The 137,540-nt window shown below is 55.0% G+C and overlaps 15 protein-coding genes across 15 annotated transcripts in view; 9 read left to right on the top strand and 6 right to left on the bottom strand.

Moving 5' to 3' along the window:
• Positions 1–7,634, bottom strand: part of VOLCADRAFT_102998 (uncharacterized protein) — an 8,838-nt gene extending 1,204 nt beyond the window's left edge. The window contains exons 1-12 of the mRNA XM_002946359.1: positions 7,341–7,634; positions 7,150–7,263; positions 6,639–6,839; positions 5,869–6,009; positions 5,265–5,364; positions 4,736–4,893; positions 3,698–4,117; positions 3,209–3,303; positions 2,323–2,838; positions 1,740–1,976; positions 419–1,539; positions 1–20 (exon numbers count right to left, since the gene is read on the bottom strand). The exon at positions 1–20 is cut by the window's left edge and continues 81 nt beyond it. Of these exons, the coding sequence (XP_002946405.1) occupies positions 1–20; positions 419–1,539; positions 1,740–1,976; positions 2,323–2,838; positions 3,209–3,303; positions 3,698–4,117; positions 4,736–4,893; positions 5,265–5,364; positions 5,869–6,009; positions 6,639–6,839; positions 7,150–7,263; positions 7,341–7,412 (3,195 nt within the window). The 5' untranslated portion in view covers positions 7,413–7,634. The remainder of the gene's footprint in view (positions 21–418; positions 1,540–1,739; positions 1,977–2,322; positions 2,839–3,208; positions 3,304–3,697; positions 4,118–4,735; positions 4,894–5,264; positions 5,365–5,868; positions 6,010–6,638; positions 6,840–7,149; positions 7,264–7,340) is intronic.
• Positions 7,635–8,094: 460 nt separating this feature from the next.
• Positions 8,095–12,577, top strand: VOLCADRAFT_102997 (uncharacterized protein; the record flags this gene model as incomplete). Its single annotated transcript, XM_002946525.1, has 10 exons — positions 8,095–8,127; positions 8,200–8,251; positions 8,581–8,789; positions 9,429–9,705; positions 9,978–10,111; positions 10,421–10,624; positions 11,003–11,152; positions 11,519–11,698; positions 11,879–12,019; positions 12,368–12,577. The coding sequence occupies 10 exons, from the start codon at positions 8,095–8,097 to the stop codon at positions 12,575–12,577; spliced, it is 1,590 nt and encodes a 529-aa protein (XP_002946571.1).
• A 2,264-nt stretch (positions 12,578–14,841) lies between these two features.
• On the top strand, positions 14,842–27,634 carry VOLCADRAFT_102996 (pathogenesis-related genes transcriptional activator). The gene is made up of 18 exons (XM_002946524.1): positions 14,842–15,135; positions 15,205–15,267; positions 15,593–16,067; positions 16,228–16,456; positions 16,967–17,329; positions 17,945–18,179; positions 18,386–18,589; positions 18,917–19,087; positions 19,386–19,745; positions 21,156–21,179; positions 21,459–21,491; positions 21,714–21,857; positions 22,120–24,149; positions 24,368–24,618; positions 24,821–24,979; positions 25,323–25,542; positions 25,919–27,089; positions 27,124–27,634. Exons 1-18 carry the CDS (start codon positions 15,028–15,030, stop codon positions 27,532–27,534), a joined length of 6,651 nt encoding a protein of 2,216 aa, XP_002946570.1. The 5' UTR covers positions 14,842–15,027; the 3' UTR covers positions 27,535–27,634.
• Positions 27,635–28,406: 772 nt separating this feature from the next.
• Positions 28,407–30,735, bottom strand: VOLCADRAFT_102995 (uncharacterized protein; the record flags this gene model as incomplete). Its single annotated transcript, XM_002946358.1, has 8 exons — positions 30,480–30,735; positions 30,187–30,387; positions 30,028–30,117; positions 29,826–29,948; positions 29,245–29,331; positions 29,030–29,134; positions 28,711–28,781; positions 28,407–28,569 (listed from the first exon to the last, which is right to left on the bottom strand). Exons 1-8 carry the CDS (start codon positions 30,486–30,488, stop codon positions 28,407–28,409), a joined length of 849 nt encoding a protein of 282 aa, XP_002946404.1. The 5' UTR covers positions 30,489–30,735.
• Positions 30,736–32,654: 1,919 nt separating this feature from the next.
• Positions 32,655–33,132, top strand: VOLCADRAFT_79113 (uncharacterized protein; the record flags this gene model as incomplete). Its single annotated transcript, XM_002946523.1, has 1 exon — positions 32,655–33,132. A coding segment is annotated over exon 1 (402 nt), but the record flags the coding sequence as incomplete, so codon positions are not given.
• Positions 33,133–34,602: 1,470 nt separating this feature from the next.
• VOLCADRAFT_30435 (uncharacterized protein) lies at positions 34,603–35,307 on the top strand (the record flags this gene model as incomplete). Its single annotated transcript, XM_002946522.1, has 2 exons — positions 34,603–34,735; positions 35,018–35,307. Coding segments are annotated over 2 exons (423 nt in total), but the record flags the coding sequence as incomplete, so codon positions are not given.
• A 3,825-nt stretch (positions 35,308–39,132) lies between these two features.
• On the bottom strand, positions 39,133–43,045 carry VOLCADRAFT_86651 (uncharacterized protein; the record flags this gene model as incomplete). Its single annotated transcript, XM_002946357.1, has 7 exons — positions 39,133–39,258; positions 39,479–39,580; positions 39,780–41,218; positions 41,882–42,152; positions 42,343–42,430; positions 42,513–42,626; positions 42,990–43,045. 7 exons carry the CDS (start codon positions 43,043–43,045, stop codon positions 39,133–39,135), a joined length of 2,196 nt encoding a protein of 731 aa, XP_002946403.1.
• Positions 43,046–43,530: 485 nt separating this feature from the next.
• On the top strand, positions 43,531–47,952 carry VOLCADRAFT_102993 (uncharacterized protein; the record flags this gene model as incomplete). The annotated part of the gene is made up of 11 exons (XM_002946521.1): positions 43,531–43,596; positions 43,684–43,737; positions 43,890–44,018; positions 44,164–44,214; positions 44,506–44,723; positions 44,909–45,045; positions 45,357–45,653; positions 45,783–46,255; positions 46,558–46,570; positions 46,726–47,084; positions 47,477–47,952. 11 exons carry the CDS (start codon positions 43,531–43,533, stop codon positions 47,777–47,779), a joined length of 2,100 nt encoding a protein of 699 aa, XP_002946567.1. The 3' UTR covers positions 47,780–47,952.
• A 932-nt stretch (positions 47,953–48,884) lies between these two features.
• Positions 48,885–50,874, top strand: VOLCADRAFT_102992 (uncharacterized protein). Its single transcript, XM_002946520.1, has 8 exons — positions 48,885–49,044; positions 49,198–49,287; positions 49,380–49,409; positions 49,491–49,585; positions 49,653–49,698; positions 49,878–49,994; positions 50,081–50,112; positions 50,548–50,874. Exons 1-8 carry the CDS (start codon positions 48,925–48,927, stop codon positions 50,738–50,740), a joined length of 723 nt encoding a protein of 240 aa, XP_002946566.1. The 5' UTR covers positions 48,885–48,924; the 3' UTR covers positions 50,741–50,874.
• A 2,681-nt stretch (positions 50,875–53,555) lies between these two features.
• Positions 53,556–56,876, bottom strand: VOLCADRAFT_102990 (uncharacterized protein). Its single transcript, XM_002946356.1, has 9 exons — positions 56,730–56,876; positions 56,611–56,652; positions 56,443–56,533; positions 56,262–56,373; positions 56,085–56,141; positions 55,168–55,954; positions 54,843–55,028; positions 54,520–54,684; positions 53,556–54,396 (listed from the first exon to the last, which is right to left on the bottom strand). The coding sequence occupies exons 1-9, from the start codon at positions 56,805–56,807 to the stop codon at positions 54,334–54,336; spliced, it is 1,581 nt and encodes a 526-aa protein (XP_002946402.1). The 5' UTR covers positions 56,808–56,876; the 3' UTR covers positions 53,556–54,333.
• A 178-nt stretch (positions 56,877–57,054) lies between these two features.
• VOLCADRAFT_102989 (uncharacterized protein) lies at positions 57,055–63,768 on the bottom strand (the record flags this gene model as incomplete). The annotated part of the gene is made up of 15 exons (XM_002946355.1): positions 57,055–58,305; positions 58,540–58,699; positions 58,934–59,074; positions 59,356–59,520; positions 59,704–59,839; positions 60,043–60,231; positions 60,573–60,721; positions 61,061–61,138; positions 61,366–61,548; positions 61,713–61,745; positions 61,892–62,032; positions 62,444–62,653; positions 63,094–63,222; positions 63,477–63,551; positions 63,655–63,768. The coding sequence occupies 15 exons, from the start codon at positions 63,766–63,768 to the stop codon at positions 57,677–57,679; spliced, it is 2,532 nt and encodes an 843-aa protein (XP_002946401.1). The 3' UTR covers positions 57,055–57,676.
• Positions 63,769–64,160: 392 nt separating this feature from the next.
• Positions 64,161–68,289, top strand: VOLCADRAFT_86645 (uncharacterized protein; the record flags this gene model as incomplete). Its single annotated transcript, XM_002946519.1, has 9 exons — positions 64,161–64,333; positions 64,395–64,459; positions 64,930–65,095; positions 65,470–65,543; positions 66,253–66,347; positions 66,585–66,671; positions 66,931–67,044; positions 67,322–67,497; positions 68,253–68,289. 9 exons carry the CDS (start codon positions 64,161–64,163, stop codon positions 68,287–68,289), a joined length of 987 nt encoding a protein of 328 aa, XP_002946565.1.
• Positions 68,290–68,776: 487 nt separating this feature from the next.
• On the bottom strand, positions 68,777–78,762 carry VOLCADRAFT_102988 (uncharacterized protein; the record flags this gene model as incomplete). The annotated part of the gene is made up of 14 exons (XM_002946354.1): positions 68,777–68,866; positions 69,022–70,509; positions 70,995–71,213; positions 71,550–71,760; positions 72,114–72,176; positions 72,365–72,438; positions 72,656–72,753; positions 74,321–74,688; positions 74,873–74,977; positions 75,207–75,352; positions 75,896–77,017; positions 77,261–77,508; positions 77,956–78,496; positions 78,745–78,762. 14 exons carry the CDS (start codon positions 78,760–78,762, stop codon positions 68,777–68,779), a joined length of 4,791 nt encoding a protein of 1,596 aa, XP_002946400.1.
• A 2,785-nt stretch (positions 78,763–81,547) lies between these two features.
• Positions 81,548–97,958, top strand: VOLCADRAFT_86643 (uncharacterized protein; the record flags this gene model as incomplete). The annotated part of the gene is made up of 20 exons (XM_002946518.1): positions 81,548–81,734; positions 81,820–82,001; positions 82,157–82,552; positions 82,811–83,272; positions 83,552–83,796; positions 83,954–84,833; positions 84,907–85,383; positions 85,553–85,651; positions 85,808–86,010; positions 86,280–86,466; positions 90,015–90,367; positions 90,508–92,047; positions 92,702–93,376; positions 93,556–93,880; positions 94,381–94,502; positions 94,973–95,261; positions 95,410–95,982; positions 97,223–97,383; positions 97,536–97,697; positions 97,881–97,958. The coding sequence occupies 20 exons, from the start codon at positions 81,548–81,550 to the stop codon at positions 97,956–97,958; spliced, it is 7,596 nt and encodes a 2,531-aa protein (XP_002946564.1).
• Positions 97,959–98,219: 261 nt separating this feature from the next.
• Positions 98,220–127,776, top strand: VOLCADRAFT_102987 (uncharacterized protein; the record flags this gene model as incomplete). The annotated part of the gene is made up of 45 exons (XM_002946517.1): positions 98,220–98,342; positions 98,689–99,598; positions 99,755–99,926; positions 100,113–100,359; positions 100,733–101,075; positions 101,657–101,813; positions 102,230–102,337; positions 102,689–102,922; positions 103,054–103,289; positions 103,599–103,877; positions 104,076–104,302; positions 105,246–105,710; positions 105,838–105,981; positions 106,113–106,270; positions 106,449–106,614; positions 107,277–107,990; positions 110,160–111,752; positions 112,055–112,210; positions 112,521–112,794; positions 113,425–113,732; positions 114,290–114,400; positions 114,503–115,115; positions 115,225–115,583; positions 115,837–116,071; positions 116,150–116,288; positions 116,362–116,593; positions 116,882–117,013; positions 117,313–117,435; positions 117,602–118,309; positions 118,411–119,535; positions 119,632–119,853; positions 119,982–120,080; positions 120,234–120,370; positions 120,532–120,652; positions 120,858–120,980; positions 121,096–121,191; positions 121,312–121,467; positions 122,176–122,205; positions 123,389–123,490; positions 123,805–124,167; positions 124,345–124,558; positions 124,737–124,914; positions 125,027–125,126; positions 125,297–127,116; positions 127,253–127,776. 44 exons carry the CDS (start codon positions 98,220–98,222, stop codon positions 125,861–125,863), a joined length of 13,299 nt encoding a protein of 4,432 aa, XP_002946563.1. The 3' UTR covers positions 125,864–127,116; positions 127,253–127,776.
• Between the last annotated feature and the right edge of the window lie 9,764 nt (positions 127,777–137,540).

Here is a 137,540-nt window from a genome sequence, read left to right as displayed (position 1 = left end):
CATGGGGTTGAAGGTGCCGGCTGCGGTGCAGGGTTAAGGGGGAGGACGGCGCATTGCAGTTGGCATTGTGCATGACGCCGAGAAAGGAACCTCGGTAGGAGGGGAATAAGGGACTCAGTGATGTACACGATAGGAGTGCGTGGAGGTCCTTTTCCTCTGAAACGCCTTACACTCCGTTATGTGATGCTCGAACGGGGAAACGGTATGCGGTAAGCCGCGCTCTGGCTGGTAGGTCACCCCGCCTGTCAGAACTCGTACCAATACAACCAACCCAACACCACCCAAGGGACCAAGCAGAAGTAAACATGCGTTTCGGACACATATGCGGCACGCAAATTCGGAACTTTCTTGTCGCTTGATCTTCTTCGCCGTTCAGTTAAGCAGCGCAGCGCAACGAGATGCGCCAAGCCGCACGCACCTGCCAGGAAATCAAACAGTTGGAAAGCTGTAAGCGACGGCGTGATGCCGGGCCGCAAGTCCACCAACCATAGCCGCAGCCCGCCGGGGTTGTTAGCGCTGCCCGGTGGTGGCACATCAGCTCCTCCCCCTGGCGGCTCCAGCAGCGTCACAAAATCCACCATCACGTGACCCAACAATCCCGCCGTATACGCGGAGCGCCCAACCGCCAGGGCCGCGTCATACAGTGCTCGGTGCGGTACGGAGGACTGCGGAAACGTCGTGCCGACGGCACGGTATGGGTAGCAGAAAATCTTCTCGTGTGTGGATAGCACCGTGACTGCGCCGTTGGGGTCGATGAACAGGTTGGCACACGGCGAGCCAACGGCCATGTGCGGGCAGCCCTCCAACACGCCGCCACGGCGTGCCAGTGTTGTCACGTAATCGCGATACGTCGGGTACGACTCACGGCAGGTGAGATGCAGGCGGCGAGGCAGCTGTCGGAATAACAGTTCATACAGCCGGAACATCGCCACACGCTGTACCTCCGTCAGCGGCGGCACGCTGCCTCCAGTGGCTGCCCCACCACCGTCGCCGCTGCCACTAAGACCCAGCTCCAAACGCAACGCGTCGCCGGGGGAGCGGGGCCCGCTGCCCGTAACCTCCCCGATAACGCGCTCCAGCACCCCATCACAGCCCTTAATGGAGGCCGTATCGAAGAAGGCGTGACCCATGCCCATGATCTCATCGTCGATCTTGAACAGCCATTTCGGCACCAGCGGGTGCCGTACCATGGCCTCAGCTAGCGTCATCAAAATGCGCTGCTCGTCATGCTCGAAGGAGGAAGAGCCCCGCGGCGGTGGGCTACCGCTTCCGGCAGCGGCCGCGGCGGCACTGCCGTGTACCGCGTCCCCGGACATGGGCTCCCGCATGATAAGCTCACCGTCGGGAGCGAAGGCGAAAGCGGTGCCAGCGCGGAGGGGCGTGGTCAGGATGTCACCTGTGGCGCCATCGCCGCTGTCTCTGCCGGAACGTGTGAGCGCCTGTAGCTGCGGATTGAGCTGATGTGAAGCGGTGGAGGCGTGCTGAGGCCGGATGGCGCAGCCAGGGGCGATATTGGCATCGATGGTTTTGAATAATTCCCTGCAGGATTGCGGATCGCGAGATGAAGGAAGTGCAACGCCGTGGGTTTACACAGGCATGATCTCCGGAGGAAAAAAGATAGCTGCAATGGAAGCTCCCCCTCCCGGGGCCTCTTTATTCCTATCATCATCTCCTTAGCCATAGCGACGCAACATGTGCAGCTGCCCCTCCCTTTCCCGTACACCCTTCCTAATCCCCACCTCGCGGCCGACTTCCTACTGAGCGCCCTGCATACGGATGGCGAAGGTCCCAGCAGTGGCACCCCCAGGTGCACCGACAGCTCCACCTCCTCGTCGTGCACGTTGCCCGGCACGATATACGCAAGACGGCCGTGCACGGCGGCGGCGATGCGCTTCAGCGCTCGTGGCGAGGATAGCAGCTTGGCAGTGACGGACATGTGGCCAGGCAGCCGCACGTAGTTCTCGGGCACCACAATCCTTGGGATGGGCGAGGGGGGGCCGAGGACGTGGAGCAGAGGATATTGTGCGGGCTCGCAGGGCGACAGCCCAGGAGACAAGGCAAGGGCCAAGAGGTCAATGGAAGCCCACATAGCGGAAAGCATTACCACCCCCAGCGTCCAGGCTCCTGCACCGCCTGCTCCTTTCCACCCCACAAAGCCAAAGAACTGCCACTCACGCCATCCCCTGGCTGTGCTAATATTTGCACATCGAACCTCAACATTTCGTCAATGTTATCCGCATCTCCCCACTGCGCACGACCAGTACACCACCACCACCACCACCGCCACCACGAAATTACCAGCTCCTGCTGGTCGCCGTGTACCTGTATCTGCTGGCAGGGTCCCTGACGCCTCCGACCTCCAGCAGCTTGTTCCAGTAGTGCATCACCTCCGGGTCGGGGGGCGAGGGCAGCACCAGGATCAAGTCCACCAGCGGCTCTGCCAAATCGCACAGCCGCGCCAGCTGGGCCGCCTCCCTCAGCAACATGGCCTGGATGAGATGGGGCTCCGGCCTTCGCTGTGGTGCTGAATCGCCGGGGGCCACCACCGGCGTCGGCAGTAGATTGGGCACGTGCACTACGACGTGCGCATTGCTCTGCATGAGCGGCCACTGCTGTTCCAGCTGGTCCCGCAGCTCCGTGAAGCGCATGTCGCGCTCCAGGCGAGCCATCCGCATGCGCTCGCGCAGCTGCTTGCGCAGCCGGCTGGTGCGCCAGGCGTGCTGGATCTTAAGGGAAGCTTGACCACGGACGCTGTCCTTGCGGCGCGCGAGGTGGCCGCGGTATTGCGCCTGAATGAGCTGCGCGGCGGCGTCACGGCCCCCGGGACCTAGGAACCGCCTGGGAAGGGGAGGTGGTGGTGGTGGTGGGGTTCATGTGCAAAATGCAAAGGATTGACTGCCAATATCCGGATTGGAGAATGGGGAGGTGGAGCGCGGCAGAAGGATTGGACATCCCAAGCGGCGAGTGGGGCGGATCCCGGAAGGATCGCTGGTTTGGTGCCCGGTGAGGCCCCCATGAGGGCGAGGCTAGGTAAGGAAATAGAGAAAGGGTAGCACGATTTTGAAAGGTTTACGGTTTAGGAACGACATGTCACTGATAAATCCTTTCCACGTTTACACTTTCACCATGCAAGGACTTGCCCCCGGCGCTGCGGCCTGCTGCCATGGCAATACCTCCTCCTGCTCGCCTTCCTTTCCCGTCCTCGCACCTTCCCGGCTGCTTGAGCAGTGCCGCCACCTCTTGTATGTTTGTCAAGCAAACTAGCAGGTCCTCCATGGCGGGCTGGTAGCCGGCGGCGCCCACCTGAGGACCACCAGGAGCGAGGATGGGAGTGCCGGAACACGATTACACACCAGAAAGGGACAAGCATTGCGTCCGAGCGCTGTGCGGCTGCAGTGGCGCTGCCTGGGCAGTGGCTGCTTACTAAGGTCTGTTTAGGACGCCTCACCGAGCCCGTACCCATCGTGGCAGCAAGCGGCAGCCCCAGCAACCCAGCACCTGAGGATTACCCCCCCTGTACGCCCTCCGTCTCCTTCCCGTGGCGGCGCGGCAGTAAATTCAAGAGTTCGGTAAGTACTGCTCCTAGGAAGGACGGTTTTCACGTTGTGTCCCTCGGGCCACGTCTGGGTTCGTCTGTTCCCCTTTCCTTTTAAACGTCAAATTAGGGCTCCGATGCGTTCACTCCCCAACGCCTGACCTGCTCTGCCAAGTCCGCGAGGCTCTTCCCGTTGACCACCGCCAGCGGCACCGCGTACTGAGCGCACAGCGCTGCCAGGTGCTGCAGCAACCCTTCCACCACCGGCCACACGGACGTAAAGGTGCGCTGATAGGACTCGAACTCGGGCGTGTCGCGGACGACGGCACCCTTGCGAATCATCACCTCATGCAGACTGAATGCATCCATCAGCGACTCAAATGCCCTCGATGGAGCCGTACCCGCCGCCTGTTGCTGTTGTTGCGCGTCCAAGCCGGAAACGGACTGTCGATACTGAGATCCGGACTGGGGTTCCGAGGAGCTGTCAACACCGGGGAAGTATACGGGCGCGTGGGGCGGCCGGGGCTGCGCCATAATGCCGCCGCCCGCCACACTGGCAATGGATAACGTATGATGCGAGATCTGGGTAGTGGGGTTTTGAGGGAGAGGGACAGACGAGTCCACAGACATTCGGAAGGCAGAAGACGTTGCAGCGAAGAATGGAGGATGAGGTGCACGGTTAGGGGCATGCGTGGGGCTTTGCCTGGTCCGGTGCTGCAAGAGACTTCATGCTCTTTGGGTGCGTGGGCTAGAACAGGGTGCATAATGATGGAGCTGCCTTCGTACTGCCAGCTGTTTGAGCTTCACCCCATCCTACGAGCTGCCTCGCCTCGCTGCCCAGACCGAGGCCCATAGCTCTCCCTCCCTCCTGCCATGCAGCATGGTTGTGCAACCGTCGTATTAGCCACTTGCGCTCCACATTAACCCCCCGACTTTGCCAACCCTTTCCCTTTTGCTTCGCGATGCATGCCACCTGGATATGTGCCAACCGCTCCCTCGGTCGCTCTCCCCGGATCTTTGGCAAGGAGAAGAAATACGTCATTACTAATGTCCCACACTAGCTCACTTCTGACTCTTCGCCCATCCCTGTCTGTATAAACTGCCATCCAACCCGACCCTCGCCCCGCCAACCGCCCTCCGTCGGGAAAGATGGAGTTCGCTTGTCTTTTCCGTACTTTTACCCCCCTTCGAGACACCCACCTGCTTGGACTCCTGCTGCGGCCGGATGACGGGCGTCAGCAAGTCCAACTTAAAATCCTGCTTGACCGTCAGTGCGTCCTCCAGTGCGGAGGTTACGGGACCCCGTTCAAACTGCTTCTGGTAGGGGTGCACAGGCACGGGCGCTGTGCGAATAGGTCCTGGGCACAGACGGCGAGGGTGCGGGCGGCAGACGGGATTGAATGCGTGTGCATATATGAATGTGTATATGTGGTATCAAGGAACCTGCCAGGATTCCATGATGGCATTAACATGTACAGGCCTTTCCTCTGCCCTTAGCAGCTCTGACCGGGTCACGCTCACTGCAAGCCGTGTAGCACCTCTGCCACAAAGCCCTCCGAACCCTAATCCGCTCCGGGATAAACTCTAGACATCAAGCAGCTGTGCACCCCCGAAGCCCCGCATACATCCAGTCCGGCCGTTTCCAACATCATGGGCACCCTGCATCTGCCGTCGCCTTCACCGGCCCACGTGACATACACCCAGTGCCCTGTACGGATTCCGGACGCACCTGTCGCTCCGCACAGTGCCGGTGTGAGGTCGGACCTGGCCGGTAGCAGCCCCCGGTTGAGCACATGCAGTAGCCCTTTGTCCAGCTCCAAGTCGGTCACCTGCCGCCCGGAAGGGCGTTCCAAGGAGCAGTTCAAAGGGGAACACACCACTCACACCACATCGGCAGCCGTCGGAGGAACCCCGGCGTGACGAGGCAATGCATGAAGCCGCCGTGGCATCACCTAGAATCCTGAAGACCGTTGCCTAGGTAATGTGTCATTCGAGCCTTAGCCCTTAGTAGGCGAATGGAAGCAAAAGGCTGTGCAGGGCAGTCAGCGTCCGCTTCCCGTGTGCCGCAGTGAGTCCCCAGGGAGGCCGACAGTCAGCACACGGAGCCAGGGCCACAGACGAATACGCGATCATTTGGAGGTAGGGCTATTCACCATGCCAGGCATGCACGCCGGACCCTTAGCGATGTCCCTCCCATCGCAGAAAAGGTCGGTTGCCCCGTGTTTCGAGACAACTCTTTCCAGGCTGGGACGTTACCACGCCTTTGGGGCCGAAGGACGTATGTTGTGAAAAGGGGGAAGGAGGGGCGCTCCTTTCACCGTCAGCCCGCGTACCTCAGGCGGTGGCAGGCCATGCGGGTCCTCGCGGATGTGTTTTGGGAGGATGACTCCAGGGGCCGCGGCGGGGGTGCGGCCCTTGGCCAGGTTGCCGGGAGGTGGCGGCTGCTTGGGCTGATACGGGACAGCAAATCGCTCCTGATTGCAAACGAACAAAGAGCCGGGTCAGTATCCCAAGTCGATGGGCAGCGCGGCGGTGCTCATGTGGTTGGCGGGTGCGGATCTCACGAGCCGCACCACGGATACGGCAGCGCTCGGATTGCAAGTGTTCCACAGGTGGGGCCTTGGGGGAGGCGGCAGCGGCCATCACTACCATGGCCATGGCTATATAGGTCGCAGAGGATGACCCAACGAACAGTACCAAGACCACTGGCAAAACCCACTCTCAGGTCCTGTCCAAATTTCCATTCCAAATCCCGGGCCAGGTGCAGGTGCAGGAGCATATGCGGCCCCTGAATGCGATGCCAAGGGTCATCGTTGCACCCCAAGAAACATGGGTACGATATTCGCCTCTAAGGACGTTATTAGCGATGCGCGGCGGGCTTTAAAACCACCATTTGACGACGCCCAACTTGTCAGACCCAATCAATCATCCCTGTATGCCAGGAACTTCACACACGCTCCAACGCGACGCAGTACCAACGACCCCTTGGAATGTGCGCTGTGTCATGCCCCTACAGCCACGACCATAGCTAGGCATGAGTGAGCACGGGTACATGCAGGTCCCCAGCGCAGGTGTGCGTGCAGAGGTGCGTACACGGGCGCACCTGGAGGTACTGTCGCGCTGTTTCTGTAATGGGATTGTCCAACAGCGGCCCGCTGCGGGTGGCGAGGAACTGGTCCGCCCGTATTGTACTGGGCGGCGGAAGGTGCGCTGGCGCTTTGGGGTGGAGGGACAGCCCCACGGGCGGTGGACTGGGGGCAGGCAGCGCCAGTGATGCCTCCACGCCGGTGGCATGTGCGATGGCCTGTGGCGGCAGGATGATACCCGGGTCCAGCGGCCCGGTGGCGGTGCAGGCACTTGGGTTAATGGACAGAGCATCCCAGCAAAGAGCTTGTCCAGACAAAGAGTGACCACGGGTGCCAGACACGGGCTTTGGTGTACGGACTGTCAAGGAAATTGGAAAGATACAGGACCCGGGTTCAGCACAGCGATGGGTGCCTTTGTCAAAGCCACACCGCAGAACACCCTGCTAGGTTTGAGCTCTGAGACTTTCTGCTGGATACATGAGGAGCACGGAAATGACTGTGGATCTAGACGCAGAGCGCCACACCCACCAGGGCTTGCCGGCGTATGTCGTCCTCCAGCCGCGCGATGTTCGCGGCGACGGTCGAGCGAGTCGCATACGGCTTTGCGAGTTGGTTTTTCAGCCGCTTAAGCTCCCATAACGCCTAGATTCAAACACGGGGCTTCATCTGTGTCATCTTGCTTACAACCTCTGGAAACGTACGCGGCATGCCCCGCTGACCTGCTGCAGCACGTCCGTCACATCATGGGGGTCGATGGCCGCTTTTCCCCCTTGCGCGTGGCCATGATCCATTCTTAAGATGCACGGTTTCCCTTGTGCCGGCCCTCTTCACGTCCTTCCGTGTAACATTCCACGCGGCTGAGCGCGGCTCAGCATTCCAGCAGCATGACAACGGTCAGTTACGTTTCATAGAGCGTACCAAATATGACGATAATAATGTCGACAAGTTTTGTTTTACGGACAAAGCGATGAATAAATCGTCATAACAGGTAACGTGCCATAGAGGAAAGTTGACGGGAGCATGATAAAGTACGGTAGAATGAACAATATAGGCTACAAATCCTTTCACTAACCAATGTGGGATGCGACCAGTCACCTTCGAGGTACGGCTGCCGTAAGTCCCAGGTGCAAGTCTGTAACTTTCATCTATTTTGTTCGAGCGAGACCCTTTTAAGGTAGAGGATGAAAGCACGTGAACATATAGGTCACTCTTGGCTAGGATAGTCCCCTTGGCGTTCACTATTTTAGTTCTGTCCTATTAGAAAATATATGCCTGCCTTCTCAAGCAACGGTGTTTTAGTAAAGCTGCTGTGGTTATGATTGGATAAATGTCCAGAGTTTAACCGGCCCCAGCGCACTCATAGGAGTCGCTATTAAACGCGGGCAAGCCAAGTTTTCTTCAGCTTGAAAGCAGACTCAACCCTACAGGGCTTCTCCAGGCCAAGACAGCGCCACCTGGGGCGCAGCCGTCGCCATGGCAGATTTGGAGGATGAGTACTTGGGCCAGGTTGGTCCTTTGAAGCATCAGGAGCATCAAGTACTTGGGGCTCTGACGCGCTGGTGGGATTCCGCCTGACAGGAGGATGGTGCACCCTACATTGACACGAAAGACCTGAACCGGGAGCTTTTCGGTAAGGTATTGCGCATGTTGTGCCATGCAGATCTGCTATTTCTATGATGGGCAACCTTAATACAGGGACAACGCACTCCTTGTCTGGGTTTCGCTCCGACCCTTGTTACACATCCACTTACTGTCCTGGCTGGGTCGTTGGGTTGGCATATTGCTCTGGGCTGGCACACGCACGGTGTGCTTCTGGGGATCCGTGTTTCTGGGTTTGAGCCGTGCCGTGCCTGCATGGAAGCACCCCGCTAGGGGGGCCCGCCCAAATCTATCAAAATTGTCCCGGCTGGATTCCGGCCCCAAACGCTTCTTGTTTCATGGGGGGTAATGGTCTTGTAGGCGAAGAAAGCGACGATGAGCAAGTACCTCAGGGCGATGGCCGTGATGCTCCTTACGAGCAACCGGTACTCGAAGACGACATTGGTGACGCAGAGGCGGAACTTGAAGACGAGATTAGCAGTGAGGATCCTGAAGCCCGGCGCGGAGCGAGCAAGAAGAGCAGCAAGGCGGCATCGGGAGGCAGTGCAGCACGGAAAAAGCGGGAGGTGGTAGGTTAGCCTTGGCCATGGGGGACCACTGAAGGGGCCTCGTTGTTGTTACAGGGTGGTACAGCTTCACCAGTGGCCTCCTTCCCGAGGCAATTCCGTGCTCTCCCCTGTTAGAGGGGCACCCTAATCCATTCACCCCATCCAACTTCAGGGTGATCTCTTTGGGTTCGGCAACTCACCACCAGCATCCAACCAAATCTAGCGGATCAACGGCGCCTCAACTTAGTTCCTGGTCAGCTCGCAAGTTGATTTTATCTCGTCTTACACCGTCCACAAGATGGGGGGCCACCTCCCATTTCATCACCCCTCACACACCCGAGGGGTCGGCAGGCGGATTTGAACCCGGACACTCCGGGAGCAAAAGTCTGGCGTTAACCTTGTGTATGTGTGCATGGTATGCTGGGCGCCCCGTGCCCGTTTCTAAAGGGAGGCGCGGCACGGCCCCACTGTTCGGAGCTGGTGATCTTGTCTAGGGTCTTCCTGACCTCTCCTGTTATGCATATGATAGCATTACGGTAGCGTTCGAAGTGTGCATGGTATAGTACTCAGCTAGACCGCCTGCGATTGGGCCTGATTGCCGGTATCTTTCCTCCCGTGTGCGCTCCATATTGCCCTTTTGCATAACTATATGCATTAAAGGGAAGCAAGGATGACAAGCCTAAGAAGAAGCGGCAGCGCACTGACGGGGACAAGCCCGACAGAGCCAAGCTCGGCGCCCGGGGTGACAAGGGCGACAAGGCTCGGCAGCGCTCGCGACGATCGGCGGGTGATGCTGGAACCCGGGATGGAGGTATAGCGGGGGCAGACGGCCACAGCGGACCCGTGGCAGCAGGCGATAAGTCCGGCATCCTAGACGAGGAGTTGTCCGAGGAGATGAAGGAGCACGACGCGGATAGGGCGTTTATCGATGATGAGGGTGAGCGCAGTGCAGCCTGGGGAAATGGTGCACGTGCGCCGTCGTCAGGCTCACGGGCCCGGCAATGTCACTTTGAGCGCATCACTTCGCGATTCCGTTGGAAGGCGATCTGCCCCGCCTTCGCAATTATAAGGCTCAGCTTGTTCCTGAAAGCCCGGCAACGCTAACGAACAATGAGGATTGTTTGGGGCTTTTCGCTGCACGGCTAGGGCCTCTTGGTCCGTGACAACCAACGTCAACCTTTGCCCGCCACACCTCCGGGGTTGCCGCAGGCGTGGAGCATGTCCCAAGTGACGACGAAGAGGGCCTCCAGGTGCCTGCGGAAGAGGCGGAGGAGGCGCTGGATGCGGAGGAGGACCATCCGTTCAAGCGCAAGCGAAAGAAGGAGCAGACGGGGAACGTGGAGGTGAGGTGCGGCCGTGGCTCTGGGCGAAGCAGAGCCAAGGGGCAGTTGAGGCCGAATCCTGAGCAAACCTGACCAATTATTTGCGAAGTGCAGCTGTTTCTCCACACCAACACAGGTTGCATTCCTGGGAAGTACTCCGGTACGCTGAGTTGCCCGTATGACTACCCCATCGTCGTGGGATCCACAGCTCGCACCCGGCCCCTGCAATTGTCGGGAAGCCGGTGCAAAACATACTTGTCATCTTCATCCCCATTCTCGGGTCCTCTTTTCCGCCCTAGACATACTTCACTTCCCTGACTAACCTCGCAGTTGGAGATCAAGGACATGCTCGGCAAGATGGAGGCTGCCATGGAGCACGACTTTGAGACGGTGGCTCGCAACGCAGGAGTGGAGCTCAAGAAGGATGCTTCCGACAACCTGGTGACTGACGCAGAGGGGCATTACGTAGTGGCACGCAAGGGCCCGCCGCCAACTTCGAAGAGCCCTGCCATCAGCAAGCTCAAGTTGCTGCCGGTGAGATCCTGGGCGGCGGCCGACTGCTGGGCCTGGAACTATGGTAGTATGCGGATTAGCTGTGCAAGCTAGGTTCGGGTTTCGCAGAAAGCCTGTCGAAGAATGCACAGGAAAAGAACCCGTCGTGGAAGAGATGCGCTACCTCTAAGCTAGATCCACGCTGAGGATTGATGTGAGGCGGCAGCCGAAAAAACAGCTGCACCGTGGGATGAACGAATTGCAGGCGGATATCTTTCGCAGTTCCGGTGGCGGTGTGTTGGTCCGGCATGAACCCGAGTTCCTCATTAGCTTGGTCTTCCCTGCAGAAGAAGAGATCTTAGAAGAGATCATCCGCGTGTTAAGATCCACCGCCCCCCACCCCGTTTGCCATGCCTTCAGGAGCTAGAGATGTTTTTGGCGCAACGTAAGTACCATGAGAGCTTCCTGCAACAAGGTGGACTGGGCGTGCTCAAGGGCTGGCTAGAGCCCTACCATGATGGTACATTGCCGAACGTACGCGTACGTACGGCGGTGCTCAAAGGGCTGCAGGTGCGGCAGCGATGACATGGTGTCGACGGAGCAAGGCATCCTTAAGAGGGGTTGTAGCTTGTTTTGGAAGCTGTGGTGTTAGACGGCAACACGGACAAAATTGGCGGCCGCTTATTACTCGGCACAGATTTGCTTTACTTGTTAGCAAGCCTGCATGCCAATATACCGCGAAGGCACGTGCTCATCGGCCACGCCATGGTTGGGGGCCAGCGCGAATAAGCTCCTTATAGGGCACGCCTGCGAATCTCACGTACATGTGCATCCCCTCATCTGTTGTCTCATCGGCGACAACCTTCGCCTGCAGCCTCAGAGTCAGTTATACCCGGTCCAATCTTTACCCCTCCTGTCACTCCTCCCGTGCTCAAGACCCTGCCTATTGATACGAGCCACGAAGACCACAAGGAGATGCTCCGAAAGTCACAGTTGGGCAAGAATGTCATGTTCCTCTTCAAATGTAATGAGGAGACGGGTGAGAACCGCCGCATAGCCAAGGAGCTCGTCCACCGCTGGAGTCGGCCCATCTTTTACGACCAGGAGGCGGAGGAGGTGCGTGAGCAGCTGGGTTTGGTATGTGCGGTTAGGAACATTGTACCCTTGATATATGGTGCTGGGTCTGAGTACCCTATCACCGTTGATAACGCCTTGTATCCAACCATCATTATTACTTTAGTTTGCACAAAAGCCCCGTGGGCTGTCCTGAGATGTTTTGCCTCATCCTCGCGACAGGCCAAGAAGCGCCTGCACCAGCAGCAGCTGCTCGAGGCCCGGAGGATGGAGCTAGAGAAACGAAGAGACGGTATGCAAGAGACGGGCGCGGCTGCCGCCGTACGCAACAAGGCAATGCGCATCCATGCACTCATCCCCAAGGTGAGGAGTAGAAGAATCTTCACCCGGCTGAGCTGGAGACGCGCACGTATGAAGCGTGTCAGGCGCTGGCTTATTGCGGTCCCTAACCAAATATTGGCCACTTTATGTGAGCGCGTGACTCAGGTCCCCGCTGGGGTTGCGCCACGGGATGCAGGAGCCCGCGCTGAATGAGGGGCGTGCAATACGGAATTTTGTCATCACGGTGCTCTCGGATATCGTGTCGAATTACTCCGCATCCCAATCCTTCCTGTTCTTAATATCCGTGTGTTCAACAATCTCCCGGATTCCCGCAGTCGCTGGATTAGGTTTCGATTCCCCTTGACCCTCGGCTCTTGCTGCACTTGGCAGGCCTCCAAGCTGGACTACGTCAACAACCCGGGGGCCGCTAAGGACTTCAACGAATCGGAGGTAGTCGCGGCCGCGGCGGCGGGCCCCAAGGCCAAACAGGCGGACGCACTAACGAAGCGGCTGCGGGAGCAGCAAAAGAAGCTGAGAGATGGAAGCGCACGGGCCATGAAGCCGAGTGTGGAGGGTCGCAATATTGTCCTTATGAAATAATAGCTTGCAGGAGCGTGCCGAAGGCAAGGTCGCTGGTAAAAGTTCAAAGGATTTGCAGGCACACAATAGCCGCGGGCGGTTAGAACCAGGACAGCGATTGATGCTTTCCGAGGGTTTGCAGGTCGTTGTTAGGTTGCTGGATGCCGCTCTCACTACTCATGTAGCGGGCTTCAGCTCATCTGCTCGAAACGATACCCCTCATCGCTTGGCTTTCACCCGATTGTGGTATGGACCGATGGCTGCTATCCCGGACGGCAAGTGCAGAGCGCTGTTGCATTGAGCTGCCAGATGGAGGGGTCGTTGTATCGTTGGCGGTGCTGCAGCTAAGATAGTTTTCGGGGAGAGAACACATGGTGTCGCTGTCTTGGGTCCTTGCTGTGGCGCTGCACGGGCGCTGCAGCCTTCGTTGCAGATTTGGGGTGTGTCGTCGCGCCAGGTGGCCAAGGCAAGGAATCATCCCTGGCATTGTTAGGAGCACATTTGTTAATGTCCCCCGTGTAGCCTTTCAGATTTTTGTGTTCACGTCGAGGAGGGATTGGCGAGAGGGCCATGAGCTGTGGAGGATCGGCTATCGTAAGCACGTGTTGGATGTATTCGCACTAGTAGATGCATCCCAGTGTGTTATCAACATGTATGGTATGAGTTTGTTGCACCTTCCTAGGTCGCACAACTTCATCGGGTGTAACGCGTCTCCACATTCCAGTAGTGTTGGCATGGTCGATTACCTCCGCGCCCTGCGGGACGCTGCCCTTCGTACTCATTAGAGCCAAGTCAGCGTATCCATATGTCAATCCTGCCATGTCCATGTCCATGTCCTCGCGCATGTTCGTTAATCCACGCTCCTCATCGGCCGTTCGTGTTTAATGTTAAATAATCCTGTGTCCCCTATTGCCTCTGCTGATACAGTGAGTCCAGTTACGATGTAGGGTAAGCGACGCAACCGCACACGACACCTTAGGAACCGAAGGTAACTTGGGTACGAAGGCTGATGTGATCACTGTGTCAACTTCTGCTTGGTGCACTTAGCATCTTTGCCAAGGAGGCAACGGCTTTCTGAGCGTTTACATGCAGCACGTCTTGTACAGCGTGTTTTAGACATCTCCGTAAATAGTAATTGCATCGGTCGTTCAGTGCAGGCTTTCTGAGCGATTACATGCAGCACGTCTTGTACAGCGTGTTTTAGACATCTCCGTAAATAGTAATTGCATCGGTCGTTCAGTGCAGATCCATGAACGCGAAGAGAAGAGCCGACTGAGTATGCCAGCCCACGACAAATGGATTAATGGCCATGTTCCCCGCGCTCCCCTGCTGTCGAGTATGCCAGCTGCACACACAAGGACACGGAACTGTTCCCCTTGAGAGACCGGAAGATTGGACCAGAAAGCCTTTGGTATCGCGATCGTATACATTAATAGATGCTGATCAATAAAAATGCATCCTGCTGCAGAAGACCCCGATAACCGAAAGTATTAGTGATTGCATGGCATCAGCACCTGCATTGTGTGACCTCATACACCATGGTTAACTACACGGGTGATTACGCCCAGGTGGGCACACCCATCACTGATTCTGGCACAGCTACAATCACACAGATATGGCCAACCCGGCCCGTGCCGCAAACAATGCATAGCTAGGGCCCACGTGCACGGGCCATCCCCAGGAAAGAAAGAAGTTCACGCAGATCGCTTTTGGTTTCGGCGTGTCTCCGATATACGACTCCTGGATTGAGCGTAGATAATGCTCCCAATTAAACCAAGGAGCAGGAGCACTGAAGGCCGCCGTGATAAGAGTAAAGCCTGATCGATTAGTAGTTCTACGAGGTACAGAATGCCGTGGGTGGGCAGTTCAAATTCACAGTAGGAGCGTGCAATGCGCGTGGGCTTATGGACTGAGGACAGCAGCCGACAGAGCCTGCCCCCGATGCGTCTGTCGGTTTCTCGGATATTAATTTGCCAGTATGTATGACCGGCGCCTCAGCAGCTCTAACCACAGACGTGTGTCCCTTGATAGGCCCTAGCACACATGGCTGGACTCTACAGTTTTCGGTTACCTCACCGGTCACCAGGTCTGTGAATCAGAACACATTTTGGCAGAAGGCGAATCCCAATAGAAACCATTATCAATTCCTTATTCACTGCACAACTATGTTAGTCCAGGCGTTATTACGGAACTGACGTCCCTTCCAATTCCGCTTTAACTTCCAAGCAGTACACCGCATATGTCACATACCTGGGAGGCGGTCATTGCACGTACAACTTATATGAAGCGCAGTAAAAGCTTAATATGCGTAAGCGCTAAAGAGCTCGAGGATAACTTGTACGGGCTCTGCAACCTCAGGTCGACTTGAGACGAAACTTGTTCTGTTCAAAAGCTGGAATAATGTAAATTGATTGCTACTAGCGGTTTGTGCAACAAGTTATGCTGGCAGAAGAGTTTTGACTAGGTCTGATATGTTGCCTGACCTGAGCAGCCTGAGCCGGGAGGAGGCTGCGCTGATAACAGACGTTTTATCACAGCTTAGCATTGGAAACGCAGCGGCAACGTCAATTGCCCCGCAGGTAGAGTTGATGGCAACCATAGAAGTTCTTTCCATGGCGACCGTCTGAAGCCACCCCAAAACTGCGCAGAGTACACCGTCCCATGGATCCATACCGGATGCTGCGTTGGCGGAGCTGGACTTGGCGGCATGGGTGGGTGTTAGCCCAAACGGTATCAGCCTGGCGCTTCATAGGACATAGAAACCTACCGTGCCCTTCTTTGCAGACCATTGAGCAGGAGCTCCGGGGCCTCCACGGGCAGCAACCACAAGCTCCCCAACCTGAGCTCTTTCCACACGAGCCGTACAGGCACACAAATCCGCACTTCCAAGGTATTGGCGTGGGTATGGCAGCCTGTTGCCATCTTTCCCTCCGTTAAGAAGATGCGTGTATGTATTCTTTTCTGGTTGCAGGCTCCTCTGGGGTCCACGATGCGTGTCCACCTGATGTTTTCAATGGCGCTCCACAAACGCCCCAGAACCCGTACGGAGCTGAAGCAAGTTACGGCCGGTGGCCTCACCCAGCAGGAAACCAGGCTGAGCCATCCGCTGCTGACCTGCCCCTGACGTCAAGCGTCGATTCCAACAAGCCGCTACCCGCTCTTGAGGCATCCCAACAGCCCCATCGTTTTGACACGTCTGCACGTGCTTTGACACTGACCTCCATAGGTGCCGGTCCTGGTGCCGATGGCATACTATTGCGACAGCGGCAGCAGGATTCAGCCGCGGTGAAGCTTCTGGAAGGGCAAGTCTCAACAAATTCCTCCTCCTCGCCGCTGACGGCACAGCAGCCGGTGTCCCTATTAAAGGAAATGCGGGAGCGGCTGCGGCAGCAACAGTCCCAGCAACAGGCTTTTGATGGTGCACCGGATGTTGACACCAGTCGCGCATCCAGCGTGAATGGTAGTGTAGCCTATGGTATGGGCCCGAAGGCGTCTGCTGCAGGACAGATTGGTAAGGCGGTCGTTGAGGTTTCATACAGACGTACAGCCGCTGATCAGGCTTTCTCATTGGTGGTGCCTGCATGACAGTGTCGTCTGCATGTCCATGCGGGCTTCATGTCCAGGTTCTATAGCTCCAGTCTCGCGTTTGACCCTCAAATGTTCGATCGCAGAGCACGCCTCGCGCGGAGGAGCAGTGTCTGCTGGCGGGGGCTCCCCATCTAGCGTAGCGGCAGGTCGTAAAGCACGGCCGCTTCCATCGACGCCAAGTGCAATAGCGAAGGCGTTCACCATGCTGAACGCGCGGACGAGCATAGAACGCTACGGCCCAGAGCCCGGGCTGGTTGAAGCTCATGCTTCGACGCCCACCAAGCCGGTTGTTAAGGTGCCTGAGCCTGAAAGGTCCGTGCGCCTGCAGCAGCTGTACGAGCGGACGGCAGAATGGCGCCGGCGTTGCGAGGAGCGGTACGCGAAAGTGCGGCATGATAGGGAGGCATCGGAGCTGGAGGGCTGCACATTTACACCAATGGTTTCCACTGCCTCGCATTTGATAGTGCAGGTATGTTAAATGGAAATGAAGCATCGCTTTTGCGGCTCGTTATGGATGGGTTGTGGCTTCACTTCGTCCCTCATGCTGTCTGGACACTTATGTAAGCACTTGCAGCACGTCCATCGGCCATGCTACACCATTGGCTGCCGCTTGCAAGCGAGTGTGTTACGGAGAGCTGTAGAAAGCGGGTCACACACACCGTTCTGTGGGTTGCCGCAGGGAAAGTCTACGTCGGAGGCTTACTTGGAAGTTTTTAAGGGCGGCACTCCAACAAAACACATCCCAGCGCCAGACACCCGGCCAAGCGCCAGCACCACGACGTCTTCGCGCACCACTCCCTTACGGTCCGCTGGGGGCATTAGGTCGCCAATCAGGACAAACACGCCAACTGGCAGCAGAACATGGATAAGCGGCAACGCGGCAAGTGTGGCTGGCTCTGCCCAAGCGGACGGGAGCGCCGGCAGCGTGAGCGGTGAAAGGGGCTCCGTGAGCCCGCCCAGGCCAGTTGTGAACGGCGCTGAGGTCGGGGAGCGGCTATACCAGCATGCTTTGGAGCAACGCGCTCGCCAGGAGGCGCGGATCTTCCAGCAGCTTCTGGAAGAGGAACGACAACGCCGGTTCATGGCGTCAGTGCAAAGCGTTTCTCCAAGAGTGTACAATCCACCTGAGCCATCTTCCTCGCGCCATTTGCCAACTGGAATGGAGGAGTGCACATTCCATCCCAGGTGAGCTGGGTTCTCAGGTGTATGTTGTATCCAGCTGACCCGCGAGAGTAAAGATTCAGGTATGTGGTATACGCCAGGGCGACCATATTATAAAGTGCCGTCAGGTACTAAACGCTATCAGGATTAGTGACATAACTGTGTAGCTTGACATCTTTCGTGAAAGGAGTACTCTGCGTGTGCGGAGGAGGTCCGTGTCGGTATTTGCTTCCTGATGGACATGCGCCACCACCTGCTACACGAAGCAAATTTAATGTCTATAGGTTTTCAAAGTCTTGGACCGGAAGCTTGCTTAGCTGTTCTACCTGCTAGTGGGACCGGCATTACATAGCCCGGATCCCGCGTGGTCTTGGGTAATGAGTACGAGGGATAAATGCATCCCGCCTTTGCGTTATGCAAGAACAATAACGTCGTTCCACTCCAATCGTATCGCATGGCACTGGCGCCCCCTAAAACGGCCTCCAGGACGCGTTTTCGTTTGCTGTCCAGTCGGCCTGTCGACGACAACAATGGCCTCCGTCATCGTTTCGATGACGACCGTGACGGCAAAGACAAAACCCAAACCTCGTCCTGGCGCAATACATATGCCCCGGACGCTAAACCTGATTCCCTCCGCAGCGCGGCTCCTGGCTCCAACCGCCGCCCCAAGTCGGCACCACATATGCGCGGTGTGGCAGGCCGCTCCAACAGCTTGTTCAACATCTACGCCCCATCCGGATTTCCTGCCACCTTGGGCCGCGGCCCCGCGTCCATGAACTTCAATCTCAGCCCGGATTTGGACTGGGAGGAGTTCCTAGCTCGCCAGGATCGCTTCTTGGTGACGCGCGAGCAAAAGATTGCACTGTTGGAACAGGTATACGATGCTATGTGCATCCACATGCACACTTCCTATGCGGATGCCAACTAGACCAGTCTCATCGATCGGATGAGAACGTCATTGCACAGTGGAGACGTGTTATTTTCCCTGGACATCTTGCACTGATTTAGATGCCTACACAGTGATTCCTCTGGCTTTACAGCTGCTGTCGGTCCCTGTCGCGCCTATTTCCATTCCCGCAGTCTGGTTCTGCTAGGCCTCGTATGAGCGTTGGCAGCAAGAAACTGCTAAAGGAGCGCGCATTGCGGCGAAGCACAGTGGGCTCAGAGGGCTCCGCGGACGTTCAGGGTGAGGCGAGCACCCGCAACAGTAACTCGTCCCCGACTGAGGGCAAACGGGTGAAGACCATCATGGAGATGTATAAGGAATGTACGTTCCAACCACAGGTGAGATAAGACGAAGAGCGGATCTTACATCAGGCGCGTCATAAGATTTCATGCACGGGTGTGTGGGGGTTTCGCCAGTTCTACCGTAGGAGAGAAAGCGGAATGCGCAGCGCGGATCTTGGGGCCAGCTTGTTCCATTTTGTGCAGCAAGTGTGTGCACTTGGGTTGGTGCTCAGCGGTCTCCGTAAGGGCAAGGGCTGACGCAAGGGTCCGGTATCATTCAAAATGCTTGGGCCCTTCACAAATGCCGTACTTGTCGTAGGGTTTGCGGAACCGGGTCGTTGAGTTCATGCTGTATGCCTCCTAACGCTGTGCTTCCAAATATAGATCACGCGAAGGGCATCACTGCTTCCCGGCCGGCAACTTGAAGATTTCGTGGATGGGGGCCGAGCACGCCATGAAGAATGGAGACAACAGCAGCAGGCAGTTAAGGAGATGCGCGAAGCTGAGGAACTCACCTTCAGGCCATCATTATCCACCAAGGACGCATACCCCCACGTAAGTGAGCTGACAAATCTCCGCGCTTTTTGTGAAGGCGTCGCCATGGTATCAACCCTGCTAGCATAAGGAACTTTTCTGCATGTGCCTATCCACAAGATTACAGAATGGTCCCATGGGGCCCAGTAGAAGTGAGGTTCTTGATGATGACACTTATTGGGCAGCCAGGCGTGTTTGGCGACAGCCACGGACCTGTAGGCATGCCTGTAGAAGCTTCTGTCAATCTCAGCTACAGGTCGAAACGAAATGTTGTCGTTGGCTTATCCTGAACTAACGCCCCTGCCATTGTGCTTTGCAGGTTCGGCCGCGCATCAGCTTGAAAAACCCTGAGGCCTACCTAGCCCTGGTGGCGGATAAGCGCAAGCAGCGGGAAGCACAGCGCGCCGACCTGGAGAGCGAGCGACAGGCGCGGGAGATGCAGCAATGCACCTTTAAGCCACGCACAACGCCTCTACCGTCCTATCTAATCCGCCGTCTCCAGGAGCAGCACCTGGAACAGCTTCGGGCAGATCAGTCCGTGATTGGCGGTGAGAGCAGCGGCGACCTTGGAGATGCTGATAGCGGTGTCAGGGACGGCAACTACTTGGATACGGAGCACGAAGCACCGATTGAATTTCGGCACTCGATGGGCGTAAGTGGCGCCGCTGCATCGGACCAGGTGTGTGCGGGACAAGGGTTTGCATCCTGATTGGCAGGACAGTAACGTAAGCAGGTGCATGCAAGCACGCTCTTCGCCATTTGCAAGGGCCATTTGTCCGCAGGTCGTTCGGTTAAAAGTTGCTATGTCGTGTCACGAATCTAGCCTCGCCGGTCTCGTCAAATGCTAACGTTACGGTCCCCTGCCTGTCTCGCCCCTGCCTAAAGTAACAGCACACCTTCAAGTTATGCATCCGACGACGCGACCTAAGTTACGCGATTGCTGTGTGACCCCTGGGCCCAACCGGTTTTGCAGGCCACGGACGTGCAAGATTCGAAGGCGAAGGCCTTCCGAGATGCATATCAGCGAGCCCTTAATTATGCGACCAGTCATGGCAAATCAGCTGCTTGAGGCTTGAGAGAACCCCCTGAGCTTTGGAAAAGAGCTTCGAAATGTCAATGCATGCATGAGGCGTCCTGAAACTTTTTTCGCGTCCAGTTGCACGCAGGTTGCATTGCCCATCTTGTGGGCCAGTCTCACGGCATTGTAAAAACATATTCTTACAGTTTAATGCAATTTTCATGAGGAGTAATTGTTCATGTTTCACAAGTTGTTTGGCTTTGTGGAGCGACACAGGTGTTGTCCCTGGTCACGACGGTCGAGCTTCTTTTTGTTGGCTGCTCACTACTTCACATGTAAACGTAAATACCAATTTAGATAAGAGCTTTGAAGTGCGTAACACATTACCGGTTTGTAAGCCTTCATCTTGAGCGGCGCCTTCAACGGCTCTCTCCAGACATGGGAATTGCTGCTGGGAGAGCTTAGTTACCTCATGCACACTACCCGAGCCTACGAGGTAGGCTTGGCTTCAGTGGTGTGCCTCGAAAGGCCCGGAGTAGTCAAAACGGGCGTGGCAAAGTATGATAGCAGAATTAAGCTGTAACCTTATTTTACAGCTTGGCCTTCACATCTTCATTACCACCGTCGCTTTGCGCTCGACAACTAAGGGGAGGCTTCTCTACGCAGGATGGAGCGGGACTCTTCACACGGGAGTCTTCAAAAAGAAGCTGGGACAACCATCACAGGCGTGTAATACTGCGTAGACGACTCGTATGTGTACTCCTCTCCTGACCAGCGACTTTTGGGTCCTCACAGGTCGTAATAGGCTCTTGGTGTCAATACCTGGCGACGCGGGCCCGTCCGGGAATGTCTGTGAGACGCCTTTGGATTTCCAGACACCATCCTTTGAGCAGATGGGGTTTGGTTCACTGAGCACCCAGGCGAACGCCCAAGCCAACCAGTCTGCAAATGATGTTCTGTCACCATTTGGTACGCTCGCATTATGGTTTACATGCTTTGCTTGTATATTCAAAGCAGTTGCGACTATCTGGGTTGGTTGTCTTTCCAGCCACATGGCCATGCCACATGCAGCCCTTTGGTGTGGCGCTGGTGCAGGTAACGGATTATCTGACTTGGACCTGTTAATCTCACCGCTCCTTGCAAACGGCAATGTTGCGGGCTTCAGTGGTGATGGAGCAGTTCAAGGCGGGCCAAACTGCCAGGCGGGAGGCACGGCAGTGGCAGCGGCTAATGCTGGAGCAGCTTCGGGAGCAACACTGTTTCAGCAGCAGCAACAGCAGCAGCAATCCCAACTGCCCCATTTGCCCGGTGGCGCAGGGCAAGGTGCAGGCAGCAGCACCAACCATGCTGGTGGTCTAAGCACGGGTGCTCCAGGTGCCGGAGTACAGCAGGCAGCTGTTGGGGCAGGTGGGCATATGCGATAACGCGTGAGGTTATTTTGGCTGAGGGTGCCGGATGTTTTTTCGTGCTATGCTATTTAACAGTCCTCAGCTCTGCCACGCATGCTGTCCAACCCAATGGAGCAGATATGACCTTACGCTCTGGTTTTACATTCTAGGAAACGGAGAGGGAGGTGACGCCGCTGCGGCACGTAAGGCTATGGGGCCACCTTCAACAATTTCCGCTCAGATGCAGCAGAAGCTTGGGATTTCGCATGGGGGTGGTGCTGGAGCCTCTGGAGGAACAACCCCAAGTGGTGATGGCGATAAACGCAGCGGCCGTGCTGGTGCACTTCCGAGGCCTCCACCACTTACAATACCTGCGGATGTCCCGGTAAGGCGGCTAAGCTGATAAACGTGAAATGATGCATTGAAACGAGCGAACCAACGTCCTCACCCCTTTATAATTTATTAACGTCCTCACATCTTTATAATTTGAAACGTCCTCAACCCTTTATAATTTACTTATCTGGGCCAAAGTTAAAACCGGACGGCTCTTGCCGCACAGTGGACGCCTGCCGGTTGCGTAACCATGTACAGCCAGACACTTTCCTGACTGCATTCATCCTGGGCTTTCCTTTTGTCCTTGACTGCAGTCGAGCCTTATCACAGGCATCAACACCGGCACGGGTTTCTCTCCGCTTCCGAGCATACTCAATTCGCCGTTTATTGAGGGGCTCATGTCAGCTTCGCCCAATGCGCAGCTCGCTGCAATGTTTGCGCAGCTGGCTCAAAGCACCCGGGGCGGCCAGACGCCGGCATTGTTAGACGCACTGACGCCAGGGACCGCGAGCGGATGGCCTGACTCCACCAGGTCCGGAGGCGGCACATTGCGCCAGCTGCTGGACCTCCACGATATGGGCGGCTTAGGGCTGGGGGAAGGGGACCTTGATGAAGGGGCGCTGGCAGATGCGCTGCTCGGCAAAGGTTTTCTGGAAGCCTTGCCCAGCGCGCGAGGGGTGCCCCACGCGGGCGGTAGCGGTGGTGCGGGTGCACAGCCGGGTGTTGGTCGTGAAATGCCAAATGCATTGGCTGACGATTGCGACATCGCTGGTGGGAGCGGAAACGGAACAGGAGGGGGCGAGCTGTCTGCAGAACAGCTGGCAAGCCTAGGCCTTCAGTCGCCCTCAGCTCTAGGCGTGAACGGGAACGGCAGCGTTCTGTACAAGGGCGTGCACTATGACAAGGAGCAGAATACTTGGCAAGTCGTGGTGTTCGACGGCTCTCGCTACACGGTTGTGGGCGAGTATACCAATGAGCTGGAGGCATTGGTGGCGAACGAGCTTCTGTCACCTGCGCAGCCTATGCCTGGTAACATAAACACTTTGCTTGCTGGCGGCAGCTCTGACACGGATGGGCAAGGGAGCGGCGGGTTAGTGGAGAATGCTCTGGATACGGCCCCACCGTTGGAAAGCAGTGGGCCGAATGGTGTCGCTAACCTCGACGCCGGAGGGCAGGCTGCTGCTGCACCATCGGTCTCAGGCAGCCGCACACCGAACCTAAGCGACTATCTGAATCGTCTAACAAACAACAGCTCAATGATGGGCGGGCCTGCGCTTAGTCCCACAGCAGGCCTCTCACCCCTCTTCTCTGCCCTGTCACCCGCGGGTGGCGGTGGCTTTACAGCCCTCCTACTCCCCACGCCGCGTGACCATGCCAGCGCTGGCGTCGGTGCGCACCTCTTGCCATCGCCAACGGCGCTCGGGCGCAGCGGCAACCTAAACAGCATGTCAGCAGCGGCCACCGGTACCGGGAGCGGAGTAGGACCTGGCCAGGCAGTGCCAACCAGCGTCTTCAGAGGCGTCGTGTACCGGAAAGAGCAGCGAAGATGGGCTGCAGTCTTGGAAGACGGCAGCAGTGACGACCAATGGCTCGGGTTATTCGACAGCGAACTCGAGGCAGCGCGCGTGTATGATGCTGAAGCTTTCCGGCGATATGGCTCAAAGGCTGAGCTCAACTTCCCTAGCGGCTCAGGCAACAGCCCATCCCCGACAGCCCCCCTTGGTCCGGGCGGCGTCATGGACGTTGCTACAGCTGAGGCTGGCTTTGCAGCTCTCCATCAACATGGCGCGCTTGGGCTAGGGTTGGGCACGAGCCTCGGGACGGATGCGTCGTATGATGATGAAGAGGAGGATGACGACGACAGCGAGTCCGGGGGTATGCGGCCAATGTCTGGCGCAGGCGGATTCGGACGGGGCCGTGGCCGTGGGCGCGGAAGGGGCAGAGGGCGGGGTCGGGGGAGAGGCAGGGGAAGAAGTCGTTCTGGGGGTGGGGCAGATGACGACGATGAGGATTTCGTCCTTGGCAACGCCAGCAGTCGGGCGGAAGGGCCAGGAACAGGACGAGGCCGCGGCCGTGGCCGCGGTCGTGGCGCGGCGCTCCCACCAGCAGCCCTGCCCATCGTTCCTGCCCCGGAAATCATCGGCCCCGACGGAAAGCGCGAAAGCGTGTACCGTGGCGTTGTGTGGGATGATAAGCAGAACCAGTGGCGAGCTCAGATTGCGGAGAATGGAGTGACGACTGTCCTCGGGCATTTCGCTACACAGGAGGATGCAGCACGGGCGTTCGATACGGCGGTCCTTCGAAGTGGCAATAAGGAGCTGCTCAATTTCCCACTTCTTGCCAAGTAGGTCGTAGGAATATTGGTGTCTGCACTTGCAGGCGACGTGCTCAGGTGTCCGGGTATTGATGGCCGCGTGTCGTCCCTGGGCAGTGCAATGCTCTCGGCTGGGCAGTCCTTAACACTGGCATCAGTTGGTTACTAGCCAAACGTCGCTTTGCATGATATGATAAGGAGCCGTGCTGTGGCATGAGCTGTTACTTGCCCTCGACGCTTCCCGACAGGCCCGCCACAAATCCTCACCCCGGCCCGAAAGCACGTGGCCCTCGCGCACCTGGCACACGGGTGACCTCCCAGTACAAGGGCGTGTCATGGAACAGTGCATGCTCAAAGTGGGTTGCGGTGCTTTGGGATCGAGAGCTCAAACGGGCCCGGCATATTGGCAGCTACGAAAGCGAAGAGGATGCGGCGCGTGCATACGACAAGGAGGCCCTTCGGATGCTTGGGCCCGAAGCGGGCTTGAACTTCCGGGAGAGTAAGTTTCGCCAGGTCTCGGGGTTGCGTACAGAGCGCGAAGTTTTGGGGATGTGAGCCGCAGCACAGGGTTGGGGTATCGGTGAACCTGGTGGCGTGGAATTGATTGGCAAAGACTTGAAGGGGCTTGGGAAGACACATTCTCGCATCCTAGGTGCGTCCCTACGCCGGAGCTTCCAAACGGCGCGTCCTCCTTCCCGTAGGTGCTGCGGATTACCTGGCCGAGATTGGTGCCGACGGTGTGCCGGAAGGCACCCACAACTGCAATAAAGGCTCCAGCCAGTACCGCGGGGTCAGTTGGCACGAGCGGAGCCAGCGGTGGGAGGTCCGCGTTTGGGGCGGCGGCAAGCAGCATTTCATCGGTAAGCAATGCTTTTACCGTAGTGAGGGTGCTACACCTTGAGTTAGGTCCTCATGCGCGTACGAGCTGGCGGCCCAAGGGCCAAGACAAAGTTAGGCCAGCGGAACAGTTGACAGAAATACATACCAAAAAACCAACCCTTGAGTAGGATTACGCCGTGGTAGCAATACTGTCCTGCCAGTCTCCTTGGTATTGCGCCGATCTCCAGGAGACTACTGGTGTGGGGCAGAGTCAGGATAGAATGTGCCTTGGTGAAGCGCGGAACATATGATGCTGTAATGGCTAGCATCCATTAAATGGGACCTCCATGTACCTTTTCTATGTGTGAATGGTATGTTCTGCAGGCTCCTTCACAGAGGAAGTGGAGGCAGCTCGTGCTTATGACCGGGCGGTTTTGCGCCTGCGGGGCCAGGACGCACGGAGTCGCAGCCGCATGAATTTCCCATTGTCCGATTACAACCTGGACGAGCTGGGCGTCGCAGGGGATCCCTCGGTCTTCCTGGGCCTCGCTGTTGGCATGCGATCCACGCCTGAGCCGCGGGGCAGGAAACCCGGCCGCCGGAAGTGAGTGGGAGATATGCAACTTGCACTTGTGTGCGTGGTGGCTGAGGGTGCATTTGCTGCTTTCCTAAGTTGCTCATCACAGACATCTTGAGGACCAACAGGGGAGATAGTATACTCATCATTGTGCCTTTAGCCAAGAGCTTGCGCCCGATTTCTTTATGTCTGTTCAAGTAGCCTCGCCGTACTGTTGCCTTGTCGCGCATCCAATGGGGGAAATAAAGGGTTTCTTGTTGCCAAGTCACTGGCAACGACTTGGCAGAAGTACACAGTTAGTAAAGAGTGAACCAAAAAATGAGCCCGGCCCCTGCCATGGCCGGTATTGCACATCAAACGCCTGCTTTTTTGATTCCAGAATGCTTATGTACCGACCAAACAGACGGCCGCGGGGCGATGGCGATGACAGTGACAGCGAAGAGGAGCCTATGGTAATTCGTGGCCACCAAAATTATGGCGCCTTGGCTCAGGCGGCGCCTGCACCACCGCAGCAACACCAAGCAGCAACCAACAACGCTGCGCCCGGTGCTGCCGCCACAGCAAGCCGGGCCGCCCAGCAGCAGTTGACTGCTGTCCTGCAAGCTGCTCTGAAGCAGGGTAACCTGCAGCTACAGCTAGGCACCGGGCAAAATGCTTCCGTTGGGGCAGCATCTGCGGCCGCACCTGGTGGGCCCCAGGGCAGTGCAGAAGGTGATCCGCAGGCACGAGCGCTTGCCGCGCTAACTGCGGCAGCAGCAGCTGGCGGCCTGGTGGTGCCGCTGCCTGGCGTGCCTGGGGGTGCCGTTGTCCTGGGGATGCTTCCTCAGTTGGCAGCGGGCGCCACTGCTGGAAAGCAGACGCCACAGCTCAGTCTAGAGCTGCTAGCACGGCATGCCAGCGCTTTGATGACCAATAAGCAGCATGGCATGCAGGGCGCACCTGGATCAGCAGGCCCTCAGCCCAGTGTGTCTCACAATGTGCTAGATGCGCAGCAGGGAGTCGCGGAAGGGCAGCATCTGCCGGGTCTAGGCTGTAACGCGGGTGTGGGACTGGTGGGGGCATCGTCTTGTAGCGGTAGCCCGCTGGCGGCTCCGGTCCCTCACCAACAACAACAGCAAGAGGCGGCGCTGCGTGGAGGGGATCAGCTTCACCTGCAGGCACTGAACTCAGGCGCTCGCGTTGGCGTTGAGGAAGGGAAAGGCAGTGGCCTGGACGTGTACGGGCCTGCAGGAGCCTATTTGGGCGCACCTGCAACCCATGGAGCAGCAGCTGGCAACACCAGTGGAGCTTGGCAATCTGGAGGCCACATGGTCGGAGGGGCAAGCGGTTCCTTTTCAAATGTCGGCGCATCCGACGGTGCTGACCAAAGCTTACCATCGGATACTACCGGGGCTGGTGACAGCGACGCGCAAGGCCTGGTGTCACGAGCTGGTGCCTCACATAGTGCAAATACAGGCAGAGGCGGCCAACAGCAGCCCGGCCACTTCAACATGCACGAGCATGGGGACATTCGTCCGACTTCTTATGGGCATCACTCCCTAACGTCGGCTTCTGGCATTAATCCGGGTTCACCGGTCGGGACCCTCGCTTCACATCTGCCATCGTCAGGGCCGCAAGCTATTGAGCAGCAAGTGGATCACACGTTCAGCGCACCGAGCGGGGACCAAGCCTTCGCGGGGTCAGAGCATCGTACGATGCTGTATGGAGGCGCTCCCAGAAGGCGTGGGGACATATGGGCCGGCAGAGGAGCCTTCAGCGGACCTCCAGGGGACGACAATAGTGAGGATGATGCGGATGACGAGTCAGAAGATGACGACTCACCGGTCGCCAAGCGATATCGGTGGGATGGCGGCCCTGGTGTTCGAGGACACAATAGATATGGCCTCTGCACCGCTGACCGGGCGGCTCCTGGACCCCCTGGCATGGAGTCCACTTGTGATCTGGCCGTGCAAGGAGCGGATTGTTGTGGGCATTCGGGAGTCCCAGCAGCTGCCGGTGCAGGGTTGGGCGAGCAAGTAGGTCAAAACATTTGCCAGCGATGCAGTCCCATTCGCAACGCAATGCGGTCGTTACCAGCGCGACAGTGGCCAACGTGAATTCGACTTGCAGGGCCCCTATTGACTGGGGCCATTGACTGATGACTGAACACAACCTGTTGACGTGCGCTGTTGTAACATACAGCGCTGCCCTGTGGGAGGTTGTTTGTGCGGCCAGTCGTTGGGGAATTTGGGGTAGTACAGGCACGGCTGCTGGGAAAGGAACCCTGGAATTCCGTATATCATGGTGACGGGGTAGGATGCAGCCATATTGCCACGATGGATACGGGAAACCCATTGGTGGATACACCTAGTTGCGTAGGGGTCTACCTATGGCTCTTTGCATGTTTGGCTAGGTTCTTGGGCGTATACGGTTGCACAGCAGGCACCGTAATGGGTATGTCTGTGCTGCACCATGCTTGCGCGCCCGAGGCAAATGACTCAGCCTCGTGGCTAATACCTTACAATGGGGCACTGAAATATTGCGCGGCTAGAGGAACTGCAGGGGGTGCCCGGTCCCTAATTTGCTGCCTTCTGCTGGGTTCCAGAATTCCTTGCGACGCCGATAACAAGTTCATGCATCATCCCAACGTGCTCGTGACAGCTATACGGGGAGCGTTCATTGATGAGACATTAAACTCCGAGCCTTGACGGTACATGGGCGATGGCGGCGGTGACATAGGACGCGTTGCACTGTCACTACCAGGTGAAGACACATTTTCGAAAGTGCGTTACATTTGTTATTGTTTGACGGGTTGCAGGGCTGCTACCCATGCCACCATCATCATGACCCTGGCGAGGGGTATACGCGCTGCTGCTGCTGGTATACGCCATGCCATGCTGCGGGTGTAACAATCAGAACCTCTGCTTTCGCGGTTGGAAGTCCGATACAATACGGGTCTCCACCAGATGGAAACTGAACACAAACCATTCAACCCACTGCAGAAGATACCACAAAACAATGAAGGTAGCCAGCCACTGGATCCATGCAAACTTCAGCATTTCTATGGTTTGCGGCCTGTGTAATCAAAACATGATGGGTTGAGTCAGTGCTCCGTGAAAAAGCAATGAACATTTAGTGGAACAAAACAGGATGCAGACACAGGCCATAACCGGAGGCAAGATGCACACTGCTTCAGCCCCATTCCGGGTCACCCACCTGTAATAAATAATCTGATTGGCTGGTATTCGGATCCGCATCCGTAGCTCAAATCCTTTTCGTGTACCACCCTGTACGCAAAGGCCCGTGCACACAAGTCAACATCCAGGGTCTGCGGCCAGACTCCACGACGCGCAGGCAACGACGTCCTTACTGTCCAGACAGGGTAGTTGTTCGTGTACAAGGTGGTGTAGTTCCGACTCAAATAATTAGCCAGAATGCTCTGCAGCTCCAATTCCAGCGTGGGCTGTAGGAAGGCGGACTTAGTTAGCCAAAAATACGTCCCGCTGGTTATGCTTCAATAACCACATATACCTACCTGCACTGCCGTTTGGACGTTCGGCGCCGTCGAGTTTAAAATTGGCACGTTGTAAACCGAGTTAAACCGCCGGTCTCTAATCTGATTTTTTGCTTGTAGCACCAGCTGTGGAGTGGCGTATGGAAGGGGTCACATTATGTGCACACGTTTTCATTGTCGTATAGACCTTAGCATCGCAGCAAGCGCAATTACACACGGATGTCTCGTGAGCTCACCTCGCCGTCGGTGAACAGAGTGGAACCCTGAATGGACGAGCTGTGGGTCAAGTATGCCAGGCATGACATGTCCAACTGCAGACTCCCCTGTATTCCACGGTGCACGGCATATGATGGCCCTACTTGCTTTAGAACAATGTACGGGCATGCCATACACCTTTACGGTGGACCAAGAAGTTCAACTGCGAATTTTGTATTTGACCTAACAGCAAACCCGCCATAGCCATGAGCCATCCAAAACTGAATGCGCTCCTCTACAGCTTGCAATATGTTGTGATGCATACGCACCTTTTAGAAAAAAACCGTGGGGTTCCTGTTTGGTTGTCATGGCCAACACTGCGGCTAAATGTGACTATACAGAGCCAAAGGATCCGCAAGGGGAAGACTGACATGATTTGATATGCCAGATGACCATGGATATGGAAGTAGTGCACATGGCTGCACTGTTGCCCCAAGAAAACGTTGACCTGGGCGAACGCCACCCCGTAACAAATGCCACGTGACAGGCAAGACTTGAGAGTCGTCGTACAGTGCTAGGTACCTTGCCCTTCATGCTGCCTAATTCCCTGTACAAAGCTTACTGTTAACGAGTAATTGAATTGCAATAGCGCCTTGACGCTATGTATTGGAAAGTTGCTTGCAACTGATGCCCAAAAGTCAATGGTGTCTGGTTTGCCGTCATTGTTCAAATCTTCCTCTACAACCTGCAGTCCAATAGCCAGATTCCGTCAGCATCCGAGTCTGGCCACTGCACTTAATGCCCAGGTGCATGGTGTTGCTCACCTGGACGCTGGCGGGGGTGAAATTATTGGAAAAGACTGAGTTTGTTGTCTCTGATGTGCTCCACACCAGGACCTGCCCACTTTGTTGACCCTGCGGTGTACGAGAGTCGCCTTGAGCAAACCCCAGGTGCTCGGGCGGAACTTTTGCTTTAAGTCTCACCTCAAACACCAGCAGGGCATCCTGTGTATAGTGGACTGTTGCTTGCACGTTTGTGGGCTTAAGGCGGACCCAAGCGCCTCCCGTCGCGTACGCTATGACTGCCGCCAACACGATAGCCGCCAAATAGGCCACAACACGAAACCACATCGCTTCACCAATGAAGTTGCCATAATATCTCCTGCATAAGGGTTCTCTGTACACCTGCACCCAACACAGGGCTGACGTTTCCGTGCTTGGCCACCCCTGCCGCTGAACGTATCCCCTGGTCTTGACGTTTGCATTGCGGAGCCCACCTGCACCATGATGGACAGTAGTACCCTCCACCGGAAGGGCCGTTGGTGTTATCTAGCAACACGATTTGAGCCCGCTGCCTCTCAACAGCTTAGCCAGCAGGCATCGCTAAAGGTAAGAACTTATAGAGAATGATTTAAGCCTAGCTCTCTGTATGATATGGAGGTATCCTGGCGTTTAACTTGCGTGTATGTATCAAAATAGTTACTTTACACTTGAAAATGGACTTGGGCATGTCCAGCTCACAAGATGCTTGCGAATAACTGAAGCAGCCACAGAGAATTACAATGGTCAGCAGTAATACCTCTTGGTGCGTCATGGCATAGAGCTGTCGTGGGGCATTAAAATGTACGAGCGTACTGCGACATCTCCCAAGGACTTTTGCAGCCTAGTCTGCTGATAATTTTGTCAGTAAGGAAGGCCCGGAAAGTCGCGAAGGACTGGCAGGTCTAGCACTTTTTTAGGTGACTCTTTTGCAAAGTGATTTGTAGTGCGAAATATAGACATTTTGGAAGGCGACATGTGTTTCTAGTGAGCAGTTCTAGCCCAGCTCCCAGCTCCATCGAGCCAGGACTGCCTGCGGTTGCGGGTATGTCGGCCGAGGGCAAGGAGGCGGTGGCCGCAGCAGCGGCGACCCCATCACCTCAACCTGGCAAGGTAGTAAATTGAGTTTCCCTGCAGCTGTATCTTCAATCCTGGGTTTGACATCCGTTGCGGACAGCGGATGGAGAGCAAAATGAATCGTGATGCGGCTCATGTCTGCTGTGCAGGATGAGGGTTTGGTCGCAAAAAAGAGCGGTTGGGCGCAAGTACTCAAGCAGGAGCCAAAGTCCAGGGCTGGTGTGATGGACGCGAAGGAGGAAGTGGCCCCTATGGAAGGCACTATTGCGCAGGCGCCGCCGCACGGAGGCAGCAGCGATGGCAAGAAGGCTGAGTATATGTCTTCGCAAAGTGAGGTTGCTGCGCCGGCAGCTTCTAAGGAGTCGCAGCCTGCAGAGCCGGCTGCGAAAGTCGATTCCCAATCGGAGCTAACGAGCAAGGTGGCGGCTGCCGTTCCCACAAGTAGCGCTCAGGAGAGTGGAGAGAGGAGTTCTAACTCGTCATCTGACGATAAGGTGAAGGTAAGTTGCTGACTCTTGCCCTGAACCAGGCGAATATGCATGGCATTATAAAGTGCATGTTGTGTGGCCGGGTTCTTACGTCTCCATGTCTGTAAACCTGCTCACCACGCTGTATGATGCTTGGCTCGCATCGTCCCTTAACAGGACACTACGAGCAAGCCGGCCAGCAAGCCAGCTTGGAAAAAGGTGCGCGAAAATCCTCCACGCGATCCGCCTCTAATGCAAAGTATCTATGGTGTACCGTGCCTTAAATATATAGAGGGTTTAATGATCTCTCGACGCACTCAGATGGATTGTTCTTGCCCTTTCCTGACCTTGTGCAGCCTGTTCCGGAGCAGCAGGTTGCTCCCCTGAGCGATGTTGGTCAATCCGACTGGCCCACGCTAGGTGACGCGAAGCAACCTGTCAAGAAGAGGGATCGTCAAGAGGGTCAGGGTGCGACTGGCAGTGGGAGCGCTGCAGCCGCCACAGTGGGTAACCTCGTTGGAGTGCTGCATACATTTGCTTTAGGGTATGCACGGCATACCAATTACCCATTTTGGTGCCCCCTGGTTCTGGCTCGTAGGATGGTGTGAAGGAGAAGGAGTCCGGTGGAAATCCTGCGGGCAGAGGGAAGGGCAAGTCGGTTCGTCTTCCGGTGTCGGCGCTCCAGGATAGCCTGAACAGCAACAGTAGATCGGGTGAGAGTGCGGAGGAAGGCAGCCACAAGTCGGAAAAGGGTCAAGGTGTCAGCACAAGTGGTGTAGGCCATTCTTCGGGAGGCGGCGGAGGACGCGGGGTGAGCGGTGGACGCGGAGGCGGCCGTAGTGGTAACAACACAGCAGGGCGGGATGGGCGGCGGAGTAACTTCGCTTCAGAGGGCCAAGCGGACGCATCATCATCATGGACCCGCAAGTCGGATCTACCGACAACATCCGGTGCTGCAGACGGCAGCGGGGCGAGAGCAGAGGTCAGGCCCGGCGGGCGTGGGGTTGGTGAGGGCGGCCGCAGTGGAGAGGGGGGCCGCGTCGAGGGTGGCCGAGCCCGGGGGCGCGGTCGGGGCGGCAGCGGCGGACGTGGTGGTGCGGGCTCAAACGCAGTCTACCACAGCAGCAGCGCCAGCACGTCGCAAGCGCAGACTAACCCCAACACGATGGGGCCATACATCTCTGCACCCGTGCCGCCCACTGCGCAGCAGGCCCAATATAACTTTACTGGGTATTACGCGGGTGGAATGTTTTATCCCACTGCTCCATACGGCGCTGCTGGGCCTGCTGACAAGGCTCAAACGAAGCAGATGCTCACAGAGGCCGTGCGGAAGCAGATTGACTACTACTTCAGTGTTGATAACCTATGCAAGGATATCTTCCTCCGATCAAAGATGGATGACAATGGGTGGATCCCACTCGCGGTGGTCGCAAATTTCAACCGCGTGCGGATCCTTACGCTTGACTGGACCCTTATTGTTGACGCAATTGCCGACTCGCCTGTTGTGGAGGTTTCCAGCGACAGCACCATGCTTCGTGCAAGGGGAAATTGGGATCGATGGGTTTTGCCGCCTCAGCAGCGGGATCTATCGCACAATCCGGCTGCCATCAAGGCCGCCTCAGCCTCGGCCGCAGCGGGTACAGCTGGCGACGGAAACAGCCCATCGCCCAGCAAAGGGGACACCGGGGCTGATGGCAGCCCAGCAGTATCGGACAACAGCGAAGCAAAGCTCAGGGAGCAGCAGGTAGCAACAGGGGTGTTGGTGTCCGCAGCGGTGGACGGTTCCGTCTCGCCATCGTCCTTAGCTGCTGCAGCGGGGGGCAGCTCGCACGGGGGCGCAAATACAGTGACGACGCCGCAGCCCAAGCAATCCGCATCAGCGACGGCGGTGTTCACGACACCACGCACTCCTGCTGCGGCAACTGGCAAGGCCGCCGGCTCGAAGCAGGCCAAGGCTGACGCCGACGATGAAGACGAGGATTTGTTTGCAATGGACGAGGTGCGTGTCCTGATTGCTTCACTCCTTAGCATCTCGGAGCTGCTTGAAAGGAGGGGCAGTGGTCTATGGAGTGCAGGGAGCACAGGAATCCTTGGCGTGGATATCTAAAGCGCATGTGTATGGCACTGACGTCCAATAAGTTTCAACGGTCATGGAGCCCGTACGTTCAGATGGCAAGACATTGTCGATGTCACTCCCGCCCATTTGAGTAATGCATCTTAGCAGAGGCTTACCATCTGTTTTTGCAACTGGCTCTGATACAGGATGAGGACACAGCTGCGCAGCGCGAGGAGGAGGAGGATGTAGTCAATGCCATGAGCGATCGCGATGTTCTGGAGAAGCTGATCGTGGTCACTCCTTCGCACAAGATTGGCGGTGGCGGCGGCAACGCGGGAAAGCTCGACAACTCGTCGAGCTGCCTTATTGCGGACGGATTGGCCATGTATGAACGGGAACTGGCCGAGGTACGATCGACCTTCATTTTTGGAAGGCAGTCTTGACAATGACACCAAAGTCCCTGAGGGATTTCCCAAGTGTGGCCGGTCTCCAGCCTAGCGTTGTATGTGTTTTAGAGGCATTTTGCAAGTGAGGTTATGAGCCCGATGGGGCTCTGAATGACATGGCCTGCAAGTTGATTTGCGTTGTTCGGAACTCATTGCGTTCGCATTACGCGAATTGTTGCAGATTCACAAGTCTACGCGGCATCACACATCGAAGCCGCCCAAGGGGCCACACGGCGGTGCTCAAGGGGCCCGCCAAGCGCCTCCAATCCAGGGCATGCACTTTTACGGCTCCTCATTGCCGAAGAGCTCCGGCAGCTATGGACTTGGTGGCCACAGCTTCAGCCGCGGAGTGCACAAGCGTATGGGGGATTCCTTGTCCGGCACTTCACCGCCCAACGGCGGTGCTGTTGGCTGGCTCATGGGCGCAACACCTCCCGAGGGTAACGGCCTGTACGGTACTAGCCCGAGCGGTTCGATGGCTTCCAGCTTCGGAGGCTCGTACAAGCGTCATGGCGCCACGCTTGGCTCGTCGCCTACCGGTCGGGGCAGCAGTGTGCCGATTCCCAAGTTCCAGCATCCCTCGTACGCTCTTTTGGAGGAGAACGGATTCAAGCAGATCTTGTATAGGAAGTGGTTTAAGCGCTGCATTGAAGAACGTTCCGTGAAAGGTGGGAAGACTGCTCTGCTGTAAAGCTGCCCTCTATGCGGCGCCTTTTCCCTCGTCTTTCACCCGACCGATTTGCGCCTGTCAGTGGTGCAAGATAAGCCATGCGGAGGACCGGGCATAGCTCCCACCTTCCTGGGCCTGTACCACATTGGAAGCCCGGTGTGACTTAGATGCTATGAACTACCTGCTGAATCTTTGTGATGCCTGCTTTTATGCAACCTTCAGTGGCCGGGCTGCATGCATCGTGTTTGGTCAAGGTGTGGTTGGTCCCGTTGCGTTACAGGCGTTGGCCAGAGCGAGGAGATGAATACGCTGTTCCGCTTTTGGTGCTACTTCCTGCGCGATAACTTCAACGAGAAGATGTACATCGACTTCCGCAAGTATGCGGAGGAAGATGCTGCTGCAAATTACCATTATGGAATGGAGTGTCTCTTCCGCTTTTATAGCTATGGCTTGGAGAAGACTTTCCGCGCGGACCTTTACAAGGATTTTGAGGAAATGACGATCAAGGACTTCGACGCGTACGATAGCTTGTACGGTCTGGAGAAGTTCTGGGCGTTCCACTACTACGCGGGTGTCCCCAAGGACAGTAACCTGGAAATCCATCAGAGGGTAAGTTGGAAAGTGATGTACTGTTACTGCTGCCATCTTGTGTACCTTGCCATAAGGAGCTTTAGGGTAATTTTATGTTTGTTACATGTACCCAAGCAACATGCGTGTGTACGGGGAACGTGGGGATTCATTCCATTAGACGGTAGACGCTTCTGTGGCTGGCCGTCGGCTGTGGCCTTGCAGCTGAAGACCCTGCTGGAGACCGAGTACAAATCGTCTGAGGACTTTAAGCGGGAGAACGCGCGCCGCCAAGCGGTAAGAAAGCGGCCTGACGTGGAAACAGGTTTTCCTGGTTTTTTTTTGACCTTCTACTAAGCGATAAGTTATGTGCTGCTTAGGTTTTTTTTTTCTGCTTATTGTGCCTATCGTTCATTCCGTCCTATGCCCAGTGCTGTCAGCGCAAGTGGTGTTTTTCCAGCTTTGGGGAATTGTATCACTATACGTCAATTAACTTCAGCGTCTCAGTGTTACGCTTTTTCCGCATATAAGCTGTCTTACCTTCGTGTACACGGCTGCAGGAGAAGGCAGAAAAGAAAGCTGCCAAGGGGGAGGACAAGGCGTTGATTGAGAAGAACGTTGTGGAAGGGGCCAAGGCTGCACCGGCATAGGGAGCCGCTGAGACTGCGGCGGCAGAGGCAGCGGGATCCCCTGCCCAGCTGATTGCTGCGTAATAGGCGGGCAGGGCCTCTTCCATGAATCGTTGTCCTTGGCGCACCTTGCGCCCATCGTTGGAGCAATCGCTTCTAGGCAGCTACCAGTCAAATATGCAGATGGATATGGGTTTCTACTACCCCCGAGGTTCGGGGCCTGACAGGCATGTCATGACAAGTTATTGTGTCATAAGTCTCCTGTCTATGGCAACCTGTCTAGCATCGTTGAGTGAGAAGGTGTAGCATTGATGGCACGACTGCGGAGTTATTCTTCATCCAGTACCGGCGGTCGCACCTTGTCTGCTGAGTGAGAACTATGCTTGATACAGCCAAAATTGATGTGTGAACATTTCGCGCGTGGCAGGTCTGTCTCTTTTAAGTCCACCTGCATTCGCAGCAGTTGTGTTCAGGTGTCGTCTTTCCTAGTATGTCAACATCGGATATTAGGTATTTAAAGCGTGCAGGAGCCCATGGTCAGACCGCGCAGGTATGGACGGCCAACTGCGGTTTTCGATAAATTTGGGGAATGCAGGTTGCAGGCGCGCGGGAAGACGCCTGTTCGTTTGCTTGGGGTTTTGCAGTGTCCACGTGTGCGGTGGATGTATTACAGAAGGTGGAATCTCACTGATATGAACAGGGATTAAACTCCATGGTGCATTTTTCTGTTTGCTCGTCCAGGCTGCGTTGTTTGGGTTGGTTGTATACCGCTGTCGGTGGTTAGCGGCGTCTCGGATGGGCTTGTACACTTAATGTGAATCTGCCTGCTAGCCTCGATTGCTCTTTGCTTGTGTGCATCATGGTACAAAACTTGACGATGGTGTATTAAAACCTAACAGATCAGATGTACGCGCTATTTCTCCTGAGGCATTTTAAATTCATGCATGTCCGAGAGCATCCGTCTTATGGAAATTTCAGCATTAAACTTGTGACGCCAGCTGATGTTTCGGCTTGTGCCACGGTGTGTGACGTTTGTGTTTGTGTGTACAGGGTACAAGCTGGGACAAACAAAATACATAGCGGTTTCAAGCTGCATCTCAGCATGCCGCAGCGTCATGCATGAACCTCCCGCGGCCAGTTACCGTGTCGCGATCTCTTCTACCAGCTCCCATCGCCGACGTTCATCATTACCACATGCAAGTGCCGTATCCAGTAACAAATCACACGCGTGTTGGCATAATGGTCCGTGATTGTGGCATAAATAAATAATTGGAAGACGCACGTGGCGCATCGTGAACACCATCGGAGGTTTCCTTATATACAAGATCAAACACCTATTCAATGCGGGAATTGACGGTAGCAGCAGCACACGACAACGGTGAGCAGCACACGGGTTCGGGAAAGAAGGCAGTTAGTGCGGATGTCACAACGGTCGGGAGAGTAACGACAGATGTCTGGCAATTTTAGGGAAAGCCGAGGTCGCACAAATGGAGCCTTTAGTCATCTTGAGAGGTGTAACGAATCCTTACGAGCGGGGCACCTAGACAAGGATGGAAAACTTCTCAGGACAAGGACCGGACATCGATGGAACACTTCAGGAAATGAGGGGGCAAGAGAGAAACTTAGCTAATTAGCACGTCGCTTTTCGTACTACTTTGTCCTACTTCACCCTAGGTGACCAGCGATGGATCCGCCATGGATCCTGCAGAGTCCACTTGATGCCGGTGATTGGAAGGAGGTGCTGCCACGAAATACAAGGAAAGGGTAGGGACTGCCTGGTTAGTGGCCACGGGTAAGCTAAACCCCCTTATCCCACATATTCACATAGCTAACTGGGGCAGCAACCATGAAAATCTCATTACAGGCCACGCTACTCTGCTCAGTTATTTTTTACCGTCAATTTTGCAGCTGGTCGCTGTGTACACGTTTTCCCACAGAGCAGTATGCCAACCAAACACAAGCCCTTGACAAATTACAGGGGGAAACCATGCCCGCCGGAAACGTGCAGCCATTAAACTCGTCCACCGACACATCACATAGAACGGTGAGACCCGTTCAAGCTCATGTCAACTGCTGATGCCGAACGTGTCCAGGTCGGCAAACGATTGGCATATGTACCCTGCACGTCCAATGTATGCCCTCAATTGCCATTTGTCATTTTGTTTCTTAGGTATACACTTGTACAGCGTGGAAACGGCCCTCGGAGTGTTGCATTACAAACTTTACCGGACAGCGGTGTTCGTGCCGTTCCCACATCCCGATTTGACCTAGAAAGCTCATTCCCGGCACCAAGCCTCCCATCGGATAGAACTCCGTGTCCCGGATGCCAGAGCCGTGGCGGTTTTCCGGCGTCTGAACTCTGTGCAGCTTCAGCACCAACTGGCGTAACGAGAAAACATGCAACTGCAAGCCTGATTCAGGAGGCCCACACGGCGAAGTTTTCTTCTTCTACATCTCTGGATGCCGGTTGCCTCAGAATCAGTAGCCTAAAACCACAGGTCATACATATCCTATGCAGCTCCATAAATCTTCCGCATCAAGTTACAGACTATCGGTGCCAACTGCCCCGTTTCTTCCCTATGTGCCTTCCTTACGTCCAGATGCTAACCCCCATCCCTTAGCGTACAAACATTGGCACTGTAATCAGCTTAACGTGAATCAGCGACATGCATCGCACACTAACACACATGGAAAACCAAAGGTGTCTCATTCATAACACCCAATCTATCCGACAACCAACAGAGGACGCCAAACAATCCTCTGGTGTCATGGAAAACAACTGCAGTTGCAGGATCACCAAACAATTCACTACACACTTAGCTATACCTCCCAGACGTCACTTGTTAATGGCAGTAAGCGTTACCCGCGCTAGCTGCATGCGCCAGCGTTCTCAGGAGACGAAGCGACGACTCTCCAATGAGAAGCGCTATCACCAAAGCAGCCAATAGCCCAAGAAGGGAAATTGGATCCGATGCATTAGTGACTGCCAGAGCCGCTACAAGAGCAGCTAACGGCTCAGCTCAGTCACAACTAGCTACTCTAGCATACCAGACCGAAGAGAACAGCAGGCCCATCACTTCTTTTACCAACTCAGAAGACAATCAGAACAGTACGGAAGATGGCTCCGAATCATTACTAGAACCAACTACCACATATGCATCAGGCAGCAGACTGACCGGACAACATTAACATGGACCAGTCAACGCCTGACGCCAAGCAACTCGAGGCGTCGCGACGATGCGTTCATGTGCAACATGTATGGCCCAGGCGGTAACCTTCGCAATTCGTCCAGGAGCTTATGCACCAGGTGCCAGCAGCTTTGAACCTACGGGCAGTTCACGGAAGAAGTTAGAAGTATAGTTATCCAGCTTTCCAGAGGTCATAAATGCAAGTCCATAGAAATATTTATGGTCTACACAGAGTCCCTAAATGCAGGAGTATAACAGCGGACCCTATGGCGTCTTCTACGCAGTCCTGACATGCAGACCCACAACACTTGCTCAACTGCGTACTCGGTAAAACCATAGCATGACAGAAACACTGACCTGCTCTTCAGCTCTCTGCTCGGCCGCAAGTTGCCGGATTGCCCCGCTGTCCAGGTACTGCTGAGCCAGAAGCGTGCCGTCTACCGCATCCACTACAACAGCCTGCGGTGAGCATGAACGGTGCGAGCGCCTTGTTCAGCTTGACCCCATCCTGCCCTTGCAACACAGTCCTGCATGATCGACTGTCTGCTGCCCAACGACCTTCTATCTGAGCTTATGAAATGATGCCAAAAGCGCTCAGCAACAGCATGGTCTGTGCGACAAAGACCAAGGCATGTGTCTTACAAAGCTTTCGACTTACCAGGGTTGAAGCAGGGCCACGGAGCAGTTCTGCGCGGCAAGCCAGCTCAATGTATCGTTCCGCTAGTATGTCAATGACTGCCTGTGATGCCTGCTGCCGAGCGGCTCTACCCGAGTGGCCCCCAGTGCTTGCGAGGGCAACCAGTTGCGCGGGAATAAGCGATCCGCTGCCGCTCACAAGGCCCAGACAGCTATGGCTGAGCACTAGCAGCGATAGCTCGCCGAGCTGCCACTCATCCTGCTGGCAGCAAGGGCAATCTTCCGACTCCGACGCCTTGTCCTGAGCACCTTCACTCCCACCCAAGGAAACGTTATCGGTTGCGGCATGACCAGGGCCATCACGCTGACGCGCCGCAAGCGCGCATGCGCACATGCGTGACCAGCTGTCAAGCATCAACCTAGGAGCATCATGAAGGGGCTCTGTGAAGTAGAGGGCTGGTAGCTGATCAGTATCTCCCGGCAGGCCATCTGGCGAGTTGCAGACCTGACCGTCATCCCTATAGTGAAGTTGCCGTGGCCTAACCAGGAGGGGAAGCCGCCAACCGCCCCCGTTGTTACGTCCACAGGCAAGGGACGCCAGGCAGACCAAGCCTTCGGTCGATATGAAAACATCTGGATCATCCTGGCTGGCTTCCGACTCCACCTTTTCGTGACCCCCCTGTCCTTTGGCACAGCCACAGCAGCCATCAGTGCCGTCCAGACGCCCACAAGTTCCTTTGCTCTTAGCTACCGTTGCAGCGTCCAAGGGGCTAACTAACCCTCCCTCATCGAGTCCCGCCCTGCCTGCTGGGCACATGGTAAATGGAACGTTGAGGTGAACTAAGTCCCAGAGCTCGGTCCTTGCCTGGCATGTATCGGGTCGCAGAGGGGCTGAAAGCACCTCCAACGGCAAAACCGCGCCTGCTCCGTGTGTCCCTTTTCGCTCTTGCCGCGTCATCTGCGAGAGCCGCACGTCAGCGCTCCGCCGTGGCAGCGGCGTCAGGACATGCTTCATCTGCGGCGGACGCCCATCGGCACGTCCCAGTATAGATGAATTGCTCCCACCGCCACCGCAGCTGCTACGGCGGTGTACATCGCGCTCTGCTGCATTACCCGCCAACTGCTGCGCTAGAGATGCCACCGGCCAGCGCTTCAGCACGGTGTTCACTGCCGGAAGCGCTGCAAACTGTTTCTGCCATTGAGCGGCCGTCGCGGCTGCAGTCGCCTCAACTACCTCCTGCATCCGGGGGTTAACAGAGAATATAAGGTTTAAAATTCTCTCATCCCCATACGCCTGGGCTGCCAATTGCTGGGCCTCCTGTTGACATGAAAGTGGCGACAGCGGCTTCAGCAATGGTAGACAAGGGGGTTGCACCGAAGCGTCAGCTAAGCGCACAGCTCCTGGCGCCTCCCCGGCTGCTCCTTCACGCAGAGTGACTAGCCGTTGGAGAGAAGACGGGCCTGGAAGGACGCACAAGCACGGCGATGAGCGGTGTGGCCACGCATCACCCCTGGATGCGTCAGCACTCAGCGGCTGAGCGCTAGTGACAATGCTAACATCCGGCTTTGCTCCGGTTGCCTTCCTAAGCAAATCCGCCTGACTCTGATGTTCCTGACCCTGCAAACTTGAGATCAGACCGGGAGCGCGCTGATGCCGTGGAGCCGCCGCCAAAGTGCCACCGCGGGTAAGCATGTCATTGCCACGAGGTGCCACTGACGAGGTCTCATGAGCCCCTAAAGGGCCTGGGCCCGGAGCTTGCCCACAGCGAATCAGATTAGCATCTGTTCCCCAACACAACTCAGCGCTCTTCTGGACCGCTCGCTCCTCGGCCGTACTTGTGAAGACGACCATGGCGGCCCGCTGTTGCCGCTGCCCACTGCAACCAGCCTGAAAGCGTAATCTTCTCCCCTGTCCCCGCTCTGTATCAGCAATTGAAGGATTTCTGAAAGGAAGATCGAGTGCTGCACGGGATGCAATGGCAGAATCGGTTTGGTTGGCCAGCTGCGAGGATGTGGCAGTACACCACTGTGGCATCACCGGTCCTTCCCCAGCTCCATCGCACCCGTGCTGCTGGACCGTCGGGTCAGCAGGACCTGATGGTACATCACAATAATCCGACGCACGGGGCGACTGGAGACTGCTCGACCTCGTACAGGTATGACGAAGGGATTCTAGCTCTTCAAAAGACGCGTAGCTGGCGGTCCGTTTGCGAGCGGCAGCTGCAAGAGACACACTAGGTCTAGCACCGGTCGCATACTGTTGAGCCTGGCAGCGGTGATCACCCTCGCCTGGCGAGCGCAGCGCACTGGAGAGCTGTCCGTGAAAGCCATTGTCCAAATCTGTGCCATCCCAATCCTGCATAAACCTACTCAGGCTGGACACAGCAGACGACACCTGAAGGGCGTGGATGACGCAAGGGAACATCGCTGTGTAACTAGCAAAAGTAAAGCCGGCTGGTGGAGAGGCGGCCAGGACGAAGAAACCACCACTTGCTATCAGTACAGAAACACCAAGGGCACAAGCATCGGCCGTACATTCGCCCACATGTACACGCAGACTCGAAGGCCACAACTCTAGGTCTTACCTTCCTCCGAAGATAAGCGGTGTAGTGCATGGCTCTCACGTTGCCGGAAGGGCTGTGGTGTGCTAGCTGCTGGAAACTTTCTACAGCCCTGCATATGCGGGCGACGTGGTGGGGGGTTGGCACCAATTTGTACGAATCCCTGCGGCCAGACCTTTCATCGCTTTACTTACGTCATGTCATACGGGCCATGCATCGGTGCCATGGATAAGCAGCGAAGCGACGCCAGTGTGACGCTCGTTGACGTCCTCGCCGCCTGTGGCAGTTCTGCCGCTGCAATGCCTGGCCTGTTGGGACAGGGGTGGCACAAGGAAGTGTTCGGCGCGCTTCGGGCGGTGCTGGTGTAGCCAAAATATACTAATACCGCCTATCCAGCGGGTTTCAAAACAACGGTGCGCAGCGGCGTCGCAACAAACTGGACATGAGAAATGAAAAAGAGCACACGCGCATACGTACGCAAACGGTCGTTGCATGCCGCACGAAGATCTCCTTGTCCAGTACCCTGGTGCAATACAGGTCGGCGGGCAGGGACATGCCAAGCCAACGCTGTACAGGGAGTCCTGGAGAGGTAGTCGTAGGTGTGAAGACGGGCAAACAAACGTCAGGTTTGGCTCTGAAAGGGAGGCGGCTCACATGGCCCCCTGACTTACGCAAATCGTGCAGTCCCAGCCAGACGGTTATCCGCCTTTCTTTCCTCGTCCACCATTGTGGCGAGAAAGAGAGTATCGGCACCAGCTGAGCCTGCTGTCTTACTTTACGCACTTTAACCAGACCTTATGCGAGTCTTAAATATCAATCCGTCTACTTGATATCATGGCTAGCTGCTGAGATGTAAAGTTGTGTTCACAGTTGATGGACCGATATTCGCACGCTAGATTGGTGAACCCTTTGTCTCTACGGATGTCCGGATGGAGAGATGAGGAGAGTTTCTAGAAGATAAAATCAACTGCCTTGGACTTGCAGTTCGTATGGAGCATGCAGTGTGGTAATGGTGGATGGTGCTGTATGGTGTTGACAATCCAAACGTGTGCAAATGGCCCAGAAGCCTCCCACTCTGTAACACCCCATCAACAACAACTTCTTTGTAATGACTAGACTTGATTTATCCCTTTCTGCTACCGGTAGTACGATTTCACCATGTGTCACAGTGTCAAACATCCAAGCTTTGAATTGTAAAATAATTTCAGCCCCATGAACAGCTACACTGAATGGCGGATAGGTCTTCTGTTGACCTTTGCTTTGGGTTGCGCGTCCCGGGTGTGTCGGAGTTACAAAGTTCCATGGGTTTGAGCATTTCTTTTACTCCATCAGCACTGCATCCTTTGCCGGGTATTGGCCTCACAGGATGTGTTCTCAGAGGAGCTTCTCGCAGCATGGGTCAGTCCCAAACACCTCCTTGTAAGCGCTTGGCGACGATGACGTGCAAGGCGGTTTTGAGAGCTCCTATACCGTCATGACTTTGTTCGCACTTCTACTGAGCTATGCTAAAGCCTCATAAGCTGCCTATTGTCGGTTAGGCCGTACTGTCCACCTCATGCCCGACCTTGAAGGTACATCTCCACTTTGACCAAGTGACCTCCGCGTCGCGTCTCCATACAAGCTTCCCCCATGCCATCCGGCATCTGGTGGCCACGATACCTCTGCATGACGTGGAGCTCTCCCTGACGGCAGGCAGATGGGTACGCGCGACGGTAGTTTGAATTGATAGCTAAGCAACATACCAGCGAATCGGCATCGCCAGCCGTGGTTGGTGACCCCGTTTGGCGGCGTTCTCCCCGCACATCCTTTCTCCTCACATCTTTTTATCTTGTCGTTCCCATGCAGCGCTACAAAGAATGGGGCTGGCCGCTTGTGCCAGTGAAGGCCGTCGGAGCGGTGAGTCATGCCATGCCTTTTCGGACAACAAAGGTGTTTTGCTTGCGGGAACCTGTCCCACATCATCTTTCAGGCCTCTGCGACCTAAGCACAATTTGAAGGGGCAGATCCTCCTGACCAGCAACTCTGGCCTGCTGCATACCAGGTCATGCAACCCAGCATGGGCGTCACATTGGGGGCTTTCCTCTGGACCGTCCCCGTGCCATGTACACCCTGACTGCTTTGCCAGGAAACCCTGAACTGCTATTCCGCCCTGCCCTGCCCTGTTCCCCTCTGTTGTCCATTTTATAGGTTTTGGATGCAACCTTCCACTCCGGGCTGGAGGCACCAATCCTGGACGCCCATTGGGCTGCTCTCGTGAACGCGCTGTCGGGGCTTTCCTGCGCCTCCCTCAGCCTGCTGCAAGCCCCTGGTAGCGTCAGTGGCGGTGGCGTCCGGGTGCAAGAGCTCCTGAGGTTGATAACCTCCGGGGGTAATAACTGGGCTGAGGGTCCCATCGGGATAACCGGGTGAGGGAAGGAGGTGTGGCGGGCTGAGGGATGGCTGATGTCGCACTTTCGCGCGGTGGCCCCAAAGCCCCCAATTCCCAAGTCGCCACACCTTTTGGGGAAGTCATCCTTCTCCTATGGCTGCTGCTGTTGTTCTCGTCTCCTTTTGATAAGTCGCACTGCATTTCGGTCGGCCGCGGTTGCAGGCAGCGCCTGCATGCCATGCTGCCCCACGAGCCGTTTTGTACTGAGAACCTGACACCATGGCTAAGGCTGCTGCCGTGCCGTGATCAGGGTGGCTTGGCCTCCCTGCTGCGCCATCGCCATACAGTCTTCGGAGCAGGTCAGTGTCTTAAGTGGTACGTCGCTCAATTGTGCGAGTTTCTGTGTGACATTGCATTGTGAGTGTTGACTCCTTCGTTGCTTTGGACCAAAAGTGTCGTCACCTGGGCTCGAAGGCCTACAGCCGCGATATCTCTATCTGCCGGTTCCACCCATGTTTAACGTTGGATGGTAAGACCTGGCGCAGGGTTGCCTCTCAGGCGCACATATTGACAGATTCAGTAACCGATTGGCGGAACCCGCGTTCTGAATGCACATGGAGCTGCGACCTTGCATGCCCGAACCGGCCCACGCCCCGCGCACCGCCTGCAGAGTACGTGTCCCTTAGTCTCAAGCTGGAACGTATAGCCGGGGCCGATCAGGGCCAACAGGTGGTCCGCCTGGTGCAGACCTTCACGCTGGTGCTGCGTACGGCAGCATCCCCGCAGCCGCACCTGGACGCGCCGCCACCGGATATGAATCTGGATCTGGAGTCAATCCTCGGGGCCCGCGTCGACCATTTCTGTCCCGCGGCAATCCGCAGCGAGGTTTTCCTTGCTGAGCCCCAAGGGCCTGCCTCCGCCACAACATGGGCCGCTCCTGGTGGAACCGCATCTTGCCAACCAGAAGGTGATCAAGGCCGTAGCTCTTCTTGCTCTGGGGCGGCCGGTGCCGCAGCCACCGGCGTTCCTGACGATCGCAGTGCTGCCAGCGCAATTTATTGCAACGCTCTCCTCCTCCTGCCCGTCAACATGCCAGCTGATGAAGCTCGGTCGGGGGCTGCAGCGCGTGTGGCCTCCGTGTTGCCGCCCTTGCGCCGCTATGATACGCTGGAGCTGTTGGAAATCCGAGGGTGGGCTCTGGGCCTACGCTTGCCGAGCCCACACCCGCAGCTCAGCGCCCAGCGCCGCGAGGCTGCTGGGAAGGAGACGCAGGTGGATGGCGACGGCTGGGCGGGTCGGGACCTGCAGGTGGTCACAGGGCCTGGCGCGGACCTGCTGGTGGAGCGTTACGTGACGGGTGCGGGCCTGCTAAAGGGTGGCATGGTCCTGCGGATGGAGCGCTCCGCGGAGCTGCGAGCGCGACTGGCAGACACCCGTAGCTCCGGGTGTGATAGCAGTGGCGGGGGAGATGGTGGCACGTGCGCGTCGTCTGTTGTGTGTGTGAACCAGGTGTTTCCCTGGTATGTGCGACCATGGATGCACACGCTTTTGGTGCTGTATGATGGCCAGGTGAGCTGGTGGGCAAGGCGATGGGAGATGAGGCCCGGGTTTGTGGGAATGCGTTGGAGGTACGTCTGGGACGCGGCTAGATCTACCCGCATGTCCACTGCAACGGGTCGAGAGGGATTTTGATTCGATAGGAATGAGAGCATGAGGGACGCAGGGCACGCAGGATGTTCACCTGGGAACAGCGGCCGGCGGCACATGCTGCGAGCAAAGTGCCCTCGAGACAGGCGTCACCTTGTCCACCTTAACCACTACCCCTGTCTCCCCCTGATTACCCATGCTGTATACACCCCCTGTATGTATAGAACCCCCTGCCCAGTAAGCCTCCCGGCCCCATGCTGGTGCAGCCTACTCGGTCAAAGCCCAGGGGTCGTTTTAAAATTCTTGCGGCTTTTGGCTTCCTGTCTTTCCTGCACGCACCGCTTACGACAGCACTCCCGCTGCCTCCCTGGGCCGTTGGCCCCAAACCTAAGTGCAGAAGGTATCGCTGCGGTCACACCTCGTGGCGCAGCAGGTACGGCCGGCGGTACAGCGGTCCTCACCCGGGGTGCTGGACCTGTGCCTGCGTGTGCCGCCAACGGTCGCGGAGGTTCAGCTGCGGATCGCTTTTAGCAAGGCCTTTCTCACCGTTTTTGAATACCCGCCCGATGCGCACCGCGGCTTTGACGTCCCAGCGGCTCTCGTGAGCTACATGGACCCGTTCTATGCGCTCGATGTTCAGTGGCGCGCGCACACGGAGGGCTCGCTTGGAAATGGAGGCGTGGAGGCAGACGCGGATGGGGGGGTGGCTTCACCGCTGCTCCGTGCGCTGTCTAGGGACGCCGTACAGCAGGTTTGAATACGCAGATGAATTGGGATGTGTGTGTGTTGCGTTAGGGTTGCGTTACTCTCCAAAGGTGTCATTGTCATACGAGACGGGGGCCAACCGAAGACAGAAAGCCTACATCTGCTATATGCTGTGCAGTCCAAAAGTACATGCTGCATATATGTGTCGTATTTGCGGAGGGGCGTTGCATGGCCTTTACCTTGGGCTGCTGAAGGGGAGCTGCTTTTGCTATAAATACGCTAAGACTCGCGCGAATTTTGAGTTACTTGTTATAAAAACGTTAATTGCAGCCAGGCAACATGCACAAAACTTCCTCCTTAGGGTCATTACGGAATGGGCAACTCCTGTTGGTCCTAATCGTGATTTCCCGTCTCCCCCTTCCTGTACATGCTGTGTAGGTATTTAGTGGCGGTCTCCTGGTGCCGCTGGCGGCGCCTGACTTTAGCATGCCCTACAATGTCATCTGCCTATCGTCCACCGTGCTGGCCGTCTACTTCGGTGCAATAGTCAATCTGCTCACCAGGCGGGGCTCTACAGACGCGAGCTCCACGCCGGAACGTGCCAGGGCCTCAACACGCGGCAAGGTGCTGCAGGCGGTGCTGATGCTGGTGCTCTTCGTTGCACTGGCATTGTACCTGGATGCGGAACTTCGGGAGCGAGTGAAGGGCTTGCTGACTGGACTGGGATTTCCGACGCATTGAAACACATGACGTTAATCTGTTGCGCGTGCACGGGGTTTCTGGCTCTGTCCGAGCGCACATGCCCACACGGCTGCCAGGTGACTGGCATGGAGCAGGATGGAGATGTGCACAATTTGGCTGAGGTATTGGCCTAATAACTACCTGTAGACTTACGCTTCAACGAAGAAGGCAATCCTAAGCCCTTGCGCGTAATGATCTTCCGGCCGTCTATGTACGTCACATCACGTTTCAGGTTTTATGGTTGCCACGAAGAATAATCGAAGGTAATTACCGAGTAAAAAACGATGCTGAGACTTCTGCCGCCATTCTTCCGAAAGCGAAGCTACAGACTCCCTGAGGATCCCCCTTATGCGAAAGTACCTAGATAACTGCGGGTTTCGGAAGCTGGGATTTTACCAAACGCCGAACGTAAGGCACTGAGGCCAGACAATGCGTCTGTCAGACCTGGGTTCTGCCAGTCATACATTCTCCTTCGAAAGCGATATGGACGGGGCTACGGAAGCTTAACCAACACGAGGCCGTCTTAACCGACACAGGTCGCTGGAATCATAGGTGTGACCCGCAAGCCGGCATCAGCACACAATACGTCTCTCCGATGTGTATTTTAGCCTAGAAAGAAATTGCCTCTGCATCTCATACCAGCCAGGGTTCACGTGCGTTTGGAACACTCTTACTGGCATACATCGACGACGCCCAACCACACAAGGTTATGGGGATCCTGCACCTTAGCCGAGATTTCCAACAAGCCACCTCACGGACGGCTTGCGATGGTCTAGACATCCTTTGAGGGTTATGACGGTCACATCATCCCCGCTGGATAGTGTAAATCCTATTATCATATCAGCCTTCGATTGAGCAGGCTGTTGCATCTCAAATAAGAGGCGACCGCGTGCTCCAACAGCAGTTGAGTTATCTGTACTTGACCAAAAGCGCTGAATAGATCAGCACAAGGACTCAAAATAGATAATTAAATGTTGTTAGCCATCGCTCAGTGCCCTGGGCATGGGGAAATCCTTCACTCGGCCAGCTCCGAAACAAAAGCCGTGGATTTCCTGTTTTTGTTGTATCTCATCATTGAAGTGCTACGCTGTGCAAGTTGCTGTATGTTATCAACTGGGTGTCCTCGGACATTTCACATCGCAGTAATGGCTTCGCGGTCTCCTCGAGACATCTACGAGGACTATCTCGGTCGTCGCAAGGCAATACTGCGAGCGCTTACGCAGGACGCTGAGAAATTTTGGCACCAGTGTGACCCGCAGAAGGAGGCAGGTTCAACTCTCTAGAACCTTGGCGGCATCTGTCAATTTGCATATCGCCAAGTGCTCGCTTCCACTACACCCATCTTAGGATTATAATATTGTAAACGCATGTAATCAAAAACAGGGTCCTTCGCTCTTCGTTGACTTGGCCGGTTGCAGAATTTATGCTTGTATGGTTACAACGACGGGACATGGGCTGTAGACCTCCCTGCAGAGGAGGTACCGCCGGAGGCTCCTGAGCCTGCCTTGGTGAGTAAGACTCGCGTCTCGAATCGCATGCTATTGGCGACGGGTATGCCGCCCGGTGAAGTAATCTCCTTTGCTGTGTGATTGCCTTGCAGGGTATAAACTTTGCTCGCGATGGGATGGAGGTGCGTTGAATGTGGTTTGAATTGCCAGTCGTTCGCTCCACCCGACGTTCGGGATGGCGACATTGCTTGGTGGGCTCGCAGAGAAGCGCTTGGATTAGCCTTGTGGCAGTACATTCAGATAGCTGGCTCTTGGCGCTCGCGTTTTATAAAGGAGCACGGCTGAACCGCGAAGAAAGGTGCGACCCCTCGTGCCCCTGGCTATGCTTGGCAAGCCGTTGACACTAGGTTATGGCCGATTCGTAGGGAAGAGCTCTTTTCGCTCATCAACAAGCTGCCGACCTGCTATGAGGTAAGCTTGTGGGAGCTGGCCCCTATGCCCGGCGTCGCCGTAGTTCGCACGGCGAAGCATCTTTCAAAAATCGTGCAGGGTGCCATGGGCCGACGTGTGTTAGTTTTCCCTGCGGCGCCAGTACCGTACGTTTTCGGTTCGCCAGTCCAACTTCGTTCCTGGTGTGCACAAATGTGCAGGTCGTTTCGGGGCGCGTCAAGCAATCCGTGGGAGGGCCAACAACTAATGTTGGTGGCCTGAAACGGCCTGGGGGCCCCGGTGGGCCATCCCGAACAGCGCCTGCGCGTGCTGCACGAGTAAGTTCGAAATTAAAGCTGCCCCGTTTGCATAACAGACACAGGCTTGACTGACGCTTGCTTTTCGCACGTAATTCTTTCTTCAGCAGGGCGACGATGATGGCGAGGATATCGCTGGGTAAGTCGTCGACGGGCTTGTCTCTTGTGCGCTAAGTTTGATGGCTTCGTGCTCTTGCACATCAATACCGGATTTCAGTTAAATGCGATTGGGCTAGAAATGGTAGACATTGGCCTGTTGAGCACGCTTATGGTCACGAAAGCGTGTAACATTTACGACTTAGGCCCCCTGTCCCGGGTGGCGTGGTTTCGCGGCGTTATGCGGGAGTGGGGATGTTAAGATGCTGGGATTCAAGTCATTACTGTAGTGTAATTTATTGTGGTCGACTCAGGCAGCTAACATGCTGGGCCCTGCTCTTTTTTTAAGCTAATGTTGCATGACGGGCGTCTCTGTCCTATGGCAACAAGTATGCTTTGGGCGGCGTATGATTGCATACAAAGTGAATTTGGGAAAAAAATCATTAACGGTCTTGTTTTACCGTGCTGGCGCACGCAGGGGCAGCGCCGACTGGGAGGATGGCGAGGGCGACCCTTGTCCATCTTGTGGGCGATTGTACCGCACTGAGGAGTTTTGGATAGCATGCGATTTCTGTGATACCTGGTACTGCGGCCGGTGCGCCAAGATGACGGAGAAGAAGGCCTCCCAAATGAAGCAGTGGCGGTGCAACCAGTGCTCGGGGATACAATAGACATTATCTTCTAGGGATGAATCTCTGTGGGGCGTAGGGGGGATCGCTCCTCGTCTGCTCAGTCACGCAACTGTAGTGTGCAGATGCCACCTTTTGGAGTGAAGGGAAGCCTGTTCAGTGATTGTAGCGGCCGGTGCTACGAAGCCCTGATCCTTAGAAAGCGTCTTCTGGTCCAGCTTTTACTGGTTTCCAGGGCTTGCGTTCGTCGTGTGGAGTATAGGCGTTGGGAGCATGTGCATTGCGCATCCCCCTTGGGTATGGGCTTATACAGCTGGCCGGTGTCGTATCGAGGCGACTGCACGGCCGCAGGCGTTGATGCGCGCAGGACGAGCACGGCGTCATGTACATGGTGTATAATACCGACGTTCACTACAAGTGTGTCCCGTACGTGTCACATTTTTGTCTCGTGTGCCGGACAAGAATGACAATCTACGCCGGTTTGCTGGAGGTTTGAAACGTTGGACAGTAACATTGGGACATTTTTTGTTTTCATCCAACTTAGCATTTACATTGGTATGGCGGAACAGTGGCATAGGGTGACAGACAATCGCGGGGATGGCCTTGCGTCAATGATAACGCAGTCACAATCTCGCGAGGTATAGGTGCTCCCGGGTGTGTGAATCGAGGGGTGCACATGGTGGCCCAACATGACTGGGCGGGCAGTGTGAGACCCGGCAGTGTGAGCATTCCTCGCTGTGCTGGGATGCGTGAAGCTCCCGAGGAGTAGTGGGTGCGGTGACGCTACATGCGGTGATGACTGCACTTGGAGGTATTGCGGCAGAGGGACCAGGAAGTCGAGGAAACCGTAGTTGCATGGAGCGATAAGCACTAAGACCTTTGGTGCCTGTATGCGTTACGCCTACGCTTGTCGGGTCCCATTTGGCGTCGGGTGTTTGAGGCCAACCTACTATGTACTTCGGTGAAGCAGCAATATTACTTGCTGTAGGCCTCCCGCTTGGGCCCTCGCAGTTGTCTAATTGCTGCCAACACAGCTCTATTCAAGGAACCTTTCCAATTGGGTACTTAACTGAAAATTCGTGCCGGGAGGGGAGTTTGTCAGGGAGCAGTCTTCAAATGAGAAACACTACAGCGGTTCCGACCGAATCACCTGTAGTTTACTAAGCATGCCCTGCATGGACGACAGAAAGCCTGAAGGCGCACCAGAATCGTGCTCCTGCGGTGCACTTTTGTATGGCACGGCCTTCATAGTGGCCCGGAAGGTCACAAAGGGTGCCTAACCAAGTGCAAGCATGTCTATCAGCCATCCATCGCCAAGGACCCCACCCCGCATTTGGCACAGGTTTCTCAAAGACTCGCCTGTAGGTACGGGGAGTTCATGACTACTTCGACCATACAAAGCCGCTCACATATCCACAGAACCTGAAACAACTCATGAGCCAGGATAAAGTGTTCCGGGGACCCAGCATAGCTCACCACCGGGTTACAACCTACTTGCTTGGATTGCATAAAACCGGCCATATAAATCGGCCGAGCACAACCCGAAGCACCGGATGGCGTTGCCCAAAGAGTCCCCATGTGGCCGAAGGCATGCAGCTGTGTAACCGCCTCTTGTTCCATTAACCTTCGGGTACTGCAACCAGACGGAGGTGCTGCACACTCTGCAATCTGGGATGCCGATTCTCTTGTCCCGAGCTGCCTGCAGCAGCCCTTCCTGAGGAGAACTGGGGGCTTTGTTACAACAGCAGTGCATTCCAGCACCAGGGGCCCCAGCTCCAAGGGGTCCTCTCCTACATTTCGTTTACTGGTGGAAGAAACGCCAAGGCCGCAACAATCCGCCCTGGCTAACGGCAGGGGATCACTACCCCTCCCGAAATCCTCATCTCCACCGCAGTGCCAACCGTGTGCTCGTTTCCATACAGCCGGCGGAGGCCACATACCGCCACTGCACCAATTGTCACGTAGCTGAACAAACAGTAGCCATCCTTGCACGCCTACCCATCCGATATCTCCCCCCCACACACAAATTATAGCCAATATCATAGCCACAGCCGCGGCCTCCACCGCTGAAACCAAAGCTACAAATGTTGCGCATGCCGCATGCAATCCAGCAGCGAGCCTCATGAAACGAAGCAAACCGGCAGCCGGATCTATCTTCCCTATCCACACGAACAAAATCTAGGCTCCTCCCCAATAAGCGCTTTTGTTGTACACTTGAAGGTGACTGTTCATCCCGCCGGTTGGGTTTGCGCACGCATTGCCGTACTCGGGACCTGCAGCCTGCTTTCTTTGGCCTAGGAAATGTCGCAGCTCGCTCTCACAAACAGCCACATACACAACTAGCGTATGTGCCAGTTCATTCAAACACGCATACATACACATATATACGCACATACTGTAGTTTGTTCGACGCGGGTCCTTTGGGCATGATGTCTATGAACCTCTATGATGTCTATGAATCTAAACTGCATCCACGGTACTGGGATACATAACAGTTAACATAAAACAAACGATAACCGAAGCATCATTGTATCATCAGCATGTCAAGTGGCGGCCGGGTGATTGGTCGCCCGGTTCAAGTTGAACAGTGGTGTTCGTGAGTTTGGGAATGTATGGCCGAGTACTCATTTCACTTCGTTGTTAACCTTTAAACTGCCCGCCGGGTTTTCCCAAAGGACAATTATGACCCTATGGGCCGCGGATGCGTAAAACTCGGTCTACAACCACAGGAGTGCACAACTGCTGCTTGTGGTAGTCCCTTGCGCTTCACGGAGACATGCTCGACTACTAGGCAAGGGCCCTTTCACAGTAAGGCACTCATTCTACAGAACTTCGGGGTAGAATCATAATCTGTACGAACACCTGCTGTAGTTACAGTGAAGCAACCTGCATCATCTTCCATCCGCAGAGCGCATCCAGGACTGGCGCAAAGGGCATTGCGATTGTCCTGGTAAACGTGTGCGGATCCAGAGCCTGGAGCGCTGCAGACGCCCTATCCTAGATGGGCTCATGCACCGACACGGTGTTTCCGCAGCCACTCCATTACCCAACTTCACCAAACAGGCAGGCCACAACCGTACCGCTTCCAAAGACTGTGGTAACACTTGAAAATTCCCGTTCGGTCGCCCCTCACCGCCCGCAAGGTCATGCGAGTGGCCAGTCATGCCCTCGCTACCCCCCAACCCGAGGACTGCAACGAAGCACAGTACGAAACCTTTGCATGAATCTACGGTTGTCTGTGACGCCGCATGCCTGGCCCACGTTGACCTGAGCTGCATTTCCTTGTTCGGTTTAGCTTGCATCACCCACCAGCTTTGTCCAACAAGTTTGTACCCTGGTAGCCAGCAAAGCCCTGCCAGCTGATCAAACATGATACCGCCCGTTATCCAGGGCCCAAGCAGTGTCCGTTCATGGCACACGCCTAATACGGTTCCATTGAACTCAGCTGTTACCCGACGCCGCGTAGAAGTTCCCAACCACCAATTCGCTAAGACCTGTAGCGGCGGTTTCACAAGCGCCTGTTGCGTTGCTCCGCCAGCAACAATGCTATGCTAATATGCAATGTGCATGTTCCCCTCGATCGTACATCCCAGTAGCCCTATGCCAATCCAGCATCCAAGGAGAGCAGGGGCAGCTCACTCCTCGGTTTTCTTCTTCTTCTTTCCCTCCTTCTCCTTCTTCGCCTTCTTCTCCTCCTCCTGCATATACCATGACAAAGAGAGGTTCGAATCGTTAGCAGGACAGGAGCGAACGAAATGCACCATGACCACAGGGCCTCAAAATGTCCGAAGTTACGCTCGTAAAATCTAAATCACCCCCACCTGGCCGTTCGCTTCCCCATCCGCAACCTTGGCCTTCTTTTTCTTTGGTTGTTCCTCAGCAACAGCCGGGGACTCCAGTGCAGCTGCCTTCTTCTTCTTTTTCGGCTGCTCATCCTCGGGTGCCGGAGCCTCCTCCTCCGCCTTCTTCTTCTTCTCCTTTTTCTCCTGCGCGTAATGGAACAACAAGGGTCCTAGCTCACAAAAGGACAATTCAGTGCCTGGCGGCCGCCATGCAGTGGAATGACGGTAACTTCCCCCGCAGCACAGGGCCAACCAGGTAAGGCCCTTCGGTGCAATCGTCCATAACAAAAACATAGGCCTACCTTCTTTTCTGCTGGGGTCCCGTTGATGACATCGGAATCCGGGTTGTAAGCCTTCGGCTGCGTTGCCATCGTTGGTGTGGCCCCTTGTCGGGATTTATCATACTTCGCGGGCTGCTCCTTGCCCTTCGACGTACCCGCCTCACTGCCAAGAAGCTTGCCCTCAAGCTGACGCAGTCGCGCCTCGACCTACGGACAGATCGTGCACGTTTCATCAGCATATGTAGTAAGTAAATTGGCCCTGTCCTCCTAGGCAAATTAACTCCCAGTACCTCCTATGGGGTACATTCGACCTCCTGCCAAACGGCCAACACCAAGCCCACCGTACCTTTTGCCGCGCCTCCACGCCCACGGTTGCATCGTTGGTGTCGCCCAGCGCATCTACCCTGATCGCTAAGGCACACTTCGCTGCCAGCACACGGCTTATCTTTCCCTTATACTTCGGCGCAGACTGTCCAATCAACGACGCGTGATAAATTAGCCCATACTTAGGAGTCTCGTGCTTGGTCTTCAGGGCGCGGAAGAGCGCCTTTTCCGCACCAAGAATCTGCACCGTGCTGGCGGGCTGCTTGGCGAGGTTGATAAGACTGCCCGCGTGCGCAATCAGGCGAGCGCCCACGAGCTCGCCGACGAGCACCGTCAGGTTGGGTGCAATTGCGCTCATCCGGTTGCGGAGGTACTCGAAGAGCTGGCCACGGTACTCGGACAGCGCAATCACCTGGTTGGCCAGGTCCTTGATGTTGTCCAGGTCCGACTCGCTGATGTCCGTCCCCATCGACACCTGCGCCGCGGCCTTGAGCTGCCCCTCCACGTCCTCCTCCAGGATACCCGAAAAGTCCAACCCCTGCACTTGGTCTCGCGTGCCCATGAACACCACCGCTTTTGCATACTGGATGTTATCGGTGACAATTTTGGTCATCTCGGGGAAGTGCCAGCCATACCACTCGCGTACGCGCATGGCGTAGGTGTTCAACTCCTTGTCCAGGTCATCAAGTAGGCCGATGGCTTGCACGATCATGGTATCAACCTTCTCTGGGCTAAACTTCAGCTTATAGCGGGACAAGCTGTGGCTGAGGCCCAGTGACATGGGCCGCAAGTCCGCTCCCGCAAGGCCACTGCAAAAACCGGTGTCAAAAGGGAAAGAGGCAATGGAACGGGTCGGCCAGAAAGCAGTCAACCGAAACCCAGGAGCGCGCCCTATGGTTGCAGCCCCAATCCAGAATATACACCCCGTCTTTGCCTGACCTGATGAGGCCGGTCAGCTGGTTCCGGATCCCGCGGCTTAGCTCCAAAACTTGGTTGCTGCGGAGGGAAGTGCGCGAAAAGCACACCATAACATAAATATCCATGTAAGTGGGATAAAGATATCCCAGTCAGTTGGATGTGAATGTCGATCCCAAGCCTGGCAGCGCAAGCTCTCACCTCCACAGCACGTTGAGGCCAAGTTTTTCCTGGACGATGCCACCAAGCTTTTTATCCAGCACCGCCAGCGTCTCATCCTCATTTACATTCTTCTTGAGAAACTTTTTCAGTCCTGTGCCGAGAGGAAATTACATCCGACTTCATACGTGATAAACCCCAGCAGAAAGCAAAGATGACGCACCCTTGCCAAGTTTACTATCAACAAGAGCAGTAGCAGCAGCAAGCGCCTCGGTAGTGTTCTCGAATTTGCTGAATGCCTTCAGCTTCACAATCTGCAGGCCCGGTGTTTCCGTCAGCTGGTACCCCGCCATCGTAATCTTCATGGAATATGCGTCCCCACTTTACGAACCTTTTGGGCTTGATCCAACGTCTGAAAGTCCGCCGCAAGGTCCTGCGATTGCCAAGTGGGCCGCCGCCGTTACCAGCCGTCACGGCGCCGACTACTGGATGGAACAGCAGTGTACTTACTTCCGCTTCTTCTAACCTCTTTTCCTTAAGGACTTTGAAAAGCGCATAGCCAGCGGCTGTCTCGAATAGCAACAGCATTGTGCCGGGGTTTCCCAACAGCTATGAAATGACGTGCGATTGACAAGGTTGGCAAGTACGTAAGCGTCTATCACCTTGTCTCAGTAAACATTGAACATTGTGCGAAGGAGGTCCAAGCATTGTGCAGCAAACTTGGCCGTACACATACGACAGTCATCACGACGAATAACAAAACATGTTGCGTCGGGCAGAAATCATTGTGCCCTCAAATGATGGCAATAACTGCGTCAACAACACGAATATTAAGGATGCATCATCCATTACATGGCTCCCAGTTGGTCCAAAACCGCATGGAATATCTAAGCGGCCCCAGCCATCGCAAACCACGTGATAATCTGTCAGTACACTGATATGCCTTTCGGGGTTAGTGGACATTCGGATGGGGGTTGCATGGTGGCCACGTACAGCCCTGTTCACCCGCGATCCGTTGGACAGCGTTGGAGGCAGCCAGGCTTGCGTCGTTGCAAGGACGACTGTGAAACACCTCGCCCCGCTTCGCCTGCTGTACATTTGAAGGATGATAATGGACTTCCATGACCCGCATACTGTTCGGCAAAGATCTGCAGTGCACATAGTTTTTCGTTGCAGTTCGGTAGGGTTCCCTTATTGTGCAGCACGTACCCCCAAATTTACAGCAGACGGACGGTGATGCTCTGCCCATTGGGTTAGAACCATTGTGGTGTTTCGTGATAAATGACCCAACGGAGCAGGGATTAGAACGCTGATTCTACAACATTTCAAAGCCAGGTTAAACCGATCAGGTCCCCGCTACCCCGCTGCTCCACACCGACGTGCTTGCACCTAACGGATCCAGACATGCGACAGGCGCTCAGTGATAGCTATGTGCCGGAATGGCACCCACCAGCGAGTTACTGCTCCCCTGCACCCGCATCCGCAGCACGCTTGCCCGCGCGCTTTTGCGAGCGCTTGAGGTTCTTTCGCTGGGCCCGCGACAAACCATCCGATGGCGTGTCAGTTCTGCCGCTTTGCGTATTCTCGCTGTTTTCCCGCTTCCGCTTGCCAAGCTCGACAGCCCTTTGCTCTTTTTTCAGCGTTGGCACTGCATACGACGCGAGGCGCGCCTTCTTGGAATCCAGCTGCTGGGTGTCCTCTTTGTGTTTTACCCGCTTGGCAGAGCGATCCAAGCCGGTATGACCTCTTCCCAATGGGTCGCCCGTCTGCATGCACTTCTTGCGGAGTCCATCTGCTCCACCCGCCGCCTCCGAGTTAGGCCCCGGGCCTGCCTCCTCGCCGTTGCCAGCAAGCCGCTCCTGTTGGTTACTGCCGTCTACGGCCAGCTTGCCGTGTGGCTTCGTGCCTACACGAGGCATCCCGTCTGCAGCGCCCTTCGAGTTAGAGCTCCCAGGACCTGCACCGGCAGCGTCGCCGCCGCCACTGTCGCCCTTGCCATGCCACCACTGCCCGGCCTGCCGGCCGTCGCCCAAGCCCTTCCGCAAATCGCGCTTCTTGTACTGGCGCCTTCGGTTCTTGGAATTTGCTGAGTGCACGGGAGCGGGTACAGGTGCCAAAAGGTAAATAAGGTCCTAACATATGCACCCGTAGCATACAACGGAACGGCCATGCTTCTAGGGTCCATACAGCAAAATACAGGATGTCCACACAGCGCCAATAAAAATTGGCCAAACTCCTCTCCCTTTTACAGGCCAAACAATCCCGAACGCCCATTTTTGCAACATTAGCCAGCCTGCGGAACATGCTAGTTCGCGCTCACCCAGTTCGCCTTTGATCATTTCCAACGCTTTGTAGTTGGGCCGTAGCTTTGGGTCGTCGCGATATGGCGCCATGCGCTTGATGCCCACCACCTGGTTAAGCGTCTTGTCGTCGAGACGAAGGATCTCATCCACACTCAGGCCGAATGTGCTGGCCGGCACCTGAGAGTGAACATTGGAAACAGCGGAGATGTCACCGCACTCGACGGGCTATACTCGCCTGCAGGCCCTTAAAGCTTGTGGCATGGCAGGACGATTCTCTTGTCTGTTAAAAGACGGTACATAAGAAGAATGGAGAATATAGGAAGCCATGGCACGAAGGATTTCCAGAGCTGGGCCGCTTGCGTATTTGCAAGGCGCATAATGCCATGCTCATCTTTTGCAGTTGGCACGCACCTCTTTGTACCGGAACCGTGTTTTGATGCCCCCTACGACGTCTTCATAGTCTAGCTTGTAGTAGTCCTCCAGCAGCCGCTGCAGCTCTGCACGCTGCTTGGCGACCACCTCCGGGTCCGGAGCTGCCCCGTGGTCATTGCCCTGCCAACCGCCAATATGAAATAAGGACAGAGCTTTGGACATCTAGCCAGGTTTAGCTCACACCTCTGTGCAGACAACAAGCATAAAATCACAATCTACAGTAAGGCACGTGCTGGAGGCGACATTGCTTCTGAAGGTGAGCCGTCCTGCATCCTCATTTCTCAACTTACAGCGCAGCGGCCTCAAGGCCATTGCCGCATGGAATCAAGGAAACGTCCCTTCAACAACATGTCCTATGCTGTTTACCCGTGGATCGCAGTTTGCACATGCCTCAGGCCCACCTCAGGCTCCTCGCTTAGCTTGTCCACTTGCTTGATTTTACGCTGGAGGGCCCGGAAGCGCACTGTTCCGTCACCATCGTTGTCGTCGTTGTTGTCATCGCTGTCATCCATATCCTCTCCAAGCAGGTCTAGGTCGTCCTTCAGGTCATGTAAGTCCTCTTCAACCTGCAACATTACGTACAAAAGGCCCCCTTTCAAATACACAGCGGAATACGATGTACCCTGACACAGCCGCTACTGTGATTACATTCAATAACCCCCGCATGCACAATGTACGCTCCTCAAGCCACAAATAGAACAGCAGCACGGCAACATAACGCCAGCCTACATGGGTACGGCATCACGTACCGCATAGTAATCATCATCGAATGCCGCAGCCATGTTTTTATCCCACTCCTCGGGGTCGAAATCGCCCTCGAGCATGCTATCCAGCGAAGCCGCAGCAGGAGCTGCTGCACCAGCCACGCTGCGTAGCTTGTCAAGCCTGCAGGGAGCAGTTTCAGTAATACCAAGGCATACCTTCCAGGGATTTAGCTAGAATCACCGCTGCTTAGCTGCATACATGATCCAGCTAAGAGGTGGGTAAGGCGCACGGCGACTGGCATGTTCCGACTGCACGATGGCCTTATGCATGGTGTTAAACACTGCACTTACAAAAGCACTCCTACATGAACTCCTACGCCTTACTTGCTCTCAAGTTCTTGCTTCTTAAGGTTCTTAAGTCGCTTGACCTCCTCACGCGCAGCTTCCGCAGCCTCCTCCAGCCGCTGTTTCTTGGCGTCGCGCTGCCGCTTGCGCTTATCGTCGGGTTTTCGCACGGTGCCCTCGATGTTGCGTGGGTGCGTGATGATGCGATCCGCTCCAGGCTCCTCGTACCTGATCCGACATAGACAGGTTTTTCCGCATCAAGCCGGTCAGTTACCGCGTGGTCTCAAATGGCAGCAGCTGGTGTAGACATCCAAGGCCGAACCATACCAACAGACACTCAGACTGGGAAGGAACAGCAACACATAAATGAGCTCCCGTAAGGAGCACAACGATAAGTAGTATAAAAGCAGCACGCACGCTGATAGCACCCAAGCGTATACAGCGGACAGGCCTAGCAACAACAGTCATCATGGATTAGCTAATGTGAATGCAAGGCCTTCGAACCAAACCCATTTGCGTGCAAGCCAGCAAGTCCGTGCCTTAAAGCCACCACCTGCCTGAAGTTGTACTTGGCCTCAAACGCGTCCACCTCGCGCAAATATCTCTCGTCCGCTTCATCATCAACGTCCTCGTCTCCTGCGACGCCTTCATCGTCGCCATCGCCACCAACAATGTCCCGGTAGGAAGGCACGTAGTCGTCGTCACGGTCCACCCACCCCTAAGTTCCATGAGCGTGCGCCCAGTTTCGCGACAGGACCAACAGCGGCAACGGAAGCAGGGTCGGAATAAATAAAATGACAAGCGGTTTGAAGGATTAAGATCGCCTACCAAGGCTTTGCTGGCGCTACCGAGTAATACCATACCGAGTAATACAGAGCGCACCGACGCGTTACAATTCTGTGACCAAGTGTGCACCAGCTCGCAAAGCAGCAGTTAGCTGGAGGCGGGATGGAAAAATGCACCATATGTCACATTGGGTCCCCATGCCAACAGTCGTGGCCACAGCAGCGCCAGCTGTTGGATAGCTGACACTGTGCAATGCCGTGTAACCGCACACCTTGTTCATAATGTATTCCTTCAAGAACTTGTCATCTGGGTGGAGCTCAGCCTCGGAACCAAAGTACGCCTCAATCAGCTACACAGCAAGGGGTTGGGGGATACAAACATATTCATGAACTTGGACAGGGAAAACAGCGGAAAGGGCCACGCCCCAGGACGGTGCTCAACCGAAGCAGTGCAAATGTGTAGCTGTCCCCAAAAAACGGACGAGCCAGTCCGGAACACCGCCCCATACCAGATTTACGTCCTGTGAGGACTGTCAGGTCGTTCACTTGTTGATAGACTTGTTGTGCTAGCTCGCACCTGCTGGAACTGACCCGCGCCCTCGGTGCGCTTCTTAAGGCTCTTCTGGGCTTTAAGGGCGGCAGCTTCGTCTGCGTCTTGACCTCCGTCCACATCATCGTCGTCGGCGCTGCCACCCCGGGACTTGGGCCGCAGGCGCAGCACGCCACCCATCTCATCTGCGCCCTCACCGCCTTCAGCCTCCTGCGCAGTTAGTGCATGTACGGACGGATTCAAAGGCAATATCGCCTCAGGGCCACTCTTCTCGGCGAAAGCCCTCGAAAACAAGCGCTACTGCAGGCAAACGTGCGCCAGCAATTCTGTTAGGATGAAGCCAAGGAGTCTTCGCTTCCATTCCCCCTCCTCACCGCGGAGACGTCCGTCAATTCGCCCATTTTCCGCTGGCCGGGATGCCGCCGACAGGAAGAAGCCCGGAATAGGGCAGTCAGTTACCCAAGGCCCATGTGATACACCGATAGAGGCAAGCTAAGCCAAATCAAACCGCAAGGGGTCACCTGCGCTGCTCAAGGATCGCACAGCAACTCACCACTGCCGCTTCCAAAAATGCTTTTCGCAGCGCCTCCTGCTCCGGGTTGTACGCTTTAGGGTGCCGCTTCTTGCCATCCTGCCGACCTTCGCCGCCATCCTCGTCGTCACTGCTATTCCCTCCGGGTCCGTACTCCAAGGCCTGTGGAGAGGTCGCAATCCGTAACGGGCCCCCACAGGTTGCTATGTCAGCTACGACAGCATCATGCAGGGCACAACACAGTACATCTGCAGGGCTATCCCCAGGGTCGTAGTTGTCCACCGTGGCCACCCAAGAGTAGCAGCCCTTTTCATGGTACGGGCTTGTCCAAGGGCAGCCGTGCGATACAGAGAGGCTCTCAAGGGTGCACGAACAGTGCCAATACTACAGTACGTCCCCTGGTGCTGCGTCTATGCAGCCCAGCTAGGAGGCTAGGCTCCAGAGCCGGTCAGCAAGGCTTGCTGTCATGCAACATCTGAATGTTGCCTTTTAGGACCTAGGTGGTATAAAAACACGTCTCCTTGCGCGCATAGTACGCTGCATAATGGTTGCCAAGCAGAGCCCTCCACGAACCTGCTTTGCAATCATGTCCTTTAGGTACATTGGTTTCGCCTTCTTAGCGGCCGCAGGCTTGCCGGCAAGCGCATCGTCCTCCTGAGCCTCCTCCTGAACTTCTTCAAAGAACTGAACGTCTTTCTGGTAAATGGACGGATCCTGTTTGCGGATCCGCAGCAGCGTGTCAAATATCTTGGCCTCAACCTCCTCCGGGATATCACCCTCATCCTGCGGACACCAAGACGACCGTACGGGGACAGTATTCATTGACGTTGTGCCGCCATCAGAGCATGGCGGATCGTTTTGTACCTGCCTGGGGTGCAGTTCACTGTAAACAGTTCGTCTACGTGAAATGCAAGGTGATATCGAACCCCTTGCTATCGCCACCGGTTTGCAGTATTGCCATCAGTTGCATCTACATAGCCAAGCGCTAGCTACGCACTTGAAGAGGCAAAGGCAAGAGAGCGCATTACATGTCGCGGCAACGGGTTGCGCATAGTTCGAGCAATTGGACCCAGTGGAGAAGGTACACCGAACCGTTCTACAGTTGCCGTCATCGTTCATTATCCATGGAACTTTATGAACCACCCATTAGTCCTGGGCAAGAATAGCTTTTTCCTTTCCGTTTTGCGTGAGAAGTCCTGAGGGAAGCACAGGCAACAGTCCACCCCCAGTCCTGCCTCCATGACCGTGTAAGCACCAGTCCACCCCAGTCCTACATCATCTTCGTCCTGAGAGCTGTCCTCGCCATCGTCGGGCAGGACCTCTCCTGCCGCTTTTGCCGCCTCCCGAGCAATCTGTCAAGACAACATGCGCGGGCCGAAGCGAAGCATCAACGGGCAAGCAAAGGGACCTCCCATGGGCCACGGTGCATACAAGGCCTGCCTTGAAAATAGCACCGACAACTCGCTTTAGTTGTTGCATGGATGAGGATTTTGTTGGAGAAGAACTTCTCCTGCAGCCTAAGCGCTATTACTGACCGCGGGTCCCGCTGCTGCCCCCACGGGAGATGCTGAACGCAACACCCACGGCCCAACGGCACCATCCATACCTTCAAAGCTAGTCTTTCGGCTTCCTCTGGGTATTTGCTTTGAAGCCGATGCAGCTCTTCACGTTGCTTGTTGTGCTGCAGATTAGGGCAGAGGCAGCCGTCAGGCGCCGTCGCCTTGCTTCAATGGCACCGCGAACCGAGCGGTGCTTCACAGCAACCCTTTAGCTTTCAAGCCTACTTGAAACCGTGCGGCATACTCCTTGTTCACGCGGATGCCAAATGTCTTCGGGGCGGTGCCTTCACCATCATCCTCATCAAGCAAGCTCTTTTTTTTCTTATTTTGCTCTGTCATCTTCGATCTTGCAATTAACTGTAACCGCGGAAGCTATTGATACGCGAATTCCTTTGACCTGCGGCTAGCTTACTGAAGAACTGCTGTGACATAACCTTAGAGAATAGCCATTTCATTGGCTTCATAAGGCACAAGGCTTTGCTAAATGTCCCGTCGTACCAACTGATTATTTCATACCTTTCCAGGGTCCCGTTCAGCCATTCTGCAAGAGTTGCCATGCGGCAAAACTTGCACGTTCATTATGTTTATTCTGTTACTTTCTTACCGCATTATAGTTTGTCACATTGACTAAATGCAAAGGAGTGCTTGCCAAAGCATTTGTAGTTACTAGGCTGGCTACCTCCGCATAGTGTGCGGAATAATTTTATTTGCAACAGATCTTGCACAAACCCATGGCCACAGGCGGTGATCTCGACGGGGAAGACCAGACTCGACCCACCTGGGACTCCGGTGGCGCGGCTGCCGGGACAGCGAGCGGCAGCGCAAACGATGGGATAAACAGCGCAACAACAGCTATAGAGCGGCCTACGGATGAGGAGATCTTAGCACAGCAGAACCAGATACGGTGAGATTCGGCATCAGGTACTGTGGCCTTCACCAACCCTTACAAAAGCAGCCTTCCCCAGGGCTGAGCAAGCACAGAAGTCGGAATATGTCGGGTTTGAGGAGCCCATGTCGGCACTCAAGGAGGGTGAGTTACCCACCACCACCACCTGGCAGAGCAAAATGACTTTGTAATCCCCCCCGCGGTGCTGGCTTGAGCAAGTGCTATAAACATTCCCAGCAGAAGTGATTTATGGTCCTGCATGTTGTGCTTAGCTAATGTGCGTAAGGTTGCGATGGACAGGGAGGGGCAGGTGTGCGTGGCAACTGCATACGTCGATTGCTACACAGGGCAAGAAGGGCAGCAGTTTGTGTGGAAATGCTACTGGGCACAGTTCGTCTGTAGATTCACATGACTTGCGCCTGCAACCCATGACGAAGGCAAACTTGTGTGGTTAACTCTCGGCCGTGTGCGTCCGACGTACTGCGTAAGGCCTGTATACATTTGTGCTGTGTGGCCGAACTGGAACGGCATAGCAGCGGCTAGATCAAAGGGCCATTTGCTTCCTGCTGGCAGCCTTCGGTGATAGCCCAATTGCCGGATGACCCGGCCCACAGAGTACATCAACGGCAACCAAAATTTCGTACAGAAGATTGGCAAACTGGAAGCCAGCTATGGCACGTTCCGGCGGACGCGAGGGGACGGCAACTGCTTTTTCCGTGGCTTCATCTTCGCATACCTTGAAAACTTGCTGCTAACACACGACCTTCCCGAGTGCAGCCGGTGGGTGGCGAGCTGGGTGAGGTGCACCCGGCTGAGCTGCGCCTGAAAGCCCTAAAATTGCCGCTCCCATGGCCACAAGTCTGTATGAGTCTCAAGATCCTTTCTCGATTTAGGTGCACGACCAGTCTGCTCTTGGCACACGCATGTCGTCCCCCGGGAAACATTCAGAGATAGGAAGGCCGGTGTAACGCAGCTAGGCGTCGCTCAGCGTTGGGGCTAGCTAGTTGCCGGGGTTTTGCAAGCCACTTCCACGCTTATACGCATTGATGTCATGCTGTACCCCACGCGTATATTTGCCATTCCTTTTGGGGTCTTGGCATCTGACAGAGCCATTCCACGTGTCTGCACATCCGCCGATTGGCTCTTGGTGACAGGTTCATGTCAGTGGTGCAGGCGTGGAAGACAAGGCTTGTAGAGGGCGGCTTTCAAGAGCTTGTGTTTGAGGACGGTGGGTGCAGAGGACGCGGATTCGTTTGGGGAGGACGAAGGATCCATTTCTAGTTTAGTAGCCTTCAAAACGCAACCCAGCGCCACATTTGCGAGAGTATCATGCATGCATTTGGCTTCGACGACCATGCTACGTTGGCTGTGCACTGCATGTGAGGCGATTATTTCCCGGCCTCGTCTGGCTTTACTTTTTGAATATGGTGGACTTAGGCGTATAGGGTGGATTTCAAAAATTTCGGACTCGGATTATCGGACTCGGTTACAGTCGATGTATGGTGTGTGAAACAGGGGGGTATATCTTCACCCGTGGCAGCTACCCTGCGAAACCCTGCCTTCCCCGGTATTTCGGGGCACCCTCATCCAGTCACCCTGGTCAACTTCTCAGTGGGTCGCTCAGGTTCCGCACCCACCACCAGCATCCAACGGAATCTGCCGGGTCGACAGCGGCCCAACTCCATTCCTGGTCGGCTCGCAGCTTAACTTTATCCCAGGTCACCACCGTCCATCAACTAGGGGCGCAAAACCTTCCACCATCGGAAGGATTTTCGACCCCGACAGGTCTCGATCCGCGATCCCCCGGGGGCAATGGTCGCGCGTTACCAGTAGTGCCTAACCCCGTGCATATATGTATGTAGTAATGGTGACGAAGTCATCTTTAAATCCCATGCTTGCATCACTAAACGAAACCTGTCTCTGTCCTGTGTGCGCAGCGATGGATGTGCTTCTAGACCAGGTGAAGGAAATTACCAAGCCATACACCAACTACATGCACGAACGCCTCCTAGTAAACATGCGGGATGATACGGTAAGCCCGTGGGGGCATTGAGTTCGGGGATATGACCGCTTGCGCTTGCCGTCGTTGGGTGTGACGTTAAAACTGAACCATGTGCGGTGTCCTTGCAACTACACGGGAACTACTGCGGTGACCCAGTCGTTGAGGGTGCAAAAGCGCATCACTGCGGACCAGTGCGTCTTGTTATGTAGGCTCACAATCCAAACGCGCTCAATTGATCTCGCGACCCTTTCTTATCTACACCAACAGGTATCCAACCTCGTGGTCATGCTGCTCCGGCTGATCACTTCTTGCGAGGTGCAGCGACGAGAGGATTTCTTCTTTCCTTTTATTATGGTAGGAGGTCGGCGTGATGGCTGGGAATACTTCTGGGCTTTATGGTCCCGGGCCGCAAGGTACCGCAAGGCTTAGTTTAATATCACCGTGAAAACAGACTTGCTCAGGTCGTATACAGTGTCAGCTGACTCAGTACGCTAGCTTGGTCGGTTTTCCGGGTGTGGTCGGTTTGCCACAGGCCACGAGTATTAGAAGAAACGCACGTACGCAGATATTTTGTGAGCTGCCGTCATGGATGGCTTCCCCTTCGTTTCTGCAGGGTATGTACGACGAGCCACCCGCCACGGTGGAGCTATTTTGCCAGCGCCATGTAGAGCCGATGGGCGAAGAGAGCGACCATTTGCATATCGTTGCCATCACGGAAGCGCTGCAGGTAAATTCCAGCAAAAGGCCGTCTTGGCTAATCCGCAGAATGCAGGCATTTTGTGAGGCCGCGTTGGAAGCATTTCACCCTCCTCTTGGTTGTGCTGCAGGCAGTCCGTCTCCTTGCCAAGCCGTTCGTTGCATTGCATACATGTTGCCATTTTGCGATGGGCCAATAGATGGTACACTCGAGGTCTAGCTTAGCAGTTCCTGGTACGTTCTTGGGGAGGTCAGCGCCTTACTCAACGCACATGTTGCATCTCCCATTTGCGTCCATTGCCAACCAGATCCCCGTGCGCGTGGTTTACCTGGACAGCAGCGGCATGCCGACGGGCGGCAACGGCTCGGGCCTGGACGCTACGATGCATGACTTCGTTCCGGACTCGTGCGTGCCAGGCACGCAGCCGCGTGTGCACCTGCTGTACCGCCCTGGGCATTACGATATTTTGTACCCCAAGGGCGGGTAATGGCGGCGTAAGTAGTGCTGCAGGATTGGCTGCTTGGGGTCGGAATCGCATGCAGGGTGGATAGGCGAAGGGTTCACAGTTGACGCCCGGTGTGAGCACGTTCTTTCAAAGCTCAGCAAGTACATGTCGTTTTTCGACGTGATGAGTCAGCGTACCTGTCGGCGGCTTTGGCTAGATACTCGATGCTGTGGGTCGAAGGGGGATGGATCAGGAATGATGGCCCGGCTGGATTGCCTGGCGCACTCTTGCGCAAAAATTACACGAACAAGCAGTGGGCATTTTCTTACGCATATGGATACGTTGCAGGGACACGTTGCAGGGAAACATGCTTAAACCCATTTGCGTGCATCTGCAGACGCTTGCAGGGTAGATTAGGATTTGCTCCTCCGCCTTCGTTTGCAAAATAGCGGGGATTGGTCTAGCACTTCGATAATGGACTCACCGCGGGACGTGTTTGACCTAGGCGAGAATTTGACATGTAGGGAATCTCTCTCATCTGAAGGCGCTGGTTTTTTGTAGAGACGCGAATCACGTAACCTGGTATCGGCTTTAGATAATGCGTTGGCCTCCAGCTGTCAGTTGAGGCATTGCCCAGCCAGCACCACGTGCTGGACGCGGTCCCGGAAATTTTGCATGCGGGGTTTGCATACGGATCTGGCCGGAATGCTGGTTATGCCCTTATTTTTCTTCGGGATGTAGCTGGGCACCTCAACTCGTCAGCTGGCCTTTCCCCTCGTCACGTTCCCTGCAGGCGTTGCGTGCTTCTACCTTGTTTGTCCGATATGTGAGATTGCTTTTGGTGTTTTAAGAGATTTGATTTGGTACAATCACGTTCTATCCTGGCAGAGTGTTACTTCATAGGATGTCATTCCCATCACCAACGCCATAGTCTTTTGGGAGGTCAACGCAGCCCCCTCTCGGGCAGTAACATGCTTCTAATGGGGGGTCAATGGTTTATGGTGAAAAGCTTAAATAGACTTAAGTTTGCCGTGCATTGCCGGTATGCCAATAAAATACCATGGTCCACCTTGTTCCGCCTGAACAACCCTAAGTCCCTGCTGAACAGTGGTGCAGCTCGCGCGTCTCCACAGGCAGCATCGACGGGGTTCATTCAACAGCCCAATTATCGAAACCTGCGACCCCGAAATCCTCCGATGAAACCACGCCGTCCCCAAAACAACGAACCCCTTCAACGCTGCCCGGCTGACTCGCATCTCTATCACCATGTGCAAATAAGCTTCTCCTAGCTCCCCCGGCCATGTGTCGCACATGACCTCACGACACAGGCCGCACCGCGTGCTGAGGTGTAGCCGCCTGTCCACCGCCACCCAGTGCAGCCGTGTCCGTTTCGTCCAAAATCTCTGTCTGCGTAGCAAAAGGAGGCCAGATGTTCGGATGCTGCTTGACTCAGTTTCCCAGGCTGCATGGAGCAGCACATCCATCCCAGGATTCACCAACCCGCTAAGAATGTAAAAACCTCGGGCACGTGCTTCCGCCATTTCTCATCCCTTTGCTCGCACCTGCATCAGCTCCTCGACCACGTCCTCAAGTGTAATGATGCCCACGGGTACTAGCATCTCGGCGGCAGCTGCTGCACTGCTAAGCCAGTGGTCGCCAGGGTGGGACCCTTGCATAAAAACCGCTCGGGTGTTGCCGTAGTTGGACCCCGGCTGTGCCTCCCCCAAGCAACTAGTGTTGACCCCAGTGGCCGCTCCTGTCGCGGGGCTATCAAATTCCAGCTCTTGGCCTATGGGCGCCGAGCGTGCGTTGTGCATGGGGGGTTCGGCAACACCGCTCGACGGGACTGTGGGCGGCCCAGCAATGCCGTTGCCGACGCCGTACATGCGCAGGCTCCTGAGTTGTGCCGCAGGAGACTGGCCAAGGTTGGGCCCGTGGGGTCGGCGATTTGGGTGATGGTGGCCTTGTGTCTGAATCGACGGAGCTGCCACCTTCGTGGCTGGAGGTTCAGGATCCATAGTCAAGGCAGGCGCTCCCGTATCAACGTGCTGCCGATACATGTTCTCTATAATTAGCTCCGCAACCTGCATTTGCTGCTGCTCAGACTGAACGCCCTGCACCGGCAGTGCAGGCTCCGGAATTTCCATGGTAGGCAGTACGGCTGCACTGGGGGTGTTCGGCTGGGCACCCAAAGATGGATGTGCTGGCAAGCCGTCCTCGTCCTCCGCACACACGCCCTCCGGCTGAAGCACCGCCGCAGCCACTCGGGACAACTTCTCTGACGCCATGGCGCCCATGCTGCTCAGCTGCACCTCGGGCCTGGCGGATCCATGCAGTGCATCTAAGCTGCGGCGCTCCCCCAGTTCAGCGCAGGCGTCTGCTATGATGTCATCACCACCGCCAGTAGAAACTTCCATACCACCGGGCGGCATGTGTTCGCCGCCACTGAGCGCCCGCGGAGCCGTCAAGCTCTGACCCATATGCACGTCAGCCTCGGTGCTGCCATGGGTTCCGGTCCCTTCCAGGGTACTCAAGTGGGCCCTCCGGCGGCCTTTCCCAGTCGAAAGGAGCCTTAGTACCGCTCGGATGCGGTGCTCAGCTGTGCGCCAGCGTGAGGACCTCCTAGCCAGCCAACCCAGGGAACCCCGCGGGGCTCTGGCACCGCTAGGGCCGCTTGGCGTGCTCCGTGAAGTTGTGGCCCCTTGGCACGTACTGGTGCGGCACATGTCAGGGCTCCTCCTGCTTGCACTGCTGCGAGAGCTGCGCGACGATGAAGAGGACGAGCTGCTGCTGGTAGAGTTTTCCCCGTCGTCATCGTCGTTACTGCTATCGTCGCTACTGCCACTGCCGCGAGTGCTGCTGGTGCTACCCGGCCCCGCCAGGCTGCGCATCAAGCTGACCACCTCGGGCTCTGGCACCGTGAGAACCGCCATGTGTGTGGCGCCGCTGCTGAAGAACTTGAGCAGGTCGAAGAGGGACGTGTGCGCAGACAAGTGCGGAAGGACGCGCATGGGCGCCTGGCTCGCGCGGATGGGCTTGGAGGGATCGACCTGGGGGGACCATGTTGCCGGGTTGAGGGGGAAGACGAACCACGAGCGAGTTAAGGTGATGCCAAGGAAAGACTGATGCGCCAGAAGTAACCAGAAGGCATAACGAACCAGTCGGCGGTTGCGAAGAAGAAGTCCTCGCGATGATGTAGTCACGACGATACCGGAAAACCTACCTAGCCGCCAAGACTATATTAAGTGCGGAAAGAGAGCAGGACAACCAACTGCAATATTGTGGAGGTAGGGTTGAGGGGGAGGGGAGGAGGCGGCATGCCTCCTTAATCATAGCAATTGGCTGCGCGGAAACTACCACGCAATGCGATCGTAGAGTATGATCAGCAAAGGTGAATCCATCAACAAATGTCATGCAGCTCCAGCTACGGGCATGTCACGTCACTTTCGCAGTGTCAGCCGGTGACGTCCTCGAAGCAAAATCTCATGCATTAAAATCTTGCTTCCTAAGTTCGCGGTCCTGGCCTGCCACGCACCTGCTGCAGTATCTCCTTGGTCAGCAGAAAGCCGAGGAACTCGGGGTAACCCGCAGGGCCCTGCTGCCACACCGGGACGCGGCTAAGACCCGTCCGTAACACCGCCGCCAGGCAACGCCGGTTGAGCACGGCGTCCGCTGGCAGCGCAAAGACGCGGTCGAGGGGAGTCATTGCGGCGGCGGCATCCTTACCAGCTAGGTCTAGCACGCCGCGGATGATCTACGTGCAGCGTCAAAGTGTTTGCTCACAGATAACCTGTTCTGATCGCTTTACAAATTGCCAATGATACAGCCAATAGCCGGTACAGCCGGACTTTGTGCCGTCGCAATGTGATACCAGCTTGGCCCCGGTCCGCTCTAGGGGACATACAGCCAAACCTGGGACGGCCGCAGTTTGGCAAATAGCTGGAGAGGGACCTTGTCGCAGGGTGGAGCACAGCAGTGACGCATTGCGGCCCCATATCCCCTCAACCAAGAGGGCATCTGGTGCGTGCACATGATGCTGTCGCGAAAACTCAACATCCGCTCAGCATGCAAGCAAAGGCCCCATACTCGCCTTGATCTCGTCTTTCATCAGGTTACCGCCCAAGCCTTCGTGCTTGGCATGCAGCGCCACCAGGGTCTTAAGCTGCCGACGGTCGTGCACTTTCTCCTCATGTCCGAGTATCCAATCCAGCAGTCGGCCCGCCGGCCAGCTGACCGGGCTCGTGACGATTAGGATGAGGCGCACCACCCAGCTCAGTGCCCCACCAATCGCTATGCCATGCCTACAACAGGGTAGCGCGACGTGCCCATGATGGCGTAAATGGCAGAAAAAGACAACATGCGTTAAACCCTTAACCCATTACAAACGGTGTACCGATGTAGTTCTACACTGCAAGAGGTGCACGGGGACACAATAGGTGCAAGAGATTACCAATGAGATTTGCACGTGTAACAGACGTCCCACAAAGTCGAGAGGAGTTACAGGGGACGAAGTTCTCGGCAGGACCTTGGGGGGCCCTTACGGAGAGCTGCAATCCCGACCTCAGCCGGTCCTCAACGCCCACTAGCGGCGTGTTGTGGGAAACGGCATGTCAACCAACCATAGGGTACCCGTCATTTGCCACATGCCACGCACCTTGCGCACACGGCCTGTGGCAGGATCTCTCCAAAGATGAGCACCGCCGTTGTGGCCAGAACACTGACCAGCGAAGCGCATGAGGTTGTACGTACAGACAGGGACAAGGCGTTAAGAGCATGCATTCAGGGGTTGAGCACCTTTGCTCGCCCGGCAAACGTCCTTGACGAATGTTGGAAAATCGCTCTTTCAAGTACGACAGGGGAGCTGGCGGGAGCTGCATCTAGACGGTTTCATCCCTTTATCCTTACATTGCCAGCGCTGGGCTAACCATGCTGTCCAGAAAGATCGGGAGGGAGGTGTTGCACGCAGCATTGACGAGCACCTGACACGGGGTAAGTTTGTCATAAGGTAAGGGCTTCACATGCTCAGCTTATCGTTTCCTCTGTGCTACTGGTTTTTGTCATATGCCGCGTGAACCCCCAGTCGGTTAGCTCGAAGAGGTGGTTGGTCATATTTCGGTGGCATTCCCAGTATCAAGTTTGGCTAGGTTGGGAAGGCAGTTGTGTGCCATCGCACAGTGTTCGACGGTAAGCACTCACCAAAGACACAAGCAGCCAATGAGGATTCTTCAGCAACGGTATAACGCGTGCTGCCCACTTCCGGTTAGTGCTGTTGCCACTGCACGTTTGAAAAGCAGCTGAAACCGGTGTCACGATGCAGTTCAGACAACAGTGTTCATTCTGCAGTGGCTGATCAATTGCGCCTCATAGTTTACAAACCTTCGCTTCACAACTTCAAGCTCGAGCCTGTCCAACGATAAAAGCCCAAGCGTAAGCCCCGCGACGAGGCCAGATAGAGCAACTAGAGCGATGCTAACGCTCGTGTTAACTGCTATTCTAGTACCGGACAATCTGGAGCCTGAACTGGAGTCTGCCGTCTCATTCGATGGACCACCAACAGAAGCCATTACGCAGCGGTGCCTTAGTGTTAAATAAAATTTATACACATTAAGTCGTCCTAGATTTTGGCCATGTACCGTGTTAACGTTGCCGTAAGGTGACGATACATCAGAGAAAGATGTTACTGCTTAGGTCAGCGGGTGAGTCGGGTCCTTGGATGGCGTTCTGCCGCAGTAGAACATGGGAGGGCTTTGCCCCGCGTAGGAGCCTATCTTTCAAAGCCCAGAGCCTACTGCCGCGTTAGTTACGCCATGCTCCAGGATCGCTTTCACTTCTTGGCTGCAACTTTAATGACCCATGGGACTGGCATCGCGTGGCCCTCTAGTCTCGCCTTTGCATGGGCTTCACGCAATAAGATGAACGCGTTAGCAAGGAGGAGGTGTTGAACAAAGGAAATAGGTGGAGCGCCATGTAAGGACACACCGGGGAACTCGGTCCTGAGTCAAGCCACAAGCGGGCGCAGCTCGGTGGGGAATGTCATAGAATAATCCACGCTTTGTTCGCGGCAAAGCACAACAGCGATGTTTCAGAAAGCCTATTTACTCCAACTGTTATCGTTGGACTTTCAGCGCGGGAAGCGTCTATCCTCCATCGCACCAAGAAAACAAGCCAGAAAAGCAGGCGTCCGAAATTGAAATGCCGTTCCGAGTCAATGTATGATGGATATCTCAAAAACAAGCCACACCATGCATACAAACAATGCGTGATGGTGCCAGGCTCGCCATACCCGATGTCTTGGCGCATATTGCGGAATAAACAGACGGTGTCTGGCCATCCCCTCCAGACCATTCAGTCCCAGACGATGCGCCAAACCAGGACAACAGCAACCGGCGACCATTCCGATGATTTTGGCTGTCGCCATAGGCGCAGACACAGCTGTAGGGTTCGAGGTTACTCCCAAATAACATAAGAGACAGGAATTTCAGCTCCAAGTACGAAGGGGTACATCCCAGTACAAAGTACGAAGGGGTACATCCCAGTGAGCCTTAGCTAGGCTACCCACAGAAAGATGTGTGACGAGCCGACGCACCCCACGCATTGATCCTCTCTAGCCCCTGTTTGCGGCTACATTCCGATATGGAATTCCGAGAAAAGACTTGGCGGCTAACCTGCAGCTGACCCGCCAAGAGACAATAATGGCACCGCCCCCCACCCCACTTGTGGCCCCCTACCGCGCTTGCCTCTTAACAAACAACAACTGCAATTAGTGGCACTCCCGCATAAGTATCCTTCACTTGAAGTGCATACACTGCAATTCCTAATCCGTGCGGCGCTTACTTAACGGCATAGGCGGCAGCTGCTCACCCAGCACGTCCTCCAATTTGCGTCGTAAGTACACCTGCCGGGCAGTGCTTACAGCCTGCATCACCCGCTGCCTCTCAGCCTCGCCATTGGGCCCCGCCTGACTCGCCCAGGCCACAATGCTGTCTTCGGATGCCAGCGCAGCCCACTCGTAGAAGGGAACCACCAGTGGTGTCCAGCCGCGGAACTCGAGAGACCGTAGACGCGCAACTGCTGGGCCCATTGGGCGGTGCGGAGGGTCCAATGTGCAACACCCAGCCGCCAAAACCTCGAGGCAGATGGTGAGGCCGTTGATGCTGCGGTTGGGTAATCGCCGGAAGAAAAAACTGTGTTTATACACTAGGCTTCCTCCAGGTGCTATTTGTTGCCCTCTGTATGCGAGCCATGGAGGGTTCATGCCTGCAGTACCTATTGTTGCTCAAGTGGCATGGTGCACACAGGCAACGACACCCGAAGTGGCTCCTGCCTCTGACGGAACGAGCACATAACAAGCCGGTCCATCCCACTCCGAAAATATATGCAAGAAGGCGGGTGCCGGAAAGAATCGGGCCTTACAGGATTGTGTGCTCCAAGCTAAAGAGCCCGTCGACCGATGCCGAGGGACGCAGCTGCAGCCCCACGTCCCGCAGCACTGCAACGACTTCCGCCTGTAGAGTGGCCCTGCGGACATCGCAAAGGTGTAATTAGGGGAGGGCTGTTGGAACGGCGATTGGCTAGGAAACGCCAAAGAGGTGCACGACGGCGCTCAGCATAGTCGTGCAGTGCTTCACAAGGCAGCCAAGCCTTGTGGTCCGGAATTTGCCTATCATACTTCGCTAAGCGTACCCAGATCTACGGATATCGCCTTTGAAGACCAAGATGCAAACAAAGCAGCAGCCTGCAAGCACACCTGCTTAGCGGCGAACCTGGCAAAGGCTGCAGCGATGTTTTAGATCTGGCCGATGAGTCCGTTGCCTCGGGCCTCACGTAGTCCCGCCCCATTTGCTCCGCATGGAAAGCCACAAAGCAGGGCGCCAGGTAGCGCTCAGGCAGCTTCTGTGTACACACACGTGTGCGAAGCAACCTGGTCCAGGCGGTCACCGACTCGGCCTCGAGCGGGTTGATTCGGCCTTCAAAAATTATGGCGAATGGCAACCGGTAGCAATAAGCCTAACATACCCATGTTCAGCACAGAATGTTCCCTATTGTAGGATTCAGACCGTCAGAACTGCACATCGAAGCAGGACTTCACTGCACCCAGCAGTTTAATGCATAGGCAATTGCAAAACCGTTTCGGGGATTTACGTGTTTATCTTTGTAGCAGCTGTAGATAGCACGGTACACAAGCCTAGGAGCCACAAGTTAGGTATACACACACACCCATCGGTAGATAAGCGCTCACCACGCATGGGAGTGCAACTGAGCTAGGATGGGGACCCTCCCATGCTTGTGTAATGCCCCTGCAAGCGCTGCAAAGAGCTTTCCGGCTGATGCACATGTAAATCCAGAAAGCGTGTACATGGTTCTCCTATGGTTCTCCTATGCATGGTTTTCCTCTCCACACTCACAAATGCCTGGGCTCGGCTGCAACTCGTGCACCTTGACCTGTGCACCCATCAGCCTCGCCAATGCGGACCAGGACATGCACTCCGGATGCAAGCGCTGCAGCTGCCGGAAGAGCAGCGTATTCAGTGAGCTGCTATAGCAATGAAGAGCGCCATACGACCAGAGAAGCTTCGACACCACGTCTGCATCTAGAAGGGCTGCGGCGTCGGCGCTCTGCACAGCATTCGTTACAGGGCCCTGCCCGGGGCCTTGTGCCATTGGCTTCGTCTCTCCATGCGTGCTGCTCACAGCTGAGGCAGAAGCCCCGGCATATTCTACTGGGCCAGGGATTCCCGTGGCACTGCCACCATATGAAGCGCTTTGCCAGTCATCCGAGAGAGAAGGATTAAACCGTTCGTATAATGCACATAGGTGGCTGCGATTGCCTGGTCCGAAGCAAGTAGGCCACAGCGCATTAAATCTCTGCAATGCATCGCCGACGCAAGCAGCAAATGGCTCAGCGGGATTGCCTTGCCGACGCGCGGCCGAACGCTGCTGCTGCTGCTGCGGTGGCTGTGGAGATACGGGCATTTGCGGCGGCGGCGGCGGCGGCAACAGATTTGGAAGACCGTGACGGCGCGGCAGCCCCCCGAGCGGTGCAGTCGTGTGCACCGCCGCGACCTCCACTACCGTGGGTCCGGCATCCGAAGCCTCAGCCAGCCTACCGCTCAATACAGCTATGTCTGTCACTTGCCCGGACGCTGCCGCCGAGGACTGCTCGTCACAAGCACTGGGCTGGTAAGGCCTGGGAGAAGCACTCCCGGGGCTTCCTGCCATGTATGCAGGCGGCTGCACCGCAAGGCGCAATGCCTCTGAAACTCGCTCCGCGACAGCCTCTAGAAGCTCGAGGTCCCGGTGCTGCAGGAGTGCGCATGACCAGATGGCTTCAGCAAGTGAGGGCAGCCCCGCTTCATCGATCGCACCCCGCAGCGCAGCGCACGCATCTGCAAGAAGAGCTGGATCATCACGGCGCAGGCGCGCCATGCCCGACAGCACCAACGCGACCTCTGTGGCACTCGCGGCCGGCAGCCGCTGTCGGAACTCGGTCGCAATGCTGCGCAGCAAATCCACATCCTCGTCGAGCTGCAGGTCCTGCTGTCGGAACCAAGCATACGACTGCAGCACGCAAGCCACACCCAAAGCAGTGGCATACATGTATGCATAGCTTCTGTGTGAATACATGAGAGTAGGGAAAAAGCCATGCATCCTTAATAACGCTGGACAGTTTGTTAATATGAAGCCAAACTTGCCAACAACACGCGTCTGTGTCAGCTACAAAGACTTGGTGCTGGCACTATGCAAGGCATTAAGCAATGCATCTTAGCAGGAGACCCTTCCCGTCGCCTGCACCAGCCACACCTGCACGATGGCAGCAAGCTGTCGCGGCGTGGCAGCTGGCAGACCATCCCATACGTGCTCTGATGCTGCAGAGACAAACTCTGCGTCATACAAGTCCAGGCGCTGCAGAGCCCACAGAGCATTCGCCAGCTCTGCGGGTCCCAGCTCCGGCAGCTTGCTAAAGAGCGATTGCATGATACAGGTCACCAAGCTAGGATCGCGGTGGCCTACAGTGCTGTACGCCCACAGCAGGTTGCTCAATTCTTTTCCTGCGCGTTGAAGCATCCCAGCAAGTGCCCAGCCCAGTGTAGGTACCGGGATGGGGAACACGCGGGAGGAGGGCACGCGATGGTAACAAGGGCTTTCCATCGGCGCTGCTCTCGATCAGGGCAAACACGCTATTTCAGTTGCTCACAAGGTAGGCCACAGATCTTGCTATGGACAGGAAAGTGAACAAAATACAATAACAATTGTGTTCGTGGAGAATGCTCCCAAAATCCTGCATCGGAACACCTGGCAGGTACCTTCGCAGAGGCGAAATCCGCGATGAAACCATGCCCGTGTGACATCCTACACCCGCTGCTCCTCTAAATCGCTACTTTCCAAGTGAATGAGTCCGTAACCATGCATGTTGCTTGGGAACAGGCGAATACTGTTGGGGCTTGCATAATGCAGGGTACTGCTACGCCCATTCACGTCCACACGCTCCTGCCCACCGTTTAGCTCATCCAAATGACAGAGGATGAGCCCCGAAAGAGAATCGAAGAGCTCCACGCTGTAATCTCGGACCAAGTGCGAAGCAAGCTTGCTGTATGATACAGGATGAATAATTGAAGACAAAAGGTCCCGAGCAGACTCCGCCGCCGTCATCACACTGACCATGCCGTGAAGGGACCTAGTGGGCTTGCATCGTGTCATGCTGTGAACGGGCATCCCCTGTACAGTTTGTACGGATCCTAATGTTGCCAAGGGTACATGCCCTGTAGGGGCCCTTGATGCCGTGAAATGGTTCGACAGCACTGTCGGATACCTGGACCTGACAGCCATATCTCCCAGCGAGGACTGTGACGGCTGGCCGCTACACCGTAGCCAGTTCGTGCCAAAAGTGCTGCCAAACTCGTCATGTCCTGTGGACCTGTGTGCTGCGGTGCCAGCTGACAAGATACCCATGAGTCCATGGTCATCAGGTGCAGCCTTGTTGCAGGAAGTTGACGCAACAATTATCTGCTCCAAACCCTTCTTTGCCCGCTTGTCAACCTGCCAAAGTACGATGTACAATATTCAGGTGGGGTTCTGGGGTGCGCACTAAACCGCAGCCGCTTACCCCCATAGCATACGGTCCCGCCTCAGGCAGAGAGACCGGACCGTGACAACACGTAATCCTGGCGGAGATGCTGCCAGAGATAGATCTGCAGCCAGCATGCAGTCCAACCAAGGCTTCGCCAAGCCTTTGCTGCCACATAGGGCTTCAAGGAGATAATGTGGATTGGGACCACTCGACACACCTCCGTAACTACCGTCATAAAAATTGGAGCCTGATAACCATTCCTATGACTCAAGCGACAAGTTTGAAAATAACGGAACCCGAAACTCCACTCTTAAATATGGTACCACGCACACGTCCCCTAATCCTCTCAGCCCAGTTCCGTATGGCATCGAACCTTATGATGCACATGAGGAAGATGTGCTATCTGCTGGCAGGCCACTCATCGGCAGCGTCTAGCTCACGTCTTCACGACAGTCTTCATCTTCAAGAACCACGGCAACCAGACAAAGTTTAAATATTCCTTTGAACCAGCTATTTTTTTGTTTTCTAAGTGATAAAGCTTTCACTACTGCCTTTGGCAACGACTATGGGAGGTGTTTCAAAGCTATTTTTTATGAGCTTGCCAAGGTAGCACCGTTTGTTGACAGATAACCATATTTATACAGCGGATCCTTTTAGGATTGATCGTAGGCACGGTCTGTCGGCCTGTTGACCTGTTGACCTTCATCATGCGTCTTTCCCTGTCTGAGGTGTTGTTGCGAGGCAAAGGCCAGTCTGGAATTGAGGGTATTGATAGTGAACTAAAACCATGTTTCGGCTAGCAGCCCAAACAGCGGCCGGCGGCGTACATTAAGCAAAAGCACCTTCGGCTCATTAGTCACGTTAGCGCCCACCGCGCACTTTGAGGGGACGACAGCTAAGAGAAACTTCGAATCCCATCCATGGCGAAGATCGCTAGCGCTGATGCTGTGAAGAGAAGTGTTATGATGGCAATGGAGTAGGTCCGTACCCGGGTAGGGCTGAGACAACTTAGGGATGGCTCTTTTTATCTTCGGTTGAAGTGCCGTTTGCCAGGAGAGGTTTAACAGATGCATGCACATTTTATCAGTACGGACGAGTCTTCCACCCTTTCCACAAGTCCGTCCATGTTACGCACGGGGCACCTCTAGGCACCGTCGTGCCAGTCGAGGAAAGTCATTTCACTTTACGTTCTCAGCAAAATGCGGTCAATCGGAAACAATACCATTTTACTCGCTTTATACACCATGGGATCAAAAACAATGACCTCGTAATTCAGTGACGGCACCTCTGATTTCTGTACAGGTTATGCATGGAGCATGCGCAAGGGACAGGGCATGCCGTAGTCCATTGAATGCGTGGTCTGGTTTCACATTGGTATCGGAGAACAAAGGTGCCGTCGCTGAGTAAAGGGGTCGGGGAGCTTGAAACGTTCCCTATAGAGTTCTGGTATATTGGGGCTCTTAAATGTGCTTTTGACTCGCACTGGCATGGTATTTTTATTTAATTAAGCAAAGTAGTGTTGTTCTTGCGAAAACTGACCAAATTTTGCTGTAAACGTACGGCGAATGACTTCCCATTTGTACGACGCTGCCTAGAGGTGCCCGAACGACACCGATATTGTGCGCAACAGTCCCACTGCGGGGGCTTCGGCTGTCTAACTCTCTTGCCCCATAGACGAGCTGAAATTCCCGAACAATACTGCAGGATATCCCCAAGCAAATCTTTGGATGGACAAAAAAGCATGGCTGGGTGCAAGCGAGTGCCGTGTTGCCTGTTTCGTAATCATGGGCCTGTGGGGACGAAAAGCTGGAGGTGGCGCAGGCTACAATCTGCTGCCATGGAGCTCAACTGTTTCGTTGCGCGATCAGAGCCTTGGGGCAAGCAACTATGCTATTTTAAGCCACGGCGTCATGGTAGAAAATTTTGGGACCAATAGGTAGTTAAGGTTTTGGCATCCAAAACTCATAATGATATCACGTTTCCTTGCACGGTCGGGTGCGTGTGTGCAAGCGGTGGCTTGCGCATATAAGTTCCCATTCTGTGTTCAGTTCAGTCCAATAACTGAACCATCTGTATACCGTTTGCACTGCATGTGATGAAGCTTCAGATCGTGCCTTCATGAGCGCCTTGGATAGGGACAGCTTAGCTTCATGGCACATAGTTGCATGCCATGTTCCCAAATGCGCCGTACAAATGGCTAGTATTTGGGGGTTCGTACTTGGTTGGCTGGCGGGTGCAGCAATTGATTCAGTCATTTACGGTGCAGGGGTGGGCTGGGATTTCAGCTCCCGAAAGGTCTTTCATGTGCCATGTGCCGTTCAACAAGAGTGCAGACACGGGGGCACATTTTGGAGTTCCTTGGGTGAGGCGTGATGGGCCCTATACTGTATGTGGGTTGAATGTATCCAGTACGTGGGTTAATGTGAGTTGAATGTATCCAATACGGGAGATCAACCTACGTTGTATTCTTCCGAGAACGCCGACGCAAGATCGGGAACATCCGTAATACCGACCCGATGGAACCTGGATGTTCAATAAACGCCGACGGCTTTGTAACCGTGTCACCGGCACGCAAAAGTTTGCCATCGGCATTATGGGACAAGTTGGGCGTTTACTTGGTAACGGTCTACATGCAATGCATGTGCACAAGGCCACGGCTTGCTTTTGTCCATAGGAGTGACACTGGTTCGTGTGGTTAATGTGCCGCCTGTATTATCATGGAGGTGCTTTGCGGGCAGCCTGATGGAAGAACGAATGCGTCCCTTGTGTCTCCTCGCCAGTTGCATGCGTATCGCTTACAGTTCAATTAGTATATTCGAAACCAATAGTCAAAAGGCGTCTGGAGATCTTACATGCGAATTTGCCTTCGATTGTCGCAGGTGGATTGGCAGTTGACCCGTACATTTTTACGTGGGCTTCCCCGACATAGAGCTCTATCGCATTTTGCTTGGGCGGATCCTTCTAACTTAGGCTAGCTTTTCGCTTCATGACGACATGCTGTTATCCTGTATGTGAAAGCTATGGGACTTTCCGTCCTCTTGCTTTTGCTCCTATTATTACCAATTATTGCGGTGGCATGTATTTACACAGCAGTTACTAGGACCACGATTGTAACCAATGTGTCGGTGGTCCTCTTGAAAGCATTGTTACGACTTCAAAATGTGACTGTGGACGGCGACGGCTGTGCTGTGGAGCAATGCCCAGGAGGTACGCAGATCAGCACATCTAATTCGCAGGCCCTGACGCCGTTTTAGGGCTCGCATGAGCCGATGTACCTTGCGTCAATTCACAGGCATCGTACTGAAGGACGTGGTGCTACCCCAGAAGCTGCTTGAGGTTGCAGCTGGCTCCGTGATCTTTCAATCTGCTTCCATTAAGCGTCTGCATTTGCTATGGCCTACGTCGTCTTCACCCCTAACCCTGTGTGTTACGGGGATAGCCATCGTAGTCCTTCAACGCAGAACAGCACCCAAGGTGAATGGGTTCGGCAGGTTGCGTCCAGCGCTTCCCTCACTTAGTGGAGCAACCCGCCTACACATACCTTTTAGGGACACCTGTGCTGAGTTGGCATTAGCCTCCAGGGTTGCGTACGATCCCTAAACGAATCTCTGCCTTAAAATATGCATCAGGTGCAACCGTGCGCTTGTCCGCCACGGCGCCACGGCGCCAAATTGAATACGGTGGAGGTGCTGTTATGGGGGGAACAACAGAACACATTCGCGTCCGGCTGGCGAGGGCAGCAGCTGCGGTTATTCCGCTTCATGGTCGCGCTTGCGCTGCGAAATGTTTTTGTCGTCATTGCCGATACGGAGCTCCAGTATCAGCAGTCGGGCGATCCGGGCCCCAGGCTCTTGCCATCTGAGCTGTCAATGTCACGAGCCGTTGACGTAGTTGCTGTGACCATTCGCACCGTAGAGGTGTCCCCAATGGCGAGCACGAAAGGCGAGGCACAGGCTGCAGCAGAGCCCTCTCAGCCGGAGGGCTCCGCCTGTAACGCGCCATGCACGTCAGGGAGAGAGCGCTCGGTGGGCTCAAGTACTGGAGCAGCGACAGGCGAGTGACTGTCTCATTATATTTTGTTTCGGGGCAGGTTGGTGCAGACGGAGCGGCATGGAAATCCTCCATTTTGAGGATCGAACAACGGTGTGATTTGGGTGATGGATAGGAACGGTACCGCCTGATGCAGTTACAATGAATTGGGAAAGCCATCAGCCCGCGCCTGCACAGAGAACATATACGAAGAGTGTGCTATTGCCTCCGCAGGTCTTGCAGCCGCTGCTCAGCGACGTTTACATCTCTGGCGGGATGTTTCAGACTTTTTTCCTAAGATTCAGGCTTTGTATAGCTGGTTCGACCGCCTTATTATGAAGTTTCATCCTATTGAAGACTGCAATGCGGCCCGAGTATCTGTGGCCGGTGTTAATGTTCTCTTCAAGTCTAAAACTCCACGACCGGCTCGTGTGACCTCTGCGACACACCAGGAGGCTTCACTGCAGCAGCCTGGCTATGCCCGCACATGTGGGTCACCACGGCTGCGTGCCAGGTCAGGGGTTCCAGGCCGTGTGTCACCAATACTAGCAAGGTCTCCGGCTGCCATTGTTACAGGAAAGTCAGCAGCACCCGCAGCTGCGGCTCCTGAATGGGACTATGTCGCCACTGTGCTACGGCAATGGAACATGCGGGTGGATGTTTCTGTGGGGTCGCAGCCAATTAAGCGTAGTAGCGTAAGGCATCCAGCAGCACGGGTGAGTCAGCCACTCGCTCTGCAAATTCAGGGCTCTTTCGGTATCCTTGGTCAGCAACGATCTGCTGACCAGTTGGTTTCCAGTGTAAGCTGGGATCCAGTTCCGAGCAGCGTCAGCACCTTCCCCAGGCGTACAGCCGGCTTGGACACGCAGCCATTACCTGCCACACAGGGTACGGGCCGGCGCATACATCAGCCGTCAAACCTGTCGCGGCTATCGCGCGTGGCAGATCCTCAGTCATCCCTACTGCCACAGCCCGTATGTGCTCGGGGTGCTCAGGATGCCGACACAACGCTGGCAATTGGCTGCGGTGCTGGCTTCGCCATTCATGTGGAGGCCGTACTGAAAGCATTCGTCCTAGAATTAGCACCAGAGGGCGTAGCTCACTTGCTGCGCATTGTGGATCGGGCCGTGACGTACGAGAAGTACAGCGTGTACTGGAGTCAGCGTCCTACAGTCACTGTGGCCGAGTCACCAGCGGCCTGGTGGCAGCATGCCGGTCGGGCCATAATTAACGACTGCAGGTCAGTTAGCTGTCATTGTATGTAGTTATGAGGAACAGCCATCACCTTCCCTTGTTGAGGTGTAATGTCGCCTTTAGCGTATGAGCATGGAAATGCCGGCGAGGGTGAAGCTGACGAAATTGCGATGTGGTATTCTGTTAACCATTACGTGCTGCAGGGAGCATTTTCCATTGCGGAATGTCCGTGTCCTGCTGGCCCGCCGTGCGGAGTACCTCGGGGTGTACAAGGAGCTTCACAGCATGCAGCGCGGCTTCCGCTTCGTGACCTACCTGCCTAAGTACGAACTATCAGATAAATACAAGCAGGTCGTCACGAAGTTTCTGGTTGGAAGACAAGCAGCGAGCCCAGCAGGTAACGCAGAAAGTTTTACGGCAGGCGCCTCAGCTCCCAGCTCCCGCCCATCGGCCGGCGGGTGTGGGCCGGGCAATGATCTGCGTTCGAGCGCGGTGCCTGGGCAACAGAAGCAGCCGTTTCCGTTGGAGAAAGTCCTATACTATACTGGCAAACACGAAGCCAGCAGGTCAGCGAACCTCTTAGACCGGCTTGCGCAACTTGAATCACAGCTTCCTTTAGGTCAAACCATAATTAACCGCGCATTTGTTGCGCTATGGCACTCGGTGAGGTTGGCTCCTTCATGTGACGCGAGAACTAGGTGGCTGGATGCCATGGATGTCATTGCCAATTTCGTCGACGCCATACCGACAATGGACGAGATAGGAGAGGGATCGGACAGCATGCCTACACCAGAGGTGGGCAAGGCGACTGCTGACCGTTCAAGCGCTACGGCCTCTGGCAGGGTCCATCGTGCGCAGACAGCGGCGCAGATCAGCTTAGGCGTGAGCTGTCCACGGCTGGGATTAAAGCTTGTTAACAAGCAGTTGCTGCGTGCAAGCTCATCGGCGACAACGGGACCTGCAGGTGCAAATGTTGAATCTGCAGCAACCTCCGAGAGCATCAAGCAGCCAGCCGACGTGCTTGCAGTTATGCTGGAAGGCATTCACTTATGTATGCCCGACACTTACCGCATCAACTTGCAGGTAGGGCTTTGCTGGCAACTTATTGCATAACATGGATAGGTTTTCGATATATACTTGCGAATGCTGCATGCAGGCTGCGACCATTCGAATGTCGCTGTTGGGAGGCGTAACTGGCGGGCCCAAGCATGTGCTCGTTGTACCCTCTTCGCGTGAATGCGCTGATGAATATGGTGTCAAGTTGGATTTCTCTTCTGCCGGCCCGTTGCATACCCAAGGCAGCACGCCTGCTAAGGATTGGGCTTTGGAGGGCGCGATCTACCCGGACGCCCCGATTTCGCTGTACCTTTCACGGTACAAAGTAAACATCGCCGCCGTGGAGATGGCTTTCAACAGTCCTCCGTTTGTCATTGCTTCCGCTAGGTTTATAGACAGCATGGTACAGTTGAAGGCAGCTAGGCGAAAGGCAGAAGCAGGCATGTCCATAGCGGTTGAAGAGTGGCCGTCCACCAACCTGCACTTATTGGTTATGGACAGCTATACGCGTGATTGCGTCCGAGTGCCATCTTCCATGGCGGCCTTCATGCCGAAGCTGCAATTTTATTGCCCTATGGTAAGTGGGTGCTATTTGGGGCAGATGCTGGGGGGATCCGTTTGCTGCTTCTGTGCAGCTGACACATAGCCTTAGTCGTATGTCTTAATTCGGTGTTTCTGCAACATGAGTTTGCTGCAATGAACTTGCCAATTACGAGCTTGGTTACGTTCTTGTCACACCTACGCAGGTTAGTGTCAGGTGGATGCTGGCGGCTACTTGTACACCTTCTATTGGGGGTATCTCGGGTCAACATTCGGAAATCCTGACAGTCGCAGTGCTAACACACGTGCGCGTTTCTTCGCGTTACGTACACACGTGCTATGCGTCTTTGGTTCAGTCAGCGTCAGTGCAGGCACATGTGGAACTATATGTTCAGATACAGCCACGTCTGAACAGGCTTGCTGCTTCACCTGGAGTGGTGTCAGGTGTCTGTCTACCGCAGCTGGGGCAATTCGCCAAGATGTGGTTGCATCCAGACGACGTCGAGGTGGCCTTTCCGTATCAGGCCCTTTCAGTACCTCACGTTGCCACGCAGTTGCAGGAGGCATCCTTGAAACGCCCAAGCCGCGCATATAGCCGCGGATTAAGTGGATCCGTAACCGCTAACAGCATGGCAAGCTTACTGCCTACACTTACCTTTACGAGGTGCGGGATCACAGTGTTGGGGAACTCCATGCGCGTTAATACATGGGAAAGGAGTTTATCATTATATGTTAGTACAGGGAAGGGAAGTGCTATGCTTTGGCCAACTGCCATCTGAAGTACTCCTGCTGATTAGTTGCATGGGCAAGCTCTGAAGCCTTTTCGAGTTGCGTGTGTTTTTAGATCTGGTCTTTTTTATTGCCCATGAGTGCCATGACAATCGTATGGAAAACTTCAACTATTCGCTGACGGTCCATGCTATCTCATCGCAGTGAGGCCGCGAGGGGTGGACAGCAGCGTACGCACGACAGCTACCCTTTCCTTCCGGTACTGAAGGTTCGCAGCATGTCTGCAATGGCGTTAAACCAAGTACCATATGAACCAGCTGTGCCAGGAACCATGACAACTCACCACACTGTGGGCGTGCACAGCGTCATGGTATGGTTCTCACCGTGGCACGTAAGTTTTCTGCCTCCAGTATGGGTCGACCCTTGTGAGGGTGAGCTGACCCATGCGAAACTTGAGTGCGATTCCCGGACGCCACTGCTTGATCCAATAGCTTCCAAAATTTCTCCGTGATTATGCAATGAAATGCCATGGGACCAAAGCATCAGAGAAATGAAGTCCATGTAGGCGCATAGTACTCGCTCTTTGGAGGTGTTGTACAGTACGGTGCACGGAAGTTATTGGTACGCCAAATGCAATTTGCGCCTCGAGTGGCTTTTTCGTCTCCTAGCTATTATGAGAGGCAGGCGACTTTTATCATTTCATAGCATATCTTCCGCCCAGTGCCTCACGAACACTTTTTAGTACGCGTAAGCAACTGTGTATGGTAAGATCCTCATATAATATAATATAATATCCGCATATAATATATATATATATATATATTATATTATTATATATATTGTATATATTATATTATTATATATATTGTATGTATTATATTATTATAATATATACATATATATGTATATATATAATATTACAGACATCTTGCTTCGAGAGGTTTGCTGCATATTTGTGATTTTTTTGCGCCGTCCATACCACAACTTTGGTGTGCACATGGTCAAGGGTGCATAAATCCCATTCCTGCAAACCTGCATGCGAACAGCCAGGGCTCCAAGGGTTTCCAAGTGGGAAAATTAGCGTCCAAAAGGTGTAATTAGATTTCGGAGACCAAATACACTCTATAACGTCCGTGCGGAATCCTAGCCAACTGCTTCCCCTTCGCTATGTGTTTGGTAGCATTCAGTTTGTTCATCGGACACTCCGCCGTACATGCTATTTGTCCTCGTTCTAGATGTGTAGACACCGAATGCCCGTACCAAAGCGTGAGAAAAGTTCTTGTCTGTATGCAAACACCCCGCCTTCCATTGCGCGCCCGATGTTGCCCTATGATAATAGAGCTTCAACAGAATAATCTTCCCGAAGGATGCCCAAAAGCTCATATTCTCAATTGCTTAAATGCTTCCGCAATTTTATCGTAACCTTACATGGAGCAGCCCACTGGTGAGCGTAACCTCTCTTCCTCTCGTGTTGTACTAGAGCCTGACAGGCAGTAGTTACGTTCGCACGCTCGGGGATTTTAGTTAACTGAGCATGGTCAAGGCAAAGATGTGGCTCATTTTGAGTCCTCAATTAATTGTCCTAAACGCCCTGGATAATGCGGTAATAACGCTCCTGCGTACCATCTTGCCAGCGGCCCGGCGCCTAACGAGTTCTTAGGGTAGGCCCCTTTCGTTGGTTATCCGCTGCCGTCCCATAACGCTAGAACGTATCTTCATTTTATCAGGATTTACTGCGCAAGCCAGTAAGTCCTTACCTTCACGGGAAACCTTGCGAACACTTTGCACATGTTATTGTAAGTTTGCACATGTTATTGTAAGGTGCCGTACGGTGTTAGCAGTGATGTCCATTGCAATCGCATAGTTTAGGATATAGTGTTTCCCAAGGTTTTGCGTAAGAACTCGCCACGGGCCTTCTTAAACGAGACAATTAGGGGGAAGCCTTTATCTTGTATGCCATACGCGCGCGCAGTGTTGGTAATTCTTGCTGCTCGACGAAATGTGGGGAGGTGTCGCGATTTGATGGTACATGCCTGCATCACAAGTATGTACCCAGGTTGCTGCAAATATTCACCCTCTAGGCAAGGTGTCCTTGACAAGGTCACAGCCAGGTTCAGTTAAAGTTTGACGCCTCTCCATTCCGCACCCTGCCTTTAGCAAGGGTGCTACTTACTGCTGTAAGCACGTAACTGCCCACTTATGGTGATGGTGCCGCAACCACCGTTGTAGCACATTATCCGCGATCCACACCCTGGGACGATCCCGAATCGGCCCAGAAAGGAACCGTATGTGTGCGCCGGCCTTCCATTGCCCAAGGGAAGCCGTAGCCAATCCAGAACACAGAAGTCCTGGACACGGGATTAGGCTTGCACTTGATATCGCTTGTTATCTTCTGCCTTATTTGGAGGGACAAGCGGCACTGGCCAGCAGCAGTTGGCACTGGCCAGCAGCAGTCAGACCCTGTACCCGTGACACTATGTGGCGTGCTGTACACCCCCGGGTCCCTGCTGGTCCATTGCAGCTTCTTTGAGTTGCAAGGGGATTTAAGGGATCTGACCGTTCCGTGACACTTGCGTAAAAAAGATGTGCGTGGGCTACCTTGCGATACCTAACTAGTGTTCAGGCCGTGACAGTGTCCGTAACTTAATTTTGCACTTTCGTTCCTGCGGACGAAAGGAGCCCGTTTAGGCCCGTTTCGTTCGTTGGCTGGCGGACGAACGGCTCCTCCGGGGCCGGAATTCTTTCGTCCGGCCAGACGAACCGGATGAACGCCTGAAACCGGACGAAGCCCCCTAATACTGCCGTCGTCTAAAATTAGAAAAATAGGCTAAACGCAGTGTCCACGCAATAATTATGTTCGGGCCGAGTCGGTGTGCGGCTGTAAGTGCCCGCGGTTGACCGCATAGTCCCAGCTTATACGCCACTAGGGTGTCACTATATACGGCAAACATGTGCCAGACTCCCAGGTCTTGCCTTGAGGCGCATACATGGTTTTACGGAATAATGCGCAGAAGCCTCTTAAAATGCAGGCTCGCTAGGGGGGAAACTGGGCCCCAGGTAAACAGGGTAGTCCATTTAACAACTTGGCGTCGAGCGTATTTTGCAGCCGTCTCGAAAGGAAACTATAACAAATATGTTAAACGTTGTGAATAATACTGTTGGCTGTATACTACACTTCGTGTTAATTACAAGTTACAAGTGCCGCACGAGTGCGGGGGGGTCCGTCAAAGCCGTGAGGCCATGGACTAAATATTCTTACACCGTACAACAGACGGCGGTTTGGGTCCTGCCGACTAGACCCCTCCTCATCCAGTCACCCGACATCCGTAGAGTCAGATCAGCCATCACCACCAATCAGCATGCGAACCTTAAACCATCAACTAGATATCATCTCCACACTATAGCAGCGATATGTAAACCTAGTTCTCCCGATTATTGTCGGGGATCCGACCAGGAATCGAACCCAGAATCTTCATCTAGACAAAGGTATCAACCAGACCAGACCGTTAATGCTACTACGATCCAATGCCCGGTCTTAGGTACAACAGATGCTGCTGCAGCCTCCTAAGTGCCAAACTGCAGGGCCCAGGCCCAGGCCCGGGAATCGTTCACCCGGCTAGAGAACGGGGTATTTCCCGTCCATTTCTTTCGTTTGGCGGGTGCACGAACGCTGGCCTCCTGCCGGTGTTTCGTTTGTCCGAAACGGCCCTTCGGGCCATTCCTCCAGACGACGTGAACACTGGGCCGGGACTTTCCAAAGCTTGGATAGTATTCCCAGCATTTCAGCTCATGATAACCATGGCAACATGTAGGCCTTTCAGTTTGTCCGCATGAACCCAATAATGTGGCAAGATAATAAGCCACTCGAGGTTCACATCCATGCTTAACAGCTGAAGCTTAAATCTGACACACTTTTTGCCTTCCTTCCTGTGCTTGTAGGCCACGGCATTAAACGCGGTGATAGACAGCCTGCTTACGCACCCGGTTCTTGTCAACGCCAGAAACCGGAAGCGACAGCAATCCGATAGTGACTCTGAAGCAGGCAGAGAGCCGATTGCAGCACAAAGCGGTGCAGCTGAACCCGCTCAGGCCAGTGGGAATGAAATGCAATCGGCAGGCCCCGCACCGAGGAACCAAAGAAAGGAGCCAGGTTCCCCTGCGGCCAGTGGATCCAGCATTTCGTTGCTGTTGGATGTTCCCCTCTTGACCGTCAGCTGCTACGCGGAGATGCCGGAGGCCTTTCATTTCGATGAGGTCGTTGAATCGGAGATACGTGCTATGAGAGAATCCGGGTATGTATCGTCCGGCTGTAAAGGGATGCTTTCTAGTGCAATTGTTGTGTGCGGCCTAGATCTTCTACTTAGATATGTTTAACATGCCGCCTTTGCCACGTGCATGCGTAGACATCAAAGAACTTTTGTGGAAATTGCAGGCGCGCACTGCAGCTACCGGCCTGGATTACTAAGCATTTGGTATCCAAGGAGTTAGTGGGCATAGATCCAGTGCTCCGTTGGGGTCGCCGTTTGGCGCCGCTGTTTACAGCGAACATGGCAAACATCCGGTCTGGGCTGCGCCTCGCGAAAAGGAACTGCGTTAGGGCAACAGTACAGTCGACGGGATTACAGATTTCCGATCACCAGGCGCGGCTCAAGCGTTCGCTGTATGCCAAGGTGTGGCTTGCAAATTCAGGTAAGGGTTCAGATGGCCCTGGTATTGCAAGTGTACAAGGACTGCTGCCCGAGGACAGCGCCTCCCAGCTCTTTGGACCATTGCCTACGCGGGCAGCTGCAGTACGGGATTTCGCACGCGACAGGCGCCGTGCGGCCCTTTGCCTTCCATCATCCCAGACGCCGATCGGCGAGAAACGAGGCCAGATCCGACAACAGTGGCGCCGCCTTCTAGAGGTCCAGCTGTTGCATCGTGCAAGCGACTTCGCCATGTTTTTGCTTTCTCCAACTCACCGAACTGTGGCGCGTTTGCAATTGTCGTTGCCGGAGCCACTGGAAAGCTATCGCATCCTCTTCCAGGAACACATGAAAGGAGCTACCCCAAATGATTTCTCGTATGCTGTTGGCGCCACCGCCTCGGCAAATCTTGCGGAGCCAACCCCCGCCAGTCCCTCCAGAAGCAGTGCTGTCGATTGTAGTAATCACCCCAGGAGCACGCCTACACCAGCTGTGCTACACAGCTCAGGGCGTCCCAGCAGCGTCAGCGCGCTTGGCAGCATAGCAGCTCTCTTCGGTGCTAGTGTTGGCCGAGGTGGTGGCGGTTCGCAACCCAACCCCAAGTCATCCCTGATTCAAATGCTGGAAGCTGTACGTTACCAAAGCACTATACGCATGGCGGCGCTCCGGCACAGCGCGATCTTGCTAGCTGGACGTGGACCCGCAACGGGCAGCACTTCATCAACGCCTGCTCAAGGTGGTTTTACCCGTCGCAGTATGAGCCCCATCCCGGAGGACGCTCGTCAGCCGCCGTCTAGTTTTATACTTGTCAGGGACGACGGTCCTCTGCAGTCTGTACTGGGCCACGACGTGGAACCGTCAGGCGCAGATCCCCTTTCAAGAGCGCTGCAGTTTCATTTTAACGAAGCTGGGCGTTTTAGGCCAAGTGGATCGGTTGAGTCGGCGGGTATTTCTGTACCTACAGGTCTGGACTCCTCGACTTCTTTGCAGAGTGCATTTGGTACGGCCAACGTGCAGAGCCAGCGAGCAGCAGCTCAGGACCGTCCTTATTCAAGCCAGTCGTCCACAGGCAACCCAAGTGAAGCAGAATTAAAGCTCAGTTTTGTACAGGCCTATCGGCATCTGGGCACTCAATCTGTATGGCAACGGCGGACAACCTATGTACATAACATGCCCCTCGTTACCCCGGTCATTGCTGTGGTAATGGCTCAAGCAGCCGCAAGCCCGGAGGCCACGACCTTACATGCAACGTGCCAACATGTCATATCGTCCGTTGGTGTTCACTCGGTGGGAGCTATGCTACGTATGCTCGTGCAGATACAGCAGGTGATCTGGCCTTCATCTTTAATTTAACTGGATAGAGCGGTCAATGCCGAAGCTGTTGCGCTGTTGGGTATGTGCTCCAGGTGCTCAGGCTACTTATGCACATCTGGCGTAAATCATACGGAGGCGCATTTCCAGGGATTCCATTGGCGAATTGCAGGGTACTAGCGGTGCCGTAATTAATGCGTGGGTGTGGTTGGGAAGGGTTACACTACTTTTGCGTTTTGGCTAGAGTTACCTGAAGCAAATGCCTTATTGCATGTAATGCGTGTTAGGCTATGACAAGCTCAGTTCGGCATAGGAGCTCAGCCGCTGGAGCGGCTACGAAACCCCCAAGCGGTGCTGCTCCAGACATGCTGGGGAGGTACAAATTGACCCTCGCCATGACATTCTTTAAAATGAAGGTAAGAAAGCCGGCCCCGCTACAAACTTGGGTTCCAGTAAGGTGCAAGGGCTTCTGCGTCGTAAGTGCTTTTGGATGTACGGAGCAAAGGCTTCTGTGGTAATATACGCGTAATCCTTGGCTTATAGTTCCGGTTCACGCATTGTTATGACGTTGCAAAGCTGTGGTCCACGCACTTGCTTATGGCTTATATTTTGCCATGTGGATGTCCACAGGTCTTGATGGAGGAGCCACCGCGGCGTTTACCCTGTCCACCCACGCACGCGGCTGAGAAGCCGTGTCTTATGAAGAGAAGGCCGGCCCCGGGCAACGAAAATAGAAAGGAACCGGGCCTGACAGAGCTTACCTCACTTGAGCTTCGCCATGTTAGCGTGATAACGGATACGGGGACAGAAGGCACAGCTGGCCTTGCCTTGAAGATGGCGATAAGCGACATCATTGTGCTGGACCTGCAGGGCTGCGTTGAGCACCGCAATGTGCTTGTTGCAAAAGCCCAGCCGCCATCCCCGGTCGACTCCCCGAGCACCTTTGCACAACCAGGATTTTCGTTCAGGGCCGCCGTCGGTCAGGACACCGATGAGTTCATTGATGGAACCACTTGCGCGATGCAGCTTGAGTATAGGGTTGTATGTAACCCTGACGTACCCACGTCGCTAAAAGTCAGCGTGTTTAATCCATCCATAACCTGGCTTCGGCGGTATAGTAACAATTTGCTTTATGCAATTGGTGTCCTGGGTGATGTGTATAAATCTGCTGTACAACAAAGTAATCCTGGATATCCGGGTGAGACTGCAGCCTCAGCACAGCACGAGTCGACACCGAGAGAATCAACTCCAGGTATTGCGATGGTGTCTCCTCCACGGAAGCTGGCTCCCAGGACAATCGTGGAGGTAGGTAATTTACCTTTTCACCTACGGTGTGCAGGTATAGTAGCTGGCCACTGAAAAGGCCTCCCCACTGAAAAGATGCTGACGGAGCGCCTTTACGCGTATTATAGACGATATGTGTGTCGTACTGTACTACAGCTACTACAGCATACTCTTAATTCGTTTGTTTCACGAACTCGTAGGCATTCAACGTCAAGGTGTTACTCCCAGGAGGTGCAGCCGCCAGCCACGGTCCTATCCGCCGCGCCGTTCACAACGAGGCAGTATCGCTGGAAATGCGATCTATAACGTTGTGCATTCCTGGCGACCTGGCAAGTCTCCACGACAACAAAATGGTCGACGAAGACGGACTGTGTGGCGGTGCTGCCTGGATGGTTTTACCTGAGGAGGTTCATGGGCTAATCTCTTCAAGCCTGCGGTTGGGTGACAAACACTTCCCGCAGATTAACAAGCAAGCTCATCTGGATGAACATCTGAATGCCCACAGGTGCCCTGACCAAGGTCCAGGTGCGTCATAAAAGTTGTTGTTGGTACAGAGTGGGAGGCTTCTGGGCCGCTTGAACACATTATCATTTCTACGGTTAATCACCATACAGCACCATTCACCACTACCACACTGTACTACGCCGTACGAACTACAGTCCAAGGCGGTTGACCCTCCATTCTAGGATCCCTCCTCATCCATTCACCCGAACATCCGCAGAGACAGAGGGTTCAGCAATCGCCACCAATCCAGCGTGCAAATCTCGGTCCATCAATTGTGACCTTAACTCCACATCTCAGCAGCTAGCCAAAATCTCACGCTTTCGACAATGTCGGGGTTCTCCCCAGGAATTGAAATAAAAGTGATGGGAGTAAGCCAATACCGGCCATAACCCGGCGCGTGTTAGGTAAAATTGAAAGGCATTTCTGTGGCTGGGTTGAGCCACATTATCAAGGACAATACCGTAGGCATATGGCAAGCACGTGTATGCTGTCTTTTGGGTATGTATGCTGTTTTTTTGCAGGTACTAATGCCGCAAGGCGACAACGGCAAGTTCCGGCAGAAAGAAGAGCTTCCAGTCCAAGTACTCGATTGCATCGGCGTTTGCAAGCGGCTAAAGCATCATTTATTGATCCATTGAAAGAGGTGCGACATTCGTTTTGACCAGTTATGTTCTTGGCTCCAATGCATGGGTAACACATCCTTGATGGATCTATGTTACGAGGAGTTAATGCCAGCCACCTGAAGTATATTGACATAACGCGAGCTTACTGCTGCCCCACAATCTTGCGCATCTTGTTGCTCATTTCAGCTACGAACCCTGCTGCCGCCACATATACGCCGCGTGTATACGCCGACTTTTCTGCTAGTGATGTAAGTGATGTACTACCGGCGCTGCCGACTGATAGTTCTCCCCTTTTTCCCCTTCTCACCGCCCCATACACATGGCCAGCAACTCCGCTGCTCGTTTGTCCTGCTGTGGTTGACGCCGTATACATTCCACTCGTATGGTACAAGACTAGGCTATCCCTAGGGTTCTTACCTGAAAGATTTCTTTTGGGACATTCTGGATCACCTGAAGGCTGTCGTATCCTTATGTGCCGTATGGACGACAGATTTTACAGGATGCGGGTCACAAGCGTACGAAGCAACGAGGCGAACTGGGTATCTTTCTGATCGATGAGCATCCTGGCCGCGGCCCGACGGGTGAGCTCAACCCCGGCTACCTGAGCATCGACGATGACGAGAATCCTCTCATAGCTGGAGGCACTGGCACATTCACTCAGCATACAACAACGACGGTTCATGCAGCAAATACACAAGGTCCTGTCGCGCATGAGGCGGCAGCAGGTTCCAAACGGTCGCTACGTAGGAGCAGTGACCTTCCGTCATCACAAGCGACAAGTGGGTTAATTTAGCTTAATTTCGTCGAAATGTATGGTCAGTTAGGTGCACCTCATTGTAGTCCCTTGGTCTTGGGCAAGTGTACAGCTGCTAATTGCAGACTGGATGGCTGGATCGCTTTCACAACGTGGCTTCCCTTCACCTCCAGGCCAACCGATAAGCGACTCGAGCTTCCGTGCCGTTGATGAAGCCCAGGCGCTCCCAAATGTGGATACGTCTGATGTCAGCCGGGAGTATTCGCCCATGGTCCTAATTTCCGTCAGTGGGTTTGCTGCGTCTAGTGGCAGGCTAGTTCCCTGTGATAGCAGTGTCTACCACGAGCGCTCGGGGCCTAAATCTCAGTTCTCACAGCATGCCCCAGGCTCAGCCTCACAGCGTCAGCAGCCGGAGGATGCCTCCGTTACATCTTTTGTGTCAGCAGTTGGAAATGCTGACAAGGAGCGGATTCTGCCTGCCGATCTGCAGTTCAGTGCATATGACGGCAGGCCCTGGCCAAAGCGGAAGCTTGTTGAGTACGACCCCGAAGTCGAGTCGGCATTATATCTCATGGCCGATACGGAACTTCAGTCGGTGCATCAGATGATCGAGCCTGTGGATCTGAAAGGTGCTGTTTTCCAGCATAAGCAGCATGGGGCAGTTCAGGTGCATATCAGTGCGCTGGGTGCAATGGTAGCAACGCTTGGACCCCAGCGCTACGAATGCCTGATGAAGGTCCTTACAGGTACGCGTCTTTAAGGGAAGGTGAAAAGGTATCTACCCCGGATTGCAAGCCTCTTCAAACAGTAGGGATAGCCATTACAGCTGCACTGTATGGAAACTTACCAATAGAAACCCTTTTAACCGTCTACTTAACCGCCATGCGCAAAGAACGTACATAGACAGTTTTTTGTTGGGGTTGTTACACTGTGGGCGGCTCGTCCCGAGAAGGGACAAGCACCGGGGACCCTGACCGGGCCGAAACGCAGCGCAGGGGCGGGCGCGCGATTTCTTCCGTCTGTTCGCCGCGCGCGCCTCACTTCCTCACTCACGCCAGCCGGGGCGCTCTCCCAGTCCCTGATCAGGCAGATTTGCGGCCCAGAAGATTGTGAACCGTCCTAAAGCGAGTGCCGCACGAGAGGCGCCACACCACCTCAGGGGTCCCTACAGGCTACCTGTCCCCACTTCGCCTGGCCAGCCCATTCGCGCGCACTCTCCCCTCTAGAATACCAAAACAAGAACAAATAAAAAACGCCACCGGGGGCAGGGGCTCTACTCAGGGGGCTCCACTACATACTCAAAAGACGAGGCAAGGGAAGACCTAACCGGGCCAGACACGGCCCCTCAGAAGGCTCTCCTAGCCAAGGACACCCACGCAGCCAGCAAGGCAAAAGATACACGGAGGATCACGGGCCTGAGTCGCCACACCACAAAAGCCGGGTTGTTGTTTTGTTGTTGATAGATTGTTACAGAGTGGGAGGGCTCTGGGCCATTGAACACATTTGGATCCACATATCTAGGATTGAACACCCTACAGCACCATCCACCATTACCACACTGCACTACGCCATACCCAAACTGCAACTCCAAGGCGATTGATGATCCCTTCTAGAATCCCTCCGCATCCTTTCGCCCGAAAATCCGTAGGGTTCAGCAGTCGCCACCAATCCTGCGTGCGAATCTCGGTCCATCAACCGTGGCCTCAGCTCCACATCTCAGCAGTTCCAAATCGCACGCTCTCGACAATGTCGGGGTTCTACCCAGGAATTGAGCCAAGGAGCTTAAATCGCAAATTGCAGTAGTGCCTCCAGACCAGACCATGTTTGTATAGTGTATATTTGCATATTTTCCTTGAATCGTCCTGCCAATTTTTTTAATCTTCTTTTAATCTTCTGCACCTTATCTCCCTTTCGCGTGACGTTTCAGACACGTTGCAAAGTAATATAGTTACTGACAGTAACAATCGCGCAAACACCTACCTGCAGACAATGTTACCGAAGCGTACAGCTGCTTCAATGTTGGGGAGACGCTTACTGCCAGTACAGGGCAGCTGCGGACCACATTCACCCCGAACAGAGCTTTTACGCCACAGCCAGGCCAGTTGCCGTATTTCCACCTTACTGTTGAATGGTCGGAACAACTTCGGGTGAGTGCTCTTCGAATCTAATCCTGGTATGTAGCATGGAAGCATTAACTACAGGAAATATCTGCTAGGATCTGCAACCATGACAGAGTCACGTGGCAGAAGAACCGCCATTTACCTCTCGTTCCTTCCGCCCTCTACCCTTGCCCTTGCAGGCTGTGCTGGAGAGCGATCCCGCGTGGTGGAAGCACGGAGAAGCAACTGCATCGGATGTGGAGCCCTGCTTGGAGGCCTGCTTCACCCAGTCCAGTCTTGGTCTTATGATGGCGCATAAGACTAACGACATGTTCCTTGCTTTCTATAGCCAGCAACTCCATGTAAGTCGCGTCGAATACGCAGACGGGGATTTCCCGTTAGTAGGTTAGCTGTGGATACTTGGTTGGCTCCTTGGTCTTAGTACAAGTTGCGGGTTTAAGGGCGATGCCAACCATAGACATGCGTGTGTCCATGCAAGGTAGGGCGTCCATGACCGCCTGTCTGCCCATACCGCCGGCGCTCAGTCCGGCATTCTCGCCAGTGGTCGACTCATACCCGGGCTTTCAAGCCTTACTGCAAAGGCTACCCTGGTGCTATGTTAGGTTTGCATTTTACATATCCATGTAGCACGCAATCGGACAACTTGAGCAAAAAAACGTATCTGGGCTAAGTCCAGGGATTAATCTATCCAATGACTCCACTAAGGTTACGAGTTAGGGGGCTTCACTCCCCAATTAGTGCGCTGTGTAGTCTGCCATCATTTGCACTGTCTTCACGTTGTATAAAAGAGTCTTGGCTGTATGTTTATCCTGAACAACAGGTTGCCGATGTGCGGGTAACCCTGGACGGTAACAAGGCGCAAAATGTTCCGGAAGCTTCCAGCAATGACGCATTCGATACGCTACGTCGCGCGTCTAGTTTCGGCACCGCCACAACACAGGTTCCGACCGGCCAAGTGCGAAATCTTACAACGGAGGGAACCTTCAGTAAGCCTTCAGTTACGACTGGATCAGGATACTGTGACGAGGTGCGTATGCATGTCATTTTCCATGCCTGTGAGCGTTATTTAGCTGTAAACTTGCCGCGGACCTTGAGATGGATGAGAGGCTCATCCGACGACTGCGTACGTCATGTTGACTAAGCCTGTGTATCTTAAGCCTAGTCACATGCCCTTGTTGCATTAATCGCTGGAAAAATGCCGACCGTGAAGGGATGGAAGAGTCCCGATCATTTTTGTTTGGGGCGATGGGGTCAGCTTCGTTACATGTTCTGAGGCGGCAACCAGTCATGGGCCTCGTAAGCTTACTGTCATCTGTGTCCCTGCCTGTTCAGGGTGCTGGCTTGTGGACCGCAGGCGGCGATAGCACGGAGACCCCTGACGGCCAGAATGTGCAGCCTGTCGTCGACGATCAGCTGCGTCACATCTTTCCCGAAAGGCCTGCTGTGGTCACATTGCTGCGCAGCAACATCAATCTCCCCACAGACGAAGCTGCGCATCTAGCTGAGGAATGCACAGGATCAGGGGGTCCTTATGTGAATGGAGAGTGTCCTCGTGACAGCGAGCATAACTGCGTCCGGATCTCGTTTTCCATGCTGCAGGATGGGACTATGGCAAATGAGATTGAGCTATGTCATACACTGGTGCAGTGGCCGTACCTAACAGAAATGTCTTTGGTGTCATCTATCATAGCGATTTTCTTGCCAGGTTGGGGTCATCCCTCATCAGGCGCGGAGGCGCTTTTGCGATTATCTGCAACCCCTTGGTTCTACTTAAACTTCGTGCTACGTAACAGCCAACTTTATGTTCCTGTCCTGGCCCCGCACCTGCGGCACTTAACTTATGGCTGGCGTGCAGCTGCTGCGGAGGCGGCCAGGAAGGATGTCCATCTGACTCCAGAAAATTTGCAGCAGATCTTTGCCAGTATGGTGGACGATGGCATTGCCGTGAACACGTCAACGAGTGCCCCATCTGAGAGTGGTGATGGGCGGCAACGCCTGTGCAATGAAAGCAAGAAGCCTCCTTTGCCCAAGCTATCAAGGCCATTTCATCGCGTCGGCTTGGTTGGGAGTAACGACGAGGCCACAAGGTCACCACTTGGGGATCCTACATTGTCATGCAACTGGGCCACTCTGTCTATGCGGCAAATGGCGGGTGTTCCGGCGTGTGAGGATCAGCCAAAACGGCTGGAGCAAATGGGTGTGGTACTTACAATGGCCGCCTTTCGGGTTGGTTACTTTGCAGGTGCGTTCTTATGAGCACTTTTATGTGCTTGGATGAAATTGCTGTTAGGTTGATACCACCGACATTACTTACAGGACTGGATCTGTTTCCGGTGGCTAGGTGCTGACGCACTAGTGCCGAAGGCATTCATTGTTGGATCCTGGCTGTCCATTGCAGGTGGCGATGGCGAGAGCAGCCTAAAACTTGACTTACGCAATGGCGCGGGTTTTGTACGACACAACAGTGCACAGGTGACGAACTGGCTTCTGCCCATCCGGAGTATGTCCTTTGAGCATCGCTGCGCTGCGCCCACGGTCGAAGAGTCACAAGTGCTCCAAAAGTATATCGTGTGAGTTTTTGATTTCTCTGGGGCATGAAATCTACTAGGGCCGCTTGCGTTTTTGTGATGATGTAAATCAATTTGCTCTTTTCCTTCCCCTTCGTTAAGGCCATGTTCTGGCATACATAACTGTTTCGTACTTATACCGTGTGCTTGCTGATCCCTGTTACATAAATCGCATATAACGGAACACAGCGCTGCACGTAAGCTGGTGTTTCAAGTGAAACGTATGCAACGCCACAAGGAGGAAAAAAAGAGGATAGAGGAGCAGTCGACGCGCGGGAATGTGACAGAATCACAGCAGGTCGCAGTGAAGAGCTCCGCGGCCAGCAGGAATGTCCTCAACGACGCAGAAGGTGTTTCATCAGGAGTGGTGGGCGGTGATGACTTTGCGTCAGTGCGCTCCCGTGCCATGCAACGCAGTGGCGGGACGTCAGCTCTGGTAAGATACCAAACCATCCTTGAGGAAATGGTTGCTCATTACGCGTTGTCGAATATTGTGACGCTGACCTTGCCCGTAATCCTGGCGTTTTTAAGCGTCTACGGGTAGATAGGTTCGCGGCAATCGCATGTTCTGGGGGTTCTGGGCAAAAATGCGATCATAAATGTCCTGTCAGCATGGACACCGTATCTACATTCATCTGGACACCTGGCGCTGCAAAGGTCAGCAATGAGCAAAGGGGACATAGCCAGCCAGAACGGGGCTAACATGTATGGTATCGTATTTGGCTGCCGGGCAATGCCCATTTGTTTTCATGGAGGCCCAAAGATATTGGATCGAGCACCAATACGTATCGTCGTTTCGTGCGGCGTAGGATCTCCTGGTGGAGCAAGCAACGCTTCGCGCGGCCGGACTACTGGAGCTCCACAATCTGCCGTTGCCCACAAGTTCTGCAGCCCTTATCGCGTCTGGAAAACTCTTATCGCGTCAACCAGCTGTCAGCAAAATCTTATTTAACCTTGAAACTGCAGTCATCCGTGCCTCTTTTTCGAATATTCCACTGTGGCACGCCTTGTTGGACGACGTTGGCATTGCGGTTGACCTTCTGCAGCGGAACAACGGTCTGTTCCCGCCGGCACCAGTAATTGCTTGGCCGACAACCTCGACATGTCCACGCGCCCATACCCCTGCATCTGAGGCGGCCATGGAGGCAAGGGGTAGGTTCCCCATCCACAAGCCCTTGTTAAAAGAGCAGACGAGGAGGCCTGATGTGCTCAAAGTTAACCTTGTTTGATTGACGTCAAACGCATTAGAACTATCTGTATAGGTCGGTGAACGTCTAATGGCGCCATGTTAATCTTTCAGGTGGACAGGCCCATTACCAGTCATAACGAAGGTTTTCCGTTTCACAGATGTAATAATGCGTGCCAATTCCTTAAAATATAGAAGGAACCATGTGCGCGTCTCGTGTGGTCATGCCTCCTGACCCATTGCTCTAATCTTTACGAGCTAAGGGGTAAGGTCTCGTTTGTACAGCACGGGCAAGGTCGTTTCCATGGTTTACGGCTGGCACCTCCTCCGTACTAGTGTTCCGTATGATCGCATGCATATCTGCTGTCGATATACCATCACAACATTCTCGGGGGCCCCGCCCAGAACCCGGAAATACCCTAAAGGTGCTGAGCTGAGTGTGCCCGTGCCTAACATGTTCCGTGGCAGATACATACATGTGCATGCTGTATACCTTAAAGGGACTTTCCAATGCTTGGTCTGCCACATTTAACCCATGCCACTGCAGCAACTTGGAAGTTTCGAACCAGTTCCATGTCGGTGGAAGCTAAGATAGAGTCGCTTGGTTTCGTCCTTTGTGATGATAAGGCAAAGTCATATGGTGCACCTGATGTTCTCACGGCTGCCTTGGAGCAGGTCACAGTCCAGTACAGCACAGAGAAACGGTGAGTGTTGATTCCTCGTGCTTGTTTTGTAACTCCTTTAGTGGTTCTCTCCGCTGGGCGGGTCCCTTAGTGACTGTTGCGCGTTCTCCTCGCATCGCTTGCCTTGTGCATGCATTCTTTTAGCAAGCAGACAAATCGCTGTGAAACCACACAGCGCACAAAGACTGGTGCATCACCCTTGCGGGTTCGTCGCATATTATGAACCTAAGATCATCTTTTGGTGGTATGCATGGTGCCAGTGACTCTGGTGGTGCATGCCCCACCCGGGCATTACCTATGCTCTTAAGCACCCTGGGCATGCTGCAATATAACCTTGCATGTGAATGCATATGGTTAGCAAGTGGGGACCGGTGGCTAGTACTCAACAGAAGGGCTGGTGACTTTTCCCCGTCATAAGCGGGCTTAACTAACTGCAGCTGCTTGTATATTCGCAATGCAATCAGGTACTATGACCACCTGCCAGAGCAGTCAGGCTGCATATCTCTACGTTTGGCGGCGCAGTTCTTGAATAACTCCACAGGCCGGTGGGAACACTTGCTGGAGCCCTGGCCAGCTGAGTTGCACCTAAGCGACCCAATCAACCCTGTATTCAAGTCCAGCCGTACTATGTAAGTGGGTTCCTTGTCCTATGCACGTTACACTTGAGAAAGACGCGCAATGGTCCGCTGGCTACTCCGCCAACGGCGAAATCCCAGAAGCCTGCAGATAGGGGACCGATTTGACCTGTATTGTCCAACTGACAGCAAACCAATTGGTTTGCATTGCAATGCTTCTTATTTGACCTTTGTGGCCGCGTCGACAAACCTCCCGCAACTGCACGCATAGCTTTTTTATGCATAATGACCGAGCTTCCGGGCGCTTTCCCATGGCTACAGGTATGTCTTTGTGACATCTAGCGAGCTTATGAAGCTCACATTCCATCCATCTTGCCTGCTAACTCTTGGAGACACGCTTTCCTTTGTCCGGCGCCTCTATGATCGACATGAAGTAGCTACAACCGTCACGGGCGTCTCACGTGGGGGTGCAACTGCTCCGGTTGCCGAGGATCCGCCCACTGTTAGCGAGCAGATGGCGTTATCTGGATCTATCATGATGCGCGTGCCCCAAAGGTAGGATGCAGGCTAAGCGATCCATAAGCCGCATAATGCTCCCAAGTCAATCAGCTTCTCCACGCACATTCATGGTTAAAATTTGCTGCCATTTTTGCACAGGGACTCACACATTTCCTTTCAACCCGCAGGTATCTTATCCAGAACCTGACAGGGCTTATGATGTCTTACTGGGCTCCTAAAAGCGAAAGTGACGTGCAGCCAGCATCTACCAAGCGGATTCTGCCTTCAGGTTGTAGCGAGGAGTTGCAGGTCACGCCCACGGCGAAGCAGGTCAAAATTGTGGGGCCGGGTGGAGTTGTCCTTACACGCTTGCAAGCACAGGTCATTGTCCTTAATTTTGAGGGGAGCTGGATGCCAGTTACAGGTGCGCGGCCATTGTTCCTACTTAATGAGGCCCTTACAATAGATGGTTCCACGTACATGCTTGTTTCACCCGATTTGGACTTAATTAGCCTATAGGGCTTATATCGTTTGAATGGATGTCTGTAAGCCTGATGCATGTGAGCCAAAGTTATCTGAAAAAGGGTGTTTGGTCTTTCTACGCACGTGTGACTGCACGATGGGAATTCGAAACTTGCGTGTTAATCCTACTTGCAAACGTACTGTCAAGCATACGCGGCGTGGCTCCTCTGGAACAACCGTCCTACGTGGTCCTACCTTCCCTTGGTCGCAGATGTTTCTGTTGATGTGGTGGGCAAATACTGCTACGAGCTGCACTCACCTACCGACGACCAGCGAGCGCCTGTGGTAGTGGATGTCGTGCTTGTTGGGCGTACAAAAATCTTGAAAATCCACTCAGCACTTTTTGTCCAGAATAACACCAACTGTCGCTTGAGCTTTCGGCTGCACTTTCCATCTGTATCACTTGCACGCCAAGTTGTGCGAGGTGCTGGTGACGTACAGCTGCCAGGCGAACAGGACATCCGCTTACGACCGCTAAAGCCAGGGGAAGGTAAGGGGCCCCAGAGTGTCACCCTTTTTATATCTGTATACGTGGTCTCTTGTGAAAGGCCGCGTACTAGTACCTACCCCAAGTACATTACCCCGTTGCGTAGCCTCAGTAATGCAAGCGATTTGGCTTGGCAACGGCTCGAATGAATCAAACAATTTTCTGGCTTGTACTACAAATAATCATTTGCTCGTTTCGTAGGCCGCTACCTACCAGTCGTCGCCGCTCTTGGAGGCAGTTTGTACCTTGAGGCACGCACCCCGCAAGGAAAAGGATGGTGTACATACGAGGCCGCGCAGCACGACGTGATAAGGCTTTTCCCACGAGTCAGTGATATGCTTGAACAGGCAGGGTTCATCGCGACGGGATTACCTGTTGTTAACCAAATGGGGCTGTATGGAAACTCACCCCTGCACTTCGCAGTCAAGGTGCGTTGGCTTGGATTGTTGTCCTATATATAATGGTTATGCTCAGAAATGAATGGGCGAGGTTACAGTTAGTTAATCCTAACAGGTTACCAGTGCTGTCCGCCTAACCCAAACACCGTAGTGGCCGCTAGAGGCCCCACCAAGGTGAACCCCGTACCACAGCCCTGGCAGCACCAAGCAACCAGAGACGCTTCCCTCTTAGAAAACCCTAAACACAGCCCACAAAATGGGGCCCAGAGGTAAATGTCACAGAGGGGAGCGGTTATGCTCTCAAATGTATGTGGAACAAATGTGCCATTGTGACGGAGGGTATAGAGGTGTGGTCCGAGCGGCAGGGGCTAACATTTCCATAATTGCACCCTTAGGGCTAACATTTATGTTTACTGTGCCTCGTAATCGTGGTTCACATGTACTTATTAAACCGAACATATCTACAGCCGATCGTTTTGAACAAACGGTAACAAGTACTGCACGAGTGCGGGGCGTCCGTCAAAGCCGTGAGGCCATGGACTGTATATTGAAAGTTAATTACACCGTATAACCGACGGCGGTTTGGGTCCTGCCAACTAGACCCCGCCTCATCCAGTCACCCGTCATCCGTAGAGACAGATCAGCCATCATCACCGATTCAGTTGCGGAACTTAGTCCATCAACTAGACCTCATCTCCACACCTTAGCAGCGATTTGTAAACCTAATTCTCCCGATTATAGTCGGGGGCCTGGCCAGGAATTGAACTCAGAACCTACATTTATTTACACAGAGGTGTCACCAGATCGGTAACGGTAACGGTCAGTTTACAATAAGGTTCGCCAATGGCGAGGGTCAGCTAACTATTTTTATTAAGCGCTTTTGTGTATTCCTGGTACGTTTGGTCGCCTAGGGGCAGGCCTTTTTCCTCCCCATGTCAGCATCGCAAATACTTGCTACCCGGCCACCATGCAGGTGAGGGTCAGGACACGGACAGAGTACTCGTACACAACCTTTCATTCTATGGAGGTGCCAGGACCGGGTCTATTTGCCAAGGCGAGCCGGCCTCTGGAAGCGTCAGTAAAAATTTGTCCCACGATTGTGCTTACGAACTCCCTGCCATATTACATGGAGGGCTACATCATATCACTGAATGCCGTCAACCGCGAGCTAGAAGTTAGCAACAAGGGCACCACCAGTCCTCAGGTGGCCGCTAACCCGATCACGGTATCCGCTGGTAGCGTTTTGGCGGCGAGTGACGGTGTAAGCAACAACAGCGGTCCACCGGCTGGCGTATCGAGGCGGTTCATGAAGATCCGTCGAAGTGAAACTGTTCTGGAGGAGACGCGTGAGCTTGACGAGGAACGCATAGTCCTCGACTTCGATGCACTGGTTAAAATGTTGAAGCCAAAGGCGGCTAAGGAACTGCAACTTCGTAAGGTGTGTATTACCTGGAGCTTAAAAGTGTGGGTATCTTGAATCCAGTGGTACTTCTGTGTCAACCGCTCTTCTGTGAGATATTATCCCATTATGAGGACATCTTTTCGCATGCTATATGGCTGTGCAGGTGCCCGGATACGAGACCATGACCTCGAACGTTAAAAAATGCAACATGCTTGCTCGATTATATTGCGAGCTCCGCTGGGCTGCAAAGCGCAATGTCAAGGAGATGGACCTACTTACCCGGATCGAAACAGAGCCTGCAGATAGGGTGAGTTGCTGCAACTCCATGCTGTGCCGAGGAGTCAGTATTTAAGTAATGTACATAGCTATTACAAAACCAACGTAAAGCCTGACGATTTCCAGGAACTACATAGGTTCAACTCGAAATGCCATGTGCAGGTTACATGGCAGGAGCTTGATGGCTTCATCGAGTGGGCGAGGCAAAGTGTGCGGCTTGTGCATGTGCCGCCAGGGGAGGCCCAGCCTCTGTACTTGGACATGCACAAGCAGATGGTTTTGTGCATTAAGGTCCCTGAGTTGCACCTCCATTGCACCAGGTAAGTAGACGCGTTTGGACGCCTGGTTTAGAGTTACATTTAGAGTTACATGGCCTATTACCACCTCGATGTCAAGGTAACGCTGTAAACTCAAACGCGCTCTAAGTCGGCTTTGTCCTCTGTCCCTGTTGCATGTCAGTAAACATTCCGGATGTTGCCTTCGTGACGTTCTGTATAGGCCTGTCGAGGTGAACCACGGCTGCAGCACCGCCACGAACGGAGATCACGAGCTTCCTGACTTCGTGCGCCTGGAATACGTGGAGGACCCTGATATGCCCTTGAGCCATGTTCTTCGGGATATGATGTCGCGTAACCATGTTGAGCCGGCGCGACCGCTGTTACAGGTATTTTCTTCCCGGAGTTCCAGGAACCTTGTGATCTCCATGGCTGGGATTAGCGCATCGCGCTCCCGTTAGGATATCTCACATATGCAAAAGTTTGAAAATAAATGCTCCCGTACAATTTCACATTACAGAAGTGCATCCAGGCTGCTTGCTTAGTAATAACAGGGATCCGTAGGACGGCGAGCTTTAGTTATGTCTAAGTCCTTCTTGCAGCCTTGAGCCTGTTTCCTTAAATGATGCAAAACCCAACAGGGTAGCGTATGAATGTGCTCTGGGGATGCGAAATGAACCCAGATAATATCCCAACCTCGTTTGGTATGCGCGCTGTGCGTGCGTGCGCTTGTGATGTATCCTCGCCTCACTAAGTGCTATTCCTGATGAAGACCAGCGTCTTTCGGTACGCACTAGGTCATTTGGCTGGATGACGGCATGGCCCAAGCATGCGTTTGTGATACCCGGCCTGTCAACAACAGGCGGGCGGTTGGGTGTGCTCATAGTTGGGCTTTACGGGTACGCTCCTCGTTAACAACTTTCCATTGCTTCATTACAAGTCATCTGGAAAACCGGAGCCTAGTGGTGGCGATGTGAAAGCCGTCCATTTATCTGTCGTCTGTCCTGTAGGACTGCCTGCCTAGCAAAACATGCTGCCCTTCATCATATAGGTGGTCAACCAGAAATTTCAAGATACTGCAGCAGCCGTGGGCGACAGGGTTGCCAACACTGTTGATAAGGTGGCCAATACCGTTCGTGACGTGTTCTCTGGGCCCCACCATGGCAAGGCTGTTCAGCACACGCTACCGGCAGAATCCGCACCACCGAATTTGATGCATGCTGACTCCTTGTCCTACTGGCAAGACAACCAGAACACAATTGTACGGTTGCAGCTGCTTGTGAAGCCGGGGCCCTGGCATGGGACCATTGGCACTGATTGCAGTCACCAGGGAGCGGTGGGTACCGACACCGATGCAGCGGCGACGCCCACGGCTAGGGGCCCACTGCTCAGCAGTCGCGTTGCTGACTCGTGTCATGCCACAGGCCTAAATGTTTTAGCAGCAGATGCAGCTCCAGCCGCACAAGGGTTCCCTGCAACTGGCAACACCACTGGCGACAGTTTTGCTGCGTTGGATCATGGGGTTACTGGTCCTGCCTCACCATTTGCCAGGCAGGCCTTCGCCGCCGTACCCTTGGACCTGGGGAAGAGCAACGATTCAGCTGATGCTGTTTCAGTGCCAACGTCGGAGCAACCTGCTACAGGTCTGCCATCATCCGGTGTGCCCCAGCCTAGGGCATTATCCTCAGGCTCGGCTCTCCCGCCAGCGTGGTCCATCTTCGACAGATTCCGAGCGTCGACTGTAGGCAAAACTCATGATGCCAAGGTATGACTTATGTTCAGCATGCCTTAATAACATATCTTGCTAAGGATTGCATACGATGGTCCTAGAGAATATGCGGAATTTAATAGTCATGGTGCTCAATGGCGTAGATGATCATTCTCACTGTCTTTTTGATATTGTTAAAGATGTTTGCCGCTGCTCTTCGCAAATGTAGCTAGTGGTTGCGGTTTGAAGGTGCACCAAATGTTGCTGTGATGTAGGGAACCCTTCTTGGCAAGGTGGCTGGAAGGGGCGTGGCACGGCGTGCATCGACCATTATTATACCCAGTGCTGACCAGCAGTTGATGATTGAACATGTGCGTGTGAGGCTCACATATAGACCTGACACAGTACCTAGAAGGATATCTACGAGGTCAACTCGAAATTCAAGGTCGGACACAGGTGTTAACATGGGCGGCAGGCATCATGTTCCGCGCAATCACATCGAAGGTATGCCAAGGCCATAGAACTGAATGTTAATTATGGTGTGTTGTGCCTCTGCCTGGGGCCTTGTATGCCGTGCACTCCATGCGTGTGCATTCCATGCGGCGAGCGATTGACATGTATGAGGGCCAGGCACATAACGGGCAATTACGGCATTGATGCATGGTCAATGCGACTGTTCGATGGCTGCAACAAATTGGGAATTCCCTCTATTTGCGACATGGTAAATCACAGATAACTGGGACGCGGCCAAGTTGCCTACGGCTTCCGAAACTGCTGTGCGGGTACACCTGCAAATAGTACCGTGTACACCGAGTACCCAAGGAGGAGTCCGCATACAGTTAGAAGTCTGTCCGGTGGCCACAGCAACAGTACACATTCGACCCCTCGCATCAAGCCGCAACAATGCGAGACGTGACAACTTTGGCTCTGCCACCTTGGGAGCTCCGGGCGCTATCCACCTATATGGACGAGGCAAGGAGATAGTTATTACGGGAACCAATGGGGATGCGTCTAACCGCCTAAAAATGTAGAACATTCTCGTGTTTGATACGACGGACGCGGAGTAGCTTATTCACTTTGCATGCTTGGCGACCGGTGGAAACGGACGCTTGTTGTCATGTTCCCCGCAAACATTTAAACACGACAAAGTTCCAAGGAACGTACATGACCATACATTAGCATTATCCGTTTGAAGTTAAATGTCGCCTCTGACTGGCCAATAACTGCAGGGGGTAGGCCACGCGGTCACAACAGTCGCAATGGAGCCGAAGATTCCACTGGGCGGATACATGACGGCCAGACAGCCGTCACAACTATAGAACGCGAGGTAGGTTTTGCATACTTAGCTAATGATAAGCCACCATGCTAAAACCCAACCATTGTTTCAACCAGGATTACCAGATCAAAAGTGCTGATATGTGAAAACCCTTTAGGTACTACATACGACCTTCACGTTGTTAGCCCATCATTGGCCCGTCATTGGGATTCACTATTACAACGGGGACCAAATCAGCCCCTAGCCGTAGAGGGGTATTCATCCTACCCCACGGATACATGGATACCACAATTGGATATCCCCTAACACCACCCCTAGCACCAACCAGAGGTACCGCTAACAGAAAGGTTTGGCTAGCGTGCCCGAGTCGGGCCAGCCTCAGCCTAGCGTTAACAAGGGATACTGCCGTCCTCGACTGCCATATGTTGGTCTCTTCACAGATTTGTTACGTGCTGGGGAATAGGGGTGTTTTGCAGCAGCGCTTAATCCCGCACAAATTCCGTCACGACTGTGGCAGGTATTCGGCAGTGATGCGGAAATGATGGTGCTATTAATTACTGATCACGACGTCATATTGACGTTAACAGCCACGACTAGCTACACCGGATTGCATGTCACGTGACGGAACGGACTCATCTATGCTACCAGCAAACGAGTTAGATTGTTGCCTGTTATTGTGTGCAAACCACATGCAGTGAAGGTTTAAAGCTTGTGAGAGTGTACGGCACAGCATGGCTTTTATAGAGGTTGCTGTAAATCTCCTAGATGATTTAGGGTGATATCCCCATCCGTTTTAACAGAATGACAACGCTGTCAGCGAAATCGACTCCGCGCTCAAGTAGAAGCGCTTATCCAGTTGGTACTGAGCGAAGTCACGTGTGTCACCTGCGGCATGTGTGATACAGTCAAGTATTCCGGTGGGTCTTCTTCGTTCACCCTATACGTCGTAGGTTTTGCAAGCCACGGAAAGCAGTGAGGCTACAGTAAGGACCAATCCAAGGTGCTCACAGACGACCAGTGCTACTGGCACCCCCCACCAAACGAGCCCAGGAAGTGTTGTGCACGAGAGCGATTCCGCCAGTCCTATATGTTTTCCGGGAGCATCACCAAGCAGGCACTCCCAAGAATATGCATGCCAAGTGACAATGCCCACAAAATCTGCTTTCCATGCGGACGCAACTTCAAGCATGGCCATACCGGGTGCATCTTATGGCGACGGCACGGCGACCGGAGTTTGCACAGGCGACAGGTTACCTTTACGAACGCCGAGAAGCAGCGGCTCTCACCGTCATGACACGTTGTGGTCCGTGAATGCTGTGTACACATGTGGAAGCAGCATGTCGACGCTATCCGGATCTGATTTGCCGACACGTGTGCCAGCTGTGGAGCTCCATCAGCCGGAAGACCCATTAAAAACGTTGGAATTCGGGCATTGGAAGAGCGGATTGTGTTCACCTGTGCCTGGCGACCTATCCCGCCGGGGATCTGCAAGCACACGTGAAGCGGCCGGTGGGTCAGGCAGCAGCCGCCCGGCTACACAACCCGACAACCAACCAGCTGTGGCGGGTCATCTATCTGCAACACAAGATTTGCTGGATTCCCGTCCGGCAGCAAAGCTCTCCGACGGGTATGCACACCTGGAGAAATACAGTGAAATCGCTGGCCGCATTGCGGGACGTACAAACCGGGCCATGCGACGTTCTGTTACTCTCTCCGGAAGTCCAACGCTGCGACGAGCACATAGCAGGTCACTTCGCCCAGCTCTTAGCGTGGTTACCTGTGCAGCTGCAGGCGCCAGCACTTCGCGGAGCAATGCAAGGGAAACCGTGTCCCTTCAGCTTTCAAGTCCACTGGAGGCACCCGTCGGTGCTTACCTACCTGGACTAGAGGCACAGGCGGGGATCGATGTCACCCGGCTACACGGCATCTCCCCGGACAGCGATTTAGAGACGGGCGACGTCAGTGAGGTGACAAGGGACGGGCATCGAGCTTCTGGTAACACACGGGACTTAAACAGTCGCAGAGTTGAGCGAGACCTGCCTTCCATTAGCGAGGCTGCGAATCACGGCACCACTGGAGAACTGAACATAATGGGAGGATCGACTATGGTGGCTTCAGGAAACGTCAGCAGTCAGCTGCCCCATGGTAGAAGGTGGACTGCTGATGATGTTGGCAATGATACATGTTACGTGGACGAATTTCTGGGGTACGACGACTTCGGCATCTTGGCCGGGGCCAGTGTGGCTGAGACGTGTAGGAAGTCACCCGTTGGCCCTAAAAGTCACTCGGAGAAACGCCTGTATGGTAGGACCTCTCGGCAACCACGTGAGCGTGCATTAATGGGACGCCTTCAGCAGTCATCTTTGGAAGGCGGTGTCGGCAAGAAAGGGTCATTACAACGAAGCTTCAAAGCCTTTCTGCTTCGAGAAGGGCGGCTACCATCCAATCCAATGCTGCTGGCCAAAAGTGCCATGCAGGTTGTGCCACGCCTTCCTGACATAGCCCGCATAGTGGGAGAAAGGATTGTCGATGGTGGTCAACAGGTAAGCCACTTCTTATTTAGGCGAAAGTATTTGTGCACGTGGTTAAGTAAAGCTTATTAAGCTGGTTAAGCTGGTTAGGTGAAGCTGTTAAGTAGGCGTGGTTATGTTGCTAGCAGCACATCACTTTGTATTATCCCTGCCTAGTCGATTGACTGTTCAGCAGTCAGCGGATTGCAGTGTGGATCCGGTAACCCAGTTGTTTGTATACGTCCCTAGTTGACTGAAGTATACATTTGTCCTGAAATGTTGAACGGCGAGTTAGATCATGACGCCGATTCCCGTGACCCGTGAATGCATGCCAGGTTATCCAAGGGGTTCCACACATGGCAACGGTGGTGGCAGACACTATTATTGCTGGGGGCCAAGGTGTTAAGGAGAAGGTGGTCGAGAGCACAGAGCAAGCTATCAAGATTGCAAAGCCGAAGATCAAGAAAGGTCTTTTGGCAATGGCGTGGAAGGTACGTATGCCGGACTGAAGTATTATATTACTCTGCCTGGTCACCACCCTCACGTGCTCTCTGAAGCTTTATAGGCACGCAGACCTGGAGCAACGCAACCCATTATGGTCCTGCCTAAAACCTATCGGTTATCTGTTGTCGATAAACTAGCAACACGTTCACGTAGATGTGCGCGTATTAAAAATCGTGCGACCTGTGGGGTCAGTCCTACCCATCCGAATTGCCAGGCCAGGACTAGAATTAGGGAACGTGTGGTAATTACATTTGCAATCAGCGACTTGTCATGTGTCCCTTGATTCTCCATACGCAGGCGACGGAAGCTATGCGCAAGAGGAAACAGGGAGTAGATGGTTTTGCAACCTATGACAACCTCCAGTTCTCTCGCAGCGGCAAACACAAGAACAGTCAGGAACGTGCCCCTAAAGTTTTACTCCTCAGCTTGCATAACAGTCTCGCGGACAAGGACGAATACGTCTGTCACTTGACACTGTATGCCCCTTACTGGGTAGACAACCGCACCGGCTTGTACTTACTATTCAAGGACCTAGACGCGCCCGCAGGCCTCGACAACTTGCCGTTCCTGTGTAAGTGGCTTAACATTGTATGTTCGATAAAAGGATGTGCTTTGAATTCTCCGTTCTGGTTCTTGCAAGCGTATGTTGCTCTTGCATTTCAACCAATATTGAAATTGCGACTACCAATTATGGATAATACTCAGGGAGTTTTACCTGGGGTAAAGGGCCGGTGGAGTAGTGTTTGTGAAGGGCAGCCAGCGCCGGGGACTTCATTCTGGCAGTAAAGGGACTTCGTAATGTGCACGGAGTTTGCAGAGAGCACCACTAAATGTGCCATGAACTTTCGAAAAGCATTATGGAAAACGGAGGATTTCCTCTCGTCATCTACTCGTACTAGGGTTTTGTTACTGCCTTGCCAGGATGATGATGTGTTGACCTTGGTCCGTTTAGTGCACGGCACAGTTCGCTTTCCGGTGCTCCCTGCAATGTATTGTCCTGGTGCAAGCATGAAGAGCATTGGACATGTTGGGGTTTCCTTCTCGTGCACAATCACATGGATGTGTTCGAGTATCACTGCTTCTTCAGCATTTGGCTCACGTAATTGGCAACCGGCTTTCCGAACAAATGGATTGCCTAGCCACCACATGCACATGGCCCAATCCCTGAATGACTTCCTCTCTGATGAAACCTTTATTGCAGTATGGAATCCAGTTCGAGTTCCGGGGGATAAACCTGGTAATGTACCTAGCGAGGCATCCAAGGAACCTGGAAGCTGTGATGGGGTTTCCACGCCGCGCCTTGACAAGCGATCGGTGTTGGGGCTACAGCCAGGCAAGGGACGGCGTGGTGGCCACGGCGGCCAAGGGCAAAAGCCGGCGCTGCTAAACGATCAGGCACGCACAAGGTTTTGTGTAGAAGATCACGGCCATGCAAGGACCGACTTCTGTATCGCATTTACTATTGCGACTATCAACCAGAAGTACTCTGTGGATATCAAGGGGGAAAAGGTAAGCAAGCACAGGTAGGGATCCTCTAAATTCAAGTACCAAAAGCCGGACGGTTCTGGGTCCGCAAATCCCGGAAATACCGAAGCGCTAGGGGCCTCTTTCAAGTGGCGTCCATTGCACACAGCTAGGTAATGGGTGTAGTAGCTGGCCGCTGAAAAGGCCTCTCGGGATGCTGGTGGTCGCGCTACGCGCGTATTTATAGAGCCGTACTGTGTACCAGCTACTACAATGGGCCACGGGGCTAAAAGTGGTGGGTAGACAAGCTAGGGAGATATCGGGAGCGGGGCAAGACAGAGATCAGGGGGATGGCCGAGTGTTGGGACATTTTCTATGGTGAATCCCTTTCTTATTGTCTTTGTAGGCCGTAAGAGTATTGTCAGAACAAGGCCAAGCCGTAGAGCCACATGTTGTGTTGCCCCTGGCCGTTAACCTGCTGCGTTAAATCTATGCAGCACGATAACTAGTTAACCCAGCCATCTATGCGGTTTATGGCACAGTAGTTGCTTGCATATTGAATCAGGCAATCTAAGGAGTGCGCCGTGGCTGGGTTAACACAGGTCCATCCATTCCTTTCGGAAGATGCGTTGCGCGGGTTTGCTAAATTTCCTATTGCCTCAATTGGGCCGCGTTATTCCCGCAACGAGCCTAGCTTGCGCACAAATGTTCCGGTGGGATTGCTATAGCAAGCATCTGGATGGCGTTGTGGTCATTTTACCAGTTTGAAATATCACGACGACTTCTGAGCCTCCATGCTCGAACCGCCCTTTCAGGAAATCGTCAGCAACTTTGGACTGGATAGAGTGAACGGTGGAGAATCTCCTACCGGGTTTTCCCCCCGCTCGAGTGCTCAACGTGGTCAGGTCCAAATGGAAGTTATACCTGTCCCTGATGGCGTTACGCAGCGGAAGTCTGGGCCAGCAGCCGATACAGCACCAAAGCAGCAGCCAAGTGGCCCTGAAGAGGTGTCCTTGAGTCCCCAACCTGCAAACATTAAGGACGCGCTGTCGTCAGGCCTGCCGCCCCGTCATGCCACGTTTCAATCGGATTTCGAGCTCCCGGCAGACGCTGCTGGACCTACAGAGAAATTAGATGTTGAAGGGTCTAGTGAACAGAGGACAGGCATTATACCGCTCCTGACAGGGGAACACCCGGCGTATGCATCAAGCCACGGCGTCGAAGCCGAAGGTGTTACCAAGACAAATCAGGCTTCAAGCAGCCAGCCCGCGGCGATATGCGCAAAGCTGTCCGGATTTGGTCCGACGGCTTCGGCGGACACAGGTCTGGCTCTGCCTAAGCTTCAAAATGGTCCTAAAGGGCTTACTGTACCGGAAATTACTCCGGCTGACAATGGTGACGAGGATTATGTTGATGATGATGGAAAAGGTATGTTGTGGATCTGCATACGTGTGCACGCGTGACGCCTGTGATGATCAGCTGGTGTCTGGACTCATTGTAGCAACAAAAGCGCGACGCCGCATGTGTTCTTCCGCAGGTCCACCCATGACGTCGATGCCGACGGCTCCGCTCCCTGATATTCCCAAGCACGGATTCCTAAGGGCAGAAATTCCGTCCCTGCCGAGTCTGTATGCACCGAACGCGGACACTGCGTCGTCCTTTGGCAGGCTGCAAGGGTCAGCTCCTGCAGGAGATCGGTTGTCTTCGGCATCGGCAATAACTGATATTGAGCGTAAAGGACGTAAGCGTTCCTCCCGGCAAGACAGCAACCAAGATAGCATTGAGCGCACCCAGTCTGGCCACAAGCAGTCGGCGCCCACCCATGTGCGCCGTCTATATCAATTCGCTGTGGAGGTCTGGGCTGCACCAAACGACACTGTGTTTGGCCGGACAAAGGTATGGGCATGCATGCTTGCATGATCGCAAGGGGGGTAATGAAGTATTGAGTGAAGGGTCATACGTGTGCGTATCCAGTGCTGGCCAATGGCTTGGCGAGACCCCGCAGCTGACGCGCATAGTTGTTCATCCGCCTCGGCACGGTTACTGTAGGTATGCGCTGGCGTGCGCCAGTCTCGTGCAAATTGCACACGTGACTGTCTGCTTTTAGGACAGCCGTTCCAACGTCTCGTGGCTCCATCCTTGGGTGCAGGTTATAACTGTCAAGAACAAGTACTTGATACTCAATGCCACTGGATTGCTTATCGAGTACAAGCAGAAGGGAACTCCAGATCCAGGCTTTAACCCCGGTCAAGGGAAGTATGGTAAAACAAGGCGCTTTTCCCGGCGACTACCGCATAATTCTAGCGCCTCTTGGCACTGGGATGATGCAGACGCTGAACACGAGCTGGTAATACGTCCAGCAGGTGACGACTGGGAGTGGTCAGGTAAGTTGGAAGTATGCTTGGGCTGTACGGACCTGGCAATCCCCGAACAAACTTTATGACGTGTGGCATGTCTTTCAGGTAGTTTTGAGCTTCCTGAAGTCGAGGACTACTTTGGCCTCCGTATTCGCCATCGTCAGCGCAACGAGTACGTCATTATTCCCGTCAATATCACTGTTGGCGCTGCAGGATCCGTGCTCGTGACTCTAAACAGCAAAGGGTGAGCGTAATAAAATCGTAAGCCGAGCAAAGCCACAGTTGACAGGATCCTAATGCTGGTGATCACTTCGCAGGTCCGTTCCTCCATACATGATTATCAATCGCTGCCGGGATGTGATTATCCGCCTGAAGCAGGCTGATTACAACCCCCGCCCTGTGAATGGCGGGGATTCTAACAGACCGCGGGAGTGTTGGGACGAAATCCAGCCGGGATCAAACCAAATGCCCTTTGCTTGGGACGAGCCGCGCCTCAGGCACGTTGTTAAGGTTGTGGCCTACATTGAGCGGGATAAAGCGACAAACCAGGTAGGCATTGCTTTGTTGGCTCGGTCCCGGTCTCCTCTGCACGCAGTTTACACGCAGTTTACACTGTCCATTGCTGGTTAATTACCGTGTTTCAAGAAAATTATCCTATAAAACGAAATGATTACAAATTGGTTCACAAACCCTCACGAGGCCCCTTACATGGCAAGATATAAGATTTGTGAACCGAAGGAGGGCGCCGCTCAACAGGCCTGGGCTGTTGTTTAGAGTCTATTAAAATAGGCACGTCGAATCCTCTCGATGCGCTGACACTCCTTGCCCAATGCCCAGGCCGACGCCATTGACGTGGACCTGGACGCTGTTGACGCGAACCGCACAATCGACATTCAGTCACGGTCAGCGCTTCCCTTGCAGTTAAGCACTCATGCAGCCCGGGCCAAGTTAACAGACAACGCAAAGAAGGTGTGGGCACAGATTACATGTCGCCGCAATTCGCCAAACTAAACTCCGAAACAAGGCATAAACCTCCCGTGACCGTGGTTTGTCCATGTACTTGTGGTTTGGCCAGCTCTGGGCGACATGAGGCTTTATGTGCTGCCCGTGCTCGGCATGCATCAGTTAGGGGTATACTCATGCTCCATGTACATGCATGCTCATCGCTTGAGCGTGATTGTTCCCGCCTTGCTGCGTAGATGTATGGTATGTTCCTCTCTGCAGACGCTTTGGTACCCCTGCGTATCTGCCCCTCGCAACTCATTTAGGTCTACGTCACTGTCTACGCGGATGGACCCACGCGTGTGCTTTGTTTCTCCGAAGACCGCAGTGGCGCCGCCAATCTGGATGATGAGAACAGTCTGCTTAACCTGTCGTATCGACTGCAAAGGGTATGTGAAAATTCCAGTCTAGTATTGAAAATATCTGCACATGATCCTGCTTTGGCTTCTACATGCCTACCAGCAAACTGTCTTTGTTGGTGCTTCTCACCTGAACGATGCTGATATGGCAGCCCTGTGAGCCCGTCTTCCCATGCTTGCCCTTCCTGCCTTCAAGGTAGCCTCACGGTTGAAGGAAGTTGACAGAAGGCTTGTGCAGCGATTGGGTGGTGTATTGGATTTAGAAGTCGGCGCGCAAGCTACTGTTGAACACGATGGAGGCAGCAGCCAGCGAGCAAATACTGCGAGTGTCTTGGGCGATGAACACCGGCGGCCTGTTCGAAACCGTGCTGGGCATGCCGCTCCATCTCGGTTAATTGGCATGGGCGCATTCCGCTTTGGAGCCCTGCAAATGCCGTCTAGTGGAACGGCTACACCATCAGTATTGCATCCTGGTGGTGCAGGCGCAGGCGCACAAGGAGCACAGTTTGCATTCTCGCGCTTTCCATCCTTGGGGTTGCGAGGCGGAAGTGGCACAGCGTCAGTCGCACAAGCGCCAATCGCTAACACACCAGTTTCCAACTCCACGCTTTCTCCTGCAGCACAGCCAGCGCACCCCAGCCGAACCCAATCGAACCAGAGTCATGGGCCTAGCATCACCAGACTTGCTCAAGGGCTATCACCGTCTATGGATGGGCTCGTACCGTTGTTCAGGTTAGCCCCAGGCGCTGACGATGCATCATTGCAGACACTGGAGGCTTTACCCGCTTACGGTGGAAACATCGACTTGCCCGTTGGCGGAGACCTTACTGTAATTCTCCGTTCTGTGGAGGGGCTTTCGGCAGGCTTAAGGAGCAACGAGAAGATTATCGCTGTGGAAGGTCAGGTGCGCCAAACCTCGCCTTACATTGACACGACTTGCTGGTCGTGCTATGGAGACTGACCGGGGCATAACCTGCCGGTGATTTTGCTTTTATCCATTTGCAGATGGCAGTTGTGTCCAGCATTCCTGGTAGGGGCGATGTCAAAGCCAGCTGGATGCAGCCCATTGACCAGCCTACATTGCCTTCCAATGGCGGTAGCGGTGGTGGTACAAATGTAGCTGGTCCTGGGAGCTCTACGTGTCATGTACTCCTGCAGGATCATATGGAGATCTTCCGTGATGTTGCTGCTTCCTCGGAACTGCGGATCGAGTTTTACGTTGCCAAGGGGACAGAACAATCGCAGGTTGGGCCGGTTGGGCAGGGCTGCCTTACGGTTCTCCCAAGGAGGCAGCAGCTGAGACCAGCATGTACCTCTCCCTCCAGTCAGAGCTGCGCCACGGCTTCCGGGATCAGCAGCGGGCGCACAGCAGGCAATTCATTGGCGGCACACATGCATCGTCTGGCTGCCAGCGGCGGCCAATTTGCCGGCTGTGTACGTATCCCACTTTCCTTCACACTGGGTTGTGAAAAAGAGAAGATCTGGCGCCTGGCGCTAGAGCGCAAGGCAGGATCGCAGCTCATACGTGGCTACGTTTCCTTGTCATTTGCGTGGAGGATAACCAGTGAGGGAATGTTAGTGCACGAGGTTACTACTCTTGAGCGTATTCTGGATGAGAAGCTTGAGCTCCTGGCGCAGCTGAATCCGATGCCCATTTCGGCCGCCGCGTCCTTCGTTCATGGCCCTACGGAGCAAGCCAGTGCTGGGGTGCAAGACCCTGGCTCAGCAGGTGCAGCTTTCTCTACACCCACCGCTGGCGGCGTCGTTGACCATGGGTCTCTTAACCTTGGTTCAGGTGGTATTGCTGCAAGTACTGCACGCCCATTGCAAGTGAAAAAGACTGCGAAGGCCTTGGCGGAATCTTATTACGTCAACCTGGAGTTATCCATCCTGGAAATCGCCGGGCTCCTGCCACGCGAGGGCTTACGCGCAACTGTTGCAGCTTCAATGTACGGGCGCCAAACAGCCAGCACAATGTCAGTTGCAATGCTTCCCCGTGCTGTCGTGACGATGACATGTGGTGGCGACACAAAGAGAGAAATTGCAAGCACCAATTCGGTCAACCCGCGGTTCTCCAAGAACAAGCACACCTTCGAAAATGTCCCTCTGGGTTCCAAGTTGGATTTAAAGGTATGGTTCCCCTCCTGTCTGCCTTGTTAGGCTTTGTTAGGATGAACACCTACGTGTGAGGCACTTGGACACGCATGGTGTACCCGTTATGCCCAGGTGTTTGACCAAGTGAGCGGATCATACACCAAGCCCGTAGCTGAGGCTGAGCTTCACCTGTCCCTTATTCCGGGCACTGACCCTATCTACGCTTGGGTGGCGCTGGCACGGCGTAAGCATGGTTCGCGGTCGCAACGGATGCTTGCTTTGATAATGGTTATGGAGGAGGAGGGTGATGCTGGTGTACAGTTGCTCCTGCGAATCAAGATAAACAAGCCGCAGGTCTGTACCTTACTACTATGACTTGTTGAATGCGAGCTCTCTGCTGCTGCTTTCTGACGAGAAGAGAAACAGGGTGTGCATGTGTTTTCACGATAATGGTCCTGTTCACAATTGCCTTCGCGTTCCAGATCCACGGCGTTTCAATGGCCGTTACACTCGACTTGGCGGGTATTGGGTTATGTGCGAAGACTAACCTCGAAGAGCTCTTCAACTACACCATGCATAAGGTAAGGAGCTCTACCATGAAGGGATGGTTTGTGTCTGGCCAGGGGCAGTACGTTGTCTCTACCTTGGTATTATGGGCGTACGTACACCTCGGAGAAACAATTGGCCAAAACGAGGCTGATGATGAACCCCCGCCGCCGTGAACCCCCGTGCAGCTGCGTGCAATGCTGGTACAGACACGTACTGAGGTACAGTTGTCTCTGGCTGTACAAACAATTCAGCTGGACAACCAGATGCTTGAGGCGAAGAACCCTGTCGTGTTGTCCCCGGCGGATGTTTCAGGATCTAGCAGGTGTGATTGACAGATGGCTTCATATGCTCCTAAAGGTGCTGTGCGATTCGGTACTTGGGATGAGCTGGGAAAAAGCGTTTGCGTAACATTTTTCTTAGCAGCACGATGGAGACGACCTGGACTGATGGCTCTGGTGACCTTGAATGCCTTTTGCAATTCAGTTTAGCGCAGGCCAGGCGGCGACATATGGCGCAGTTCTCCCGACGCATGGGCCGGTCTAATCCTGTTCTAAGGGTGGGAGTCCAAGATCCCTCTCTGCGGGATCCACTGTTAACTTGCCAGGTAAGATGCCGACGCATTGGCGCAAACACCATTGCTGCAGCATGATGCATGCGTCCCCTACGAAATCAGTGATTCAGTGCTGTGCGCTGTACCCCATGCGCTGTCTCGTCTTGATTCAGCCAGGCCCTGTCCTGAGGTTATAAGAGCCCACAGCTGAAACTTGATGCCGCATTTTGCAAATATGCTACTGTATTGCGGTGGCCAGGTGGTTTATAACCAGGCTGGCAGCAATCATGCGATGGTCAACTCAAAGGAGGACAGCGTGGGCATACTAGCCTTCAGGAAAGTCGTGATGCAGCTTGGTCCGTTGGATTTCTCCGCTGATCAGGTGAGCTAGTCCCTAAGCACTTTGCTGTGATCGTACGAGGCCGCGTTCGAGCCCCGCCTATCAGTGTTTTCCCAACTTAAATTCGACTCGTTGCATCAAACCTTGACACTTGCAGGAGTTCATTGAGGGTGTCATTGCCTACCTCAACGGCCTTCCCTTGGAAGACTTTTATCAGGACAAGGAGTGGCAGCTGAAGATTGATGCCATGCAGGTGCCTGGCTGAATTTGTTTTGGCCGTCTGTTTCCTAAGCTTGAGTTTGGCACAGGTTCGTTGTTTGGCGATCCGCATCCTTTTTTATGCTGGCAACCCCCACTGGGACCTGATATACAGGGAGGAAGCATGGCTCCAATTGGTGCTGCGGAAGATCTAATCACCTTAACGCGTCAGGACAGCCTGAGCGACTTTTCCTTCGCATGGCTTGCTGCCAAGGAGGCTAAGGAGTTTGAGCTGCTGCGCGGCCAGAGCTCCATGTGGTTCTACCTTGAGGTAAGGTTCGTTAAACGGCGCTCTAGCATGTTAACACGACTGGCAAGACAGCAGCCCACGCGTAGTGGTGGGTTGGAGCTTGGAGCTTGGAGCTTGGAGCTTGGAGATTGCGTGTGTGTATGTATGTTACACCTCGGTTGCGTTAGCCAGAGGCGTAACGAGACCATACGAGCCAGAGAAGCCCATAAGAGCCTAGGAGCCACAAGTTAGGTTAGGGATATATATAGTACAACGCAAAGGTACAACCCAAGCAATATAAACAAGAGAACAAGGACACCAATCAATTATGACCGCCTGTGTCGTGCCGAGCATGTCAGCCAAATGCTATGTACCGGGTGGGCCAGTATTGCTTGCTCGCTGTCCATCATGATCGTCTTCATATCAGGATCGTGGCTAAGGATTACGTCCGCGCACTCGCGGCATGTAGGATAAGCCGGGCATTCTAGAAGAATATGACGCTCATCTTCCACCTTGTGCAGCGCGCACAACTCACAGATCCTCTGCTCACGGGGATTTCCAGGAAAGGCACGGTTCGCCGCTAGGGGCCAACAGCACGTCCAAAACGTCATCAAATAACGGTGCACATCTGCTGGGTTAAGCTCTAGCCGGATATGCGGAAACCGGGTAGCCCAGCCAAAGTTTTGAACGGCAAACCATCCAATGCGTGTATTTCGCCATCGTAACCCCTGGTTGCTTCCGATCCGGCAGGAAATCCGGTGGGCCCGTGCTCAGCCTCGGGTGAGCCCATACAGCCATATCTTCTTCTTCTTCTTCTTCTTGCCGCCTAAACTTTAGAGAAGACTGGACCCTCCGAAATTGGCCTGCATGCAAGCCAATCAACCTTGTCGTCATCCGACACTAACAAGGATGGCATGCCGCCCCATACATCATACTTCGTAGCTGCTTGAAACCGGAACACCTTAGCCGGCCATTCGTTATCAAACTCGCCGTGCAGCGCCACAGCGATTTCCTTACGCAAAATGCGATGGGCGAGTGAGCAGGGCTGTCCAACAACAGTGTTCCAGAACCCAATTCCCTATGTGCCCAGAAGTAAAAAACAATCTGTGAGATGGTCGAACAACCCCTAGTACCTGACGCATGAACATGATCTGCATCTTAACCATAGGGTCTGAAAGGCAGGACTGAGACTGGTCTGCGGCCAATTCATACGGTCGAAACGCCCAGAGCCAGAAACAACTAGACCCAAAGCATCCGGGCCGCCTACGAGCAGATCGGGAGAGACTGTACGTCAAAACAGCTTAGCCTCATGTCCGGGCATACTACTTACCCCTCTTTAGCCTACCTAAATGACTGAACATAGCACCTCTTGCAGCTTCGACTAAGGCACTTCTGCATGACGCGAAGTTACTCTCGGAGCCTTACGTAAGGTCGAGGTAACGGGCCTTATCAACGACTGGTATCGACTCACCACAAAGATGGAGCGCAGCATCCAACAAGGACTGCATACGATTGCTCGAAGTGGGAACTAGGACAAGGTCGTCCACGTACAACAGATTGAAACAGGGGCGCCACCTGCAATAGGAGAGTAAACCTGAGGTAAACCGTAGCGCCTGTCCCTCTCATCAGCCATGTCCGCCAAAATTTCGATGAAAATCCAAAACAGCTCCGTGCTCACGGTGCAACCCTGTTTCAACCCGTGACGCGATTCAAAAGGCTCTCCAACCACACCATTTATTTTCACCGCTGTGGAAACCTTCTCGTAAGATAGAAGTATGGCCTCGAGCAAGGGACCACAGCAAGGGACCACCCTTTCCTTAAGGCGTAACCACAACAATCCACGTGGGACCTTATCGTAATGGCTTCATGCCTAAGGCGACTCCAATGCTGGAGCATTTTTACGCATCAACTGGCCCATACCCTTTCTATATAATCGGCTGCTCCACCCTGGGTATCCACGCAGGAGTTTTACTTATCGGACGTTTTCATAAATGTGACGCTGGCGCTCTCGAGCAGCTTTAACACAGGCGGCAGTGCACCCATGCTGGCAAGAAGCACCGGCAGGGTATGCCCTCCATAAGCGTCGTGCATGCTGATTAGGGCTTGCGTTTGCCATCGTTCACGTGGGTTTGGACAAGGAGGTCTGCTGGCTGGCGGCGCGAACGTGTATTGTATGCGTCACATATCCAGTGTATGGCGTTTGTCGTAGCTAGGGACCTAAAGATGCGTAAAGAATTCCGCATTATCGTGCTTTCACTATGACCGAATCTGTCGGTTGCAGCACGATGAGGAGAGAAGCTGTACCCCTTTCCACAGTGGCTCATTGCAAGTGGGCTTTTGAGCACATACTCTTTCCCGTTGGTGATCCCCAACCTCTAGGAGGACGACCGCCAACGCTCCATGCTGCGGGGTTTTTTGTCGCGCGTCTCGGGGAGCAATGGCTTCCAGCTCATTAACGTTACAAATGCTCCCATTCAACTGGAGCACGTGGAGCTGAAGAATCACCTAGTCAACCGGGTCTCTCTAGTCAACAAGCTGTACAGGCATTACTCCTGGATTGCGATTGCACAGGCACGGAAAGTTTTGGGTGGAGCCGGACCTGCCATTGCCGCCATTCCCGCATCGCTGCTCTGGGCCAGCATAGCGTTAGTTGACCTGGGTCAGGATGTGGCCGCCAAGCGTGTGAATCCACTTTTGGTGCCGGCACGCATCGGCTACGTTGCCTTCACCCTCATGGGCCAGGTGCGCAACAGCTGATACGTTAGACATTGTGTAACAGGGACTGTGCAGTCGCCGGGGCCAACTACGGCAAGTTACAGTATTCTGTTTGGAAGGGAACCGATTGCCTGAGCTGGGGTTGGGTCCTGGCATTTCAATATTTAACGGCTAACTGTTCCGCTCGTCTCTTTCTGTCTACAGGTTATTGGCGTCCTCAGCCGCACCATGTGCGCTGTGATGGGCGTTCTGCCGCCTCGGTTCTCATCGGACAGTTTGAACTTGTGTGACTCCGAGACGGCACGGCGGTTCGGCATGAAGCCGCAAACTGCAATAGATGCATTATACCTTGGCCAGCGTGATGTCGTTTTGGGCTTGATGTCAGCTGCCTTTGGCTTTGTCCACGACACTGCAGCGGGTAAGTGGTTTTGCGAGAGGAACAGGTGCGTTGCATGCCTTTCGCTGATCCTTTAAGCGGAAAAGGCCCTTCCTTGAAGAAGACCGTTTGGACGGGAGGATAATCAGGCCCAGGTGCATTTTCATCATCGTCATGGCCACTGTGCCTAATTGTGGTGTGTGCTTCAATGGTTGTGCAGGTGGACGATGGAAGGGCGGGCTCGTCGTACTTGGCGTTCCTGCTGGAATACTCAAAGCATCGCTGGGATTAGGCGTTCGGCCGGCCGCGGGGGCTGTAGAAGCGACCAGCAAGCTCCTGCAGGGCATCGGCTTGGCATGCCTAGGCAAGCGCGGCATCCAAGGCAAACTTGTCCGCAGGTGAGGCACTTGGCTAACGTGCATTCTACATGCGACTGATTCTGCATGGCGTCCTCTGCCTTTGCCCGTGTGCTGACGAGTCGCTTCCTTCGTGCGGCCGTATGCTTTTCAGGGTTCAGGCGCCTGGGCTGGCCATTACTGATGTCGTCCAGGCGGCGCGGGCTAGTGTCGCACAGGCGGCAATACAGGCGGCTCTTATAGCCGCATGGCAGGTAGGAGGTACCCGACTTCTGCTAAGCATCACCCGCGCGCATCACATTTGTCGGCTGCACGACTGTTGTACGCGTTGGTCATAGGCCACGATTGTCCCAGTGATTACCATGAAACGAGTCAAGGCAGGAACGCAAGGATGGGAATGTGTATCCTTATAAATTGGTTGCAGGCTGCGTTGCCGGCGATCTCCTCTTCGCTGGCAGATGATGATGTGCTGGATGTGGTAGCAGCCCGCGCGACTCGCGTTGTGTTGCTGACCAATCGCCATCTCGCGTACTTGTACGCTCGCCGTGTTACAGCAACGGCATCCACGTCTTCCTCGGTAGCCTCGGGAAACACGACATCTGGTGCTTTCTCAGTGACCTATCGGGTCAAGTGGATTATCCGCAATGACCACATCGATAATATCCGTGGCGTCGATCGCAACTATGCTGTCAGCGTCGAGTACCACAAACCAGTGAAGCTTGGCCGCTTGTCTCTCAAGTTGCCTCTGCACAGAGGCATGCGAACGACAACAGCGGAAGGTCATAAAGACCTCATTTTCCGCTTAAATCGCCACATTGGCCGTTCTGCCCATGGCAATGCGTTCGTCAGCACAATAGCGGCTGTGACTGCGGATAGTGCGGGAAATGCTGGCACAAGTGTGCAAGGCCTGCGCATTATGATGCCCGCCGAAGTCGAGGTGGCTGCGGTGGGGCAACATGGAGCTCGTGGCTCGCAGGGCACCCCACGGTAGCACCGTTGTGGCACAGTGGATGGTTATTCCGAGCAAAGACATTGGGCTTAGCTTACTACTGAGCATGGGGTCTAACCATTTTTGAGGCGTACATTCATTAGTTATCAAGTTCATCCGACGTTTGTATTGTTCTACAGTGGCATGTATGCATCCAAACCAGTCCTACTTATGTTTTACCATGGTTTTACCATTGTACGTCTATCTGTTCACCATCGCGGGGTAAAACCTTCAGGTGGCTCTCTCTTTCCTTCGAAGCATTGTTCTAATCTTATTGAAAAATGACGTATCTTTCTCTTGTCGAGGAATTTCGTGGCAACCTCCTTCCATTGATTACTCTGTGGATTGTCAGAGTTAGGCATTAGCAGGCGCAATGCACTCGTCAAAATGGTCAGTAAGACACTGCATTTCTGGCTTTTCTGCTTGGTACACGGTGGGTTGTATCATAAAAAGATCATTTTTCTCTTTTTACTTGACCGCTCTTTCTTTGACCGTAGATTTGCATAGCTTGTGTTCAGGCGCGGAGAGTTAAATAGGGGTTATGGGATCGTTTCTTTGCCTTTTTCTGGATACTTTGCAATGCTTTACAATTTGAACAAGCTGTTGGAAATAAACACTGGTCTATCGATTGGCTGATTTGATGGGTATATATAAATTATACAATGTCCGGGGCTGCGTGAAACACCGGCAATGCCGACATGATATGCTTGTAAGGAGGACCTTAGCCCGAAGGTACACAGGCAATGCAGTCGGACATTTCCCCTAACGAACGCGGGAAATAATAAAGGTCGGCCTATGGCTGTCGGCTTTTGCACCTGAACGCGATGAAAGATGCTTCTTCTCCTTGCGACAGCACCTAAGCAAACACCCAAGAAACGAACCAGCCAGCCGTGCGTTCTCGCACCACTCGGGCCCCTAACTTTTCACCAGACACCTCAGCCGCCATGGTAGTCCAATTGTGTTTCGGGCACGACGGAGCTCAGCTCGTCGAGCCGCATGCCCTCCTGGCCATGGTTTCCGCCGGTGGTGGCAGCAGCACCCGTGAACTGACCTTCAGTGTGCTTCACAGCGACGGTCGTTTCACCGGCAGCACAAGCATTGCTCTCTCTTTGTACTTGGGGCATCACATGTCCGACATGCGCAGGTAAACACCGGGAAACGGCCAACATGCCCCTCCACGCTAAATCAACTGAGTTCGTTTTTTCCTCGGCGCTGTCTTTTCCGACTCTCATCCCCGTGGCATCGCCAGTTATTACCTGCGCATCGACATCGGCACCGTCAACGCCATCGGCACCGTCAACACATGAATACAAGCTAACACCAGACACAGATAGCGAGACAGGATCGCCACACAAGATGCAAGGTACACGAAGCAAAACAAAAGAGCCTTACCGTCAGCGAGGAGCCTTCTCGCGTGCCTGCTGTAACTTGTGGGCCAGGCAACCCCTCAGCAGGAATCCTTCCCCATGGAAGCTCGGCTTCCACCGCGTTCCCCTTATGCCTGTCTTCAATAAATGCATTAGTACCGTCAATCCTCGACACAGTCGCTGCAGGCACAATCTGCATGGATGCGGCGGCCCAGGAACCTGGCGGCTTGCTCTCCTGGCAGTGTAACGCATGCTGCTGAGGTGCACCCCCATCCCGCTGTAGAGGGCGACATACAGACTGGACCGCACCGCCGCCCGGGATCGTCGCAGAAGGCTTCTCAAGATGGTATTGCGGAGCACGGGATGTCGGGCCGCTGGCTGCCGGCCTGTTTGCAGTCCCAACCGCCAACGCCTCCTGGGAGGGGCTACCGACTGCGCCCTGACCTTCAGGTGACGCTGCTACTGGTTGTGTGGCGGGTGTGGCCGCAAGCACCGTTGGTGCCGCAGCACGATGGTCCTGAGCGTGTAGTGCCATCCGCAGCTGCGTTGTGTACGCCGTGCGGGGTTCAACCACCAAGCCTTGTGCAGTATTAAGTGTCACTTTGTTGTCCAGAGACAGCTTCGCCCTCAACGGCCATCTCGCCGGGCCCCGGTCTACAGTACCGCTGCCGCTTGCGGAGGCATCGTCCAGGTAGACAGCACCGTACAGCCCCACCATAGCTCGGCGACCCGTCACGTCTGACAGGACCATGCTAAGGACCTCTTGAGGGCTGTGGGAGCCAGGCAATCGTGGAAAGCGCATAAGATTGAGCGCGTGAAAAGACAATTTTATAGCAGGACGTTTATTGAGTACTGGTCGGGTCGGTACGGGTCGTCTTAATGTTGCTGGGTAATGGGTAATAGTATTGAGCCTGCCATAGGGGCCTTCAGGCTTGCGATGGCAGTGAACCCCTTCAAAACAGCCTGTCCAGTACCGCAGGACAGGCGGCCATCAGGGTTACTAACCAGGTGATGAGCCAAGTGCGCGACACGAATGCCATCCAGACCTCGCTTTCACCCACCCGACCACATAGACGATCATGGCATGTGCAACGTCCACAGACGCATCACGCAGGGTACACTGCAGCACTGGTGTATTGCTCCGCACTGAGCGAAGCTTCGCCTCAACCACTTGGCCGACCAACGGCGGCAGCCCCACGCAAGCGCTCCGGGTGTCTGCCTGTGCCCTAGCGCCGCGCGGCAGCAATGTCTGCAGGTCAGCGAAGGGCATACAGCCTGAAAGCCGCAGCCGATGATCCTCCGAGCGCTGTATTGCCAGCGCCGCGACGTAGTGTGCTGCTGGTTGAGAAGAAGGTTCCACTGCTGCCAGAGCCTCGTTCCGTAGGTTCCCGATTGCAGCTTGCTGATGATGACGAGCGTAAGCAGCACTGAAGCCACTCCGGCCCCCACTCGCGGCACCAAGATCCTCTGCAGGTTGCATCAATCCGCCTGCCTGGGACATGGGGGTTGGTGACACGCCGCGAAGACACCGCTGCGTCGCCTGACAGGCACTGGCCAGCTCCGCTCTCCGTCCTGTCCCAAATGCCGCTTCAGGGCCCCCGCTTGAGTTCTGTTGTTGCTGCAACTGCGGTTGCTGCTGCTGCTCCTGCTGTGGCTGCTGCTGCACTTCCTGTATTTGCTGCTGCTGTAGTTGCTGCAGACGCATTTGCTCGATTGATCTCGCGTGTTGAGGTGCCGTCGCGCATTGCGGTTGGTGCCGCCCTTGCCACCTTGCCGTACGTGTGCGTTGATCTCGCAGCAGCTGGACAACTGCTGCTCTTTGCGCCTCCGTATATCGCAGACCCCCCGTCTTGGCCTCTATCGTCAGCCGCCGGACACCCTCCACCATCGGCTCGGCCCATTGGTAAGCTGGGGTATAAGGTGGGAAAAACGGGCAGTGGCAGCACTGAATTTAGCTCCGCTGGGAAGGTCACCCGAAACCCTAAAACCCTAAGAACCTTGGGCACAGACGATGCTGGCGTTGTTTCCGTCCGTTGCATGACCCCAAATGCAGAAGATCCCGACCGGCACTCCGGACCCTGGATTCTTCAGGGATTATGATGCAAATGCATTATTTGATTGGTATGTAGGGCGGCAAATCCTCGGCAGCACTGCAATATCCCCCACGCTGGCAGGACATTCCCATGGTGGTTCTAGAGCGGCCTTGGCCCCCCAGACGCTAGCAGGTCGCCTGAGATGAAAATAAGGCCAGCTAGAGACAAGACCGACCAAGCTTAACATCATGAGTGCCCCAAGCGAAGGAAGTATGCAAGAGATGTTCCAAAGTGGCGGCACGGAAAACAAGGCGCAAGACGGGTGGGAGCCAACGGGCGGCAAGCTCCACTTCACTTCAGCGCACACGCGGATGTGCCTCCGGCCTGGCGTACCGGCATCTTCTAACGGAGCGACCACATGTGCGATGCAAGTGATGGCAGCTTCCGACAGCTTCATGGGCCCGTCCGCGCCACCCACCACAGCCGGCGCCGCGCTCAACTTCAGGACATCGGGCCCGCAAGCCTGCCGCACGGCTTTGGGTCGCTCCGCGTCCGATAGAACTGGCGGGTTGCCGAAGTAGGTCGCCAGGCGCTGCCGGATCTTGATGGAGCACTCCTCCTCGGGAGGCCTCGCGCCTGACAGCAGCACCTTCTGGTGTCGATTCTCCAGCGGCAGTGCAAAGCACTCGAGACAGGACCGCAGCAGCAGGGCGGCTGCGAAGCCTGACGCCGCACGCAGCTGGTTGCAAGGTGCGGGCTCCATGAGTAGCAGGGGGCTCGCGCTGCGGGGTTGCCAGAGCGGTGGTTACACGGTGTAATGGATGATAGCAAAGGGAAATGCGGGATGATAGCAAAGGGAAATGCGGGTGACGCGAACGAAGCAGTTGTGCTGCTTCACACATTGGCACGGAGGTGCTGACGCGGTCTTGCACGAGCATATGTGGATCGCAAAAGGAGCAAAAGAGGTGGTGGGTAAGGGGAGATTGGAGCCGCCGTTGTTTGCAGGCCAATCTGTGACACGGGTATTGTGGGTCGACCAGTGCAGGTTATTTAGGTGCATTGCGCCAGTGGATGGATTAGGAACGTGTACCACCTAAACCCATTGTACTCCGACGCAGGCAGCTCAGCAACCCAACACCGCGGTGGAAAGGCTCACAGGCCTGCACCAGCCCCACTTACTCTAGCCGCACTGAACCCGGCATCGTGCTATACGCCTCTTTCTTTGACGCCACCAGCCTCGACTCCGCCACCGCCACCAGCACCCGGCTCGCCGTCACCAGGAGGTCCCTAATCAACGCCAGTGGCACCTGCTGCTGCTGCTGCTGTGGCCGCGGAGGGTGGACCTGGCCATGTGGCACCTCCGAAGTGGCGCTCTCCATGTCGTACTTCAGCCAGTCCTTGGACAGCAAGAGGACCCGAGCGGTCACCAAGCTCTCCACCACCAGGTTCAGGAGCGGCGGTAGGAGCCTGCGGGCGGTAGGCGCTTGTTACGCTTTGTGTTTGATAGTTTGGCTCTTACTGAGGATTTACGACAGGGTATCCCCTCGTGATGGGAACTATGCACACGCTAACAGTGCTTGCACGTTACAACACGCCGTCAACAAGATCTGCACAGCGTGGCGGCAGTGGCGGCCATCACCGACCAGTGTCCTACCAGTTAAGCAAGTGAATATGGACTATCGCGACAGCGATGGAAAGGCAAGGGAAGATGATGCCAATGGTGGGTTGCACCGAGGCAGTGTCCACCAGAAGCTGCAAAGGAAACTGCTCCTCGGCACAAAGCCTCACCGAAGCCTCAAACCTCACCTCTCCAGCAGCCCCTGCTGCCGCATCGCTGGGTGGCACAGGAGGCTGCGCAACCAGCTCAGCGCGTTGACCGCATGGCGAGCCTGCGCCGATTGCGGCACCGGGACTTTGAGCCCCTCCGCGATACAGCTGCGGATGCTGCCCGCAATGCAGCGATGTAGCATGCGCGCCAGGTTGGCCTGTGCAGCGCCCAGGTCCCAGCCCGAGGCTCCTATGCCGCGCTGCAAATCCCCGCCACAGGCAGACCCCCCAGGATACCCTGCACCACGGAAACCATGGCCTGGTTCGCCGAGGGTCGGCTCCACGACGGCTGGCGTTGGAAGTAGGTGATCTAGTACGGCAGCAGTCACATGGTCTTGGAGGAGCCTGTTTGTTGGGCCATGAGTCTCCCCCGGGGGTGGCAGTTCCAAAACCATCAAACATACAAGGGCCAGGCACCTGAGGGCAGGCGGATAGAGAGGTTTGGGCATAAAGAAGGCGTGAAGGAGGGGCAGCGGTGGCGAACACACCAGGATAATTGGATGCGTGTGCAAGGAGTCCCGGTGGGTGGGCGGGCAACCTTGGTAAGAATCCTTGATGCACGTTACAAAGGGCACCGAAGGATGTTTTGGGGGCCGGTACACGTGGCCGGCCGCGGAGACTCCCCTGCTGGCATTAGCTAGCTTCCTCTCCGAGGCCTGGGAGACAAGGCACGCAGCACTCCGGCGCTCCGCGTTCGGGGAGGACAACGACAGCTGCCCCTGACACCTTAACATAAACTTTCACTAACGGTCCCCCCGGCTTTGGCGGAACCCTCCGCGCTCGTGCGGACATTGTAACTGTAATGACTTAAAAATCCATCAGCAGCTCAGCCTAGACAACTCCGCAGCATTTCGTTCCTGTCGGCCCCATGGCGACGTATGTTGGGCCCCGACACGGATGAGTTCCGGTTGGCCCTCCCCCCTGTCCTCCCCCCTCCACTACGGATTGGACCCACCTCTGCAGCACGGAGTGCTCTCCCGGGTGCTGCACAGGGTCTGCCGAGTAGTCCGTATGGCAATCAGCACTGCGCGCCATCACCGCCATCAGGTCGGACAGCAAGCCTGCGCTGCAGCCTGTGCGCAACCGGTTGGCCCAGCGGCCCAGATGGGCCTCACGCAATCCCGGCGTGGCTCCTGCAGCAGAGTTCAAATACTGGTAACATGTGCAGATCTGGATTATGGGATTATCCCAACAAGACAGAAGACTACTACTCAACTCAAAATGGCGGTAGCCTGCACGACCGTGCGTACATGCTTTGCTCCTGGGGTTACGTTCAGCACCCTGATACCGGCACGTGGCCAGCTCGCCAGAAGAAACGCAATGCGTGCAAGCATATGTGTGACAAGGAGCACAAGGTGCGGTGCGGTCATCCGGGGTATCCCAGCGTATTCCTTGCCTCATTCCGGACATGTCGATCACGTCGCAGGACGGCAAGGCCGAGGTTGAAGGATCGCCCTGGCTCCGGGTTGCCATGGAACTGCTCCGCCTGCTATCGCTGCCGTTTTCCCCCCCTCCCCCCAAAACATATCACCCTCCGACCTCGTCGGCTGTCCTCTCCCTCCCGTACCTGTCGGGGGCGCCTCCCAGCGCACAAGCGCCGCTGCGTCATCCACCACCGCCTCCGCCACGCACTCCAGCACACGCACAGGGCCCTGCTTCTCCGCCCACAGCCGCCGCCCACCAGACGCTCCAAACGCCCCGGACAGTGAACCTGCCGCACACGCCTCCAGGCACGCCAATGCGACGCCGGCCATAGCCCGGTGCACCCGCAGCATACCCGCCGGAGGGCCGGACGCCACCACCGCCAGGCTGCCCCCGAGGCCCTGCGTGGCTCCACCGCCAGCCGGGGCGGTACCTGCATCCCCAGTGCCCGGTGCTGAAGCGGTGCTGGCGCCGCCGGCAGCGGCGGTGCGTGGCAATTCGCGGCGCAGGGCCCGCCATGTCACGTCCAAGCCGCAGAGCGCCGCCCGTACGTCTCCCAGGCGCCGCTCACGAACCATGCCCGAAATCAGTGCAGCCGCTAGCCGCCCGCATGTGCTGCCGTCCAAGTCTGCAGCGACGGCCAGTGCTATTGCGCTAGATAGCTCTTCCACTTGCTCCTCGTTGTTGCTAGGGGCACCACCAGGACCCGCAACTACGGCAGCGACTCCAGCGCAGCGCCAGGGAGCTCCCACAGCAGCCACATCAGAAGCCCCGTTTTGGAACGGCCGACACCCCAGCAACCCCCTCGTGTAGTCACAGCAAATCAGCTCCGCCGTTAGGGCCGCCAGCATGGGCCGGCTGCCACAGTCAAGAGCTGCTCGGAGCCACACCTGCGCGGACGCACATTTTACCCACCCTACTGCTTGTACGCATGGCAGGCTCCCGGGTTCCCACGTGGGTCCCTGCCGCCAAGCCGGCAAGCCGCTGCCGCCCTGCCTGCCCGGGAGCCACTGCTCAGCCGACCTGGACTGATCCTACTTAACGGTGACCTAGCCTCCGCACACCCATCCCGGTCACTCACCCCCACCAGCCCCAGCTGCTCCCCGTTTGGCGCACGTGGTCCGTGTCCCGCCGATGCACCAGGGAGCTCGCAGCGCAGTGCCGCCTCCAGGCAGTGATGCTGACGCATCCGGGAGAGGGCCCTCAGCACGTGCGCCTGCAGATACAGCGACAGGCTGCGGTACCTCCTGTCAGCTGGCGCCTCCCAAGCCTGTGAGTGGATGAGCCCCGAACACGCACGGGAGGGCCAGGAGAAGGCACTAACGCCATAGCAAGTGAGCCACGGGAATAGGGTTTGAAGCAGCAACAAGAATGACAACAGCTGTTCGCGAAATATTACGCATCGCGGGCTCGAATTTCGGATGACGTGTCAATGTCGCATGAGCTTTCCACGCGTCTTTTGCAATAGCCAGTAAGAGCCCCTGCTTGGTGGAATTCCGTACAGTCGCTAAAGCACAGCGACACACGACCATTCGGTGCGTCAGTAGCTCGCCCTGTTACACGACTACCGGCGGAGTGACATACGTAGCTGCTGCGCTGAGGCCACAAAGGATGCAGATTGCTCTATGCACTGTTGTTCCCCTCATCGCTGGGTCCTCGGCTGCTGCAAGGTGTGATCAGCCGCACAGCGTCCCTTTCCCTTTTCCCCCCTCTTTTTTACCCGTCTGAGGGGACACTGGGAGGCCGGAGAGGAGCCCTCCGTCGAGGCGATGTGTATGACACCCTCCACCGCCGCCCAGCCGGCCAGAGCACCCCGGCTCAGCAGCACTGCGTACACGGTGCCAAGCAGCGGCACTACCACGTCACGACAGGCCTGCAGATATGCAGCATAGGGCACGCCGCGTGCGTTCCGTTTCAGTGACCATCCGGCCATGCGGCTATGCATCACACTGCCGCATCACAATACACTGACCAGGAGCTTACAGCAACGTACAAAGGCCCAAGGTATTTAAGTGATGTCCCCCGCGACTGCACGTAAAGTCCTGACACACGGACCCCTGCCCGCCTCGCACCACTCACAGTCGCCTCCTGGGCCTCACGTGGATCCAGACCCAGCGGCAGCAGCTGGTCCGCCGACTGCCTACCGCCCTCGCTCTGCAGCACCGCCTCAGCAGCGCCCTTCAGTCCGGATTGCAGCACCACGTCACACACCTCCCCCAGGCGGGCCGCACTGCAGCCGTCGGATGAAGCCTCGGACAGCAACGCCATCAAGGCGGAGTGCAGCAACACCAATGCGTCAGCTCGCGACGATGGCGAGGGTGAGGCCAGGGACCGCCGCGGCGCGTTGGCGGCAGGGGCGGCATTGGAGATTATCAGGCCGAGGCTAGGCTGGGGTTGCAAAAGGGCGCCAACGACCTCTGCATCCAAAAGCCATCTGGCCAGGGACGGCCCCTGGCGCAGCACCAAGACCTGCGCGACGGTGCGTTGCGGTGGGCGGAGAGCAGCGTATGCACTGCCTTGTATGTGCGCCGGCATGGGGCTGTTCCCCTGTGAACATAGCATGGCTGGCTTCCTCTCTGTGCAGAGTGTTGGTGCCCGCCCTTGGGCCAACATGGCCACCTTCCCCAACACTTGCCGCATGGCCAGGCAGGGGTTGCGGCCTAAGCTCCCCGGCTAATTAGTGGGGGAGAAGGCAGAGGGGGACGGCGCCGCTCATGCCATCGAATCCCTTAGTCATAAGGGGATTACCTGTGGTGTGGAGGTGTGACGGGATGATGAGCGGAGCTCTTCACCCACCGGCCCCTCCCCCGGCCCTTCCCAACGCACCGACAGCGAGGCCGCCAGTTGGCGGAGCAACTCCGAGTGGCCGCTCTGCACCACCAGCCGCTCCCTCAGCCGCTCCTCGCTGGGAAGCGGGCCCAGACCCTCTCCTGGGCCCCAGTGCAACCCGCCCAGCTGCGAGGACCCCGGCAGGTGGGAAGTGGGCGGCATGAAGCCCGGCAAGGACGTGAAGCGCGAAACCCCTCAAGGGAGTAGGCAATAGTGACAACGGGAGGGTGCTGGCGGGGAGCACACGGGAGGGGTGTGCATTGGGTTTTGCCGGGGCTTGGGGATTGCCATGGGCACAGCCATCCCACGCTGGTGGCAGCGGGGCGCGGTCCTTGTTCGGCGGCTCAGGTAATATAGCGGAGTGAGACTAAGAAGCCTAGGAATTGGAAAAGCGTACCTGCGGGTGTAGCAGCTGCAACACGTAATGGCTACGGATTCCCCGGGGGAGTCCCCGCAGGACTGACGAAGAGCCCATGCATTGGAGCTTGTGGGCCCACCCCGCCACCACAGAATTGCTGTCCTCACTATCGCCACACATTCGACATAACGCACCCCGCCCGCCCGCCCTTCCCCGCCCTGCCACCTGGCCTCCGGCGGTGCAGTCCAACGAGGGTGTGCTGAGCTGCCGAAGGATCTCGCTTTGCCGTACCAGCCAGCCCACAAGCGTCTGCAGCGCCCGGTCCCTGACTCCCCGCCAGCCGGGCTCCCGACCGCCCCGCTCAGCAGCCAGCCGCACCAGCCGCAATAGCCCCTCCGCCAAAATCGCTCGGGCCTGCGGATCGCAACTGGGACGTGTTTCCCATGTCGCCACGCGGTGCATGCGGTGGCAAGACAAAGCGGGTCGGGCCACGTCAGGTCAGGTAGGGCGGGTTCACTCTTATCTTCGCCCGGACTAGGGCCATGCCAGACAGGCTTGGGCCTTACGGAAGGAATACTAGCAAAATAGCATGACTTCAACATGCCGCTTAAACGTCAAAGTTGATGTTCTTAAGGATTGGAAAGCCCTAAATGACACACTAGTAGCGTAGCCACACCGCCACCAGTTCGCAGAGTCGCCGCCGTTGCGGTGTTGCGCGGACACGGGGATGCGAAGGCCAGATTCGCCGGTCCCCGAGACGCCGTCCTCACCCGTCGAAGTCCACAAAGGGGCTGTTGCACAGCAGGTAGTCAACGGCGTCCAGGGCCTCGGGAGCTAAGCCCGCCCGGGGCAGCTTGCTGGGGGGAAGCTCCCCTGCTACCAGCAGCAGCAACGCCACTGCATCCCGCAGCTGTGCATGGCTGGCCAGCGGCTGGGTGGGAACCGTTGAGACACAAGCTGTGGGGCCGCGACCTGCGGGAAGGGCGGAGGGTCAAAGGATCTGTCACCATGGAGGTAACAGAAAAATGGCTAGGGGGCCCACTGCGGCATAAGCGACGCTGTGAGTCCGGCAGCGCTTGTCCATCGTCCGACACCGCCGCAATTTGAAAGGCGCAGGTATCGCGGCTGCCACTTTGCGCCGTCTGTAGACCTGCGAACAAAGATTTGTATGGACGCAATCGCCAGCTTACCAGCTACGTACTTGGACACGGCAGATCGCGCCTCCAGCAGCCGCCGCAGCTGATCAAATACTTTTATGATGACGCGCACCCATGTAGCCCGCCAGGCCGCTGCGCTGCCGTCCAGTCCAGGCCCCGACCAGGATGGGTTCTGGGCACGACGGCACAGGTCATAGCCCATGCGCTGCACAGCGTACAGCAGTTCGCCGAATGGTGCAGCTTCAGGGGCGGGCTCCGACGGCTGCGTTGCAATCGCAGGGTCGCATACGTCCTGAAATACCTCTTCATGGAAACTGTCACACCCTTGGGCCACAGCTCCAAAACCAGGCAGGCCAACTCCTGGGGGTGTGTGGGCCGCCCCGGGCGAGCCCACAGCCAGGTGCGCCACACCGGACACCGTCAGGACTCCCGCTGCCTGCTCAGTGCCTTGATAGAGATACTGGTGCTGCTGGTTATGCAACTGTGGCTGCACCCCGGGCCCCACAGCGTGAGGCCTAGGACGGCCGCGCTGGTGACCCAGCTGCGCTGGATCGTCCCCCTCAAAGTCATATGCGCCCAGCCATGCGGACCCAACCGAAACCGCAGTGTGGCCCTCTTCCCGGGCCCGCTTCCCCAGCTGTGGCTGCGGCTGGGGCTGGTGAATGCCCGGGTCATAAGCATAACGAC

This window comes from Volvox carteri (genome assembly GCF_000143455.1).
Source record: "Volvox carteri f. nagariensis unplaced genomic scaffold VOLCAscaffold_3, whole genome shotgun sequence".
NCBI lineage: Eukaryota > Viridiplantae > Chlorophyta > Chlorophyceae > Chlamydomonadales > Volvocaceae > Volvox > Volvox carteri.
Note: the sequence above shows the minus strand (reverse complement) of the source record. Positions and strands in the feature narration are given on the sequence as shown.

Coding starts and splice junctions, on each gene's coding strand:
- VOLCADRAFT_102992 (XM_002946520.1), top strand. CDS start 48,925: ATGGCTTCGCGGTCTCCTCGAGACATCTACGAGGACTATCTCGGTCGT. Junction 49,288..49,379: donor AGGCTCCTGAGCCTGCCTTG/GTGAGTAAGACT, acceptor ATTGCCTTGCAG/GGTATAAACTTTGCTCGCGA. Junction 49,995..50,080: donor CGCCTGCGCGTGCTGCACGA/GTAAGTTCGAAA, acceptor TTCTTTCTTCAG/CAGGGCGACGATGATGGCGA.
- VOLCADRAFT_102990 (XM_002946356.1), bottom strand. CDS start 56,807: ATGCTGTTGCTATTCGAGACAGCCGCTGGCTATGCGCTTTTCAAAGTC. Junction 56,653..56,729: donor AGAGGTTAGAAGAAGCGGAA/GTAAGTACACTG, acceptor TGGCAATCGCAG/GACCTTGCGGCGGACTTTCA. Junction 54,685..54,842: donor GGACCCCAGCAGAAAAGAAG/GTAGGCCTATGT, acceptor CATTACGCGCAG/GAGAAAAAGGAGAAGAAGAA.
- VOLCADRAFT_102996 (XM_002946524.1), top strand. CDS start 15,028: ATGTTGCCTGACCTGAGCAGCCTGAGCCGGGAGGAGGCTGCGCTGATA. Junction 15,136..15,204: donor CAACGTCAATTGCCCCGCAG/GTAGAGTTGATG, acceptor AAAACTGCGCAG/AGTACACCGTCCCATGGATC. Junction 18,590..18,916: donor AATGTACGTTCCAACCACAG/GTGAGATAAGAC, acceptor TTCCAAATATAG/ATCACGCGAAGGGCATCACT.